Source organism: Pieris napi, chromosome 19 (genome assembly GCF_905475465.1).
Source record: "Pieris napi chromosome 19, ilPieNapi1.2, whole genome shotgun sequence".
NCBI lineage: Eukaryota > Metazoa > Arthropoda > Insecta > Lepidoptera > Pieridae > Pieris > Pieris napi.
Genome location: NC_062252.1, coordinates 1,785,433 through 1,929,611, shown reverse-complemented (window position 1 = coordinate 1,929,611; position 144,179 = coordinate 1,785,433). Strand labels below are relative to the sequence as shown.

Genomic DNA, 144,179 nt, shown 5'->3' with positions numbered 1-144,179 from the left:
TTGGTATCACTGGTTTGGATTAAAGGCAAGGTTTTTCTTAAATTCTATTCACACCTAGGGTAAGATTCAGAGTCGAGACCTAGCGCTAAGGAAGACTCCCCTATGTCACTTCCACGGATTTCTCGAAGTCTCCTTTCTGAAGAAACCGTAACTTAAATCAGCCTCAAGCGATATTTCTGTTATTGAAGTTTTAAGGTCCACAATGCATCTGCTGCCAAAAAGTGTCCGGTCCCTTCAGAGTGTTAGTTTCCAACATAGGCTTTCCCACATAGAACTGCCTCTTTTCTATAAAATGCGAATTCTGAACCTTCATAGATCTATGACGCAACTGTTGGAATGTTTATAACTTTTCAGGGCGATGCGAAAAGAAGATAGCAGCGCCCAGGGACAGATTGTGACAGAAATTCTTCAACACCTCCACGCTTGCAACAACTCTGTTAAAGTCTATCATGGTAGGGAGGATGATCTGCAGTTCATAGAGAATTATATGAAGAACGATTCGGATAAACCACTGGTTTTGTATGGAGAAGGTAAGATCTGTTTAAAGATTGTTCCTTCTCAGTTGTGGTAAGTCTCTTAAAGAGTTTAACCTATAATACAAAGTTATAAGGAGAAATTACAAAGGTTTTTTTATGTCCCAAGATTTTTGATATTATATATGTACTGTTTGATACATTCTAAAATCTTCGCCCAATAATTCATCTTTTATATAAAATCAGTAATATAGTGTAGTAGTACCTATAACTTGTATTGTTTCGGACAGGACCATGCAATGTGCCCTATTCTTCATATTGTGGGAAAATGTCCCAAATAACTACTACTAACTAAACTAACAAACAACAAATTTCACTGTTTTAAAAACATCGGTCATTCATCATCGGGCGTCGAGGCTGAATACAAAATTCCATCCGTATCACCTCGACGTCGGTCGTTCGACAACTAAGCGTTTTTTAAGGCAGTTTTTGCCGTGCACCACCACTATGTGGAACCAGCTGCCCTCTAAGTATTTCCGAACCTATTCGACTTCCTTCAAGAAAAGAGCGTAACAATTCTTAAAAGGCCGGTACCGCACTCGAAAGTCCTCTGGCATTGATCACTGAGCATCACTTAACAGCATAGTAAATGCTTTACATAATAAATATAAGTCCCCAGCCAAGTAGCTCTGTATGTGTACTATAAACTCAAAAAGTACGCAACAGATTTTTTTTAAATTTTCGCCAGGTTATTGTTTTTATGGAAATTTAATTAATGTTATTATGGATTACTGTAATATATGATCGTAAATCTAACAAAATACATGAAATTCACATAGTTTAAAGCTTTGGGCGGAAGGTAGTATAAATAACGTAAAACGATTTATTTTGTTAAAAACATTGTCCCAATATTATAGGTGGTTGTGGCAAAACAAGTCTGCTAGCGAAGAGTTCAGCGATGTCCCTAAATTTGTGGTTTGCGGAAGCCCGTACGACAAATATTATTCGGTTCTTGGGCACTACCCCGGACTCTAGTGCACTTACACCAACACTTATATCAATCTGTCAACAGGTTGGTCAACTGATCTAGCGATTTGTCCTAATTATATTAATATTTTTGGGAATTTTATAACTTGTATTTATTATTATTTTTTATTTACTAAGTATATACTTACACACAAATCTTCCAAGACATCTTTAGGTACTTACACTGTTAATTTTTGCTATTATTTTTATTGCATTTTTTTTCTTTTATTGCGTCTGAGGCGCAAACTAACTGTTGTGGTCTCTGGCCAGAATGGCCAGCTCTGTGGAACACATCTGCTTCACAGCATAATGCTGAGCCAGGGCCAGTTACAACTACAACACACGCACATTACACACTTTAAATGTAGCTCATTCCTTTTTTTTCTTCTTCCATATTTTTTTGTTATTGTTCTTTTTTGATTATTATTATTTTGTGTATTTCTGTGTGAGTGTTTCGTTAGTAATCAATGTTATGTCTATGTCTACGTATTATTGAAAATTTGTTGAGGGTACCTTTTAACTAAATTTAAATCTCGTTTACCTTCTAGATGTAGGTGATGCCTAGGGTAGGCAACCCATTATCCCATTTGTCCAGAAATTCCATTCTGGATATCCCTAGTTGAAATCAATTTTCGTTTAGTATTTATAATTTATTAATCGATATTTTAATTCTATTTGCATTTGTTATATTTCCCTATTTAAGCGCTTGTTTCATTAAAACTTGAATTTTATTTTAATGTAAAAGCTTTTGTAAATATGTAATAAATAAATAAATATAAAAGTTGGTTTACCACATTGAAGATTGTATTGGAAATATGGGAACTTATTTTTAAATTTATATTGTAACATTTCAGATATCATACAACTTCGCTCTACCATTTGAGAGCATTCCAGACGATTTAGTACCGTTAACAGCGCATTTTAAACAATTATTGACAATGGCAACACAGCAACAGCCTCTCCTCTTGTTCTTGGACTCTGTTGATCAATTGACTGGGATTGGTACTGAGAATAATAAGGTTTCGTGGTTACCTACTAGGTTACCACCGCATTGTAAGGTACTTAAATATATTTTTTTTAATATTGATTTATACTAGGTTGGACTTTTTTGGTTACCTGAACGAAATAAATAGATTTTTTCCTTGCATTATATTGTCAAGGCCAGTGTTTCCCAACGTGGAGCCCACGCCCCACATGGGGGCCATTTGTTTAAGGGGGCTGGATATAACACAACGTGGAGACTTGAGGCTGAAGCTTACCAAATTGCAACCCAATATAAAATCTTTGCAGCAATCATCAAACAAATCTCACTAAATTAATATAGAAATTTTTGTATTAAAATTATTTGGAATTTGAAATTTTGCTTCGTGAACAATTTCCTAGTGATTTCGTCCTTGAACCGATCATTTAAATTAACACTAGCCTAGACTCTGTTTTTTCGTGTGAAATTTTCTTCGTTTCTTTTGAAGTGAAACTTATTTAGAATCGTTGTGATTGCAAACCGGATGCAACGGAAAAAGCGACAGTAAAAAGAGACAGACACATAAATTAATAGGATTTGGCGTGAGAGAGAGTGAGATAGGAGGCATTATACAGTATATAAACTTTAAATTAGTGTGTATTTGAACACAAAAAGTCTAATTTACATATTTTAATTATAAAAACTTTGTTTTTGAAGGTTTCACTTCTACCACGTGTGAATTGGACACATGAATTTTTTCTGGGAAGTAATTTATTTTCATAGAAACATTTTTTTTATAAAATAAAAGATATCGTTAGCATAAATTAATTAATTTAAATTAAAAATGGGTCTAATGAATATATAAATTTATAGCAGATATTATTGTACATATTTTTTTGCATTATTTTTAACATGAAAAACAAATGATTTCAGATTATCGTGACGTGCGCGTGCGAAGAAACAAATCCAGAAGTTTCTAAAGAATATGACGTACTTCGTAGAATGATCGACTCCGAAGAGAACTTTCTAGAAGTTAAGGCTTTGGGTGAAGATTTAGCAATGCAAGTATTAAAGTAAGTTTATATACAGATTCCTGATTTTATTTACGATGTGTGTTTTTTTTTTGTATAATTTGATAATTTTGAATTAAAAAAGTGCTTAAAATGTGTGTATAACCTAAAATCACGGTTTATTAAATTAGTGTTGACAGATATGTGATGATATCTGACATAATAAGTGTTTCCGAGACGTCAAAATTTGTAAACAAAATACTTATGCATACACTTTATTTTTGTATATCTTGTATATTACTCACTCCGCTGGCTCTGAGACCCAAAAAGTGTCTTGGTCTCCGAAATGAGAATTTTGCCACCTCCCGCTAATCATATATTATCTTGTATATCCAGTTGTCTTTTAAAAATTCTCGTAACACGGATTGCCTATCAGAGATACAAATATTAATAATAATAATTAATAATACTTCGTTAGTATATCTTTTTAAAGATTATGGATGGCGGCCGCAGCTCGTGACCTCTCAAACTACCAGTGGAGGTTGGTCTCCAACGCCATAGGACAGTGCTCTTTGCCTATTTTCGTCAAATTGGTCTTCGCTGAGGTGAGTTAGGGAGCGTTCAAGTATTACGTCACGCAATTTTTAGAGATTACTGAAACCCCCCCTCCCTCCATGTAACGCGCCGTATCGTTTTCTGTATCTAAGAGTAAACCGTTTCTCCTGACCACCCAGTGACTCTTTATACCTAAATGTTACCATTGTGTGGTGTAAAGTACTGGAAAGTCGAAAATAATATTAACAATAACGCGTAATTTAATCCCCGCCCCGCATCGTAACGTTTTACAAGAGGATCTCCCCCCCTCCCAAAATTCGTTACGTAATACTTGAATCCCTTACCTGCTCCGGAAGATTCGCCTTAATATGATTTTTACTAAGCCAACTTTTTTAGTACCTACAAACCAACATATGGAACATTTTGATCTCGTACTACCTAATAAGTTGGTTGGAACGCTTCAAAAAGTTTTGTTTAACAAAAACTTGAGCTCAAGTAATAATAGTCAATGTCTTAGGTTTGTAGATGGAGGAGTTACACAAAGCCACAGGATACACACTTGGCGTCCACTGTGATGGATTCCATCATGATGCTCTTTGAAAGGATCGAGAAGCAGGTATGAAAGTAATTTCAGGATTGCAGTTCATTAAACTTCGTTACTTTAAAAATAAAAACAAGAAACATAAATTATTTGGGGTGCAACGGGCTTATCGCTAACAAGCGATCTCTTCCAGACAGCCCTAGTAAAGAAAAATATATACTAAGGGTTAAGTGCAAGAAGTGCATAAGCAAATTTACAAAAAAAAATCAGTGGCGCTACAACCTTTTTAGTTCTGAGCCTCAGATTTCTGTATCTGCTTCATGGTCATTTGTCAATCTTATAGGCAAGTAGGTGATCAGCCTCCTGTGACTGACATACGCCGACTTCACCGTTCAAGCGAATGTTAAATGGGCACGTGACAGAACATTAGTGCACAGCCTGGGATCTAATCAGCGACCTCAGGGATGAGAGTCGCACGCTAATCTCACTAGGCAAATACTGCTCTTAACACTGAGCAATTCTTTAGAGCATATATCATTAAAAAAAAACTTTAATTATTTATTCCTGAATGTGTGAAATATTAATGAATCCAGCTGCTCTGGAATTACGTATACGAAGACATATTTCACGGCCCATATTCTAATTCGCATCTCAAGTCACAATTTCGTCTTAAGCGCTGTCAAATATGTCAAACTTAATACTTGAAAAATGATTTGACAGCTCTTGAAATTCGAACGTTCTAGAATACGGACGTCTTCGTTCTTCGAATTTTTTTCAAGATTATGATAAAGTGCCAAATATTTCAGCACGGCCGTCTTCTAGTATTCCACGCATTGGCGTATATAACTGCAGCTCGTAGCGGTCTTTCGGAGACAGAGTTAGAAGACCTCATTTCTCTGGATGATAGAGTCCTGGATGACGTCTATCAATACCATCTACCACCTGTTAGAAGAATACCACCTCTATTATGGACCAGGTAAGGGTTTTCTGAAAGAATTCAGTAACTTCAAATTTTTCAACAACAAGGGAGCGTTCAAGTATTACGTAACGAATTTGGGGGGGGCGTCCTTTTGTAAAACGTTACTATGCGGGGCGGGGATTGAATAACGCGTTATTATTTTCGACTTTACACCACATAATGGTAACTTTTAGGTATAAAGAGTCACTAGGTGGTCACGAAATTTTTTACTATACAGAAAAACGTTACGGCGCGTTACATGGGGGGGGTCAATAATCTCCAAAAATTGCGTGACGTAATACTTGAACGCTCCCAAAGCTGGTTTGTAGGGACAACCTACAACCTTCTATAAAACAGTACGATGACGTCATACCCTGAAACGCGCTAATGAAGTATTGGTAGGAGGAGGGGAAGGCGGTAGGAGGCCTCGATGTGTCTTAACGGATCCGGATGATCCAATAATAATAGCTAACGACAAATTTAAACCTAGGGTAAAAACCTGCTTTCGCCGGGGTAAAGCGGGGTCGTTTACTTCATACTTTACTCACTCCGATTGACCACCCCGTGGCTGCCGAAGGCAAGGACCGAGTCTCGCAGGAGGCGCCTTTGTGCTAGTCCCGGGATTAACTCCATTCCAGTCGAGCTATGCTTGCCAAAACAGCCCGAGCTGAGCTCTCAAGGCCCTTGGAACCAACAAAGCCATAATAAACAGTTCTGATCAGTGGTAAGAAAGGGTCTATAGATCATACTTACCACAGACTGGTGATAATCCAGGCTATGCCAGTTTTTGAAATGTTAAATACCAGTCTTCTTAAAGATAAGGGAAAATTTTTGAGAAAAATCCAATTTGCCACAAGTCTTGAATTTCAATGTTATTTAATAATTTTTGAGTGTACTGTAACTTTCTTTCTGCATTTTCTATTTGTTTTTATTATATTCGTTTGGCGACAATAGATAAATAAAGTCAATCAGAGAATTTAACTCTGAATAGAAATTATTTGTGGCTCTTCAGAAAAAAAAAAAAAAAAAAAAATGAAAAAATATTTATTCAATCACTTACAATGATAACAACATGTGGCTGGAGCCTCCATTTAAGTATGTATAATATACTTGTGTTTGGAGTATCCGCTCTTCCTAGGTACACTTAATTAGGTATGTAAGTTTAGACAAAAGGGAATAATATTACAAAAACAAAACAATATTTATACAAGTTAAAAGATGCATCGTGTATGAGTGATAAATTGAGGGGTGTTCGTTGTATTCAGTTAAGTGTATGTTGATGTGTGAGAGTGTAAGTGTGTGTGAGTGAGTGTGTATGAGGTATGTGTGTATATGTCTGTATCATATGTTTGAGTGTGTGTGTTCTTTTAGAGTGTAAGATAAAAGTAGACTTTAGAATAGTAATTCTTAGATAATAGATTCAACTTCTTCATAGGTTTGAGTTTTTAACCAACAATTTATAGTTATTTTACATTTATATTTATTCATATTATATAGATTTAATTCCTTGTTTAATTTATTATATAAGTTAGCAGACTGGTAGCAGTACTGTCTATGAGCATATTTAGTTTTAAAAGTTGGTAAAGGTGCCACATTATGCCTTCTACGTCTGTTCAAAATACTAGGATCATATCCAATATGTCGATGGGTTCTAAGAGTAGTTTGCAGTACATACAACTTACGTACTGACAGAAGATCGCTAACCGCATATAACATTTCCGTAGGGAATCTGTATGGCTTAAAATGGATAACTTTGAGTAGTGACCTTTGTGCTCTCTCCAGTTCCAGGAATTTTATTTTAATGGCACCACCCCAGGCCGGAATGCAGTATATTAATATTGACTGCGCAAGAGCAGTATAAATTTGTTTTAGGAGGGCCGAGTCAGCTACGTGTCTTAGATTTTTAAATAACCATATGAGTTTTCTTACTCTAGCCATAACTAGCTCTATATGATCGCGCCATGATAGGCGTTGGTCTACCATAGTACCCAGGTATCTTACGCAGTTTTGCCGCTTAATAAAATCGCATGAGCATATTATAGAATGAGGTGAGCCACAAGTATGTATTTGAATAGCAAACGTCGGAGGTGGTTGAGAGGAGTTATAATTGGAGAAGCATACATAGTTAGTTTTAGAGGTATTGAGGGTCAAAAGGTTATCGCTGAGCCACTTAGCTATTCTTGCAAGGCCCTTTTGGGAATTATTTTTAACAGCCTCCCAGGTGTCAGCTACAAAAACGACAGCAGTGTCGTCAGCATAAGTGAACATTGTTCCCTCTTCTATATCCATGTTACATAAATTATTAATATATACAAGGAATAGAGTGGGCCCCAATACACTTCCTTGCGGAACTCCGAAGGTGATTTCACATTGTTCACTTTGGTGTTTTCCTATTTTTACACTCTGTTTTCGATTGCATAAATAGTCTTTGAATAATTTCAAGGGAATTCCTCTTATACCTATTTTCTCCAACTTGTCGATAAGGTCTGTAATTGATACTGAGTCAAATGCCTTTTTCATATCCAAAAACACTGCAGCACATTTTTTGTTTTTATCCACAGCATTAGTAATAAGCGATGTGAGATCCAACACGGCATCTTCTGTCGATAAATCCCGTCTAAAGCCATATTGACTTGGGGAGAGGATATTAAATGTATTAAGGTAGTTCATTAAACGTTTATTAATTATTTTCTCCAGTATTTTGGCAATAGGTGGTAAAACAGAAATAGGCCTGTAATTGCTTATATTCGTTTTATCATCTCCTTTGTACACTGGGGTAACTACAGCGATTTTCAGTGCATCTGGAAAGACACCTTGAGCAAAGCATAGATTGATCAAATGAACAATAATAGGGACAATTATATCAGCAGTTAGCTTTAAGAATTGGGTAGGAATGCCATCCCAGCCTGGAGCACTATTTGATTTTAACCCCATCAGGACATTAAGAACCTCATCATTGTCAGTATCTCTTAATACAAATGAAGTTAAGTGAGGATAATTCGAAGTAGTTTTGTCAGAACAATTGTATGCGGGTTGTTGTGCAAGGATACCTTCTGCTAGTGATTTGCCAACTTGGGTAAAATATTGATTACAATGATCTATAGACTCTTGTGCTGTTTCTTTACAGTGGAGCAGTTCGTAATTGTCGCTTTTATTTTTATTCCGATTTGTAATATTGTTGACAGTTTGCCATAATTTTTTTGAGTTGTTTTTATTTAGAATTAGTTGCTGTTTATTATAATTTCTTTTTAGGTTTCTGATTAATTTATTACAATAATTTCGATATCTACGGTAAGTTATTTTTAAAATTTCATTATCAGGGTCTAATTTTAGCTTTTTCTGCATGTTATTCCTATTTCTGACACATCGTAGAATGCCCAAAGTCATCCATGGCTTAACTACACGATATTTGCATGTAATGATCTTAGTGACTGTATGTAAATCTAAGGTTTGTCTTATTTTACTTAGTAAGAGCTCTATAATCATGTTGGGGTTGTTTAATGAAGTTAAGTCAGCCACCAATGTGCTATCTCTTAGAGTAGCTATCGCCTTATCGTAATCAATGAATGTTTTTGTCTTAGTGGAAGCACCTGACTTTGGTATATTGGAGAGCCTTAAGAATATGGTGGAGTGATCAGTGACAGAAGTATTTATTACATTTATATTTGCGGAATGTTTATTTTTGTCTAGTCTCAGCATAAAGTGATCCAGACAATTACCATACCGTGTAGGTAGTACATGGCCAGGTAGCAAGCCGTGCATAGCCAGCATGTTTAAATAGTAAAGCCGGTTATTACGCTCCTGCTGCGGAGCATCATTTCTGTCAATCAGGTTAATGTTAATATCCCCGGTTATAATTAAATTAATACAATTTTTCAAAGATGTTAAATGTCGGTCTAATGAGTCCGTGAAGGGCTCGGAATTAGTATGTGAAGGGGACCGGTATATTCCTAGCACGGTAACTCCACAAAATAAAATTTGGAGGCAGGATGCATGTGTTAGAATAATTTCTTTGACATTGACACTGTGTTTTCTAGAAACATAGATAACAACACCATCACATTGGTTTATATGGTTTGTAGTCGAATAAGAAGTGTAGTTCTCCATTTGGGGTATTGGTTTATCACTATCTATTCTACATTCAGTTAAAATTATCAAATCTGCTTCAAAATTAAGCTGGGCAAGGGTGAGTTGGAAATCATCTAACTTGCTGTATACCGACACAATATTCTGAGAAATTATTTTTAAATCATTTTTATGAAATTTAGGGGATTGGTTACATATGTCATGAACATCACATAAGCTAGAATTAGCCACCTCACTATTGTCAATTTCTGTTATCAATGAGATTACGTTATCCATAATTGGATGGAATTTTAAATAAACCATTCATTTTATTAGCTTGTTGGTTATGAAGTGTGTTAAATAGTCTACTTATTATGAAAGTATCGCGTACTGATAATGTGTGAATATGTTTGGAGAAGGTGTGTGTGTAGTAGTGTAGGGCCGAATCCAAGCCTTTGTTAATAAAGTATTTATGTGTCTTGGTAGTAGTAATGAGTAATGTGTGTACAATCGGGAACAAAATTTGATAAAAGAATAACATAAGATATTTTACTATGTAGTTAAAAAGATGTGGTTTGGGTGCTATTGGGGCAATATGTAAAACTAGTATGAAATAACATAATATGGTAAAACAAAAATATAAAATGGGCCGAGCAAGCAAAGACAGAGAGAGATAACAAGGTTCAAGAATTAAGTCTAGTCATTGCTCTCCTAGTAGTTTTTGGACGATTGCTTCATTATTTATAGTGATAATGGGTGAATTTTCAGATTTTCTGACGTAGACACGGCCATAGGAAGTCCAGCAAAACTTATAAGATTTTGATCTCATTAGATCTCTAGCAAGGAAGTACAGCCGAGCCCTGGAGGCGGTCAGCTGTTCTGCTACGTAGACAGGGATATTTTCTTGACCTTGTGATTTTAATCCTAGGTGTTTAGCTCGTAATTTATCCTTGTTCTTCAAGTTGTATGTTTTACAGGCCTGTAGAAACTTCATTTTTAATAAGGTAGTGCTTAATTCAACTATTATAGGGGAACTAGCATTTCCCTCCCTCTTAAATCTTATCCTGTAAATATCATTAATGTCTTTTTCACTCAACTGACAGTTGACTGATTTAGCCAACTCTAAGGTCATAATTATAAGGTCTTCTTTTGTTTCCTTATCAGCCTTGGGTGCATTTTTTATTTCAATGTTATTCTTCAATCTATCTCTTTTTAAGTCTTCTAGCTGTCCCTCCAAAATAGAAATATGTTCCTTGTCCTTTTTCCTTTCTATTTCGAGAAGTTCTAACTTCTTTTTAAGTTCTACATTCTGTTCAGCGAGGAAGGACATAGTTGTCTGGATATTTGTGTTTGTCTTACTTATTTCGGTAAGAGTGGATTCAAGCTTTTTGGAGCCACTTTCTTGCGATTTAAACATTGTTAAAATGAGTGTTTTTATCTCTTCTCTAAAAACGTCAAATCGGTCCACATTCGTATCATCTTCTCTTCTTCTCTTGTTTCTCAAGGCCACATAGTTGGGAGGAGTGATTTGTTCCATTTCCATACCAATTTGATCAATGGCAGATTCAGATAGTGACTTATCTCCAATAGGATTCATCCTTTATTATAATGAGTTTAACAGTTGTCTATTCGATAGTACAAGCAGATGTTTGCAAAAAATGTGAATGCACTAATCAATGGAATGTCCGATAAGAAGTTCCCGATGGCTCAAGGTAAATAGGCCAATAGATAATTAGTGGGCGTGGCCACAGTCACCTGTTGCAATCAGCGCGGGCGCAGGACGCAGGTAGTGGTGGTAAGCGGGGCACGAGTGTGACGCTGGTAGGGATGTGGGCGTGGCGTAAATTCACAGCTTTAGGGGATTCGATAAGATTAATATTGAGTGGGATCAATACCTTCGATAGTGGGGTGATCGGGCGCAGTACCAGGAGCGCACGTAGTAATTAGATGGTTGCTTGACTACACTTCACTTTGTTTATGTTCTCCTAGTAGACAGTTATATTTATTTTTCGATTTGAATTTATTAAAATTAAAATACAAATAAAAATAAAGCACTCAGCACGTCTACACCTTATGGCGATCCGGGGGGAAGAGGAAAGAGAAGTGGAAGAAACACTTAAACTTTATAGTCAATAGATATATAACAGTTTTAGTATCCTTAAATCATGAGAAAAGCTTCTCTTACCCGAAATATGTTTTTCCAGAATCCGCAACGACCTTCCAAACTACCTCTCGGAGAGAGAAGCAGATGGAGTATCGGTGATGAACTGGTACCATCGTCAGTTCAGAGACACAGCCCGTGAGAGATATTTCAAGAACATGAATATGGCTATGTACTTCCATTCTATGATTGCTGATTATTACTTAGGTAATCGTGATACATATTCATATCAATGATCAGTACAGGTACCTACGGAATTTACGTTCTAAGGTAGATTTTAGTTAATTAAATGAAATTTAATTGTTTGGCGTAAATTGATACGTGTGAATGAATTCTGACAATGTTTTTATTAATTTTTGATTAAGTCTTTAAAACTACTGTCACGGCCAAACAATAAAGCCAGAATTAGTGGCATGCATGGGAAATCAGTATCACGAAAGTAGCTTCGATATATGCGAAAGTAATTTTGTAAGTAATTAGTGTCGTGAAATCCTCAGCATCGCAGTAACCATGGCACCATCAGCATCAACGCTTTTTTTTCCTATATTCAATGTAGCTAAAGAGATGCTTCTTTATAAACTTAAAATGCTGCGTTGCTAAAAAGCAACTGGAAATAGTTGCAAGTCTTTATCATAAGAATTTAGGGTTTCGATCGTTGTGAGGAATACGTTCCCACTCGTCTGCAATTACTCTTTTTAGCTCTGTTGAGCATGTCATGTCTAAAGAGATGAGTAAGATCAGTACAAAATAATAATTACACCTCATTTAAATTTGAATCAATACTATTTACAAAATATACACTTCTAATGTTATACAAATATAACTATTTTTTTTTCAAGGACCTATTAAGGAGTATAGGCTTTCTCCGACTGGCTCCATCTCTCTTTATCTTAGCTCGTCAGCCCACCGTGCAAGAGGCGTCCTCTTTTTCCTTTTCCCCAGTTTTGTACATACAGATAATTAAAATAATTTGTGGAATATCGTGTTCGGTAATATATAATTTTTCGACTTAAATCTAAAATAATTTTTTGTTAACTTTTCTGAATTTTGTTTTTAGATAAGTTACCATATTCCTATTTAAAACTTGATTTTTTTGTCTGCAACTAAATTGTTATTTATCATTTGTTTTAACATAATATTTTGATAGTTCATCTATAGAACTTCTTCTTCTTTTCAAACTCAAAATATCTTTATTCAAGTAGGTAACCAAGTACACTTTTGAATAGTCAAGTTAAATTAATCGTAAATTTACATTTACTACCAGTTCGCAAGTCAAGGGCGTAGAGCGGGTAAGAAGAACTGGCAAGAAACTTTCCGCCACTCTTTTTAATCGCCAAGTATTGTCATACAAATTGTTTGAACTGGAGCAATTCAATCCCAAGGATTAGGATCATTTAAGTAGTCCTCAAATTTATAAAAAGCTTTGTTGATTAATTTTCGTTTAACGAGGACTTTGAATTTATTTAGTGATAATTCTCTAATTGCGCTTGGGAGTTTGTTGTAAAAACGAATACAATTTCCATATAAGGAGTGATTTATCTTTTGGAGCCTGGTTGGTCGTACACTCAAATTAGTTCTATTTCGCGTATTATACTGGTGAAAGTCACCATTTGTTTTAAAATCGTTTATATTTTTTTGGACATACAACAAGGCTTCAAGAATATATTGACCAGATAGTGTCATAATATTTAATTCCTTAAACTTATTCCGTACCGACTCCCTCGGAGAAACACAACAAATACCCCGAACAGCCCGCTTCTGCAGCACAATATGGTATATTATGGTATATGGTTATTATGGTATATTATTATATATTTTGATGGGATAAAATTCACAGAAAATCTATAATTTGACAGGTATCTGGGGTGGAGGTACACCCAAGCCTTTTAAGTACACAGAAATACAAAGACACAGATTCAACTTGGCTGACAAAGAGGGAGTAGCAGATCGGAAAGTGCCGCTTCAACCTTTAGTCTTCACTTCCGCTGATGGCTCCAGCAAGAGATACAATTTGAGGAAGGTAGCCTTTTCTTTACTTACTTACATATTCTTAGATATCACAATACGATTTCATAAACAACAAAAAGAGAACTCAACTGTTATTGCTAAATTGACATTGATATTATGAATGACTAGCTGACCCGGCAAACGTTGGTTTTACCATGTTGCCATTCATAGGAAAAATATTTTTAGTTCCATAAAAAGAACTATCTAGAATAAAAATAACTATCTACAATAATAAAAATAGGGGTTGATCGTAGAGGGGTGAAAATTAGGGGTTGTATGTATTTTTGGATGTTGTATCATAAAAAAAACAAAAAAAAATCTTAGGGGTTTGAAAGATAGATAGCTATAGATGAGACTTACTGATTATCCATAAAAAAAATCATATGAATCGGTCAAGCCGTTTCGGAGGAGTATGGGAACGAACATTGTGATACGCGAATTTTATTAGAAATAAATAAATAAAGACTATTTATATCATATACTTTATATTCAAATACAAGTTTCAGATTTAGTTTATTAATTGTGATGGTGACATCTGCTACCTTAGTTACTCTTCTTAATTATGTATTCTTACATATTACATATATTATACTTCGATCAAACAGATTCCAAATTTAATTATATTATTATATATAATTTTAATCTTGAAGTTCAGTAATTCTGGAAATAAAAGTTTATCTTTGGTTATTTCTAGTTCGGTGAGCTGCCGTTCCACCTGGTTAGGTCTAAACGCTTCACGGACTTGTACGCCGAAGTTCTGTTTAACTACGAGTGGTTACACGCGAAACTCAACTGCTGCCCTCTTCAGGCCGTGTTGGCTGACTTCGAGGATGCTAAACTACATGTTAATAAGGATGCAGTCAGGTATTCTTAAAACTACATAATGATTTGATTATTTTTATAGACCAGGGGCAAAACAGGCAGGAGGCCTCACCTGAAGTGATACCGCCCATGGACATTCACAGAAGACTCGCGAGTGCGTAGGCCTTTTAAGAATTGGTACGCTCTTTTCGATCCTATGTCGAATTGGTTCGGAAATAATTCCGTGGGCAGCTGGTGGTTTTTGGTGTTGACAAATTGTATTTGTAAAAAAAGTGGCGCTATAACATCTAGGACTCAATCCTGATATTGTTAAAAAATATAGAAGGTGGTCAGCCTTTTGTGCCTGACACATGTCAAAATTTCTCATGATGATATCAGTCGCTTAGCAACTTAAATGCAAATAGAAAGTGATTGGTGCAGCAATGATTGAACGCGCGTCCTAGGGTTGAGACGACTTTCTCTTGTAATGGCCCTTGGCAAAAATATTTTTAATAAAGAAAACACTGTGCTTTTAATAAATTAAAATATTTTTAAAATAAGAAAAAACTTTTTTTTTTAATTATTATAATAAATTAAAAAGTTTTTTTTTATAAAAAACAAAGAAATAAATTGTGTTTTTTTCAAATCAATCAATCAAAACTTAAATAGAAGCAATCTTCAATAATTATTTGTAATTATTTCAGAGAGCTAATGCTGGTCGCTGACGCATTGCGCCTCGGCGGTGCCATATTAGGAACATATCCCGATATGTTAGCACCACAATTAGTTGGACGACTATTGCCGGAGGCTGCTCAAAATCCAGCTGTGTCTTCCCTGCTCAAGCAGTGTCATGATAAGGGGAAAAACCACTGTGCATTGTTGCCATCGCATCATTGCTTGCATACACCTGGAGGACCTTTAAAAGTAAGACAAGAGAAAAATAAACTGAACTAATCATTTATTTTTTATACTAACTGGAGAAGTTTTAAGTTGCATATTTACTGTTTGAGACAAACTATTATTAATTTCGTATGATTGTTGATGTATATTTAATATAATAATATAACAAACAACTAAACTCGCAAAGAACATTTTTGGAAAATGGCGCCAACTGTAAAAGAATACAGTAGAACCTCGATAAGATAAAGTCCAAGGGAAACACAAAATATTTTATGTTATAGAGGTTTTAAGTTATCAAGGTTCTATGTTAGGTAATAACCTTTACCTAACATAGAACCTATATAGATATAGAGGTATGTACATGTTTCTATGTACCCTTGCTCCCATTTTAACTTGAATGCATCAGAAGGATGGAAAATTAAATATGTAATCATATTTATTCACATTACTTACATTACATAAAAATAAAACAACAACTAAAGGTTTAGTCTACTTAAAAAAATCTGTGATTTTCTTTTGTTTTAAAAAATTCACTGTTTCTAAATCGATTTGATTTTCAATGACAAATAGAGAGGAGAATACATTAACACATTAACTTATGATGCAAGTAAGTCGTTGTCACAAAGCTAACCGCCGCAAAGCTTTGAAGAATTTAGATAAAGCAAACAATAGGTAATGTATTGTTTACGTTAACAATACATTAGTAAACACGTGCAAGCAATATAATATAATACCGAAACCATTTGTTTTGACACTCTTTCAAAATGACTCATTCACAAACAATTTTATGTTATAGAGGTTGTGGAAACATTTCTTTTAGTTACTGAGGGCCTATACAGAGATTATTTATTTAAGTTATAGAGGTTGCGTATTTTAAGTTATAGAGGTTTTGGGCTCTGATGGGAAGGGAACATAGTATTTTTTGAAGTAACAGAGGTTTTTATGTTACCGAGGTTTACGTTATCGAGGTTCTACTGTATAAGCAGAGATTTTTTTTTCTTCACCCATTCTGGGTAGGCAAAGAGAAGAACTATGCTCACACAGCCAAGTCTTCAGTAGATTTTTTTTATTGATATGAAATAAAAATGAAATTTAATGAGATAAAATGAAATAAAACCTACCTAACTCATTGAATCTAATGATTAAATCTGATCTTGAAACAAATTAGTAGCTTCTTTTTAGAAATATTTGCATGAATCATAAAAACTTCTATGATTTTTTTTAGTAAAAACTTCGTGGTTGGTTTTTGTCTTTTTAATATACATTATTTTGACAGTTGGGAAAGAGAACGCACGAGTTCAAAAAATGTAAAGAAAAAGCACGAGTGTGTAATAGCCCACATCCCAAACGCTATATGTCCCTGCAATACTCCAATTTTTGAGCAACTGTATTAAAAATCTTTTTTATGACAGCTTTTCTGATTTAAAACGTGACTTTTTGACATACGGGACTCTTATTTAGCGTTAAGTTTAGTTTCTGAACATTTACTATTTTATAACTTTCTTGCACAATAAATTTATTTTATTTTTTATTTATTTATTTATTATATACAGGATCTTAAATAGAAAGAAGTTGGTGTGGTGGAAACACAAACTGAACACAGTTTTTCTGTCCACCATCGGTCGTCGAACATATTTAAATAATTAACTTATTACATACTTAGGCCAGTGACATACTATACAATATAACATTTTTACGATTAAACCATCAAAATTGCACGAACAACGTATTAACTAATTGAAACATTGTCGCTCCTCAGTTAGCCGATGCAAGAAACCTGTTCTTGACGAGAATTCTCATTCGAATACAGGATGTGTTCCAATATTCGAATATGAATTAAATGACGATGTCTTATTTTTGTTATGCATAATTTGCAATTGTTTGATTTATAAAGTAATTTTTTAATTTAAATTTAATATTGTTTCTTGTTATATTAGTAAATAGTGTAGCTGGTAACGAGTTTAATCGATTTGGAATAATATAGTCTAATGTTTTTTTTCCCCATATAAATTATTGTAAATATAAAATATAGACATTTATTCAAAAACTACTAGTGGTACTTATCGCTACTAAGCGATTTCTTCCAGGCAACCCTAACACTGAGTCGATGGCCTTTTTCAGTACTCCCTCGAAGGTCACCAATTCGCAGTGTTCGCGTTCCGATTGAGCTCGGACAAACGTTATGTGGTGTCAATCTCGAGTAGGGTGATCTCCTGGGACCTCTCGACGTCAGACCTGGCCAGGGACCTGTGTCCTCAGTTGGAAGGAATTATGCAGAACTTGGAGTTGTCATCTGATAACAAATGGGCTGCTGCATCTACTAACAATTCTGTCGTAAGTTGGACCATACTGAGTCCCCCTTATGAATAAACCAGTTAATTTGTATTGCATGATAAAAAATGAAAGAGTGCTTTAATTAAAACGGTACGGAGACTAACTTATTCTTTATGTATTTCTAAAAATTATTTTATTCCTTATAAAAATGTTCTGTGTCAAAGCTAACATCGAAACTACTAAATCGAACCTCTTATACGGTTTTTTTTACAGTTTATTGATTAAAACGGTTTATTTGTTACAGTTTTTTATTACTTTTTTTGTTTGTTACGGGTTTTTTTACAGAGTAGGGGGTATAGGCACGAGGCTCACCTGTTGCTAAGTAATACTACCGCCCATAGACACTCAATACCAGTTCCTGAGCACACTATTTAAATTAATTTATTTGTTACAGTCAATATTATTAAACATGCTGACAAGCGAATATATAACAATCGAAAATCCTTTGGATGAAGGTAATTCATTTTATAAGAGTTTTTTTTAAATTGAAGTACGCAATTAAAATTAAAAAAAATTTTTTATTTTTTATTTTAATAATTTTAACAAATATATAGTATTTCCAATATCCTACATAGTAATTATAATAATTAAAATTGGATAATAGGACATTAAAACAAATTTAAAAAGTTCTGTCCCTGAGGCAATGTACCTTTGACGCTGGCAGGATTTCCATGCTGTATTGCGATACTTATTCGTTGAGAAACCACCAGCTCTGCTGTATTTTTTTTTTTTTTTTTTTTTTTTTTTTTTTTTTTTTTTTTTTTTATTGGCTCAACAAATTCATTTATTTTGTTCTACCTACGCCTATTAAAAAATATATATAATTAATAATAGTATTAATATGTGGTTTGTCTAGCACTCCTTTTTTATATCGAAAATAAATAATATATTTCAGGCGAAACCGTACGCGGTGTTTTCGTACTAAACCATCACATGATAATATACGGACCCCAATCCTGGGTCCAATACAATACGAGGGGTGAACACGAGCAGACAATCTCGGCTCCAACCACTGAGCCATACGACGAAATGTCTTGGGAAATATTGTGTGAGTAAGGTTTAAAAATTTTGGAGCTTTGCTTTTATTATACTCATTTAATGTCTGTTATTAAATAATATTACACACACGCACAAACGTAAACACACACACCCATAACACACACCCACAGAATCCCACTCATACAAGCACCAACACACACATACATACATTCGCACAATACACGTATTTATTACCAAATAAGTTACGGAAGACATGGGTCCAAGTAATTTTTATTAATTTAAAAGGGCATACACATATACACATATAATTATAGTTACTATATAAAAAACAATTTTGAATGCCTTGTTTTTGTAATAAGCTAGTAGGTGATCAGACACATCGACTCACCATTTGTACAGATACCGGCAATCTTCTTGAGAATTAAACAAGGGAGTGGGGGGAAAGTTTGCGCATCGCGGGACAAAAACGTCCGCCGCGCACCATCTCCCCCCCCCCCCCCCCCCCAGTGATACCTAAAAATCGCTTCTGCGCAAGCAAAGACATTAATTCTTCAAGATGTTTGCCGGTATCTGTACTAGAGATTATAAATTAAAAATTTTGTATATCCATGATTTGAATTCATTTAAAAACCATCAATAAATAAATACACAATTTATAATTAGACCTATGTTTTCTTTGTCATGAAAAATATTTAGTAAACCTGTACTTTTGATTTTTTTTATTATTTTTTTACGTTCCGTTAAATGTGTATATTTTGTGTATTGAATATAATGTTTTGTGTTTATCTTCATATAATTTTAATTCTTTGCAGCCATGGACTTTCGTGACTTGGAAAACCTGGTGCTCCTAATGTGGAGTGGGGATTTGGATGACGATAGGCTTCTAGTTCACTTCTGTAAAGCCGGGAAATGGATGCAACCACTGCGCTGCCGGGGAGCTGTCAGTTTGGACAAAACCTGGGCGAGGGTATATAGCAGCGATCCGGGGAGGGGTTATCAGGTGAATTTAGTCCCTTTCTAATCTTTATTCTTGGTTTTTAGATTTTTTTGTAAATTTAACCGACTATAAAAATGGTTATTTCACCGACGAAATTTAGCATACGTGCTTGGATCATCCATCCGGATCATCATAATCAATATGATAAGCCCCTAGTTCCAATAGTAATTATAACTTGAAACAAATATTAAATAATACAGAAAACTTTTACGTTGCCTGACACGTACCTAACGTGTCAGGCCGTCTGTGCCTACAGCCCTACACCGTAATTTTTCTGGGTCTTTTATTTATTTATATTCAATTTTTTTACTACTTTGGTACTTGCAAAATTTGAGGATAGTTATATATTTTCAGTTAAAAATAAACCTATGTTAAACTTGTATTAATTCAATCTTTCTTTTAAACTTTGCTGCAGATATCCGCTTACGAATTAGACGAAGAGCAGTCGAAATGGATGAAGATAGAGGAATTGCATCATCAGGAAACTGACACTGCGGAAGCCATGCTGCAACTGAAGAGGGGAAAAAAGGATAGAATGCTTCTTGGTAAATACTACTTCGTATTCCATATAACGTTGACGTATTTTTCATTATCTTAATTAAACAAATAAAATATTAAATATATAGTCACGCATACTCCTTTCTATGTATACGTACGCGCAGATACATCAATATATATATAATATATTTTACTAGGGTAGACCGTAATTTTTTTATTTTTTATGTTTTCAGTATATGTATACCAAAATTGGTCATAATTTTGTTTCGGCATAAAATGTATAAACTTTTTTTTTTTTTCATTTGTATAATATGTATTTTTTAGCAACTACAACATACAGTTTCGTTGTATGGGACTTCAATAATTACATACCGAGGGTAAACCACGAGACGGACAAAGCTAAAGACGAGGAAAAAGAAGAGAACGAAGAAGTAAGTCCAAAGATCAATATTTATATCTATATATTTATATATATAAATATCTTTATCCACAAATTCCTTGTAAACCACGTACGATTTTCCACCGAAGTATTGAAGAGTTTAAATCTTCGAATGTACGTTTGTGTATGAGTAGGTACGTATGTGCGTTTCAACATTTGTCTTACATAATATATCGACGGAAATATATATTATCACCTACTTGTCTTAAATAAAGACCATGCTATCTCCAAATAGGGTTGTACCCTATAGCTTTTCTTTGAATCTTCCATTAAAAAATTACGAATTACTATGACAGTGTTTCTGGTACACAAAAAATTATAAAAAAATATTCATAGCTGTTGAAATAATGACAAAGTAAATTCTGAGTTAACAGTTGTAACTGTTTTAGGAGGCAGAAAAACAAGATGAGCCCGTAAAAGATCTACGTTTAGAAGGAATCGTTTTAGAACTGCCCCATACAATCAGAAATATATCCACGAAAATGACGCAGTCAAACTCGTTTATGATTAGTAAAAACTATAAATACGCTGTCGCAGGAGTGAGGTAAGAGCATGATACAAATTGTTCTTAATTTTTCCGTCTTTAATAAAAAATTATAAAGGAATCAATGATACTAAAAAAAACATAATAATTGATTTATAAATATAGTCGGTTAGGTACAAAGTGCGTTAGTAGGCCGTTGCCAAGACGTATCGGGGGTAGATAATACAAGTAGGGTGTCTTTAAAGTTGACTTTCTGTTTGTACAAGTAAATAAATATACAATAAAAGAATAATGATTCTGGTGCTTACATAAAATAATGTATTTGTATTGTACGAGCCACAGCTGTAAAATTTGCTCCGACTTTTTGATTTAAAAACGTGGCGATTACCTAAATTGTCGGAGTTATTAGTATTTTGGTCCTTCGAGCCGGGTTGCGTACATTTGTATTATATATTTTTTCATAATAATTTAAACTTAGCAAACTCAGGATCTAAGCAATTATTAACAATGTAGTATTGTATTTAATTTGGAAGAAAATTATTAATTTATTATATATGTACACATTTTCTTATGTCAAATGTCTTATGTTCAGTGTCACGGTTCTCCTTTACAATAAACTTATTGCGTCTTAACCCTGAGGTCGCGTGTTCAAATTTCGACGACGCACTATTTTTTAATGTAAATAGCGGACCCGACAACACAAAACATTTCATGAAATAAGTCATACGTTTCCGAGTTTAATTACAAATACATATACCTACAGGTGATCTTTATATAATGAAAATGGTCTTCGTTTGAGGCTCAATCACGCCTAAACCACTGATCGTATCGACATGAAACTACCACCATTCGATGCGATATTTTATTTATTATTTATTAAATTCCAACGTTCCTTCATTTTTTATTGCTGTTTTACTTTTATGAAAATTTATCCATACGGACTTCACCGCGGAAACATTCGGGGAGGCTTCCTAGAACCTCTAAACGTCAACATCTGTTAAAAACTCGATTTTCGAAATATTTCAATTTTCTTAGCGGGAAGTTAAAAAGAAGAATAATAAAAATATGAAAAAAAATAAAATAATGAAACATAAAATTTATTTTAATTCGTCCAGCAAAGCGGGCGCGAAACGGCTAGTTTATATATAAAGATATACGATGTGGTATACGAAATGTCCCATAAGACCTAAGAAACTGAAGTCTTTAATAAAAGTAGTAAAGCCACCTAATAAGTTTGTTAAAACTTCTAGAAAAAACCTCTACGTCTGGAGTCTAGAAACGACAAACTTGATAAAAGTCTTAGACGCGCATTTTGGGAGAATAGTTCAACTGGAGCCATTAACTGTCGGTACTTGGAATAACGTGATTACATCGTCCATAGACAGGACGGTGAAGATATGGAACATAGATAATATATTTGAGCAGGTTCATAAGATTGACAGACAAGAACTGCCTATTGATTCTGTGAGGTGAGTGAAAATGTTGACAAGTTAATTGATTTTCACAATCGTGTGACATTTATAACAATGTGAAGCTTCAACCTTAACTTGCCTACCAGCTTTAGTGTCGAATGTGTAATGTGACCTGTCAATTGTTTCTTTTTTTTTAATTCTTTGGACAATGATAGACTGACAATCTGTCAAAAGTAGATTACGGACTTCTTTTTGAAATAAGAATTTGTGAATTAAATTTGTAACAAAAATTACGGATTCTGATCATGATTTTCCTCCTGGTTTAAATTACATTAACACTTGGTAATTTGAAATTTGAAATATGGCTCCTTGTGTTTAAAATTATCGAGAGTCAATTGTATTTAATATATAGATAAAATCTTTTGTATTTTCTAGCCTTGCCCGCGACAAGCAGTTAGCTGTAACAGTAACTCGTAGTTGCTGGGGTCTTTGGGACACGGGGTCTGGGAGGCTTTTAGCCCAACTTGCTGAAGCCCCTTTAGGCGCTATTGTGACCCATGCAATTATAACCCCGAATGGTGAAACTGTAGTTACTGCTGAATCTGGGAACGTTGTTATATGGGATCTCTCTGATCAACAGGTATTTGTCTATCTTTTACAAATACATATGTATTTTCTGTTTTAAACAAGAAATATTCTATATCCCTGTATTCATTATGATGTATTTTCAAACATATTGACATTTTTTCTTTTTTTTTGTCATATATATCGCGACCAATACGTTTTTTTATATGATTTTTCTTCATCATCATCATCATCCATGGCTATACATCCCTTGTGGGCCTTAGCCTCCTCAAGTACACTTCGCCGTCGCAATCTATCCAGTGCTACCCGTGTTCAACATCAAACCCCGATGATAAGGAGTTTTCAAAAAATCTTCATTTTTGCTCCATTCACTATGTTTGTATTTATAAACATATTTAAGATTTTTTATTTCATTCATAATTCTCGATAACAGGTAGTATTTAAAGAAGAACAGAAGGTTGTGAAGCAGCTGTTGCTTCTAGAAGATGGCACCAAGTTAGTGACCATTTCAATGCGGATTCCAGCGGATAATGTCGACAATGTTGCTTCTGCGCTTATTGTAGCTAGAACTATACCTGGTAAGTGTTCTGTATAACTTTTATAAAACCTTGGCTCGGTGGACTCCTTGAGGCAGATGAAAAAGAACCTGTGGAGCTACAACCTCAAGGTCTGGGCCTCATTCTGTCTTCATCATTTTGATTTTCCTACGCAAGTAGGTGATCATCCGTCGGTGACTCAAACACATGGTATTTTGGTTACAAAGTCCGTACTTATAATATTCTGATTATTATTATTTTATTTAGATGGAGAAAAGATCTATTCAGTCGATTATGAATTACGCGGGACTGGGTATAAGACAGCTGTGGTATCAGTGGATGAACATCACATAGTTGCACCAGGATTGGATAAGACTTTAAGGGAATGTCTCCATGTATTTCACGCCAGGACCGGAGCCAGGCTGCATAGGTAAATCGATTAGGGTCATTGATTCTAGACTGTAAACCTTCTTTCAGGACCTGTTATGCTGACAAAAAAGCATTTGACAGTACTCAACATGAGATTGTGACTCGAGACACCCGCGTGAATGGGCCAACTCTGGTCTATTATGAACTGTAATATGCAATACGATAATGTTGATTTTTGATCCGGCTCGGAGGACCAAAATATTTTTTTTGTAAACTATGTCGTTCATGTTTAAATGGCCCTTAAAAATACATTCATATGTAAATTCAAATTCTAGAATTCCAATAAAAAACAGTGGAATCAAAGACATGCAATCGGTTGTGGCATTACCACATAAACCACACTGGGTGGGAGTGGTTGGAAATGACAAAGCAGGGATTCTGGATATTAAGACTAAGAGACATGTCAGGTCTGTTCTTTGTTTTATATGTCCAGTATATACCTACAGTGTACATCATTCTTGAAATTTTATTTAATAATAATTATTTAATAATTTAAATAAAGGCATATTTATTCCTTGAAACATTCATCCATATTTACAAAAGAATCACGCTTAAAATTTTATACAAAAATAATTAAAAAAAATTCAAGGACCTCTTATAGCGTATATACTCCAACTGGCTTCATCTCTCTCTCTCTCTCTCTCTCTCTATCTTGATAATTTTTATCCCAATCTTCCCCAACAACTTCTTTAAACTCGTCAGCCCACCTTTCTTCTTTTCTCTGTTTGTACATCTGTCATTGTACAAGCGAGCCCGCACATTTGCACTTAATTTTTTTGCAATGGGATAGTGCATCAATATTTTTTTGATTTATCTTGTAATTTAAGTATACATTTAAAGAAGTTTTATACATTGCTTGCATAATATAAAATTATTATTTAAAATTTAATTAGGATTGGGTAGAACTTATTTATTGCGATGTGATTATTTTATTATATTTTTGTACTGCAAAAATCCACCGACCGATAATTTTTTTAACCAAATACATTCTCCATATTCATAACGATTTAATCAGTTCCAATGTGGCACTGTATTAGTAAAAGATTGATAATTTTATAATAGCTTAAACACGCATTTATATTCAAGATTTGTTCCTCGTTGGAATGGCGCCTGCACGAAAGACGGAAAGACCGGTCTTTGTGCACCTTCCCGGGGGGGTTTAGACCTTATTGAGTTGAAACGTGGAACCTCAACCCAGCAGCTGATCTCCAGAGCAGCCGAAGGTGTCTTCTCCATCATCACAATGTTCAGCTCCACTGATGAATATGTGTTTTATTATCATAGTGGAAGGAAGACGTTACGTGTCTTCAGGTATGTTTTCACAAGACTTTTATTTATATTAAAGTTGATTTCGTATTTTTTTAAATATTTTAATAGTACTTTATTAACTAATTAAAACCGTAATTATCACAATTTAATTTTTATAAATGAAAAAAAAAAAATTAACTTTAAGCAAGATAAGACTATGATTTTCTTCTGAACTCGGTCCAACTTCTCATCACTACAATAGTCTATTGACTCTCAATCAGAACTGAGCAGAGCGTTCACTGTTAACACGATCAAGAGTCAAAATAGCGCCACAAGCCGCTCTAGGCATTTGCTCTGCTCTGATTGTTCGTAACAATATTCGTACATTTATATATTAAGTAATGATTCCAAACTATGAAACAATTAAATTAAGAAAACAAATAAAATTAAATCATGACTCATAAAAGTAATAGAGAAATCACAAAGTAATACAAAAATCAATGGTCAATTGACTCGATCATAACATTTCCCGGTAATCCTAGACAGATATATCTAATCTAAATTAATATATTTTTTAACATAGGACACTAGACGGTCGAGCTATAGCCGAATATCGTGCGCCCGCTGAAGTGACTGGAATCGCAAGCGCACACGCAGGAAAAGCTGTCGCCATAGCCTCACAAGATGGCTGCCTCACTGTTCTCAATATCGTTGATCCACACAAATAGATATCATTAAGCAATTAGTGTCATGATCCTTGGCGTTGCGTATAGATGTGGGGCTGCAGCTGAGTTTCATCATCGTCGAGGCTGAATGCGAAATTCCACCCGCATCAGCTTGTTCTACAACTGAGCGTTTTTAAGGCACTTGCCGCGTCAATGTGGAAACCAGCTGACCACCTGAAGTATTTCCGAATCAATTCAACTTAGGGTCCTTCAAGAAAAGAACGTACCAATTTTTAAAAAGCCGGGAGCGCACTCGCGAGCCTTCTGTCGGTGGCGGTATCACTTAACATCGGATGGGCCTCCAGCCTATTTGCCTCCTCTTATAAAACAAATTCTAATTGATATATCAAGACACAATCTCATGTGTCAACTGTCAAATATATCAAACTTTATATACAAAAATGGTTTGACAGGTTTATGAAACTAGATTTAACTTTTATGGTTAACGTTCTAACGGGGTTTAGTATACAATATATATGTATACGCACTCTCAGCAATCAAACGGTCATAGATTTGGCTAAGTTATAATGTTAGATTGAAAGGAAAACACTTAGAAGTGTTAAGTACAACAATTTGATCCGACATACAATAAATATAACATTTCTTTGAAGATTTAAAAGTCATCGCATACTGTTTATTATGACATCCGAAATGAAAATAGATGCGCACAGTGCTTTTATGAATCTTAAGCGAAACCTTAACTGGACCTTCTCTTTAAATTATCATTTAAAAATAGCTATAATACACTTAATATTAAGTAGTTTCACCCGAGAAACCCCCCGTCTCATCTTAATTCGGCCCAGCTGCAAATATGCAAATAATTATATTTTTTCTATAGAAAATATCATATCTTTTGTCTCTCTCTAAGTAGTTTTAGTAGTTCGAGCAAACACATATCTGATAGAACATATTTTAAAGTATTAAGGTAAGAATAATTTAAGACTAACAGAACGTAAAGTACAAGCAAATGACTGTGATAAAAAGGACTGTTTTGGATTTATATGTTAAGAAATGGATATATTTAAGTTATTGTAACACGTTCATAGATTCGTTTCAAAATAAAAAGTTATTAGAGATTACTATGCATTTTATTTTTGTACTCGGTTTTACCCGAGTTACTATTACATATTTATAAAGCTGTCAATCTAAAATCCTAAAAAAATATGTTGGGGGTAGACACAAAAAGTTTGAAAAATGTAAAGTTCTCTTTATGTACCTTAATAAATAATTAACAGTCGTACATACAAATAGTACTTTTTGACAATATCTTAAACTTAGCAATACTGATCCCACTAAATCGTGAAGTTCATTAAAAATGTTCAGTTAAATACATTTGCGTATTGAGCTCAAAAATATTTTAAAGTAACTAAAAAATATGACTTCACAGAGACAACACATTAAAAAATTAAAACAATATTTTGTATTAAGTAAGATTATCTGTTATCCAGGTAATGGAATTGGATAAACGCAAATCTAATTTCTGTCACCACTGTATTAAACTGATTAGAATGTTCATAAACATTTTGTTCCTTTACTCAAAGCAATATCGAATTCCGAACTATTGAAGTGACAAATTTCTAGAACAACACTTTAAAAATCAAAGAAAATATATTCCCATAAATGGTGTCCGTTAATATTGAGTTAGATAAATCCTCAAAAGCCTTATAAAAATCGGAAACTGTTTTTGATCTGTGACACTCGTTAAATTTGAAATTTTAAAACTCGTGTTCTGATACATAAATATAAAGCTTGGCTACAGCGATCCCACCAAACTGCCCTTTATTGTAGAGCTCCATAGACAACTCAAGCTCAATACTCTGTGGCCCTTCCAGGGAACGAACTAAGGACATCACCGCCTGATTTCCGGTTTGGGTTAATCTATAATAAAGAAAACAATATTAATGTAAAGGATATTTATGTAAACATTCCTTGGGTGCTAGACAAAATCGCTACCGTTGGAAGTGGATTGCGTGACAAAGCGTAAGCTAATGTTCATTCGCATACAAAAGCCTTTGGTGGTAGTGAGGCACGCCTCATTATACTAAAAGAGATTTGGCCTTCGAATTTTTCTGTTGCAAAAGTGATTTTGTCTCAAGATATTGTATCAGACATTCTTAGTTCTTACTGAGAATAAAAAACTCAGTTTTGAATTGTGCAGCCAGCAACGACTAATTTTTAGCCTTGACTTTAAGCTATCGCGGAATCTGCTTAAAGAGTATTAATAATATCCATAGCGCTAAATCACCTGCATCATGAGCATACCCCCCCATACACACCATCATACAACACAGCTGAATTAGGTATTACTTAGTTAAATGTATTGAATAATTTTTATACATTTTTTCCTATTTGAACCTTTTTGTCAATATTATGTATTCCACTATGCCTATATCGTTATTAGAATTGTTTTTGTTATATATAAGTTATGTTAGGATTAGGAAATAAATAAACTTAACGTCTACACCAACACTGTACACTACAGCCAATCCAATCGTGGCGAGAGCATCTTGTAAAATAAAAATAAAATAAAATATGTTTATTATGGAACATAAGATACATGTATCACTTATTCCACGTCATTAAATTTGAATCTGTAGGCATCCCTACTCATCGGAAAAGAAGACAGAGGTTGTAGGCCGAGAGAAAAAGCCGGCGTAAAAAACTCTCGCTAGGTACTCTTTTAAACTCTTGTCCCTCGCTTTATTTACAGACACCGACCAACCATAAGTATTATTGAAAAAGTGTCACTTACAAGAACGAGTTTATATCCGCCTTTTGACTAACAGATGGCGGTGCGTTGACATTGACAAGACGTAGTTGGAACCGCATTTTAGCGTAAGCCCAGTTCGGACCACGCATTGTAAATATGTCCACCTATAAAAAAGAAAAAACATGTTTACAATATCAAATAATATTTTGAGTCTAGCGTTATGAGGCGGCATCATTCCACGTTTCATTCGTTTGTTAGTTCTTCCCTCCTATGTACTACTAACTGAAATAGTGTTTAGGAAGTTACCTCACAAAATAACCACTAAGGTATATAAAATAAAAGTACCTGTGTTTCGGGTATGTAGAGGTTGGAGACAAACGTAATGAAGTTGTATGAGTATGTGCTTGGTTGATGCGCGCACTCCCAACCCCAAGGAGGGCAGTAGGTTTTAATCTTGGTGCAGCGGCTGAAAATGTAAAAAAAGTTATAAACACTATTAAGGGAACCCACAGGAATCTAAGATGTATTCCAAAAGAACAGAAGTTCTACAAACGTTGTGTGAAACAAAAACTTGGCGATTAAAAAGACTGGCGGAGAGTAAAAATTGAAGTTCTTCTCTTGAAGAACTTGATTTGAGAACTGGCAGTAAATGTAAAATTAGAAGCATTTAATGTATATTTCTTTTTTTGACGTTCATAAGTGTACATTGTGTTACCTACATGAATAAATGAGAATTGATTTGATTTAAATATTTAAATACTCTATAGCAGGTCCTTGGAAAAAAAAATATCTTCTTTATATATATAATTCTTCTGTGAGTGTGTATGTCACTGAACTTCTCTCAAACGACTGGACCGATGTTGATGAAATTTTTTGTGTGTGTTCAAGGGGATCTGGGAATGGTTTAGATTCACAAATCAGCCCGCCAGATGGCGCTGCAGTCGGTACTTTCATACTTTGCTTTACTAATCGCTTGAAATATCATGCAGGGCAACGTCTGTCGGGTCCACTAGTTTCTAAATAAAATTTTAAGTGTTTTTTTTAAATTAAAAATTTATTTGTCGAGAATCTCCAAATTACGTGACGTAATAGATGAACGGTCCCTTATATATAATACTTACTGCCTACTCTCCAGACGGTATCCATTAGGACATGATATGCGATGGCACCTATAACCACCACGCGTGTTTAGACAGACGTCCGATGCCCCTTCGTATTGACCGCCGCTTGCGCAGGGTGCTACACCAGTTTCGCACTCGTCTATATCTGTAATAATGTGTTTAAACATCGACAAGTCAGAAGGGTTATTCTATTGAGTTATTCTAAATATACATCACAAATACATGATAAAAAAGAAATGCAAGTTATAATTGGAGAAAAAGCTTAAATTGCCAACTAAAATAAACAGAAATATACTAATAATACCTAGGTACTAACACATAGCAATATGTTATGCTTTAAAATGGCACTTGAAAACAGTAAGGAAGTAGGTAAGTTTGTCACATTGAAAAATATGATACAACGTTTACAAAGGAAAAAATAACCAACATAAAATAAAAGTACTATTTAATAGTAGTAGCTATTTTCAATATGCGATATTATTCGCATCATAATCATTACCTATACAACTCCTCTTATCCTCCGACAGCCGATATCCAGATGGACAGAAACAGCGATAGCTTCCTGGCTCATTCACACACTTCCCCACGCAAAGGTGTTTAGACTTGAACTCCGTACATTCATCAATATCTGAACAGGTTCTGAAATTAAAAAAATATATTTTAAAATCCTACCATAATAAACAACAATTATCTAAATCAGCATCGTGATTAATATAAAAAAACCTGTTATCTGGATTTAGCCTATATCCTCTGTGACAAGAGCAACTGTACCCGCCCCAAACGTTATTGCATCGTTGAGAACACAAGGACCCAGACGGGGCCTCCATACATTCGTCCACGTCTACACACACCTGTAAATAATATTAATAATAAAAAATTATATTTTTTATTATAATATTAGTATTTTATATTTTATGCAAAATAATTTATTCAAAATTCAAATGACGAATTGTAAATTAAAATGTCACGTGTTTTTATTAGCGAAGAAATAAATTTAAAAAATTAAATTTATTATGTGTTTATATTAATTTTCGACACTTATTATTTTAATGACAATTAAATTCCTAACATTTCTTCCTTATCCCTGCCTCTAATGTCGGAAATCTAAAGTTTTAGATTTGTATAAATATGAAAAAGTTAAAAGACTTAAAAATTTGTTTGCCAAAGAAGTGAAACTTCTTTGGCAAACAAATTTGCCTGACATGTGTACTTTGTTTTTTTTGCAAACTTAGTGAGGTTTCCTTTTCACTATACACAATGCAGCAATACTAAAATATGAATAAAGACTTAAGTAAGAAATTACCTTATCATTAATAGGGGCCGCCTTAAAACCTTTATGACATTGACATCTGTAGGAACCAACAGTGTTGATACAGTCAGCATTTTGAGAACATATAGGCTGAAAAATTATATGGATTAAAACAATTAATTAATCACTCTGCTTTCATCAATCATTTTGCTTACATTAAATGCTTTATAAACATGCTCTTAATGTGTATATGTATCCGTCTAATGGACCTTGTTCGACACAATTTTTCTTGTGTTTAATTTAGTAATTTTACACTAGGATAGGAAATGAAATTGAACGCACAATTTCAAGGTGAAAGCAACTAATCGATGTACGCAATTTAATTCTTAGGAGCGCCAGCACAAAATCTGGCGCGGCCGCAGAGCAGAAAATAATAAGTCTCATTTGTAAGAGTCCTTCCTCGAACTTTTATTTTGTTCCCTTTAGAATAGAGACTTGAGCCCTGGAATGCTACTACAAGATTTTACTTGGCGCCTGGTAGATAGTATCGTTAATAATCATTAAGGGTCACAGCCCCAGGGACCATACCTTTTAAGTTTGATTTAATCAATATTTAATTATTATTATTACTATGTAGGTTAACAATATTGTAATTTATACTGTATATTTCTGTGTTGGAAGTAATCAAATTTATTGATAGAATCATATTTATAAAACATACCGAACTTCCTCCTAGATCGCATTCATCGACATCTGCGCATTCATGATCGCCGATGAGTTTATGCCCTTGGGGACAGCTGCAGGTATATCCACCAGGCAAGTTGGTGCATATTTGTAAGGGACCGCACTTAGCTTCGCCAGTTGAGCATTCATCAATATCTAAAAAAAATATAATGTCTCGCTTTTTATTTCAAAAATGTTGTATTCAAAAAACCACTTTCTCCCTTAAAATAACTTCCAACGTTAAACAATTAAATGATTTTGCATTTTCGGCGACATCCAGGATTTGAACCCTCACGATCTGAAGTCGTACAAGCTAACTCTTAAACTTGAGAGAAATCTGTCCAAAATAGTTTTTTACTAAAGAAGAACTAAGTTTCTCTCATCAGTCTTTTAACGTAATTTTTAAAAATAGTTACTCTCTGTAAAAACATTTTTCGTTCAATAGACATGTATTTAAAATGTTAACACCAGTTTCGCACTCGTCTATGTCTGTAATAATGTGTTTAAACATCGAAAAGTCCGTAGCGTTATTTTATTGAGTTATTCTAAATATACATCACAAATACATGATAAAAAATTAATGCAAGTTATAACTGGAGAAAAAGCTTAAATTGCCAACTAAAATAAACAGAAATATACTAATAATACCTAGGTACTAACACATAGCAATATGTTATGCTTTAAAATGGCACTTGAAAACAGTAAGGAAGTAGGTAAGTTTGTCACATTGAAAAATATGATACAACGTTTACAAAGGAAAAAATAACCAACATAAAATAAAAGTACTATTTAATAGTAGTAGCTATTTTCAATATGCGATATTATTCGCATCATAATCATTACCTATACAACTCCTCTTATCCTCCGACAGCCGATATCCAGATGGACAGAAACAGCGATAGCTTCCTGGCTCATTCACACACTTCCCCACGCAAAGGTGTTTAGACTTGAACTCCGTACATTCATCAATATCTGAACAGGTTCTGAAATTAAAAAAATATTTAAAAATCCTACCACATTAATAATCGACAATTATTATCTAAATCAGTTTCACTTCAATTTAACCTGTTATCTGGATTTAGCCTATATCCTCTGTGGCAAGAGCATCTGTACCCGCCCCAAACGTTATTGCATCGTTGAGAACACAAGGACCCAGACGGGGCCTCCATACATTCGTCCACGTCTACACACACCTGTAAATAATATAATAATATAAATTATATTTTTTATTATAATATTAGTATTAGTATTTTATATTTTATGCAAAATAATTTATTGAAAATTCAAATGACGAATTGTAAATTAAAATGTCACGTGTTTTTATTAGCGAAGAAATAAATTTAAAAAATTAAATTTATTATGTTTGTATTAATTTTCGACACTTATTATTTTAATGACAATTAAATTCCTAACATTTCTTCCTTATCCCTGCCTCTAAGTTTCGGAAATCTAAAGTTTTAGATTTGTATAAATATGAACAAGACTAATTAATTAGTTTGCCAAAGAAGTTTCACTTTTGACATGTGTACTTTGTTTTTCTTTTGTACACTTAGTGAGGTTCTTTTTCACTATAGACAATGCAGCAATACTAAAATATGAATAAAGACTTAAGTAAGAAATTACCTTATCATTAATAGGGGCCGCCTTAAAACCTTTATGACATTGACATCTGTAGGAACCAACAGTGTTGATACAGTCAGCATTTTGAGAACATATAGGCTGAAAAATTATATGGATTAAAACAATTAATTAATCACTCTGCTTTCATCAATCATTTTGCTTACATTAAATGTTTTATAAACGTGCTCTTAATATGTATATGTGTATAGTATACGTCCCGTATCCGTCTAATAGACCTTGTTCGAAACGATTTTTCTTGTGTTTTATTTAGTAATTTTACACTAGGATAATAAATGAAATTGAATGCACAATTTCAAGGTGACGGCAACTAATCGATGTACGCAATTTAATTCTTAGGAGCGCAAGTACAAAAGATGGCGCGGCCGCAGAGCAGAAAATAATAAGTCTCATTTGTAAGAGTCCTTCCTCCAACTTTGATTTTGTTCTCTTTGGAGTAGAGACTTGAGCCCTGGAATGCTACTGAAAGATTATATGTAGTTAGTAGATAGTATCGGTTACCCCAGAGCTGATGCTTTCCTCGTTCAACGCTGGCATTAAAGGTACACTGCCACAGGGACCACCCTTTTAAGTTTATTTTAAGTTTCTATTCATCAATATTTAATTATTTTTATCACTATATAGTTTTTTTTTTTAAGACAATTCACACCAATTGAACTAGTCCCATGCTAAGCTGGTGAAGCTTGTGTTATGGGCAACGGATATACATACATATTATAGATAGATAGACATATAAATACATATTTAAACACCCAAGCACAACACCAAATGCTCATCACATCGATGTTCGTCTCAGCCGGGGATCGAACCCGGGACCCATGGATTCGCAGTCAGGGGTACTAACCACTAGACCAATGAGTCGAATAGTTTAAGAATATTGTAAATACTGTATATTTGTGTGTTGGATGTAAGCAAATTTATTGATAGAATCATATTTATAAAACATACCGAACTTCCTCCTAGATCGCATTCATCGACATCTGCGCATTCATGATCGCCGATGAGTTTATGCCCTTGGGGACAGCTGCAGGTATATCCACTAGGCAAGTTGGTGCATATTTGTAAGGGACCGCACTTAGCTGAGCATTCATCAATATCTAAAAAAAATATAATGTCTCGCTTTTTATTTCAAAAATTTTGTATTCAAAAAACCACTTTCTCCCTTAAAATAACTTCCAACGTTAAACAATTAAATGTTTTTGCATTTTCGCCGACATTCATGTTTTGAACCCTCATGATCTGAAGTCGTACAAGCTAACTCTTAAACTTAAGAGAAATCTGTCCAAGATAGTTTCTTTACTAAAGAAGAACTAAGTTTTCCTCATCAGTCTTTTTACGTAATTTTTAAAAAGAGTTACTCTCTGTAAAAACATTTTTCGTTCAATAGACATGTATTTAAAATGTTAAATTTTCATAGCCTAGCAGTCTTATTAAGTGGCAGCTAGGTGAGGGGTACCGGGTTCGAATCCCGGTTCGAGGGCAAGTTTTAATTTAATTTAAAATTTGTTCTCGGCCTTTGTGAGGGTTGTGCGGTACCGGGCGAGTGCTTAAAAGTACATGGAGGGCACGGTCGAATTTCTAAGGCAAGCAATGAGTATGCTACCTAAGAAAGGAGACTGTGAAGGTTTAGATTTTAGAACGTAGCAATACGTTCTAGGCCGAGGGTGGCAACATTTACAAGTGCGAATTATAAAAAATCTTATACTTGACGCTGGCTAATGCACAAACCGTGCCAGAGCCATAAAAAAAATGTTCACAGCATTGCTTCACTATAATATGAAGAAACTTAATATTTTGATTGCCAATCAAAGTTAGGGAATCTCGCTTTTGTTGTGAAAGGATTTTTGAATGACATACTGTTAAGAATATATTTATTTTTATACATAATAAATTACCTTGACAAGTATTATCATCAGCCAATTGTGTGCCCCATGGACACTTCAAGACATTTCCGTGTCCTAAAGGAGTCACTTCCGGCTCCGTGACTCTACCACCGCCTTTTGTTTGTGGTATTATTCCCAGCGGGTCTGGGTACACTAAAATTTTGCAAATCTTTGATATTGATAGAAATTTATGGAATTATATTCGACATAAGATCGACAGTCATATCAGCGCCATCAGTTTAAAAAAGTGGGTCGACTTATTAGCGCATTAACTCACTACAAATTAGTGTGTGAACTGTACTTACCCGGTCTTACCGGGTTTCCGTAACCACTAGGAAACCGTTTACTAGTCGTCAATGGTACGCAGCGTTGCCTGTCCGGGTCCAATTTCCAATTAGGGGGGCAGTCACAGCGATAACCCCCCAATGTGTTAATACATATCTCCACAGAGGCACAGTTTGCTTTTCCGTTTGTGCATTCGTCTACATCTATATAAAATATAATTAATACAAATATTATTAAAAAAAATGGAAAGATTTTAGTTAGATTATTTTGCTAACTTTACGCCCGAACTCAATAACCATTTTTGTCATCTGAGATAGACGATTGTTGTAACACGTGTGCCAATAACCAATCGACGGATTGTAATAGCCATCGGCGGTCGGATCGGTGTCTGTGGATAGACCTTTGTATTGGTCTAAGATCCCGCTATACAACGACCTTCACCGAGATGTTTATTTAATGAAACTTATTATATATATAATTTAATATGTCAATAAATATAATCCATATGGGTTGCCTAGCAATTTCCGTCCAGAGTATGTTTAATTACCGGTATGATTATTAGATAAATTCTATACCAATCGAAAGTATGAAGCCCATAGAATATGCAAACGTTAGGTTGTTTTTAATCAATTAATTATTTATGTGTATATTTTTATGTGACACTAAAGTATATATACATCTTTTGTATAAAAGAAGGTTATAGTGATACATATATAATACTACCCTGATTAAAAATATTGATTGAAAAAAGTTCAAAAAATTTACTACATGCAAATTATAAAAAAAAATTTTTTTTTTAAATATTAATTAAACATACTCTGGACTGAAATTTGCTAGGCAACCCATATGGATTATATTTATTGACATATTAAACTAAATATAAAATAAGTTTAATTAAATAAGCATCTCGGTGAAGGTCGTTGTATAGCGGGATCTTATACTATATGAAAATGACAGTTGACGAAAGCTCGACTCCAACAGTTAATTATTTTAACAGATTTTAACATACACTTTTTTAAATAATTAAAAAGCTAATTGTTATGTTTTAAACATAGACATGTATATTTTAATGTTATTTGTAATGTTTTATTTACTTTATTTGGTTTACATTGATTATCATATACGAGTGTAAACTCGATAAAATAGAACGACAAAGAGCATTTTATCTGTCGCCAAAAATGGATTGTCTTCATAGGGTTTGGTTATTGGGATGCAGATAGGAGATCGATTGACTGTCACGGTCTGATCTCAGGTTGTTTTCAATCTAAGATTGTGGATTAATTATTGGGTTCGGGCGTTAGTGTATTCGTTTTGATATTTTAAATTCATGAGACAGCGCTTCCAATAGGAAACTACTTCCGACGGTTTCCACTGGATTAAGAAATTTAGAGTCTATACTAAGATTCATATACATATTTCAATAGCATTTTTTAAAGTAATCATTGAAATCTATGCTATTATTCTTCTAAATATATAGCGTGCGCCGACCGCAAATAAAACTTGTCATGAATATGTCTGAACACTATTTGATTTAAGTTTATTCTGTTTCTCGGTCAATAGCTTACCTTCACACTGTCCGCTTTGAGAATTAAAGTGGTAGCCAGTATCACAAGTCGTCATAGCTTTAAAAGGCCGACGATTGGTTTTTCGGTAGTCCGGGTAACCCCAGAAGTAGTCTGTAAAACAATATAGATTATAGAGGGGTAACTGGCTGATCGGTTCAAACAAGCGACCATAATATAATTTTTTGTTGAATGTAATGAATGAAAACTAGTAAGTACAAGTATTTATCTACTTACGTCTGGTAGATGGTGTAGGTGGTGGTAATGTTGATGTTGTTGTTGATTGTGTAGTTGGTAATGTAGATGGAGTTGTTGATGGAGTTGTTGGCGTAGTAACCGGAGTTGTAGATTCAGGAGTGGGAATAGTTGAAGGTGTGGTAGGATAGGTCCAGATGGTAGGTGTTGTTGGTGGACTAGTAGGAATAGTTGAAGGCGTAGTAGTAACTGTTGATATCGTAGTAGGAATTGTAAAGGGTAAGGGATGTATCAAAGGTTTATTAGTCGATGAAGGTACTTCATAGTAAATGCAAGCACCAGATCCTAAGTCCCTTCTAAATCCAACAGCGCAGTCACATAGGTAACCGCCCATAGTATTTCTACACGATTCTGTTAATCCTGAGCATGTATGTCTGTTTGATGAACATTCATCTATATCTGTAGACAGTAAAATAAAAATATTTATTCAGCCGGTCAGATAAAATAGTAAATTCAAAAAGATTTTACAAGCAAGATATTGAACAACAGACTAAACGAAACACTTAAAATATATATTACTTTACTAACATAAATATACTGATAATTTTGGAATACATTATTGAAACACCACTTTTAAATAAAATATTATAAAGGTTCTTACCATAACAAGCTCCATTGCCATCTGATTCAAAACCCGGTTGGCAATTTGAAGGCTTTTCATGTATCTTCGTCCATTCGTTCTTAGGAATATCTTGAGTATTCACAACTACTGATCCATCATCTTTCTTGTCACCTTTAACAATGGCTGTTTCTTGACCAACCACTACGTCAACAACTTTTGGAGATGTCGCTTCAGTTTCTGGTAACTTTTCTATATCGGGTCTCGGTTCTAACTCATTTTCATCAACATGGTATATGTCTCTATCGGTTGCTTCTGTTGGGTTTATTCCGGTATCAACTGGTCTTTCTTCTGGTTTAATTTCATTCTGTCCCGTAGCATCTGGCTTGACTTCAGGCGCGATTGGTTGGGGTTCTGGCAACTTTGGCTTAACCTCTGGCGCAAAAGGTTCCGGCTCAGTTGATTTGGGAATGACTTGTGTTGTTACTGGTTGTTGTGTTGTAGTTGTTGAATTAGTTTTTTCGTCTTCTATTTCTTCTCTGAAATATATTTAAGTAAAAAAATTATAGAAATGTGGTTTGACAATTCCTCCATTTCTATTTCATTAGTTTATAATGTTCATATTTTATATGATTAATGTTTTTTGTAAAATATATTATCACATTGTATAGGGTTTATTTGTGTTACTCTGGTTACTTTGGGATTACTTCCAAATCCTTACAATCACTGCTTGAAATCGAAGCAACTTCGGAGCATTAAATTTAACCAGCCAGATTCACGAAGACCATTCACATTAGTGAACCAAACTTACTCAGAGTCATAATATACATATTCAAATTCCGGTTCAGGTGTAGTCGAAGTGGTTTTCGGCTTCTTTTGGCAACGGAACGATCCAGGTATATTCGCGCAGTGGTACTCGGGGCCTGCTCGGTCGCAGTTATGCGTGCCTAAGGCGCATTCGTCAATATCTGAACAAAAGTAAATTTGACATTGGTATTCCCACGTAATGATTAAGAACTTGGATAAGTGACTAAGATCCTTCTATTTATGCCCCCAAAGGCATAATCATACGATATAAAATGAATTAATTTCGAATATATTGCATATGACACGTACAGGGCTGTAGAATGTAGCGTAAAGATTTGAATATTTAAAAAAAACCAATGTCGCTTATACACTTCGTCTTGGCCGCCTATTTCTGTCTCTGTTTCGTGATATTTTTTTCTAATAAGTAGGTGATCTGCAGTCTGTGCCTGACAAACGTTGACTTTTTGGGTTAAAGCATGCTGGTTTCCTCACGATTTTTACCTTCACCGTATAAGCGAATATTCAATTTTTACATAGAAAACAACAGAGAACACCCGGTGTTCGCCAACTTTCTGGATGGGAGTCGGACACTCAAACCGCAAGACCAAATCTACTTTTAAAGTATTTATAGCAAAACAAAATATATTTAGCAAAAGGATATACATATGTCGGTATTTTACACGTATTTTAGTTACTACTAATGTACCTTCACAAGTACTAGAAGAATGGTGCAGAATATACCCCGTCCCACAGGAGATAAACCGGATACATAGGTACGACCCCACTGTATTGTCACAACGCTGTGATTGTGGGATGCATGTGTTTTGATCCGTTGCACATTCGTTGATATCTGTAAAAGTATTTTCATACTTTATATCTAACTTTACCTTATATTATCTAAAAATCACTATACGTATAGATTCAGTAACATAAATATATACAAGGTAAGTACTACAATGCATTACCATTGCCAAGAGAGTCTATCGAGAGACTCGATATTAGCAGCTATGACCTAAACGATTGGGAGAACTTCATTACCAAACATGAGCTCTGGAATTGAGCGTATATCCCTTGGTAACACACTTGTATACGAATATATTGTCTTTAGTTATGTTTTAACTATAATGGAAGTGTGTCCTTCTACTTCGCCATGCCTTCTGCTAATAGAGGTTTATTGTTATTGCTATTTTCATATTACAATACAAATTTAAAGCAACTTCTTACAGTTGTCAATAAATTAGTTGGCGGAAAGTCTTGTCTGTTTACCTTACTTTGAGAAGTGGCGGTAAAATAATTAAGATTTTTTGGCATTCAAGAGTACAAAAGTTTGACTTATTGAATAGTGTACTGTTTAGTTGAAAATAAATGAAACTTCAATTAAATTCTTACCAGTACACGCTCCGGTAGTGTGGTCCAATTCAAAACCCAATTTACACCTACATTCGTGGCTACCATTCGTGTTCAAACAATTTTGATACTGGTCACAAAGATGCGTGCCTTCTACACACTCGTCGATATCTGTAAATCGTAAATTTTTGTTTATAATTAAATTTTATTTGTTTTCACTTTGCAATATCGAATAGATTCCACCCGCAGCTTCGCCCGTGTGGATTGATTTATTTAAACATACATATAAAAAACTGGTTACATTAATTTGATCAGGCAACGGGCAGCTTTTTCTTCCAGCAGCCCTAGTATAGAAAAATAAAAATATAAACACCTACTAATTTAGTGTATTTTTGCAAGATTTTTGTCATTTGTTTTGTGTTATTCAATAATACAATCACCAGGACGATAAAAACCCAAAATTCTAAATCGGTGAAGCGTAAACTAATTGTCTATGATATGTAATTTTTATTTACATTCCTGATTTTCCTATTGTTGTGGAGACGAAAGCTTTAACCATGATAGCATTTCGAGGATTCCAACTTACCAAAGAGGCCGACTATTCCCCAAGGCCGGATTTAGAGGTCTGGAGGACTCGGGGCAACAAAGGAGGAGGCCCCCTTGCCCCAAATTAAGTTCCAAATAAAATGTACAATTTTTTAGTCGAGTTTTTCAATCAATCATTTATTGTGAAACCAAGTAGATTTTTGTAGTATTTAATAAACATAAAAATATGTAAGAAAAATTGTTTACTAGTGTTTACTAGTCGGAATTTAAAAAAAAAATTGCCGAAGTCTATTGTGGGCCCCTCTTTTGTGGAGGACCCTGGCTGTAGCCACGGTTGCCCTCCCCTAAATCCGGCCCTGCTTTTCCCACTAGACCCATAACAAACACAGGTACCTTCGCACATTTGACGATTTGGATTCATTCTCATTCCATCTGGGCACGAGGTTACCGATTTGCTAAAAAAAATGTAAAACAAAAGTTTAAAATAAGAATTTTAAAATTATATACACTGTAACGGAATGTAATATTTTTTCGGGTAGTTTTTAAAAACGCTAAATAATCATAAAATACCTGTTTTTAGGTTTACAATCATACTCTCCAAGGATGTTCACACATATTTGGTCCGGTCTGCAAATGTCTTGTCCATCTTCACATTCGTCAATATCTATAAAAAATATTTACTTACAAACACTGTTACTACCATTTCACACACACAGACACACACACACACACGGGTTTTTCTCGAGATCTAAAGAACTACTTGCTATTTCGCTTCTTACAATCAAACTAGAATAATGGTACAGAATTCTATTCTTATGAGTCGATATGGTTTCGTTTCTCCCTACTGGTTTTGAGCGCCTTTTAATGTCGTTGTGGTAAATTTTTTGTTTTTTATTTATATATACTTCGTTACATACGTTAAATTTTTAGGAAAACAAATAACATAATACATTAATATTATAAAGCATGCAACGGGAGGCCTTATCGCTAACAAGCGATGTCTTCCAGGCAACCCTAGTAAGAAATAAGTTCTTGTATTGTCACACTACTATTTCTTGTGTATAGCGATACGCCAATATTCAATGTTAATCACAAAGGTTTATTTATACGAGAGAAAATGTCTGTACATTTAAGGTACTCGTAAGTATTTTATCGCGATCTAATGTCAAAGCGCTGTGATGTTTTGACAGAGGAACAAACAGACATCTCCTACATTAAAAGCTATCCCTGGATGCTGGAAGGCCAGTAACTTAATTAATTTTACCTTCACATTTATTAGTAGCAGGATCAGTTTTGAATCCGGGCGGACAATGCTTCGACACTTTGTCCTGGCAATAAAAGGACCCTCTTGTGTTGATGCAAAACTGAGACATTCTATTGCAATCATCCTTATTTGTTGCACATTCGTCGACATCTATAAAATAATTAAAATAGAAAACTAAAATAATTTAATAATGTTTGGTCACTGGAACCAAACAAAGTGACAAATAAAGCAGGCAGCATGTCGTCATTGTATTGCGATACTTATTATTTGAGCGAACGATCACTTATACACTTGAAACCCACGGCCTCTACTTCAGAACAAAATCAAAGTTGGAGGAGACTTATATTTTATATAATCAATTTTATTAGAAAAGTTTTATGAGCATGCCATGCGTATTCATTGTTCATTTAACTAACTTATACTTATACTAACTTATACTTATGCCAACTTATACTTATACCAACTTATACTTATACCAACTTATACTTATACTAACTTATACTTTTAATATAAAAAATAGGCTACTGTTAAACGGTTCAGTTAAACATCATAATCTATCTTTGTTCTTCTACTTCCCCACAATTTTCGTTTGCTATTATTTATTTAGGTTGCCTGAAATCGCTTAATAACGGCAAGGCATTGCTTAGCTATTAACTATACAAATAAACCTTTTTAACCGCACAACCTATGGTGATAACAATACTAACATCCGTTCGGTACTTTTTGAGTTTATAGCTTTCATACAGAGAGACGCGGGACTTTGTCTTATAATATACTAGCAGACCGGCCAAGCGTTGCTGTGGCTAAGGTTTTAGTTATATTACATAGTAGTAAACTATTCAAGAGAAACGGTAGGAGAACTCCAGTCATGGGGACCACCATGCTTTATGGTGGTTATGCCATTAAATTGTAGCTTATGTGAAACGTTGGTACTTTCAACACAGCGCCATCTGTTAGAATTGTGGCTATCAAATAATAAACAAATATTTTGCAAAAACATAATATTGCGGGTATAAATTGAGACGTAAGCTATCCTATCTTTTAAGTTAGATCAAACTGCACACGGTGTGCAAATTTGATTGATATCGGTTCGGTAGTTTAGGAGTCCATAGCGGACAAACAACGTGACACGTAATTTATACGTATATATTAAGCAGATAAGGAGTGTATAGTACACACATTTTTAAATACGTATCCAATATTTTTCATACCATAACATTCCTCATTCGCTCCCATTTTGAATCCGGGGGGACATCTATCTTCAGTAGGTTTGTGGGGTGTAAGTGGGTCCCCAGACATACCACCACATTTATAGGCCCCAATCGTATTCTCACACAAATATTCGGGGCATGGTGGTGATGGTAACTTGCATTCGTTTATATCTGGGACATATGACGATGAAAAGTTAAACAAAATCATCATTATCATCAAAAAAATTATTTTACATTTTTATTATTGTCTGAAAAATATGTATCTCAAACCGTCGTTGTTCCCCGTTCCGCAAAAAAATCAGAGGAAAATATAGTCTATAAGTACAGTAAAATTTAAAACGCGTTTAAAAAAAAACTTACCATCACAAGCATGATTCATCAAATTCCTTGCGAATCCTGGCGGACACTGGCCTTTGTCCTGCGGTTTAGGGTGTTTCACAGGTATACACTTATACGAACCGAGAATATTGTGACATTGTGTGTTCGGTAGACACACTGGTGTGTCAAGAAGACATTCATCTATATCTGTGAAAGAGAAAAACATTAGACTGGAAATTTAAGCTACGACGACTCATTGGTCTAGTGGTTAGTACCCCTGACTGCGATTCCATGGGTCCCGGGTTCGATCCCCGGCTGAGGCGAACATCGATGTGATGAGCATTTGGTGTTGTTCTTAGGTCTTGGGTGTTTAAATATGTATTTATATGTATATCTATCTATAATATGTATGTATATCCGTTGCCTAGTACCCATAACACAAGCTTCACCAGCTTAGCATGGGACTAGGTCAATTGGTGTGAATTGTCTTTAAAAAAAAAAAGTTAATATTTTCGTTTAATCACAACGTTTAAAGAATAGTGAAGCCAGCTTAATTTTATAATGTTTAGAGAACTTTATTTCTCATTACAAAATAATGTATTTTATTTACATGAGAAACTTAATATGTATATACGAACGAGATATACGTAAATTAGCCGTCCCAATTTTAGTTTACTAGGCTCATTCTGATTTGTGTCTTTAATGCCCTTTTGAATTGGTTAAACGCGCTAATATTACGAATTTGAGACGGTAATTGATTAAATAATTGCACACCCTCATACTTAATAGACTTCTTCAAATAATTTGTATGCGGCTTCGGCAAGATAAGCAAACTTGCTCGTCGAGCATTGCGTGACGTGGTGTGTTTGGTTTTTTTAAATGATAAGCTACTATGGAGAGTAGCACCTCTCTAAACATAATATAGTGGTTTAATCGTCATAATTTTGGTTTCTTGGTAGATTTTATTAGTCTATATTTAAAAGTTGTATCTAAATAGTGCTTTTATTAATTTATTTTGTAGTGATTGGTTATTAGAATTTTTTTTTTGCATGCTTCAATATGTAATTTATTTCGATATGTACAAGATAAGTAATATCGCCTTTACTTTATTGGCCTTATCGAAGAAATTGTGTATATACGCGCCAATTCTGTATAAACTCAGCCTTTTTAGTTTTATAAGCGTGGCGATTTCCTAAATCGTCGAGTTACCCCCCAAGAGTATAGCCAGACGTAGGCACTATAGGATTATAAGCATAGATAGCATAAATTTTATTTAGCTCTAACAACATTAAATTAAATATTGTACGATAATTCGTGTCTTTTGTACTCGCACTTTAACAACTTGACGCCTACTAAACGAGAATTCGTGTATGCGGTGATGTTGGTTATTTCGACTATGTGTTTGCGTGTTGTTCCCACGAGAATGTAAGTGCGTGCTCCTATTTCACCATGCCTCCTGCTGATAGAGAACAAGTCTTTGTTTTTTTTTAACTTATGTTATTATTATTAATTACTTAAAATGTCACATGGGACATGGTGTAATGGTTGCAGCTCCTTACAAACATTTTGTAAAACAAAAAACTGGCGATTAAAAAGAGTGGCGGAGAGTTTATTGCCAGTTCTTCTCTCCCGTTCTACGCCCTTGATTTGAGAGTGGCAGAGTTGGCAGTAAATGTAAAATTAGAAGCATTAATATGTATATCTTTACTGACATGTCATAAGTGTACACTATGTTACGTATGTGATTAAATGATTTTTTACTTTACTTTACTTTGCTTTGCTTTGCTTTGCTTTACTTTGCTTTGCTTTGCTTTGCTTTGCTTTGCTTTGCTTTGCTTTGCATTGCTTTGCTTTGCTTTGCTTTGCTTTGCTTTGCTTTGCTTTGCTTTGCTTTGCTTTGCTTTGCTTTGCTTTGCTTTGCTTTGCTTTGCTTTGCTTTGCTTTGCTTTGCTTTGCTTTGCTTTGCTTTACTTTGCTTTACTTTACTTTACTTTACTTACGATGTCAATATCGATGCAGTGATGATATTTCTCTATATTTTTTATTATATATATAATATATTTAAAAAAAATAAAAATCTTGTATTAATCTGGTATTGGCTTAGTCTGTACGCATAGTGTTATTAATTAATTAAAGAAAATACCTTCACAAGATTTTTCATCGTCCTTAAGCCGATACCCTCGTCTACAGGAACATTTGACCTCAACGCCATTATCATTACATTTATGTTGGCACGGGTTGTGGGGTTTACACCTATTCTTCGTCACCTGCAATTTAATTTAATTATATACAGTCAAAATCTGTTATAACGACAAAAAATCTAGTAAAGTAGGCAGCTTAAATAGTTTTTGTTGACGCCCATAAAGGGCGGTCTTCGCAGCTAATGGACTAATGGTGTGCGTTGCCGACCTTTTTAATATGTTGAGCTGAGAGTGCCTGAGAGTCAGAGAGTGAGCTCAGCTGAGTCTGAGAGTCGTGGTCACCAAGAAAGTGTCTGGAGCGGACTATATGTTTCCGCCGGTTTCGGTCCAGCGCGTCTCTAAAGACAGTGTACAATTTTGAGAACGATGAGTATTTCACTTGATCGGTCCATCTGGTAGGTGTACGGCCACGTGATCTTTTGCCTTCTGTCTTACCAACCACGATCAGTTTCTCCAAGTTCTCATAGCCTCTACGCTCACTCTTAGATCTCTTACAGACTCTTATCTCTCTTACAGACTATGAAATCGCAAAAGAAATAAAGCTGGAAGTATTCTTGGTTCATATTACTAAAATTGAACAATTGAAAATTTTACCTCTTTACAGTTCCGTCCGTCAGCCATAAGCATGAATCCAGGGTTACATTCACATTTATAGGAACCAGGTATCGGTATACAATGATGGGCACACAATTCATTTGGAGCATATTCCTCGCACACTGAATAAACTTCTGTAAAGATTTTATAAGGCTTTTATATTAAGCAAAACATCTATAAAACTAGAGCAGTGTTGGCCTAGTGGCTTCTGCGTGCGACTCTCATCCCTGAGGTAGTAGGTTCGATCCCCAGCTGTGCACCAATGGACTTTCTTTCTATGTTGCATCTAACGTTCGCTCAATCGGTGAAGGAAAACATCGTGAGCTCGGCTTGCCTTAGACCCAAAAAGTCGACGGCATGTGTCAGGAACAAGCTGATCACTTACTTGTCTATTTGATTGACAAATGATCATAAAAGGGTCAAACTCATGGGCTTGTTCAGGTTGAGGATTGTTTAAAAATAATACTTTTTTTATGCTGATATATATTTTGATATATTATTCACAAATATTCCTTCATTTACGTTTGCTAAATATGGAATTATTTAGTTACTAATTTGTTGAAAAAAAAAGAAAAGTTTTAAAATGTCCCCTTCTGTGGACTGTTCGTGAACGTGGTAAGCACATTTTGACAAATGCTGTTCTTAATTAACAAGTGTTATCTCATAATAAATATTAATTATCGATAATATGTATACTGAATGTTAAAATGTTACCAAGTTATTAAATATATATCTAGCTAAACCTACACAATTAGCAATAAACAGTTGGTTATGCAAAATCACGTCTTTTCTGTAGACCTAAAATTCAATCGATTTTATCGAGCTAACTCAAAATACTATTCCACAATTATTTTTTTGTACTGGCCACAATACACGGCTGGCGTTTGCCAGTTTGGATTGAGTGACTGAGCGCTCGTAGTTTATTACAACAGTTTTTATAAATTTTACTGAGTTTTCATCAAAGATCAGTGAGTCTTTCCTGTTCCTGGTGTATATTAGTAAGTAATTAATGAATTTACCGATTAGCATGCAGCCATCGTTTCTTATTAGGAGTGGTTTCGAAATGTTTTAAATTGTTTGTATAACGTCAAAACTGATCGAGCAATGCTTACTTTTTTAATAAAAGTCCATCCTGTGGACATCTTTTCTGTGGACTGAGAAGTCCACACGAGAGACATTGTCCACAGAAAAGAGCAATATTTATTTGGAAAGTAACGATAGTGTATTCTTAATTTGTAAAATAATGATTTTATTGCTCGTGCTTTAAGCCAAGCTAAGATAATACGTTATTCTACCGCTACTGATGTTGCCAGGGCTTTCTGCTGTAACAACACTCTCAGTGTTTCTTGCCTGGAAAGGACGTGTTTGCAATGCTCTGAGAATACAGTAAATTTTAATGTGATCAATGGCAATGATACAATTATTTTCCAAAGATGGATCACTAAAAAGTGTTAGAAGTCATTAAAGGAAAAGAAAAGCTAAGCCAAAATACTATTAAAGAATCCGTTAAAACTACTCATCAATTACTCGTTTATATTTTTAAGACAAAATTACCTACATATTTTTAACATCTTGCAAATAAAACCACCACAGAGTTATTCGATCAATCAAACAAAACTTAACGCCAACAGATGGCTTACTTCATATTGATTTTTCAGAAAATTATTGCTGCAAATATGGATCAGAAATTCAATCAGCCCATTTTGGCGGATCTAAAGCACAACTTTCACTTCATACATGTGTGTACTACTCGTCAAATAATCAGCCACCAACAAACCTTACACAAACCACATGTCTTTGCACTGTATCAGAAAACTTAAGACACGATCCCGTGTTCATTTGTGCACATTTAAAACCTGTTATTCAAAGAATAAAGTTACTTACACCAGATTTGAAGCAGCTGCATGTACTCAGTGATGGGCCTACTACCCAGTATCGTAATAAAACAATGTTTCATTTAATAGCAAACTATCTTAGCAAAATTTCAAAAGCAGAAATCATTAACTGCGAGGCAGGACATGGCAAAGGTGCTCCTGATGGGGTAGGTGGATGCATAAAACGGACATGCGATAATGCAGTTACAAATGGCCAAGATATATCGAACATTGATAGTTTTATTTCATGTTTAAAAGGTAACTGTAAAGGCATTGAAATTATTCGTATTGATAATGAAGTATCTCATATACAAGAAATTGCAAACGTCAAACTTCGTCCTTTTAAAGGGACCTTCAAGATTCATCAGGTTGCATGGAGTGCAAAAGCACCTAACATTATACGTTGCAGACGATTGAGCTGCTTATTATGTGCAGCCCATATTGAATGTACCCATTTTGAAATTGGACAAATAGAGGTTGAGGGCATTTCGTGTAATTTTATAGAAACACAACTTCTACAGAATTTTACATCTTCTTCAACCCCCAGTCCAGCAACCACTAATAACACTACATCAGCCTCTACAGCCACTGGACCGACAACCCCAACTCTGCTTGAACCCTTGTTTAATACACCATCATTGGAATCATCACCAAGCCCAACCCGTCAACCATTAACCCCACAAAAGCCAAATTTAATTAATACACACTGATGACTCAGTAACTGCTAATAAATTCAGGTTCTGTCCAACCCTTGATGTAAGTGACTTGGAAAACTCAATTACGCCACCAAAAGTAACACCCAAAAAATCCAGAGTCCGTGCATTCCCAGAATACAGTGACTCTGACGACTCAAATGCACCACAAAAGAAATGTAAAGGCCGTTCATTTTTTGATTCGAGTGATGATGATATCTTTTAAAATCCTTTTTTTACTTTGTATTGTTTATATGAATAACTTTTTAAGACTAACGTAACGATTGCTTTTGTTTTTGTTCTATTCTGTGGAAGTATGTCCCTTCAGTGGTCACAAAAAAAATTAAAAGTTTAATATTTCAGTCAAAACTGAAAAACGATCTTGTTTTATATTGTCATTTAAATGCTATGATTATAAGGTAATAAATAAGACTGATTTCGTAAAAGTTCTGACTATGTTTTTTTTTCACAAAATTCTGACTCGTTTTGTGTATGACCCAAAACAGATTCAGAAATTTAAAGCTAGACCTAAAAAGGTACTAATATTTTCAAGTTAATAAAATAAATAAAAGAATTTCATTATTTATAATTAGTTATAAAATGGTTTAAGTTTTTAAGTTTTTACTTGTTATGTTTATATTATGTTTTACGTTAGTTTTCTATTGTATTAGTATTAAGTTACTGTAAAAATAGGAAATAAGGAAATAAATAAATGTCTACCTTCATCCTTCTTGAATATGGAGACAGATGGAGGTCTAGTTGGCTTAGCACCAGATGCTTTCTCCGCTGCTTTCTGTAATCATACAATCAAAAATAATTTCATAATTTTTATATATTATATTAACAAAAGTGCATTATTTTTAAATTGTTGAATTCAAAAAGTAACAACGCCACGAATTAGTGCTTTATTAAAATGTACTAACTAAGCTTCGTAGGAGTGTAGCTCCATTGTGATACTATAAAAAATCTAGTAAAATTAAGCAACTAAAGCACATATAAAGCATATAAAAATGTCATATGAAAGTCCACTTATTAATTAAGAAACCGTCTACTTTGTGCTCGAATTTGGGGAGACAAATTCGTATAGTAGTTATTGACCTTATAAGCAAGCATGTACTTTGAATACAATTTAGTATCAGATACTAAAGCCGGTTGCAGACCGAAAACTAAGCTATGCCAAGGCTAAACTAAGCTATGCCAAGCAAGCTAAGTTAAGCTAAGCTAGAAATAAATAGCATGCACACCAACAGCTAAGCCAAAGCTCAGTCAGTGTGTGCAAAGGGAGTGCGGGGTAGCGGGAGGGGCTTAGCTTAGCTCGTGTAGCTGCGCATCGGTATACACAACTAACTTAGCTTCGCATATTTTAGTTAGCTCACATAGCTTAGTTCGCACAGTTTGCGGTCTGCACACAAGTATGGAAAACTGCGTCAGCTATGCGAGCTAAGCTAAACTAACTTAGCTTAGCTCTTGGTCTGCAACCCGTATGAAAACCTCAACATAATATCGTGTACAGTATTGGAAAATACCTGTTGATGCAACTAACCTTACAACATTCAGTATACGCGTCAGTAGCTAATAACTCTTCTGCGCTTTTTCCGTCAACAAGTGCATTGCACGCCGCTATTCCACGGGACTTGCCGACTGACGTTCCCCTCACACATTGCACGCAACATTTCTGGAATTAACATATATAGCATATAGCCGATTAGCCGGTGAGCAAATTTATCGATTGCTTTATGCAGAAAAACAACTAAATATTCGCGAGTGATATCTATATTAATATTATTAAGAGGAAACATTTGTGTTTTTGTATGTTTGTTTTCACAAGAAAACTACTGGACCGATTTCAAAAGTTCTTTCACCATTAGAAAGTTGCATCGTCACTAAAGGCATTTAAATGTTTAAAAAAAATAGAGATCCTTATGAAAGTGCAATAATAAGATGTGTATGATACCCAAGATGTGAAAAAATTGTCCATAAAAAATTTGTCATCGCGTGCGCTGTGGAAACTATTAATGTAGAACAAGAAAATGTTGTACAGTATTATAGAACGTATTAATATCTAAAAAATTATGTTTTACCCATGGGCAATTGTATGTTGGCCTATCCCGAGTCGGAACTCCGAAACATGAATTTATTTTGCTGCCACAAAAAAGAACTACGTCAAATGCTGTGTATAGGCATAAGAAAGAAAACAAGAAAAAAAATAAAAAAAAACAACTAAGACACTGAAGTTTTACAAATAAATCTTTTCTCTAATATTATAAAAGAAAGTTTTTCGTTTTGAATTTTTGTTTTTATTTTTTACAGTTTATCAAGCTAAAAAATTCTTTCATTACCTACTTGAAATCAAGAATTGTTTAAAATCAAACTAAAAATTCCTGGACTACTTAAAAAAACTTTCATTACCTACTAGAAATCAAGAATACCTGTAGAGTATTTTTAAATTGACTAATGTCGGACATTCTAAGATAAATGATTATTACGCACTACCACGAGATCGGCATCTACGCGAGAAATTAACGCGTTGAAAGTATCTTTAGCCCGCAACCACTCTGCAGAATTTTGTGAATGTATTTTAAGTTTAGACAGTATTAAAAAAAATCATGTGTCCAATTCACACGTGGTACAAGTGAAACCTTCAAAAACAAAGTTTTTATAATTAAAATATGTAAATTAGACTTTTTCTCTATCTAAGTAGGATCTTTTCTTTAAAAAAATATATATTTTAATGTTAAATTTTTATTTATAACTTTAATATCAATCATTAATTTGGTAAAAACTAAAATAATAAAAGTTCACAAGATCCAACGTGGGAGAAAATGAGATAGGAAGCATTATACAGTGTATAAACTTTTAATTAAGTGTAGTACGAAGTTTTCACTTCAAAAAGTTTCTATAACTAATGATTTGTAAATAAAATTGATAAATAATCTAATTTTATATTTAAACTACTTACTTGACTTACTTATTTAATTTTAATCAAATCTGTTTTTTTATTTCAGAAAATGTTCAAATACACAGTAATTTAAAGTTTATACACTGTATAATGCCTCCTATCTCACTCTCTCCCACGCCAAATCCTATTAATTTATGTGTCTGTCTCTTTTAACAGTCGCTTCTTCCGTTGCATCCGGTTTGAAATCACAACGATTCTAAAGAAGTTTCACTTCAAAAATCATAGCCAAATTTACGTACGCGTCTGAACCGAAACATAGTGTAATTTGTATAACCTATAAACTAACAACAATCTTGTATTATCTTGCGATAACAATGCCTCATTACCCAGTTACCTAGTGTTTGGTTAAGTAATACTTTAACGCGGTGAATGCGGTGTTTATCAAACTCAAAGTATCTTTATTCATATAGGTAAACAAGTACACTTATGAACGTCGAAAAGAAGTTAAAATAATTGTTACTTTATATTTACTACCAGTTCGCAAGTCAAGGGCGTAGAGCGGGTAAGAACGTATCGTGAACATGTCGCATAATAACAAAAGACTGTGGGACGGGCGTAAAAAATGGGTTAAAAAAAATATTTGAACATGGCCAACCAAAAGCCAAACTAATCTTTTTTAAATTAGTTAATCTTACTTACTCATAATAAACTACATAATATCGAACGACATAATTTGCCACGTGACATGAAGACAGCATTAGTACGGTTGTTACGGGAATATAATATACTATATTTAATTCTCCGTTCCTATCTTATTGTAGAATGCAGATAATGGAAGTTTAAATTTATCCGCCGCGGGAAAGGAGATAACAAAAATCCGTACCATTCTGAATGTCATAACGTATGACGACAACGAATAATTTTATACTCGTTTTGACAAATTTTATATTGATCTAAAGTTAATCTCTATAAAAATAATTACACGTAGGTACAGAACACAGGTAAAATATTTTTCTTGAAACTTACCTTAGATGAATCTGGGGTACTTCCACAAGTGTTGGTACTGGTCGCTGATTCAATCCCACCTTCACAGTCTCGTTTTTTCCTGCAAATTAAAAGATCATCAACAACACATCGAAGTTCAACACTCGTCGCTTTCGTTCTTTAACACAAACAAATTTTGAGTGTCCTAAGTCCTGCTTTAAGCCGGTTGAAGATCGAAAACTAAGCTATGCCAAGGCTAAACTAAGCTATGCCAAGCAAGCTAGGCTAAGCTAAGCTAGAAATAAATAGCGTGCAGACCAACAACTAAGCCAAATCTCAGTCAGTACGGCGAAGGATGTGCAAAGGGTGTGCGGAGTAGCGGGAGGGGCTTAGCTTAGCTCGTGTAGCTGCGCATCGGCATACACAACTAACTTAGCTTCGCATATTTTAGTTAGCTCACATAGCTTAGTTCGCATAGTTTGCGGTCTGCACACAAGTATGTAAAACTGCGTCAGCTATGCGAGCTAAGCTAAACTAACTTAGCTTAGCTCTTGGTCTGCAACCCGTATAAAAATTAACTATGTTGTAGATTATAATTTCCTCTAACTTTGCAATAAATAGTGATATGATTTAATTAATCTAACTTAGCTATTATGATCAGGAAAACCCATCAATAAATTTCTTAAACCCACAAGTTCTAGTAACACAAATAATTTAAATGTATTGTTCTTGACCTAAATTACATAATAATCTAAACTTTTCCTTGTTCGGCTATCTTAATTCGTAAGTTTCAAAACAAAAGCTTAACTCTTAATCTAATACTAATAGAGTACATTTTCGTATGAAACGCTTATGTAAATAAATCAATATAAACAAAGTGGGTGTTTAGACTCCAAATTAGGTCATTATGGTATTACTAGGAATTTGAAGATTTAAATAGAGGATATACAATGTAGCAAGCGCTTAGATTAGTTTAAGATTAACACAGCTTAGCAGCAGTTACATTCCACGTGGGTTTGGTTAATATTGAACGACGTGCATTTTTTTTAACTATTCAAATGGTGAGGAAGTTCATCAGATGTTAAGTGATACCATAGACACTCACATTGCCAGAATGTTTGCAAGTTCGTTACCTACCCTTTTTTTGAAGAGATAAGACTAACCATATATGGTTATTTAAACCATTTTTACATTAGCTTCATTTAACTAACATATTATAATAATTATCTCTGACATTCAATTAAAAAAAACAGTGGCGCTACAACCTCTTAAGGTGTGGGCCTCAGATTTCTGAATCTGTTGCATGATCATTTTTCAATCTAATAGGCATGTAGATCACAGCCTCCAGTGCCTGACACTCCGTAGACTTTTTCGGTCTAATCTAATGTCGGTTTCCTCACGATTCCTTCACCGTCCGAGTGAATGTGAAATGCGCACATTGAAAGAAAGACCATTGGTGCACAGCCGGGGCTCGAACCTACGAACTCAGGGATGAGAGTCGCACGCTGAAGCGACTAGGCCAACACTGCTCATACATCACATCCAATTCATATTTTAACGGTTACTTAGGCCGGCAACGCACTTGCGAGCCCTCTGGCATTGATACACTTAACATCAGGTGAGCCTCATGCCCATTTGCCCCCTGTTCTATAAAAAAAAAATCATATTCGCTATCAAAAAGAAGTTATGAACTCACTGAAAATATTCTTTGCAGCACTGATCCATAGCAAATATGCAGAGGCTGCCGAAAGCTGACGGAACATCTGGAGGTATTGATGAGGAGCAGTCATCGGATGTATGGTTTCTTGCGTACGTTGTACCCTGATTGCAACATAGCTGTGTTGTTTCTGTTAACTGGTCTGAGAGTGAAGCTGGAAAACAGATTTAATTAATTACTCGGCTACCGAATTCTCACTGCTACATTATATTTTGGAAATAGTAAAAAGTATTGAATTTAGAATTCATAAGGCATGTATGGATTGTAGGGGTTTCAATATTTAATAGGTCTAAATTTATGCAAATTATAACTGTTATATTTAGGCTATATTTATTCAAAGATTAAATGGAGAGCAACTCCTCCACAAAAGAGCCCCCCCCCCCCACAATAAAGACTTCGGAGTGTGTACATGTATGTATGGGTTTCAATATTTAATAGGTCTAAATTTATGCAATTTATAACTGTTATATTTCGGCTATATTTATCAAAGATCAAAAGGAGAGCAACTCCTCCATAAAAGAGCGCCCCCCCCCCCCCCCTTCCCCCACAATAAAGACTTCTGAGTGTATATAATTTATAAATGTTTCAAGGAATAAATGAGGCTAATTATTATTGACCAGTGTTGGCCTTGTGACTTCAGCGTGCGACTCACATCCCTGAGGTCGTAGGTTCGATCCCCAGCTGTGCACCAATGGACTTTCTTTCTATGTGCGCATTTAACATTCGCTCGGACGGCGAAAGAAAACATCGTGAGGAAACCGACTTGCCTTAGATCGAAAAAGCCAACGAAGGCTGATCACCTACTTGCCTATTTAATTTCCAAATGATCATGAAACAGATACTGAATTCTGAGGACCAGACCTAAAAAAGTTGTAGCGCCATTGATTCAGACACTGATCCACCAGTGTCAACGATTCCGAAAGACCACGTGGTCCCGGTTCCACTCTTCCGACATTTAAATGTCGCCAATTAAAATATCTTGAAAAACACGACCTACTTTATTTAAACTCGCGGATTTAACCTCCTTAAACTCAGTTAATTTAACCGTTGTGCGAAGTGTCGTAACGTACAAACATAATTTCGCATAATTTTCAAATACCACTAACATATCACTGGAAATTAAAGCAAGACTATCACACGTTGGATGTTGTAGGTTAGATAGATATATGTGACGTTTATTTTGGTGGGAATCGAGTTTGAGATCGCAGTGAGAAATACTAAAACATTAATATTTAATAAACACATTGGTCAAAAATACTTTTTTATTTTAGACATTTTAAAAACTGCATCATTTTTAATTTTTAAGTACTTCATTTATCTTTACGTGGAATTTATAAATCTAAACCTAAAGAATAAAAAAGTATTTCTTCAATATAAATCATGGTCTTTATTAGATAATTTATGAATGTGTGAATTAAAAATAATCATACATGCTGTACATGGGTAGGTATTGTCAAAATAGGTTACGATAATAATGTGATTATAATCTTAGAAGCATTAATGTATCTACTCATTTATTATGGAAATTAACTTCAAAGGGCTGATTTGACATGATTTTTTTTATTAGCGTCGCGTTGCAAATGTGTGTGTAATTATGCAAAACTAACACAAATTCTGTTCTAAGTATATGTATGGGAACTTGAAACTTAGGTGAGCGACATACAACGAAAGTTAAGGCCGATTTACATTATCTTAGTGTTTAGGAGAGTGCTTTAGGATAGTACTTTAGTTGAAACATGTAAACGCTACTTGCTTTAGTAAACGCTACGCTAAAGAACTTGCCTTTCAAGTTGTACTAAAGCACTCTCCTAAACACTAAGATAGTGTAAATCGGCCTTTATAGTCTTGGTAACTGTTTAGCTTACAAAGCAAAATGTAAGTGTAGCTTTACATGGCAACATAAGCTTTCGTAAGGACCATAGGCTTCTAAAGAGAAGCTTTCTCAATACGTTAAGTCAAAGTGTTTTTATAACCTACCTTTAACTCCATATAAACAAATAAACACACAAAATAAAACTGTGTACTTCCACATAATCACAAAATAAACAAACAATTGTCTTAATAACACTATCGCTCCATCTCACTCCGGTTTCATACGTGTGAAAGAGCTGAATTTTTAAATCAAGATTTGTCCTGCGCAGTGTGCGCCGGGTGCGTGCGCGATGTAATCTATTTCGATCCTGCTTCTTTGCAGCCATCTCGGTTGGCAAAGACTAGTTAATGTTATAGATGTGTTTATGTTTTTGTTATTTTTTCCACTAAAAGTACGTAGCTTAGTACTAGGTAGTCTAAACATAAGTTTATAGCTGCGAGCATCAAGTACGTTGTATTAGCATCCATTTATACCAATCAATATTTTTCTGCTAAGGGAGCGTTCAAGTATTATGTAACGCGTTTTTTTTGGTCCTTTTGTAAAACGTTACTATGCGGGGCGGGGATTGAATTACGCGTTATTGTTAATATTATTATTTTCGACTTACACCACATAATAGTAACTAAAGAGACACAAGGTGGTCACGAAACGTTTTACTATACTTGAGTACAGTACTGTACTAGGGTACTGAAAAACGTTACGGCGAGATACATGGGGGGGATCATACGGGTACACAAATTAAAATGCATAAAAAAATTGGAAACATTCCTTTAACAGTTAGGTTAGGATAGGTTATTTATCGTGTATTTTTATACTACTATTTTCGTTTTATGACGTACCATTAAATTTTCCTATAGAATTATAAACTTCCATAGGAAAATGCTGATAAACTTCGCTCCAATCCAGTAGAAGTAACTATCGTGTGGATACCTAGGGTATAGAGACGGAACAAAATAAGAAGCGCATATAACTTATCTGTAAATAGATAATAGTCACATCTGTTTTATACATAATCTACTCTATCCCTCCCACAAAATAATGAAGTATGCAAGACACACAAGAGACAGGACATTAATTTGTTTCTGGGGATTTTTAATTAAAATTCCCGAAGGTTTTCTCGTTAATATTTTAATTTACACGTGAAATTGATAATTTAAATGCTGGTTTATTTGTTTTGTCGTAAGATATATGATCACTATTAGCAGATAGAGATAGATTTGACATTTTACTACACTTTCAATAGTTAGTTTATTTAATTAAGGGCCGTAAATAGAACCCAGGAGAAGCTTACCTTAATTAATTGGCCAATGGATACCATCCGCAGGTGCGTTACCAGCCTTTTAATTATACGATTCTTATCAGATTTCATGGAATTGGTAGGAATGCGCATTGTTTATTTCTGTCTGGATCTCGCTGTGCTGACCTCAAGGTCAAACGATAACTCGTTATCAATTTCTATAATTTTCTATTTGTCCCTTTAATTAGATGCAATCAATTTAATAATATCGTTAAATGAGAGAGTTCAAAACTGAAGTGTGTCATATTAAAAACCCATTTTTTAAGAAAAGGTCGCGGTACGGTTCATTAAAGTTAATTTAAAGTATCACAATATAATTACTTTTATACATTATGAATATGTCGGCGCCTGTACCGCCGTACGCGCCTATAGCAAACAACACCTGCATCGAGCACGTCACAGCCGGTTCTTCAAGTCTCCCCACTCTCCCCACTACTGAGTCTGTCGTTATAAATGGCGGAGCGGGCCTTACGCGGGCAGTCTCGGCTCTGGCGTGGCTCGGTGCACTAGTTGTTCCTTGCGAGCTTATCCCTGACTCATATTACTCTAATTACTCTGTGTAAATTAGGAGTGATTAAAATAGAATTATTATATGAACATTAAGTGGCATTTTATTTATTAAAATGTCATACCCAAATCCTACATCAGAAGTGGGATGTAACCACACGACCCACATGGCGGTGACAGCAACGAAAAATGGCAGCGATTGTTGGAAGCTCAGAACCTGAATTTCATGGCGTTATTGGAGACCATGAAAACCCCTCAACTTAACGAAGCGATGCATTTACTCGATTTTAATCAGCACATGGATTACTACAGCGAGCATGTGCATGGAGAAGCGAAAAATTGCAGGGTGCTTCTCTTGTTATTGCCCTGAGTAAGGCTCTGAAAGGTCAAGCATCGGCGTGCCTTTCACGAGTGGCTTTTCCTGGAATGGTGGACCGAATTTAAGGCGCTTTTTATCTTAAGTGTGAAACGCGTGTTCAACATTTGGCGTTTACAACTGAAATTGCGTCACGTGGATCTGTGCAAAGTTGCAGCACCCCTAGGAAGGTTGAGTCACTCGAGTGAGCAGTTTTCATTTTGTTACGATTAGGGTTCAGAATGAAAGAAACGATTTCTTGGAAATTTAGAGGCAGGCGGTCACACGGAGACCGGGACTTTGACTGGTATAGCATAACCTAGGGTAAATAGTACTGTGCAGATTCTCGTGTTGACTCGACCAAGGTTAGGGTTTCGGTAGGTGACTAAGTGTTTAAAAAAAAAAAAAAGAGCTTAATCAGACAAAACTTGACTCTAAGAACAAAGGGCCGTTCAAAGTATCTGAAGTCTTAGATGGTGATCGCTATCTTATTAAAGCTCTAGACTCTAAACGGACGTTCAAGTAGGTACGCCCATGATCATTTGCGAGAAATGTCTGAAGGTCAAGTTGTGATAGATGATTGTGATGTAACGAAGTAGATGTTGAGGCTGCTGGGCCTAGTGGTAGTCAACACAATGCTTAATAGTGCTCGATGGAGGCACCGGTGTAATGCTTGATGGAGGCATTCTTGTGGGCGTGCCCCGATGTCGTGGCTTGTGCTCGATAGAGGTACATTGCCATGGCGTTTGGTGACGCCAGTGTGTGTTGAAATTAAGCAATGTGTTGATTCTGTTGATTTTGATTGATTCTGTTAAGATCGAGATAATGACCATAATAGACCTTCAGCATTTTCGCATCGATTATTTTTATTAGCTGTTATGTGTAAAGAACCGATAGTGTGAACGTGGATGTAACGTAACGTTTTTAAGGTCAGTGCTCGCGTGCGGTATTGCTCGATCGAGCTAAACTGTCGAGTAAAACCATGGCATGGGCTTTCGTCCACACATTGAGCGTTGATCTATCGAGTGAGGTGCGCCGTTCAGTATTCACCGAACCGTTCGAGCCAAAGGTTGTCTGTGTAACAAAGGAGACGGTGGCTGTATTTAGCAAGTCTCATAGTGCTTTATAAGAAAATCAAAGAAAATGAAAAGAAAAAAAACGTAAAAGGAGGTACTGGGTTAAACATTGGTTAGATCGCCGTTCTGATTACAGCCACGTGAACTTGATTGAAGAGCTACGAGTATGTCTTGAAGGTTATAACAATTATTTAAGGATGACTCCAGAGCTATATGAAGAATTACAATAAACAATACCAGACTGACGCTCGTCTCGCGCCACTCGCAGTCACGTACACACGTTCGAGTCCGGTACCTTGTGTAGGTACTGACCTTTAGTGATTGATGATTTGTGTCATTAACATTTCTAATGATTCGTTTTATTTGGTCAGAATGACCGAGTCTGAGAATTGATGACCTGTGGATTTTCTTTTCGAGAGCACACGAGGACGTGTGATGCGGCAGGGTGACCGTGTCGGCGAGGTTACGTTTATGCAATCATAGATGTCGTTATTAGCTGTCTCTTTAAGAGATGGCGTTTGAGTCAGGTCTGCGTACGGTTCGAGAGTGGGTGGAGAGGTGGTGGCCAAACACCGCAAACTGTATCTTTTCTCTACTGGCATGGAAGCCATTTTTAAGACAATTGCAGATAGTTTAAATTCTCAACTGTGTATTCATCAATACCTATCAAGTTGGTGCCATTTGACCCGGATGAAACCGATTCAGACATAACCAATTGGTGCACTTTAAATGACATAATAATTGACAAGAAGAATTTAGAAGGCGTTGATTTGATTATTGCTGGTATTCACTGTTTTAAAGGTCGCGCCGCGACATGCCTCACAATTATACAGCCTAATCAAATGACCTGGCAGAGCATTCGGGAAATATTAATTTCGAACTTTGCAAAATCAATGACTGAAGTAGAACGGAAAAAGTTCCGTCCTTTTAGAGGCGCTTGTTATGTTTATGAAAAAAAAAGAAAAGTTACCAGTCCAACATTGTTGAAGGGCTTAGGCCAGTCCAATGATGTTGCAGGGCACAAGTAAAAAAAAAAAGAAAAAGAAGAGGTTGCCAGCCCAACATTATTGAAGGGCTTAAGGCCGGTCCAATAGTGTTGCAGGGCACATGATAAAAAAAAAGGGGTTGCCAGTCCAATATTATTGAAGGGCTAATGCCGGTCCAATAATGTTGCAGGGCACATGTTAAAAAAAAATACGGATTGTTTTAATTTTGCAGGGCTTTGAGCTAGACCAAAATTATGCAGTGGCTATGGCTACAGGGAATGTAAATTCCGGACTAGCAGAAATGACTAATTGTTTTATTTTTGCAGAGCTTTGAGCTAGACCAAAATTATGCAATGGCTATGGCTACAGGGAATGTAAATTCCGGACTAGCAGAAATGACTAATTGTTATGGTTTTGCAGGGCTTTGAACCAGACCAAAATTATGCGCCTTAGTTTATGTAACTGATGTAACCGAGATATGGGATGAGGCGCGTGCGAGGACGCACGCATGTCAGTATGGCCGTGTCGGCGCCTGTACCGCCGTACGCGCCTATAGCAAACAACACCTGCATCGAGCACGTCACAGCCGGTTCTTCAAGTCTCCCCACTCTCCCCACTACTGAGTCTGTCGTTATAAATGGCGGAGCGGGCCTTACGCGGGCAGTCTCGGCTCTGGCGTGGCTCGGTGCACTAGTTGTTCCTTGCGAGCTTATCCCTGACTCATATTACTCTAATTACTCTGTGTAAATTAGGAGTGATTAAAATAGAATTATTATATGAACATTAAGTGGCATTTTATTTATTAAAATGTCATACCCAAATCCTACAAATACATCTAAGTACATAGGCCGGCAACGCACTTGCGAGCCTTCTGTAAATATGACTGTCCATGGGTATCACTTAACATCCGATGAGCCAACATAGAAAACATAGACTCTTGAACAATTAACAAGACTTAAAAATTAATAATGGAAGTCTTGTATCTTATCGTATCTTTTTTGTAAGATTCGAAGATCGCACTGTCTCTGAGATATAACCTACCCCATAAGCCAGTGTTTTCCAACCTATTTGTGCCAAAGTGTACCTTAGCCTTTTTAAGATTCTTATGCCCCCAAATGGTGGGTGTAACACTGAGACATCGAAAAAGAGCAGAAGAGATCAGATCAACGACCAAAGTAGAAGACATTATAAAGAAAATAAGGCAGTTGAAATGGCGCTGGACTGGGCACATGACGAGAGATAGCAGGTTGAAATGGACAAAAATAATTACAGAATGGCAACCACGTGATGGAAAAAGGAAAAGAGGAAGACCGAGCAAGAGATGGGCAGACGATATAAAGATAATAGGAGGCACAACTTGGACAAGAAGAGCTAATAACAGAAAAGAATGGAAGCAGCTGGAAGAGGCCTACGTGTCACAGGACACGCTGACTACCTAAAACGGGTCAAGTGACGTATTAGATTAAGTTTTATTTATGTATTAGAATTAAGTGTTTTTTTTTATGTAACTTAAATAATTGTTATTACATTGTACTGGGTGTCAATGGCTAATGAATGAATAAAAAATTGATAAATAGAAAATTAAAGCAAATTTTAAGTTTGGTCCCTGTGGCAGTGTACCATTAGTGCTGGCAGTTCAATTATTAATTAAAATTGAGAATATTGTAAATACTGTATATTTGTGTGATTGTAAAATAACTAAAACTTGCGGCACGCTTGCGGTGCCTACACGCTTTTACCTTAGTTGAATATAAGTGATATTGAAAATAGAAGGACAGGGCTGTTTTATATTCCAAAGCGATTCTTATGACCATATTGAGGTGCGATGAATTACAATAAATCACGCCAAGGTCAGACATTTTAACGGCCTAATGAAATGCCATACCACCCACGAGTTATATCTGGGTTCCTTATATCTGAAAAAGTTAAGACATACCCAGAATGTATGCTAACTTTTTCTCATTGCTCATGAATGCGAAGTATTTCCGAACCAATTCGACTTAGGATCCTTCAAGGAAAGAGCGTACCAATTATTAAAAGGCCGGCAATGGACTGATGAGCTCTCTGGTATTGAGTGTCCATGGGTGCGTATCACTTTCAACATCAGATGAGCCTCCTGCCCGTTTGCTCTGGTCCAATAAAAAATGTATAGATTTTTTTTTTAATTTTTGCTAATTAGAAAAAAAAATCCTTATAAAAATCAAAATGTAAGGCAATTCTACAGTTGAACTAAAATATAGCAACAGTCAGTCAGGAGTTTTACTTAGTAAAACCGCATTTGTGTTGCCGACTTATAACTACCGAAAAACAACGTTTGCATTATGTTAATAAACATAGAAAACTTTTAAAAACCTTACCTTTCCTTCCCTAAAATTATTCTTAAAATAATCAAAACTCATCATCATTGGTAAAAGTAACTCTTTCAATTCCTGTTTAAACCCGATAATGTAATTATATTTAAACATACGCCAAGTACATGTTAAAGTGCACAAGGCAATCGACATTAATGGCTGATTACATCACCAATTGTTGACAATGGATTACTTAAACACGCTAAAACGTCCGAAAAGTGTTAATTTCTACTACATACGGTTATATCACAATTCATTTAACTATTAAGTTTACGAAACTCTTACTTTTCAATGTAAGAATTCGATTTTGGGCCATGGGTTTTAAGTGAACAGCCCTGCGATTCTGTAACTCACTTTTCGAACTCACACAGCGGTCTTCGCATCGGCGGTCGCTCTCAAATCAGTCGTGAAGCAGTCATTTTATGATTTGCCATTCTGAAAAGGTGGGAGCTTGTACTTTATTGTTTATCAGAATGCCAAATCATAAAATGACTGCTTCACGACTGATTTGAGAGCGACCGCCGATGCGAAAACCGCTGTGTGAGTTCGAAAGTGAGTTACAGAATCGCAGGGCAGGTAATTAAAGATTTAAGTTGACGCCTGGTAGATAGTACCGGTGAACCCAGAACTGGTGCTTTCCTCAACGAATAAGTATCGCAATACACTGAGTTACTGGTATTAAAGTTTTATTTTAGTTTTCTATTTTTCCAGTATATTATATTATTATTACTATATAGATTAAGAATATAGTAAATTCTCTCTATATTTATATTTTCTTATATAAGTCGTCTGTTCCTAAAGGCCAACTCATACCAAAAACCACGAAAACTAGTAAAAGTCCTTACATACCTTTTCTACTAGCTCGCTCATACTATTTAATATACAGCCTTGTTGGTTTTAAGCCGCAGTAATTATATTACATATTGTAATTTAGTTAATGTTGCTACCTTTTTGGAGAGTTAGATCCTTATCTTGCCTTTCTCGTAAGTGCGAACCGGGATTCACCAAAGAGCCACAGAACTCCAACATTTGGTCGCAAAACGCGGTCTGCTGAGAATCCAAAATGGCACTGCCAGAAGTAAACCCGCTAGTGACAAAGCGACTTCTAAGCCTCAACAGAATCTTAAAATAATAATAGGGACAATTATGGGCCACTGTCTCCTTAATAAACATCTCTTTGTCCTTGAAACAATGAACTACAAGCTCCCTCCTTATCAGAATGCCAAATCGTAAAATGACTGCTTCACGACTGATTTGAGCGCTACCGCCGCTGCGAAAACCGCTGTGTGAGTTCGAAAAGTGAGTTACAGAATCGCAAGGCAGGACTCTGATCCATACAAAAATATGGCAAATACCAATCTTCTGAGTAGCCTTCTCTTGGTAGTATTTAGCTATAACTAATACTATATGCTATTCAAGTTAGCTAGCCTTGATGAATGCTTCGTGATGTGAATTTTAAGGGAAGTCAAAATGAAACTATTAAATTAATTTTGAAAACATTTAATGGAATGATTACTCCTTACATCTAAATAAACATTTTTCACATTCTGTATTAAATTATCGTATAATTGAAACCACACAAAAATTATTAATGAACTAATTACTAATATCTCATATTTTAATTACTTTACTCAGTAATTATTAACTGAGTTATTAGTAATTAAGACATTGGTTATTTATGGTGTTTATATAACACAAATTAAATATTGTTTTATAATGATTACATGTTATAATATTTTAATAATTTTGTAAATTTAACTATTTTTTGTAAATAATTTGCATACGTGATAAATAGGTTTATATGAAAAACGCCATACAACTACGAATGTTCACTAGTTATAGGAATTGACGTATAAATAGAGTTATAATTGTTAATAGTAATTATTATGAAAATCTACTAACATTCCTCTTTTGAACTCCACACATAATATTTTGGCACATTACATTAATAAGGTCGAAAAATAACTATAGGGGCGTTTAAGGCTAACAGCTACAGTATAATGTTAAGACATTTTTGTAAATACTTCAAAGATTTGGTCTCACACAGAACACAACTTTATTTTTACTTATGATAAATGCATTAACTAAAATCAACTTAACTATTAAAGCTAAACCAAAACTCTTACTTAACGATATGTAATTCTTAATAAAAATATACAAATAACTCATACACAATCTAAAATGATACAAACTCTTTGGTAATGCTATGGAAATATTCTGTTAAGAAATAGACATCGATACACGATTACACATTCTTATAATAAACCCTTATTAATAAAAACTAAAACAACTGTTTTAACTAAATCACTTCTGAGACATTAAAACAGTTGAAATAGTTTCTATAAATAAGAGGGTTTTTAAAACCACTTTTAAAAATCGAAATATGCTACTAATAAAATTGATTACGCATTCTACTACAAGCTACACATAAAAAACACTTAAAGCATCCTAAATGGAAGACAATAACTATAATATATAGATTAACTATTTGAAACCCGTAACTAACTTACTTGTAAATATAGCAGAACATGAACGCGTCGCGACGCTCCCAAAACGTAATAATTAAATAATTGACTAATAAGTAATATAAGTAAATAATGATTACACGTTAATATGGCACGTTTAAATTATTGTGCGTTTGTATCGTTTATCAAATTTCATTTAGGCCTTGCCGTGCTTGGCTATCTCCTCAGCCTGCATCTTGGTCCGTAAGGCCGGTACGTCTTCGGGGATTCGAACGATCGTGTGGAATTTCTATAAAAAATGACTTTATTAAGTATTTTTCTTAATTAATAACTAATAGGGCAGAATTTTTATTGCGTTAGATTCACTATTCGTTTGAAATTGACAACTGTAACAGGTTGAAAAATTACTAGTAATGGCAAAAAAGTTTGTGTCTTAACTAATAACGTAACCTTATAGGGCTGGGGGCAGACTAATTTTTGCGTCAGATTTACAATTAATAATTTTTAATAGTCGACTGTGAGTAACACGTTGCATTACTAGTAATGACAAAAAGTATGTGTCTTAATTAATAACTTAACCTTATAGGGCTGGGGCCAGACTAATTTTTGCGTCAGATTCACTAATAACATGTAATAGTCGACTGTGCGTAACACGTTGAAAAATTACTAGTAATGACAAAAAAGTATGTGTCTTAATTAATAACTTAACCGTATAGGGCTGGGGGCAGACTAATTTTTGCGTCAGATTTACAATTAATAATTTATAGTAGTCGACTGAGAAATAACGTCGCAAATGTTTGGGTCCAAAATAGGTTGGTAACACCCTATTTTTCCTTACAAAGATTTTATTGCACTGTAGATATTAAAATCCTTTAGTGCACGCCCAGGTATGGTAGTGTTTGATACGTCATACGACCTCATATTACAGAATCACGCGTTTACATTCGATCTATGTAAATTTGAAATACTTGCTCACACGGTGAGGAAAACGATAGTAAGGAACAACACATTTTAACTCAAAAATTAAGAAAAAGATTTTTACAATTGTTTTCATGACTTAGCACTTAGAAGAATTGTAATTAAACCTACCTCCATTGGTGTCCCTGGAGTGACTCGCCACAGATAAATCATGTACCCAGGGATGCACAGCATAGACGATAGAGCAGTGAACCAACCGAATGCATGAGACCACCAGGGATACTCATAGTTCATGTACTTTATCGGAGTCCATTGTACCAAGTTGAATATAAACACGCTCTGTAAAAAGAAAAAAAATATTTCCATAATGCCAACTCGCTATCTTTATATATATAATTCTTCTGTGAGTGTGTATGTCACGGAACTTCTCTCAAACGACTGGACCGATTTTGATGAAATTTTTTGTGTGTGTGTGGATCTGGTAATGGTTTAGATTCACAAATCAGCCCTGCAGGTGGCGCTGCAGTCGGTACTTTCATACTTTAATATCCTAATAGCTTGAAATATCATGCAGGACAACGTCTGTGGGGTCCACTAGTTTTCTATAAATTAATTTGTTATCGTACACGGGACGCTTTAGTTCGTGTGGAAATGGGAAAGTAAACTTAGTTTATATATTGTAAAATTACAAAAACACTACATAACAATAGCAGACGGGTGACTATATCGCTTATAAATAGTCCTTTTGGGAAACCAAGATATAGACGTCAAAATGTATTAAACATAATTGGTTCCCGTGGCATGCAATTTCTTCTAATTCTGTGATATTAAAATAACCACTTACAATACATATAGCAGGTGTAAATCCGACCCAGCAGAACTTCCACCAGATAGTTGGGTAGTAGCCAATCATCTCTTTAATGCCATCGTAGAACCGGTTCACTCCAAACGCCCAGGAGATCGACACGCACTCGAAAAAGATCAGGAACAACAAGCAGAAGCCAGATACAGCGTAGGAGTCCAGGATTTGGAAGACATACATACCACCCTGTTATGAAATAAGGGTATTAAATATACAGTTTTGTAAGCGTTTTATCTTACGAAAAGTGCAGGATCTTTATAAAAGATTGTGTGATCTTGGACCTAAACAAAAGAGCAATTCGGAAATGGACTCGACGTTTTTCATTAAATGTTTTAAACACTTACTTCTACTTCATTTCTTCCGAAAACCTATCATTTTAATTTCATAAGTGAACAATTTAATTTTTAATAATAAAAATTATGTATACATTCACAAGAATTTTAGAAAGGCTAAGGCACAAAGAAGGTTTCAAAACACTGATCTAAACGTTTCATAGTATAAATACAGAGGTCTGAAGGGAAACAAAATCCAGCTCATGGTCCATGTAGGAGCTTAACTTATAATAGAGCTTTAAGCCTGTTGATAAAGCATCGATAAATATAATACACAGATAAAGTTTTCTAATAGTAAATAAGAATTACTTTTTTGAAGATAGTGTTTTCATAGTCAATTTAGTTGACCTAGTAATGGCAATGCCAATGGCAGCTTCTAAGAACGTTCTCTTACCTCAGAAATACAAGACAGCCCAACCAAATATGATATGACACATGTAATAGCTATGAAAATTTCCTTCCTCCTTCTGAGTAGTTTCGGCCATTCGTCGATCACAGCTGTGATAAAGCCTTCCATGGTGCAGAACTGACTGTCCAGACCGATGAGGAGCAGCATAAAGAAGAACAGGCATGACCACAATGGCGCTCCGGGAAGTTGGAGTACGGCTGATGGATATGCTAAGAAAGCTAATCCAGGTCCTGATAGAGAAAAATAATAAACGTTAATTAAGATTAAATTCTTATTATTACTTAGGAGACCTTAGAAAACCTTTCTAATAAATCTACTCAAAACGTTGCTTTACTTATTGAGGTTTATTACTATGAAAAAAATTTAAGCAAAAAATCCCCAGACGCCAGAGCACCATAGGAAATAAATCTATACTAATATTATAAAGAGGAAAGGTTTGATTTTTTGTTTGTTTGAAATGAATAGGCTCCGAAACTACTGGACCGATTTCATAAATTCTTTCACCGTTGGCAAGCTACACTATTCCCGAGTGACATATATATATATATTTTTTTTTTAAACAATTCACACCAATTAACCGAGTCCCATGCTAAGCTGGTGAAGCTTGTGTTATGGGTACTAGGCAACGGATAATTATATACATAGATAGATATACATATAAATACATATTTAAACACCCAAGCCCTAAGCACAACACCAAATGCTCATCACATCGATGTTCGTCTCAGCCGGGGATCGAACCCGGGACCCATGGATTCGCAGTCAGGGGTACTAACCACTAGACCAATGAGTCGTCAAATATGTTTCATTTTCAAAAAAATTAAGGATGCTTACTAAAACTTGAATAATCTAACCCAAGGTGTAAAAAATAAACAAAAAACTTCCTTCAATCGCGTGCGCTGCGAAAACTATTAATGATAGAACAAAATGATGTATTTCAATTTTTCAGGACACATCACTATCTATAAAAAATGTTGCAACAGCATGTCTCTATCTGTTATAGTTACGTACCGCCCGCTAGAAAAGGCTCTTTATTCGTACCTAGGTATTGATCCTTATCAAAATAAATACCAACGTTTCACATAAGCTACAATTTAATGGCATAACCACCAAATAAGCATGATGGATTGGCGTTCTCCTGCCGTTTCTCTTGAATAGTTTACTACTATGTAATATAACAAAAATCTTAGCCACAGCAACGCTTGGCCGAGTCTACTAGTATCATTAGAAACGCAGGTAAAATGCATAGTACCTGACGCAGCCACTTCAGCTACCGGTCTCTGCTGTTCGTGAGCCATGAATCCAACTACAGAGAAGATAACGAAACCAGCGAACATAGATGTACTGGAGTTCACTGTACAGACTATCAGGGCGTCTCTGAAAATTAAGCAATTGTCAAAGTATATACGATATTATAAGACTTTAACATTAAGTAATTAATCTAATGTTAGAAATGGGCTGCTAAAAAAGACAAGACTATTTGTATCTGTCATAAAATGTTTGATTTTCTGTTCAAGGAACATTTAAAGAGTAATTCCCTACTTATTTATAAACAATAAATTAAAAAGTGTTCATCACAGCGTAAACCACAATAAGATGAAAAAAGACCATAGATCATGCATAAAACAAATTTTATTTTTTATGAATAAACGGGTTAAAGTCAAAAGAGAGGCAAGGGTATAGCCAAAAGAGTGATGAGACCACGCTATTAAGCGCGATTATTAGGCGAGAACTCTTGACGAAAAAAGAATACATAAAATTGTGTGTAGTTTTTATTATTTCTACTGTTCTTTAAACTAAATGTGAACTAAAGAGTCTATTTAAAGTTTATATAAACCAATGTTAACGGCCAAACGGCCAATGCCGTTCACCAACCAGATGGACCAATCAAGTGAAAGACTCAAAACACTACACTGTCATAAGAGAAGCGCTGGACAGAAACCGGTGGAAACTGATAGTCCGCTTTAGATGCTTCGTTGCTGACCACGACGCTCAAACTTAAACTCAAAATATCTTTATGCATATAGGTAAACAAGTATACTTATGAACGTCAAAACGAAGTTAAATTAATTGTAAATTTAGTTCGCAAGTCAAGAGCGTAGAGCGGGTAAGAAGAACTGGCAAGAAACTTTCCGCCACTCTTTTTAATCGCCAAGTATTGAGTCATACAAATTCTTTGAACTGGAGCAAAGCAATCCCAAGGATTAGGATCATTTACTTAAATTCGTCTTCACATTCTTTCACATTCGTCAGATTTATAAAAAGCTTAATTGATTAATTCCCGTTTAACGAGGGCTTTGAATTTATTTAGTGATAATTCTCTTATTTCCCTTGGGAGTTTGTTGTAGAGATATGAGCTGCCAATTAAAGACAGAGAGAAACATTGACTTAATACTATTTTACTTACTTATAAACGTTGTTAGTAAACTTGTTGTAACTTCCGAGTGCCACTAGAGTTCCCAGACCCAAACCATACGAGAAAAAGATTTGAGTGACCGCGTCGATCCATACTTCAGACTCGAATAACTTTGACATGTTCGGCATTATGTAGAACTTTATTCCCTCCATTGCACCGGGAAGAGTTATTCCTGTAAAAGCGTTAAAAATTTAAAATACCAAGCGCCTTTTAAAATTATCCACGAAATCTAGCTTTTTAAACCGCCCAAAAATATTTATTTATCTATTTCTTAACAATTATTCTTATTTTTTTCTTTTACACAGAACTTCTTTACTTACACTGTTAATTTTTACTATTATTATTTTTTCTACAATTATTATTATTTTTGCATCTTGAGTCGCTAACTAGCTGTTGTGGTCTCTACCAGAATGACCAGCGCTGTGGAACACGTCTGCTCTTCAGCATAATGCTGAGCCAGGGCCAGTAACAACCACAACACACACACAATACACACTTAAAATGTACCTTTTTCTTAAAAAAAACTATTGTTACTTTTCTTTCCTTTTTTTATTATTATTATTTTGTGTGTTGTGTGTGTAAATGTTAAGTATATGTCTATGTCTATATATCACCGGTGCTCGCTAGCTATCAAAATCGCTAGCAAATTGCTACCATAACACAGACCAAATCAATAATGCTGAAATGATATAACTCCATAAGTTTGCCACGAGCATAAAAAATAACGCCTGATAAAGGGATTCTAGAAAACTTGACATCGACCTTCCAACCTTTGTCAATACCGTAATATAAATAAAACCACAAAGGAAGTCGTACCTCTAATAAGCAATACAGTTAGCAAGAAGTACGGGAAAAGTGCTGTGAAGTAGACAACTTTTCCAGTCCAGCGCACTCCCTTCCAGATGCAGAAGTAGCACAGGATCCAGACCAGAAGAAGTGTTCCAGCCAGCTCCCAACGGATGTTACCAATGTGTTCTATACCGCTCGAGATTTGTAGAGCTCGCCGTCTATAAATTGAAATATTATGTAGAAATTTCTATTAAACTGTTATAAATATATTTTTAAGACACATATTGCTCAATAGCCTTATTAGACTCAAATTAGATGATGAATCATCAATCAAACAAACAGAAACCCACTGCCGTGAAGGACCCTTTGGTAGATAGGCAATTTTTAAATGATTTAAATAACTTTTACGGTCATTACTTGTTTTTCCTTAGATTTAACGTTTATAAAAAAGAACACGTACAATGTATATTGATTGACAATTCGCAAGAGAATATCATACGCGTATTGATTCAAGCCAGCTCTCAAATGCCATTGAAACTTTTCTCCTTACAAGGTTACACTGCTTACAATTTTCTTAGTAAAGCCTTAATATGGGAATGGGGAAGAGTTACTGAGTGGTTTTTGAATAGCACTATTAATAAATCTACATTCTGATATTTTCAAACAGAGCAACTAGTTAATTAAATTAATTGATTTGATAGTAATTTGACATTTGGCTAATATAAAAGTAAGTATCTAATACATAAATCGGCAGTTCAAACCGAGTAAAATTAAATAACTATGAAACATACTCCCAGAATTCCTTGACAGGATCAGAAAGGAGGGCCTTGCTGACATTCTTTCCGTTCAGGGTACAATACGTGGTCATGTCCATTGATGACCAGCAAGTTAAGTTCTTACGGTCGTATGGATTGACGCAGGTGTCGGTGTTCCAGTAATTGTCACAATCACGCCATGGCACGTCTGGAAAAAAAATTGGTAAATATTACCTATAGTATATAGGTGTTCTGATGTTAACAGCCTCCATGGTTTGGTATTGAAGGAACATGGTGGACCTGAAGGTTTAACCTTAAAAGCAAACAGATGCGGAAATCTTGTACCATTGGATAACGTGATGCGATCAGATATAACGATTAAATAATTATACAATCTTGTAGTTTATGTCGTTGTCGTGAGAAATTGTTAGATCGTTCAGATCTTAATAGACTACCAGCCCATGGAAAAAAATAACCTGTAGTCTATAAGTGAATTGCAAAATTTAAATTACATTTGATAAACCGTTTGGTCACAATAATTTTTATTCGTTGTATAACTTGTATGTACTAAAAATACATTGGATTACCATTGGCAATCTTTACAAGAGACTTAGCCGTTATGTGATACGCTTTTGTGCGAAAAGTAGGAAAATATCGCTATGGTAGGCAAAAGCCGTACGGAGATCTCAAGTAATAAAAAAAAATGTCATAACGTTTACATATTCATATTCTGCGTTGTATAAACTTCATTTGAAAATAATTTCTGAATTATTTAATTTCAGTAAATAAAAAGGATTTTCTTTAATCATTACTAATATATATTTATGGTGTTTATATTTTATTATAACTTTAACTTTCAACTACTTACCAGATCGCATAGACATGAAGAAGTAGAAGATGGCCCATGCCAAAATCACGATGTAGTAAACGTTCATCCAACACGACATGACAGCCGCGGCGTATCCAATTCCTGTAAATTGTCCATAATAAATTAGCGACTAAATTTCATGGCGTCAAGAGGGAATGCGAAATTCCATTATTATCACTGACAGACACTTGTAGCGAATCACCCTTTATAGTGACCTTAAAAGCCGGCAACGCACTTGCAAGCCTCGTGGTGTTGTAAGTGCTCTTAGTGCTTGTTGGTCCTCTGTTAGAAGAATTGGGTTATCACCCTGAGTCAAGTTTATGTTTAGGAACTTTGTTTACTCGATCATACTGTTATACACATCCTATAGACTTCCTCTAATAATCTTCGATGTTTCATTTCGAATTCGTTCCTGACATTGGCTCCATATAGTTTTCTCATTGAAGGTTCAACAAAAAACAATATGATGTGATTAAGACAATCTGAATTACGAATGAATTACTAGCAATCCACACGCTAAGCTTTATTAAACATTACCTACTAATTATTTATTTATTTTATTTAAAAAAGTTATCATAACCTGCACCCTAATGCAACAAGTATTGAAATAAAAATATTTAAAGTTTTATTTCGAATTCGTTTATATGCGAAAACTTAATACACATAAACGCAACGTAATTTTCTTCGACAATGATTTTCCTGAAAGCATTGTCACAAACATGACAAAGGTATAATTATCCCCGTTAAGGCTTTGAAGAAATTGTAGCTCGTAGGAAATAATTTTGAGAATTCGTATAAAAAATGTACATTTTAAATATACATAAGTATTTAAATTTTGATAACTTGTTCATATTTCAAAAAATAATTTGTATTTAATTTAATACATATCTAAAATCATTACTTATTTCAGAATAAATAATAATATAATATAATTTAAGAAAGGAAGATGTTAAAAACAAAATCATGACACATTAACAAAATATTAACGAATCTTAGTGTATTTTTAAATTTAATTGTTTTAATTAGTGGTTTTATTATTATTATTCTTATTGTAATACAAACGACATCTCACTCTAGTCTTTTACATGACTTACTACGGTTCCTGGGTCATCGGGGTGCTTTGAATAATAGAGGATTTTATTTTTACTCTATTAAAATTTCGTCCAAAAATAAAAATAAAATGTTAGGGGTGGAGAACCTTATTACTTAGGGGTATGAAAATAGGTAGTGGCCGATTCTCAGACCTACTGAATATGCATATATAAAATTTGATAAAAATCGGTCGAGCCGTTTCGGAGGAGTATGGTAACTAACATTGTGACACGAGAATTTTATATATATAAGATTAACTCCATATTTCAATTACAGTTCTAGAAGCCAGTCCAAATTCTATTATTCTTATGACCCAATTAAAAACTGTTTTAATTTAATTAGGTTCAAATATTAATTTGCTGGAAACTCATTAAAATGTGTACTTTTATTTTCAACTCGAATAAATTGATATTTATGGTAATTAAAATATTGCAAACACTGTTTTATGTAATGAACTAGCAAAAGTTTTGGCTTATTAAAAATTTCGGTCACTGATTCTTACCTAAACGGATTTATGGCGTTACAATATGACTTATGTTTCATTATTATTCTTATATTTAGATTGTTATTAAATTTTTACATTCCTACACCGTTAATCTAATTGGGATGTCACAGTATACCAGGGACCAGTGTTTTAATGTTGTGTAGATTATGGCTATAAATTATAATAATTATTATTACGCAAGTACAATGCAATGACAGGAATTATATTGTTTTAAAATGGTCACTTCAGAACATACATAAGACATACGTCACCTTTACACGCATACGTGGAAGAATCTTTCAGCCATTGTTTTATGTGCTCGACAAAACTTCAAAATTAAAGTTAAGATTTCGTTTAGACGAGAGGCTCATTATGCTTTGTTAAAATTCATGATGTTTTAATGTCTTATGCAAGTTATTTGTCTAATTATATTTTATGTCTTATTAAAAATGACACTGTAGTTGTATATTTCTCATTAAATGCATAATAACTATAACAATGCGACATCGAAGACATTTTGTCACGACATTCACATATTCTATCACGACAACACTCTACGACGCTTAAATTGTGTATCGTGGTTTATAAGGAATAATAATTAAACAACAGCTTAAAATAACGTTGACCACGAACTAGTGAGAACCTTGAAAAGGACAAAACTTAAATGCTAAATAATTGTAAGTGGAAAAAATATTGTCTTCTAATAGATATAATAGAGCCGGTAAGTGCTATTGGACGCTTTCTTATGTTAAATAGAAGTTGGTAATTAAGGCCTAAACAAAGCTACAGAAAGTGTTAATTCTTTATTATATATTTTACTATTATAATATTTTATAAGATATTTAATATTTTATCGACTGACTGACTGTTTACCTAATCTAAAAAACTACACAATTGATATATATAATTAACAAAATGTAATGTAATCTTGGGAACAGATAAAAAATTAATTACCTTTAAAAATCGGGGCAATCTTGAACACTCCCAGACCGCCGATCGTAAGCATTTGTCCCATGGCCAACTCCATGAAGAACATGGGGATACCAGCCAGGAACAACGTGAGGAAGTAGGGAATGAGGAAAGCGCCTCCTCCATTCTTGTAGCAGAGGTATGGGAACCGCCACACATTGCCCAAACCGATGGCCAATCCCACCACAGATAGAATAAAATCTAACTTGCTACCCCATGAACCTCTCTCCGGCAATGTTGATTTCTTTGGTGCGTCGCTAAAAAAATATTCAAATCAGCTCCATTGTCTCATTTTACGTAAACGTATATTTAGTTGTTAGATAATTGCATATCCATAGTTTCTCCCCTCACACGGTGAAATTAATTTTCCTTTAGGTTTTATAATTTATAATTTATTTTATAAATTTGCTGAGTTTCTTGCCCGTTCTTCTCAGAACAAAGCCTCCTGGTAGTTTTGCGAACAGATGGCGTAGTCTTGCTCTTTCGTGAATTTTGTAAACGTTGTTGACATTCATAGGTATGCTCTAAGAAGCATCTAAATTGAATAAACGTATTTTGATTTTGATATGAAACAATGATTGTATTTTTTCCTTCATGTTTCTTATGTTTGCCTATAAGTGCTTGACACTATAGTTTGTATTTTATTTTTCTATTGAAAATATACGAGTGCGCCGAGTGACAAGCTTTTGTAACTAAATAATTAATAAAAAGTACTTGAAAAGTGTTGCTATGTATTATATTATTTCCCAATCGTTTTATTGCGTAAACTTAAACATGGGAAAGCCAGTGGTGTGATTCGAAATTCAAATTTAAAATAAAATTAATTTAATTGGTTTAATAACATTATATAGTGTATGTGAAGAGACAATAATAAGTATTATTACGACGTTACATATACGTGTTTTTTAGCTTAAAAAAATCGATTAAAAAACCTATGTGAAAAGCTAATAAAAACTGTTATTTACTTAACACTAGCACTTTGAAGTATTTTCGAAATAAACATAGCCTTTGTTCCTCAAGGATGAACGTGAAATGGTGAAAGAATTTTTAAAGTCGGCTTTTCAGTTTTTGAATTTATTCGTTACAAACATACGCAAAAACAAATCTTTCCCTTTTATATTTAGTACACATAGTTTAAAATAAACAGATAGAACACTAAAACATTTTTTTTACTCATAACAAATACTATTAAGAATACAACATAGTAAATAGTACCTGGATTTGCTCGCTCCCTGAATGCTCAGTTCGATGTCATCACCGAGTCCATCATTTCTTGTGTCCATCTCTAAGTCTTATCTCTTTCCTTTTCTAATCACTCTACGTTCACTCTAACTCTACTATAGATTGCAAGTCAGGGGGACTGTATTAACATTGTTTTAAAGTACTTGGACTAGAAATAAGATTAATTCTGAAACAATAAAGAAAACATATACAAGGGGTACTAAAATCCTTGGTCTTGGAAAAAATCTATAGTGCACAGCCGAGATTCAAACGTAGGTACTTAATGTTGAGAGCACATTTAAGCCACTAGGCCTACCGTCCTCTAGTTACTAGAACTTTATAAATAATATCAATTTTTTTTATTATTTATAATACCGTATTCAAACGATGTAGAGTTTCTAACTGATCTTGTTCACACATGATTCTACTATTAAAATCAAATTATAAATCCTAAATTAGTATTGTCTTTGATTTACATAACCTTTACACATTTAAAGAAAAAACTTTTTACCGGATTGAAGTTATGTATTATTATAAATTTACAACTATTTAACATAATTTTAAATTTATCCGACGTTTCGCGTGCTTTACAGCGTGCGTGGTCACGGTGACTGATCGGTCTATTTTCGCGGATTGTTTTTCCAATCCAAAAAAACAATCCGCGAAAATAGAGGACACCGTGAGCCATTTTTGCCAAAACCCTCCATCTTTTAGTCGATACCAACTCCGGGGAAATAAATACAGATAAGGCAACTTTCTCTACAGCTGTGATACTTTTTGACATCCAACATCTTTTGCCTTCAGTCACCGTGACCACGCACGCTGTAAAGCACGCGAAAAGTCGGATAAATTTAAAATTATGTTAAATAGTTGTAAATTTATAATAATACATAACTTCAATCCGGTAAAAAGTTTTTTCTTTAAATCCTAAATTAATACGTAAACATATTTCCCTGTTACCAAAATATCCGTACAATATACAGTTTCTAAACTTGACGCTGCCTCATAATGAATATCGATTTCCACTGAAGCCTTCCCATCATAAATATCTTGATAAGAAAAATGAAGACATGTTCAAGGCTTATGTAATGGTATTGTAAGAGCCGCATTCAAAGTGATAGCGCGTAAACGTTTGCAAGTATGAGGGCCCTAGGCAAAAAAAATTGACCCGCTATGGGGGGAGATTTTAATATTTTGCGATATTTGTTTTAAAATAAGTGTTGTTTGATGATTTGCTATTTTAAAAGAGCACCGAGAGTTTTTTATGCCGGCTTTTTCTCTCGGCCTACACCCTCTGTCTTCTTTGCCGATGAGTAGGGATGTCTACATATTGAAATTTAATGACGTGGAATAAGTGATACCTGTATCTTATGTTCCATACTAAACTTTTTTTTTTTTTTTCATTTTATAAAGAGTTGGAAATTTGTTTTGAAACCGAAGTTTTAATTGAACATCTACATACTAATACACTAATAACATAATTACAAGGAAATATAAATATAGATATATCTTATATAAACGTAAAACTTTAGCACGACATGTTTTAGAAAGCCGTTTATTATTTCTAACTGAAATTATATCGTAATATTAGTGAAAATACAAACCAATACGTCGCTATCAAATGAATTGAGAATTAATAAAAATAAAACGTTGGTGTTTCGTACCAATTTGGGCTCTAACTTATTGAATGACAGCCCTGGATTACTTACTCGCAAAGTATTATAGAAAAAGTCAAACGAAATCTGAAAGATACTTAAAACGCAGTACTAGACTTTGAACTTCATCAAGAGATAATAGTTACTTAAGCTATTTAAATGTAAGCGAAATAGTTAAGGATTCGATTTTCAACACGCGACACGTTCCCTGACAATAATTTCGTTTTTAAATACTCAAATATTACCTACACGCTCTTTGTATCTACTTTGGCATTGCCAGGAGAGACCCGAATAGTCTCGACAAACTAGTAATGGTAGGGAGGAGTGGTGGCAGAAGGTCTGATCAAATTAAGACAATTATGAGTCTTGACATCCCTAATACCCTGAGGGATTTAGGGCTTTTCAAGATAGGCACGACCTCCAGTAATGAAGACTACCAAGAAGATCTATCTAATACGAAGGAAAACGTGAAAAACCCGCATATCTTAGAGTATATCAGTAGAGACACAGCGGTAAGTATTGTAGGTCCTTACAACTTGGCAATTTAAGAGAGTGAAGGAGAGTTTATCAGTTCTTCTCATCCGTTCTACGCCTTTGATTTAAGAACTGGCAGCAAATTTAAATTTACAACTATCGTGAAGTGATATTTTGACTTCCGTATATCATCCAGCTAAAGAGGACAACGATGTAATGAAACAAACATAGAACTATGTTCGCATTCAGTAATGTACAATAAATTCAGTATTCATCTTGGCAGTCGTATTCTTGTGGCAAATATAATTATCGTAATAGAATAACAACTAGCAATCAGTTGAAGATGATCGAAAGATTGATATGCGGGTCTCATTCATTATTCTATTCAACCTGACCTGCTGATTCATGGATGGATTATTTATAACCGATTCCAAAAGAGAAGGTAATCATCGTTTTATTTAACTATTAACTATTGCGTTTACCGTTTGACTTTATTACGAAAATTGATAGTTAGTTAAACCCAAAGGAAAGCAAACGAAAACATTTAGATGAAAACTAAACGAATGATAGAGTTTATTCGTTTTGGTGAACTAAATTGACCCGAGTTAAAAGAAGGTAGCCAATAATACGAGAGCACGGACTACCCGCATTTTCTGCAACTATCACCGGTACTATAATATTCACGCACTATATGTACAGTCATATAATGTGTTAACAAGTTTAATACTAATATTAAATTCAATTTAATTTACACTACAAAGTTTTAAACACGCATATATAACAATAGCACACGTTGCACGGACACAACAAAGATCTCTAAACAGATCACCGCTTGATAACCTACCTCAGTTAAAATCTACACACACAACACTATACACATTATCATACACATACACAAACGTCAGCAAAATGGCGGACAGTTCGGCAGATACGTGTTAGTCCGCCACATGCTTGAGCACGAATGATCCTGGTAGACATCACAGGTTACAGGAATACATGTGAACTGTTCAACTGTCAAACGGTAAAAGAATTTATGAGCGTTTCGACCCTCCGGAAGGTGTAACATTTAGTTCAATTGATCGATAGGATTCAACAGGTATACGACGTACATACAGAAGTTCAGAGTACGAATGTTTTACTGATATCGAATGCTCTACTAAGAGCAATGTAGCATGTATGGACTTAGAACTCAAACATTTTTTCATGGATGTTAAAAAAAAACATAAATTATGATTATGAAACGTAAAGCCTTATTACTTAAAAGCGGATTCCTTATTATTTTTCAGAATCTAAAGTTATGTTTAAATAATTATGGATACCCAACTGGCCAATATATTATCCAAAGATCAACCAAGCAGTTTAAATAAATTTATTTTGTAACTATTTTACCTTACTCTATACAAATACTAAGGTTACGTTTTTGGGTTAAAATATAGTGGATACCGGATAACTTAACGGAAATTGGGCGGGCGGCAAAATACGTACTAGCTGAAAGATCGTATTTGTTTTATTACAATTTTATATGATAAAATAGACAAGAAATTATCAGACAACAAAAATAAAAGACAAAACTAGATTAAGAAAGATAAATATGCAATATATATATTTCAATTGTTATTATTGGTGACGGAATACCAGTGACTACAGCATCTTACGCCTGAAGACATAAAGCGTCGTTTACTGCAGATAGATATCTGTTTAGAGGAGCATTACAACCAAACACAAAGTTAAAAAGTAATAAATAAATAATAGTTTAAAAAAACTAAAAAACACGCTTTTAAAGCACTTCAAACTAAAAAGTGAAAAATAATTCCTAATTTAGGCTGAATGGTAATGAACAAAAAATAAAGGTATTATTGTGAAAATGCGTGGGTTGCTCGATAGACGAAAAATATGGCACAGAGTTGCCATGAGTGATGGTTTAAAGTTTAAACAATTATTTATTTTTTATTTTTTAGTTAAATTTTTTTCATTTTTTGTTTTCGGATTATTGTATTGTCATCGATCTTTGACAAGTGCGCAAAGTTTGAATTAAATCTGTCCGTTAAAAGTGGGTCAAAATCGAGTCCGAAGGAGTTGGTTACATACATACACACATACAGGTGAAGCTAATATAAAGCGTGTAAAAAAGGACTTATGTTTAAGAGAAAATTCACTTAACTTAAAACATTTGATGAACAAACAAATATCTTAAACGATTTCAGCGTTCTTGTTATTGATACCACTTAAATTGCATTCATCTATTTTAATTGCTTACATTAAATTCAAATGTTGGTGGCATTACATATAATTCGTAAAATTTCAATAACGCATAGATAGCCAAGTGAATTTTGATGAATATTAGTATGGAACATAAAAAGCTTAAGCTAACTCTTAATCTTCACCTACACGACAATTTCAAACATACAAAATATTCTAAATACTCTAAAATAATAATTAAATGTATATTATTTTGCGTGTAGCAGTAGTGTTTTAAATAAGCTCTATATGTGATCACGTATGAAGCTATAATATATAATTAATAAATAATGTATAAAATAATATAATTTATTTGAGGTAAAGAAAGCGCTACTCACTTTCCCGCCTATTTTCGTTTCCCGTGACGTCAGCACAGCTAGACCTTTACGTAGGGAATGGACAAAGGACCATTTCAGCCGAGTCCTGGTTCCCGCGCATGTGCACAGCCTCCGAAGCCTCAAGGCCAATAACTGCAAAGTTATTGTGTAAATAAAAGCTGTTAGGTGCGCGAGGAAAGCTCGGAAATTGGGTTTTCGTTTACAGGGTAAAAAGATATTTTTATTCCATTCCTTTGTTACGGCCTCGCTCTGTTTTGTGATGTTTTGAAAATGCTTGGTAGAAACGAGGTGAATGCGATGGTTTCCTCCTACGATGAAATATTGCAACAGAAAAAGTCTGCAGAAAAAGGGAGCTGGATACCTCTCCCCTCTCCTTCCATCTCTTTTAAGGCTTTTTAAGGGCTTTTTTGTTGACGCTATATTGCTATATCGCGGAGTTCGCAGTTATGATCGACCCCCAGAGCCTCTTTGATGCGGTCGTGTAGGTTATATGTCATAGTTTTACTAATAATGGCAATGTACGCAAAGAGCTCTGTTGAAGGTGATGTTTTTCAAGCGTACCTATTCAACTTTTGATTTATACAATTCAAGCAATCTTTTTACCATCCGCCAATTGTTCATCCTTAAATCCTTAGAAAATATACTCTAAAGCACTTTAAGAAAGCACTTCTGGAAAGGCGTAGGAAGGACTTAGTGTGTATTATATCTCAATGTACAACCAAATTCTCACACCGCCAATTTTCTTATTTGTCTAGTCAGCTATACAACAAACTGAATAGAATCCTTAATATTTACCATCAATTATTCGAAATTAAAACATTCATTACCAAGTGTCTTTGTTCACTTAACTACGAAGAAACTGAATTGCTAATTCAAGTATAATTTTACCATTCTTAATTTCCACATTGCACTTTACACTATTTTACACTGCCACCCTCCACCTCCCATCCATCCTTCCCTAAGATTATCATTCTGGTGCGTACAAATGTAATGTAATCTCAACCATGTAAACCTGTATATTTAGTTTAGTAATTAGTCTTAGATTTCTGTTTTTCTTTGTAATATAGTATTTTGGTATTAATTATTGTTAAGTTAATATTTCGTTATACCATTGGAAGAGCGGAGTACCCTGATGTACAGGTCTCCCTAGACTTAGTTCAGGGGCTCCAATATCTGCTAAAAATGTAACTTGTTATTGAATAAAAAAAAAAAATTTTTAGAACGTTTATACACATTTTATTCAACAAGTGATATAATATTAAAGAACCCAAAATTAGCCTGCTCGGAGTATCTTCAATAAGAAGTAATTAAGTTCTCTTGAGATCAGTGAAATATCAGAGTAATCCCATAGAAACGTCCTTAGGCGATAGAGAAATTATTTCGCGGTCACGGTTTCGAAAAAGATTACGACAGTATTTTGTTAAAACGTAACGGTAATTTAAACAGTTTCCCGCGCTCTCGAGTGATATCGGGCTACAAAGCTATTATGATCATATTAGTATATGTGACGGTATTCTGTAGCTTTCTACAAAAATCAGTCTTAAGTAGTACCTACTGTTAAAAACGTGTTAAAAGAAAACTGGAATGTCTGAAAAATCCATTTGTATCCACCAAGGGTAAAAAGTGTATTAAAAATTCCGCCAATCTTTTAAGATTTCTGAGCAATAAAACAGCTATTATTCAGTGCTTAAGGTATTTGACCCCAGAGTTAAGTCTAGAACTGAAAGTTCAACGTACATTCAAAGCTTCAACTGCTTTGAAATAATTTCTAACTTTATGAGTGACATTTTAAGTTAAGCATTGTTCTCTACCACGTAGGAATAAATCCCTTTTCTAATTAACGTTGCTTTGTTGTTTAAATTATTAAATGTACTCCATACATTTACGTTTTGGCAAAGTGAAAATGTTTACCGTTTGTTCAACGGTTCCAGAACAAAATGCTCCCGGACATTGTCAATGTATATATAAATGTATCCACAAGGATCTTAATGTGGAATGTGGTGTGAAAACTAGTGTAGTGATAAGTGCAATTGCGGTAATTCGGACACACGAACATAGTGTCAAAACATAATAGAACGCTAAGACTGTTAACATTAGCTTAATTGAAGCTATTCACTAGTATTGTAGAAAATTAAGTCAACATAATATTGGACTGTAGTTCATGTAAAGTCGGACTCTCTTTTGTGAAGTTTATTGTTTAAAACTAAGTTTATAAGTAAAGGTGACAAAATGTAATATTTCAACATTACTATTTTCATGTAACATAAGTTTTGTATGTAATAAATACGACGAAAATAAATAAGTAATCAGCTTCTTACTGTCGACTTCGTAAGAGCATACAGCCCGGAAGTCGTTACTTCGAATCTCGGTAAAACAAAATATTGTTTAGCAAGTATGCTTCAAACAAAGATTTATGTTGGCGCTTGGTAGACAGTACCGGTGACCCCAGAGCTGATGCTTTCCTCAGTCAACGAAGAAGTATCGCAATACAGCGAGGAAATGCTGCCAGCGATAAAGGTACACTGCCACAGGGACCAAACTTTTTATTTATAATAATTTTCTACTTATTATTTTTTAACTATAAATAATTATATATTTTGATTATATATACCATGTAAATTAACAAAAAATAAAAATATATATAACACTAGAATTTTACAATACTAAAATAAAATCTAACAATGATGAAACAAAAATACAATCCAAAAATTACGGAGTTTATAAGCTGATGTGAGAAAAATATCACTTTATATTAAACTGTCTCGCTATCTATGTTATTTCAGGCTCTATTTGCATCACACGAAATTAAATTTTCATACTTCATACTCGGTTTGCCCTGGCTCTTATAATTATAACTTTCAAATTTCAAAAGCTAGTGGCTACAACCTTTACTCACTAAAATGTCTGTTTTATTTAAATTCAATTAAAAATTCCAATACCAAGTCTGGGAGAGAAACGTTGACACAGCTTAGGTGGGTGGATGATCTCGTGGATCTGGCAGAGAGTGACTGCACCAAACTCAACAGAGAACAATGGAAGGAATTGGACGAGTCGCTTACCCAAGAGGGGTTTTATTATAATAAAAATTATTAACGCTATTAACAGCAGTAACCTAATTTAAGTCAGTTTTTAATACTACCTCATAAACACCAGTGGCGCTACAATCATTTTAGGTCTGGGCCTCAGATTTCTGTATCTGTTTCATGATCATTTGTCAATCTAATAGGCAAGTAGGTGTCCTCCTGTACCTGAAACACGCCATCGACTTTCTAGGTCCAAGGCAAGACGGTTTCCTCACGATTTTTTCCTTCACCGTTCGAGCGGATGCTCTGCACATAGACAGAAAGTTGATTGGTGCACAGCCGGGGTTCGAACCTACTACCTCAGGGATGAGACCTCAAAGCGATTTATATATGTTTAATAAAAGGGTCTATAAATTAATGTGACTTTAAATCGTTGATGACAAAGAAAAGTTTCGTACGCGTAAATAAGGCTTAATTTACACAAGTAGAAGGAAGAATTTGGGCCTCTGTATGGCTTAAGGGTCTTAAGGGTCCCATACACCGTGGGAATTGGGTCAAACGATCGATACAAGGTCGAAATGGAATGGAAACAATGTCAAACGCATTGTCCAAATTAATTGTAGGACCCGCATGTTATGTGAAACATTCCAAGTTCTTCGGAGCCTATTTTATTACTATACTATTAAAAATATATTGAAAGGTACGGCTCAATAGTAAAAGGTAGGAACCTTAACATTCGCCAATGATATTTTAAGATACCACATGCGATTCGCGCTTTTTTAATGCTTTGGTGAGAATCGGAAATTGAAACTAGGTAGGTACTTCTAATTTTTTGATAATAATTATGTTCTAATTTTTTTTTTTTAACTTGCTCTATAATTTTTAGACTATGGACAAGATGTGAATGAAGCTTTTGTTATAGACAGCATAATCCGGACTTTTTTACGTTCTAACTAGACATGTGTTTCGCGGGTAACTGAACCCCGGACCTCTGGGGTAATATGTAAGTAGGATACAGGAATTAGGCGTCAAGCTTAAATTTGTTAGGAAGTAAGGAAGTCATGAGTAATTGTTTTCCGACTGGCTATGTGTTAACGTGCGCTTTAAAGTGACAGGACTTACAGGGGTGTAGACGGGCGGGATATGTCTATAGATATCACATTTTTATATATAAAAATAAGTATAAAGACGACTTAGTACATGAGTAAGGATCCCAAAGTCTTAACTTTATCTTACTCTAAATAAATCTCATTGTAAATTATACTTTCTAGTTATACCTACATATTTCTGAGCTACAAAGATTTGAATCTTTGAAAAAGTATAAGTAGTGCATTAAAAAAAGTAGTGGCGCTTCAATAATTTATGTTCTGTGCCTTAGATTTGTGTATCTGTTTCGTGATTAATTGTTTTATTAATAGGCAAGTAGATCGGCCTGAAACACGCCGTCGACTTTTTGGGTCTAAGGAATGGTTTCCTCATTTGTTTTCTTTTACCGTACGCGAGTGGTAAATGAGCATATAAAGGTCCTTTGATGAACAGCCGGAGTTGTCACCTTCGACCTGAGGTATGAGTCGCACCCTGAAGTCTACACTGCTTAGTAGACTGCGTAGGCTACTTTAATTGTAGGCTTGTAGTAGGCCACAATCAACTAGCGATGTAGTATCGATCTTTATATTATAATATATTTATAAAATACATTCAAACCCAAGGTATCCCATTTATACTGCAACCCTTTCGAAGTTGATTGGTATTAAAATAGTTACAATGATCGTCTTGCCCTACGCTTTTACTATACCTTTATAAACCATATGTTGTTTGAAGCTGGTAAAAAATATTTTTCTACAGAAGTCCCAGTGCCGTAAGTATCTCTATATTTGCGTCAAGTGATATGATATGTGAAATGAGTTCGAAGTGGTTACCAGGACCGTAATAGCAAGACATTCGTTTTAAAAAAGCAATCAAAGAAGTGTCAACTCAATGTTCAATTAGGAGAATTTAAAGCAATAATTAAACTTGCTAAAAGTGGTCATATCTCGTATCTGAGCTTACTAGCGTAGCTTTAAAGGAAACATTTTAATAAAAGCATTGTTAAGTGCCTATCTCATACCTAATCCGTCGTTTTGATGGTATTTTTTTGCTAATAAGCAAAAATTACTAGTTTTTTTATTTTTTGTAACATTTATGTTTAAAAAAACTGACATATATTTATTTATACTGTAAATATAGTCGTTTTTAACATGGAAGATTGAAACAAAGTTACTAAGAATTTTGTCCATACATATTAATGTTGAAATACTACAATCTTAATTTTTATCATAGTAGGGTATTAATCCCACTAAATATCAAATAAGTACTCTGACAGATCGTCGGACGTGTTCGTAGATATTATTGCCTGTACCACAGCGGATCCCTTACATCCGGGCTGAGAGGATGTTTTCCGTCGCTCCCGTGGGATCTATTTGCCCCATTATACATTGGTACCAGAGTACATTTAATAAAATCGATAGTTTTTAAACAATATCAATTGAAATAATTTCAATTGGTAATGTTTTTTCAACGACATGCCTATTAATATAAATGCCGAGAGATCAAGCTTTTATAGGAAAATTAGTGATGCGGCATCAAGGATGCGTGGTAATTTTTGTTTAATTAAAAAGGTACCTTCTAAAGAAATACTTCTCAATAATATAATATAATGAGAATAATACAAAATCGGAGTTTTAAAGATGAATTGAGACAGCCTTTCAATGATTACTATTAAATTGGAAACAGATTCAGATCTTCTTTAGTCGCACTCTTCATTTTTGAAGGTTGTGTTAGTGGCGCCGCACAACTTCCTCCACTCTCCTATCTTCGGCAAGCCCCTGCGTCTTCGTGATGGTAAGATCTGTAAGGGTCTTTACTTAACCGGTCCAGCGAGTAGGGGATTGGCATCGAGGTCTGGTGCTCTCCACTCTGCCAGTCAGGATGAGTTTTTCTTAACTTTCTGAACTAAAGATCACTGCTTGTTACATGTCCAAAAAAATCAGGATGCGTTGGTAACAAAGCGTCGAAAGACGATTTTTTACTTGTCTTAGTATGGACACGTTTGTTTCCTTAGCTGTCCGGGATCGATTCAGATATATTGTCCTAATGATAATGATTCAGATATATTGTCCTAATGATAATGATTCAGATATATTGTCCTAATGATAATGATTCAGATATATTGTGATAATGAAACATAGTTTGATTTTGTACTAGCAGTTTTCTGCATTAATTCGGTCGAAGGGTGTAAACTCCTAAACCTCGATATCAGACATTAACGCGTTTCATCAAACTCAAATTTATACATGTATATGTCTCTCTATCTAGTACTACTACCTACTTAGTCTTGCGGGCGGTGGTGAGCAACCCAAGTGTTCTTAAAAAAAACGGTTTCTTTGTACCTAGGGGATATGTTAGACGGCGAATGCCAAGGTTGTTTGCTATACAAGGGCCAGAATCAATCTGTTGCAAAGATCCCCGTTAACAGAGACGTTGAGCTTACCTACTGAATGCTGTCTCCGCCACTATCGACATCTTTATATGTTCGTAGTAGCGATATTGGGTATAGTAAGATACTTAATTTATTTATTTTATTTTTATGATTACTATGTAGGTTAAGAAAATTGAAAATACTGTATTTGATTGTTATATTTAGGTTTTAATAAACGATTTCACATTATTAATTTTTTCGACATTTTCGTATTGGTTTGAAAAGATAGTGTATGTAATTGTGAATTAATAAAATTTGTTTTCGTATATTCCGAGATTCAGTAATAGGTAGGTAACCATGTAATTATAATTAATTAAACTACTATACTTATAAAAAAACAATGGCGCTACAACCCCTGGGCATAGTCTTTTCTATATCTTTTTCGTAATTTTTTTTCTTCAAATAGTAGATGGTCAGTCTTGCCTGACACACACCCCAGCCTTAGGTCTAAGGCATGTCGGTGTTCTCACAATGTAAACCTTCACGCTACGAGCAAGTGTTAAATGCGAACGTTAAACTAAAAATCATTGATTTAGCTAGCGCTCGAACCTAGGACTTCGGAGATCAGAGTCAGACAGAACTTAATATCTGTGTATTTTTTTATATATACAATACATAATTTTTTTTAAGTATACTAAAAGTAAATTGTAACAAACTAATTCTATCAAATAATTGTATTTTGGCAAATAGATTAATTTTATGTATTTTTGTATAAGTCTTAGAACACTTTTCCGGTAGCTTCATACCAGTCATGTTGATGTCGTTTCAGTGGGATCTCTCTGTTTTTACAATCACAATAATAAAACAAAGTTTGGTAATAAATATATTTACAATTCCGTAATGGATAATCATGAAACCGTAATACACATCAACAATAATACAAATAAGAATTGAATCACCAGTTTTTAAAAGTTAATTATTGGAAGTTTCACAATTATATATTACTAGCTGATCCGGTAAACGTCGTTTTCCATGTATATCATTTATAATAAAAAATAGGGGTTGATCGTAGAGGGGTGAAAATTAGGGGTTGTATGTATGTTATAATGCTGTTAAAAAAAATTTTTATCTAAAAATTAAAAAAATAATATTTTAGGGGTGGACTGGACTACCCTTAACATTGCGGGGGATGAAAAATAGATGTTGTCCGATTCTCAGACATATCCAATATGCACACAAAATTTCATGAGAATCGGTCAAGCCGTTTCGGAGGAGTTTAACAACAAACACCGCGACACGAGAATTTTATATATTAGATAACGATAACGATGTTGATAAAGATAATATTAATGATAATAAATACAATTTATTAAAATCAAGTCTGTTAATCTAACAAATTAATCATTAAATTACCACATCTAATTATAATGATAAAGCAAATATAATATTTAATTATAATCATATCGCGGTTTATCAATTGCGCTGACTTTAGGTCTTCCGTCTCTAGTCAGCTTTAGATGCACTAATTTTACATGTGTATTTAAAATTCCTGATTGTGAAAAAGACGCCGGACATTTCGTACATTTGTATGGCCGTTCACCTGTGTGCGTGCGTATATGCATTTTGCATGTACTGTTTGTCTGAAAAGGAAAGTTGCGTTATTCTTCCATGTTTTATTAATATATTAAGTAGATTGTTAACCCGCGTTTATATACCAATGGCGCTACAACCTTTCAGGTCTTGGGCTCAGATTTTTATATTTGTTCCGTGATAATTTCTAAGGCAAGTGATCAACTCGAATCGGACGACTCATTGGTCTAGTGGTTAGTACCTCTGACTGCGAATCCATGGGTCCCGGGTTCGATCCCTGACTGAGACGTACATCGATGTGATGAGCATTTGGTGTTGTGCTTAGGTCTTGGGTGTTTAAATATGTATTCATATGTCTATCTATCTATAATATGTATGTATATCCGTTGCCTAGTACCCATAACACAAACTTCATCAGCTTAGCATGGGACTAGGTCAATTGGTGTGAATTGTCTTAAAAAAAAAGAATAATATGAAGTCATACAGGCTAATTTAATAATTTATTGAAATGTCTTAATAAAACAATGTATACTAGTATCTAGAAAATACAGTCCTAGGCTTAAATAAAAGTAACAAAAATTTAGGAATACTGCCATTTTAATTAATAATGCAAGGTAAAAAATAAATAAAGTAAAATTATTGTCTGACATTTCGACAGACGGTAGTAGCAATTTCAGCACCGGCCAAGAAAAGTATGTGACACTATAATGGAAAAATAAGTAGAGAGCCTATAGTCGAAGGCCGTCGTATATAACAGAACGTTTTTAATGCAGTTTTTGGTCACTATCACTATATGGAACTAGCTGCCCACTAAAGTACTTCCTAAGCAATTGGACTTAGGGTCCTTCAAGAAAATAGCGTATCAATTCTAAAAGGCCGGCAACGAACTTGCGAGCCCTCTGAAAATGTGTCTTTGGACGGTATCACTTAACATCAGATGAGCCTCCTGCCTGTTTGAATATGTCAAAAATAAATGAATTATGTCACTCCGGAGTCATTATATATACATTACAGGTTTTTGCATCGGCTTTTTTTTTTAAAGACGTTTCACACCAATTGACCTAGTTGTGTGACCTAAGCTTGTGTTATGGGTACTAGGCAAGGGATATACATACATATTATAGATAGATAGACATATAAATACATATTTTAACACCCAAGACCTAAGCACAACACCAAATGCTCATCACATCGATGTTCGTCTCAGCCGGGGATCGAACCCGGAACCCATGGATTCGCAGTCAGGGGTATTAACCATTGTTCGCGTCAAGTCTCAACCCTGAAATGCCCGGCCTAGACTAGTCCACTATTGGACTTTTAAAACTTACCTTAAATACTTTATCACATATAGTACATGGGTATTTCCTAGGTTTTACCACACCTTCGTGTTTATACCTAATGTGTTCAGTCAAACTCCATTGGTCCGCATAACCCTAGAAAAAAAGGAATACATAATAAAGACCAAATCGTCATCTTATACCCCATTAGTTTACTGTATATATATAATAATAAAATCATAATAGAAGTTGCATCTATCTTTCTTTATATCTCTCTTTGGTTAAATAGCTACCCAAGTAATGAAATTCCAGCGAGACTGTAACTCCACATTATTCAACACCTAAAATAAATCTTATTTTTTTGTCTTTGGATTGGGAATTACGTAAATTCACGTTTATAACCTTTAAAAATATTAACAATTCGTTAAATTACTAGTACATTTAAAAAAAATAACAATAAAATTATTAAGGTTTAAGAATAACTTTATTTCTCATAAGATTTGAAGAAATTATTAGAGGCAACTACGATTTTATCGCTTAAAGGAGCGATATCTTCCAAGTAAGGAAAAAAGTATTAAACTATTTGTATGTTTCTTGGCATTTCTGCTTTATCAGCCTCAATTAAACATACCTTTTCACATTTATCGCATTGATAAGGTTTGGTCCCGAGATGTATTCTGTTCATGTGATTAGCTAAATCTCTTTTAGCACGAAACCGCTTGTCGCATTGGTCACATTGGAGGCTGTGAAAATATGAATCGTTGGAACCTTGTCATATTTATTTATTTATAAGTATGCTTAAAATATATTAGAAAATATGACTTCGCAAATGTTAAACACATACACATTACACATCAATTATATTATATCATAAAAATTTCAAAGTAGCAAGGAAAACATTTAACAAGCAATTACAAAATAATAAAAACACTAAAACTAAATAAAAATTAACACCTCATTAACTAACTGACTAATAACAGTTACCAACTAAAAATAAATCTACGATAATATATTACTATTAATTAATATACTATAATATCAATACCCTTACACAATCGTTTTTAAAGGAATCGACAAGACATTAGTTATAGAAACTAAAAATATATTATTTTTATAAACCATTATAAAAAAAATAAGTGGCACTACAACCTTTCAGATAGGCCTTAAATTGACGCCATCAACCCGCCGTTTTTCAAACTCAAACTCAAAATATCTTTATTCAAGTGGGTAACCAAGTACACTTTTGAATCGTCAAGTTAAATTAATCGTTAATTTACATTTACTACCAGTTCGCAAGTCAAGGGCGTAGAGCGGGTAAGAAGAACTGGCAAGAAACTTTCCGCCACTCTTTTTAATCGCCAGGTATTGTCATACAAATTCTTTGAACTGGAGCAATTCAATCCCAAGGATTAGGATCATTTAAGTAGTCCTCAAATTTATAAAAAGCTTTGTTGATGTTGTTTCCGTTTAACGACGGCTTTGAATTTATTTAGTGATAATACTCTTATTTCGCTTGGGAGTTTGTTGTAAAAACGAATACAATTTCCATATAAGGAGTGGTTTATCTTTTGGAGCCTGGTTGGTCGTACACTCAAATTAGTTCTATTTCGCGTATTATACTGGTGAAAGTCACCATTTGTTTTAAAATCGTTTATATTTTTTTGGACATACAACAAGGCTTCAAGAATATATTGACCAGATAGTGTCATAATATTTAATTCCTTAAACTTATTCCGTACCGACTCGAGTCAAAGGCTCCCCCCAATCCTCGGCCGTGCAACAATGGGCTTTCTGTCTATCTGTGCATTTAGCACTCGTTTGTATGGAAGGAAAACGTGAGAAAACTAGTACGTCTCAAATCCAAAATTGGATGCCATGCGTCAAACAGAACGCTGATCTACTTAGCTATGAAATAAAAATTATCAAAGAAACGGATGCAAGACGGTTGTAGCACCACTGGATTATAATTACTCACGGTAATTCCGAGTATTCGACGTGTGGCAGCGTTTTCAAGTGTTGATTTAAAGATATCTCGGTTTTGAACGTTCTGAAAACAATATAAATCTATAAATTAACAATAAAATTTGTTATTATTCGATAAATATTATTACTTGTAGATATAGTAATAATATTTACAGATTAGATTGTAGTAGCTAATATATCGATAATAGTCTGTGCCGAACATTGATATACAAAAAACCCAAGATGCACAGTCTCGAATAAAAGTAACGCTCGAAAGTGTCCCGAAACACTATTTCTGTCCCTTTCTATAACAGTATGTCTATAACAGTATATGTTACAAGCTATCGCTTGTGTTTTTGTAAGCTGTCTTTCACTTCTTTTTTTTTTTTTTTTTGCATGTTGTACATATTTACAATCTGACATGTCTTGTGCTTTTGCATATGCATTTTATTTTATTCTATTGACATGTTTGTGCTTAGTGCATATTCATTTTTTTACATTTTTTTTTTTTTTTCTATATTACTGACATGTTTTGTGCTTAGTGCATATTCATTTTTTTTTTCTACAATACTGACATGTTTTGTGCTTTTGCATACAATATTTTACACTTTGACATGCCAAGTGAATAATGATTATATTTCGATTATAATTTTCAATTTCATTATTTTTTCCTTGCTTTAAGGTACACCTTAAAAATACATTTTGTATCCATTGTAAGTGTAAACATTATGCGGGTATATCATAAACTCTTTTGCTTGATTTATAATTTGATACATTTTAGTCTATAGTTATTTTGGGCTGGCGATCTGAGTGAGTTGTTGCCCCACATATTTTTATGGTGCCACTGGCGGTATTGTTGTGTACCGGGTTGTGCAGCTCCCTTAAAAATGGTTGAGCTGCATGAGCTATTCGGGGCATGCTAGCCGTCTGCTGGCACAGGCTTGCTCAGATCGATCTGGTTCTTTCTTCCAAAGACCAGTCCAGTAAATACTCTGCATTTGTTTACACCAATTTATTAATTTATTATTGTATTATCTGGACTATAAAAGAGACTAAGACCCCCGAGTTTGTTTCGACATTTCTTCTCAGGGCAGTCAGTTAGGAAATGTCGACTTCATCTAGTTTAGGATGACATTGTAAAAGTGATTTATATAGTCCTACTTGCAAGAATAAACTATTTCATTTCATTTCATTTCATTTCATATATTATTGCAAAATCAACCTTACGCGAATTGCTTAAAGTTGTTATTACAACGCAGTGTATACGTACTTAAAGCAATAAAATTTTACGACCGACTGTGGTCGGTAGGACAAGGTATTGAGTGGAGTCGAACATGACTTTTTTATTTACAATTATTTAACATAATTTTAAATTAATCCGACTTTTCGGGTGCTTTACAGCGTGCGTGGTCACGGTGACTGAAGACAAAAGGTGTTGGATGTTAAATAGTTGTAAATTTATAATAATACATAACTTTAATCCGGTTAAAAAGTGTTTTCTTTAAATTAAAAAAAAAAATGTTATATTGGCTACCTCAAAAACTACACACAAAAAAGTTCAAAAGTACATAAATTTATTTATAAAAAAAACACAAATAAATTACATCGACTCCACTTATTAGACGCGAGACTATTTGAAATGAGCGCACAATTTAGAATGTTGCGCTCATTTTTTGAGGACGTTTTTTAGACGTTGAGTGTGCATCTTGGGGTTTTTGTATATCAATGGTGCCGAAACTAGGACAGGCTTTGCAGGCTTTTACGGTCTTATATAATTCTTAATTATATCGTTTATAAATATCAAGATTACTATCGAACAATAATGACCCAACAGTAATTATTTATTACCAATAAGTTTGTAAACTTATACTTTGTGTCAACACAAATACTAGATATGTAAAAAAATATATACAAATTATAATTAAAGAAGGATTCTTAAATTGTGTCACAGTTATTTTTTTTATGCAATTTATAGTATGTATACACAGAAGAAAATTACAAAAACGATTTGAAAAGGCGCTAGAAAATAGTCAATGTTCGTGCTTTGTCCTGTCAAAAACTTCAGTTTGTCAACAAAGTAGGCAATTTGCAGTGTTCTCAAATCCCACCAAGGTTCTCTTTCCGCACAGACTATTATAGCTTTTACATGACAGTTGACAGAAGAAACATCTATATATCTTTTGGCAATTGTATATCCATATGAATGAGAAATAATCGATTGTTAAAAAATGTGTGCGTGTACTAGGTGTACACACGTAAGAAGTGAAACTTCTTTATGACCTTATTTTTCGAAAAATGATCTACTATATGCAACTTTACAGAAATTGGTTAAATAAACTTAAATTAGATAAAGTTTAACAAAAGGCTTTTATTATCATAGACATGAATACAAATACAATTATTTCATTTTAACTTATTACTGTACTACTATGTAGTACTAAGATTATTACAGAATTTCATTAATTGTAATAGAATTATTAGTATTACTATCATTGTTATCGTTATTATATATTTTTGTTACTAATGGCTTCGAATCTCTTCGGATCAACCGTGGTAGGGACAAGAAAAAGATGGCGCGTAACCGAAAAATGTGACAAATGTGTGTAAATTTTTTTCCAACGCCGATAAAGAAGTTTGACTTCAAAAAGCAACATGGCGCGTAACCTGCTACAAAAGTTCTCCGATACGTCGATAAAGAAGTTTCACTTCAAAAGATGGCGCGTAACGGAAAAATGTGACGCGTAACGAAAAAATGTTACACAAAATTTTTTCCAACCCCGATAAAGAAGTTTTACTTTAAAAATCTTAATCTGCATTTAAACCACACAAAAAATGGGTAAAAGATCCCCATCATCTGAGTTATTCGGATTCTGGATTTTATTTAGTTAGTCTTACATAAAAAATACAATATAATAAAGAGTTAGCAACCTCCATTAAAATTAATAATATAAAATGTTAATACTATTGTGCTATTAAAGACGTCAAAAATATTATGTAATTGTAATTTTAGTAAAAATATATATAAATCCACGAACAAGCTACATCACTTCTCACTACATTTTATATTTACATTATTATAAACAACATACTTATTACACTCAACGCAGTAAAAGCTCCTTGTGTCAGAGTGCTTTATCATATGGTTTTTAAGTTGAGACGGCGCCGAGAACGCCTTACCACATTCCTCACACTTGTAATTGCACCGGGACTCCTGCCATTTACTAAAGGAATTATCTCCCGAATGTTGTCTGAAAAAGGGAATTTTATCCATAAAAGAAACAAAAACAGTGGCGCTATAATTTTTTGGTCTGGACCTCAGATTTCTGTATCAGTGTCTGTGTTCGGCCTCCTGTGCCTGACACACGCCGTCGACTTTTTGCGTCTTAAGCAAGGTTTGCTCACGATGTTTTCCTTCACCGTTCGAGCGAATGAATGTTAAATGCACACATAGACAGAAAGTCCAATGGTGCACAGCCAGGTATCGAATCTACGAGAGAGACGCAAAAGCCACTAAGCCAACTCTGCTCTATACTCTAGACTAAAAAAATCGGTTATCTGTAAAGTCGGTTTACTGACGATAGTTATAACGATAACGGTGATAACGTCTTAAGAAAATACTGATGGAATGGAATTTTTCAAAAGAAAATTTTAATTTTATTTGTTTGATAGATATTTTGTATGGATATACAGGAGGTAAATGGAAATCACAATTGAATTGATCAAGTTACATTTATTTGTACGCATAAATACAATTATGTCAATTTTTTGTGCCTCTTTGTCGCTCGTTCCGCGCTCTCGCTTGCACTTCAAGCCTTAAATGGAACGCCTCAGAGCGAGGTAACGCGCCATGTTTTTTCGTGCGTGCATCCGGCTCCATCGAATTATAAGACTTTGTCACGTCAAAAGACATCGACACCAAAAACTTTTGAAGACCTTGGAGTTAATTAATAACAGATATTAATTTTCTGTCGTTAGCAAAAATCTGTCTTATCCGGCCCGATGTTGATTTATGTGACAGCCTGTATAATATTAAAATAAATACATAATGAACAGTATAAATATCCGTAGTTTTGCAAAATCTAATTCATGAACCCTTTTCCCCGAGTACTAAAAATGTTATCTATATATATAAAAATAAAACCCGTTTTCCGTTGTCACGACATAACATGATAACGGCTTAACCGATTTGTCTGATTCGTTTTTTATAATATTCTTTGAAGTACGAGGATGGTTCTTACGGGGAGAAAAATTAAAAAAATTGAGTGAAAAAGTCTAAAAACAACACTTTTCTATATTCCCATACAAAATATTCGTAATAATATTTAAAGGCAATTTGAACTTTAATACCATATCATAAAGTTCAAGTGTTAGTGGAGGGGTTCCGGGAAGGTAAATTTTTATTTTTTGTATTTAATATGTATTTGTTGTAGTAACAACTTTCTTTTTTTATCTTATTAGCTAGACAGGTGTCCCGAATAGCAGAATTATGTACAGACTGTTAGGCGGTACGATGTTCGCAAGGCCAGCTAGTTTAATATAAAGAAATACAAATTGAGTAAAATACTTACAATTGAATGTGTTTCCTCAAATAGTATTTGGTGACGTATGACTTCAAGCAAATATCGCAGGTAATTCTATTCTTTTTATGTCTGTAATGTTTGTGTCGGCGAAGGGCTCCACTGGTTCTGAAAATATACTTCAAACTATAACTATGTATATCTAACTATAACTATACTTCAATATAATATACGTACAAGAATCCATATGTATAGGTATTTTTGGTAATTGCTAATAGGTACGTAATATTTATACGAAATAATTACCAATGGTGGAAAGCACTCGAAACGTGATGTAAATAATATGACAAAGTAGTTACAGTGTATTAATTTATATAACACACAACGGCACGAGGCTCACTAGATGTTAAGTCATACAGCCGCCCATGGACACATTGCCAGAGGGCTCGCGAATGCGTTGCCGGCTTTTCAAGAATTGGTACGTGCTTTTCTTGAAGGACTTTAAATGGAATTGGTTCGGAAATACTTCAGTGGGCATCTGGTTCCACGAAGTGGTGGTGCGAGGCAAAAACTGCCTAAGAAAACGCTCAGTTGTGGAATAATGTGTTTAATAAGTTTTGGCCTATCCGAAAACATGAAAAAATTTATTCATCTAATATATAACATTCTCGTGTCGCGGTGTTTGTAGTTAAACTCCTCCGAAACGGCTTGACAGATTCTCAGGAAATTTTGTGTGCATATTGGGTATGTCTGAGAATCGGACAACATCTATTATTCATCCCCCTAAATGTTAAGGGTTGTACCCCTAAATTATATTTTTTTAATTATTAGATTTTTTTTTGATACAGCATACCCAAAATACATACGACCCTTAATTTTCACCCCTCTACGATCAAACCCTATTTTTATTTTAGTAGATAGTTATATTTATTAAACTTAAAAAAAGTTTCCTAGAAATAATATACATGGCAAAACGACGTTTGCCGGGTCAGCTAGTAATATATTTATTTACTTCGGTGACATCATCCTGGAACGCGCTAACGAATTTATTCCGGTTGCTTCTAGCCAATCAGTAGTTACACTGGAGGATCCTTTCCCTTTTCCCATTACATTGAAGGATCCCCTTAATCCTTCACAGGGTCATATGTTTGATAGAAAAATCATTTAAAATAATACAAAAATGTTACAATTTCGTTTTCGTTTACGTTCAAGTATTACGTAACGAATTTTGGGGGGGGGGGTCCATTTGTAAGTTACCACGCGGGGCGGGGATTGAATGACGCGTTATTGTTTTAGGTATAAAGAGGCACTGGGTGGTCACGAAACGCTTTACTTTGAGGTACAGAAAAACATTACGGCGCGTTACATGGGGGAAGGTCAATAATCTCCAAAAATTGCGTGACGTAATACTTGAACGCTCCCTTAGGGATAGGAGAAAAATTTCATAAATATCCATCAAGCCATTTCGAACAGTATGTTATATATAGCCATGTGTATATATTTTATTCACCAATTGAAATTAATTTGAAAATCATTGATTTGTGGAATTAGACCATTAAATACTCACAAGAACTCTCTAGAACAGTCCGGACATTGGTAGAGTATGTTTTGCTTATTATGTACTGATGTATAATGATCCTTTATTGTGCTATGATTATTCCTTATTATTCCGCATTCCTGACATTTATAACGACTGAAATTAAAGTATATAATTATGTCAATTAGAGGAGTGTTGGCATTGGCATAAGCGAGGTTTTTCTCGAAGAGGACACTCAATGCCAAAGTACTCGCGAGTGCATTACCGGCCTTTTAACAATTGGTACGCATATTGTCTACATACTTCTTGAGATTTTAGAATATGAGTAATAATGACTTAAAATCAGAGAATATAAACAAATAATACATACATTAAATGCTTTTTCTTGTGCCTCGCTAATTTTTCTACTGAATCCATTCTTTGCTTGCAAATTTCACACATGTATTTACCATTACTCTGAAAAATACCCTTCATTAGTTTTTCATGCCTGAGCTAGTGCGATAGTGAGATGAGACAAAGACCTAGACTTGGGAATAAATGACTTCTCTTTGTCAAACATTACATTTGACATAATAGAAAATAGCCTGTATTTGAGTACTACATAATCAGGATTAGCTAATAATATTTAATTATTAGAATTATACCTTTAAATGCAGTTTCATATGTTTATCATATATTTCCTTATATATGAAACCTTTTATACAATCCTTGCACTTGTACTTGGCAGCCATGTAAAGATTTTTCTTCGCCATTTCTTCACGTTCTCTCATAAAGTCTTCTGTTGTTATATTCACTAATATTATGTTTGGTGTCTCTGTAAAAATAGATATTATGTTATCATTTATTTCTTTATTATTATTATTATTATTAAAGCTTTATTTAATCCATACATACAACAATTGTTAGTTTATATTAAGTATTAGTTAAGTTAGTAAGTTTTAACAAAATTTAAGTTAGATTTTATTTATTATTATTTTTTATATCTGGTTTTTGTATGGCCCCTTTTAGGGTAAAAGCCTCCTCCATAATTTTCCATTTTTCTTTGTTTTGCGCAACATCCATCCAGTTTTCCCCCGCTATTTCTACAATGTCATCTGTCCATCTTTCCCTTGGTCGTCCTATACGTCTCTTTCCAGTAGGTCCAGTCCACTTTGTTATTTCTAGTGTCCATCTTTTATCCCGCGCTCTAGCAATATGACCTGCCCATTTCCATTTTAGCCTTAGAGCTTGTTCAAGTGCATCTGTAAGTTTGGTTTTTTTACGGATTTCAACATTTTTTATTTTGTTTATTCTCCTTAACTTTAGGATGCTTCTTTCCATAGCATGCTGGCAAGACAGGATTTTTCTAGTTGTTTTCTTGCTGAAAACCCACGTTTGACTTGCGTATGTAAGACAAGGTAAAATATTTGAATCCATCATTATCTTCTTGTGTTGTAGACTGTAGTTTCCTTTCAGAATTTCCTTGTGGGTCCAGTATTTCTTCCACGTCACGTTTATTCTTCTATCTACTTCGTTTTCACTGCTGTTCTTATCGAAAGATACTTGTTTTCCTAAATATACATAGTTGTTAACATATTCTATAGGTTTACTGTCGACTCTGATTGGCTGGCACACACTGTTGGATAAGATTCTTGTTTTTGTGGTATTCATGTAAAGCCCGACTTTTTGACTTTCCCTGTCTAATGTTTGGAGCATTTTTTCTAATTTTGTAGCGGTGTCACTGAAGACGGCTATGTCGTCTGCGAATCTAAGGTGAGTAAGATGTTTGTTTCGTATCCAGAGCCCGTTATTATTCCATTCTATACCTTTGAATACATCTTCGAGGACTGCTATAAATAATTTTGGGGAAAGTGGGTCACCCTGTCTTACACCTCTTTCAATTCGAATTTCTCGGCCTTTGTTTTCTAGCTTTATTCTACCAACACTATTGCTGTATATGTTCTGTAATATATTTATATATTTTTCATTTACTTTATTATTTTTAAGCGCTTTCCATATGGATGTATGCGTTATACTGTCGAACGCTTTCGAATAGTCTACAAATGCTATGTAGAGTGGTTTGTTAAATTCATTGTATTTTTCGATGATTTGTTCGATAGTGTGGATGTGGTCGATAGTAGAATATCCTGGGCGGAAGCCTGCTTGCTCTACTGGTTGGTTATTGTCAATTTTTGTTGATATTCTGCTTAGTATTATTGATGAAAACAATTTATATATTACGGATACCAAACTGATTGGCCTGTAGTTCACAATGTCTAATGGGTTGCCTTTTTTGTACAGCAATACTATATTTGATTGGCGCCATTGTTTTGGAACTTCCTCTCGTTCTATTACCATGTTAAAAAGTATTGTCAGATATGTAACTAGGATGGGTGCTCCAAATTTCAGGGCCTCGTTGGTTATGTTATCTGGCCCCGGGCTTTTTCCTGACTTAAGGGTTTTTATGTGATGCAATATTTCGACTTTACTTATAGGCATGATCGTTGTATCCATATCTATATGCTCCTGATGAGTCGTTCTCGGATATACGTTGTCTTCTTCAATTTTTGTGATTTCTGGTTGTTTTTTGTAAAGTTCTTGGTAAAAGTTGGTTGCAAGCTCTAGGATGTCTTCCCTATTTATTGCTTTCTTCTGACTGTTTCTTAGGCTCTGAATCCATGTTTTGTGTGTATTTAATTCTTTGTATGCTCGCTTTGCGCTTCTGGACGTTGCTAGGTTTTCCTCGATTATTGTTTTCCTGTACGTGGCGTAGTCTTCTCTGATTGCTTTGTAGGTTTGTTTCCAGATGTTTTTTATTTGAGCTTTTGTAACTACAGTTTTATTTTTTATAGAAGTTAGTTCTCGGCGCTTTGAGATTAGTTCTAATGTATCTTTTTTAAGTATTTTTTGTTTGTTTTTGTTGTTTGTTTTGTTTTCTAATTTAAGACTTGTTGAAATTATTTCTTCTATGTTATCGTTAAGTTTTTGTATGTTTATTTTGTTCTCCAAACTATCATGTAATGCTTTCGAATTCTCCTCAAGGTTTCGCATATATTCTGTTATTTCTGCCCTAGTCTTAAGTGAGCTTACTGTTTTTTGAAATGATCTTCGACTCATCTTTGGGGATGTTAGGGTCAGGCAACATCTCAGCATTCTGTGGTCTGATGGGAAGTTAACATTTCCTAATATTTCCATATTGGTTATAGATTTTGGATTATTGCTCAGTATGAAATCAATTTCGTTTTTTGTTCTTTGGTCAGGAGATACCCATGTCCATTTGCGTGATTGTTTTTTCTTGAAGAATGTGTTCAGCACTGATAGTTTATACTCATTGGCATATTGTATAAGGCGTTCACCCCTTAGATTTCTTGTACCATAACCATATTTGCCCATTATTCCTCTTTCGTAAGGACCCGGCATCCCTACTTTGGCATTAAAGTCTCCCATTACGACTACGTTTTTGTCAGCTGACTCATGAGCTCTCCTAAGATCTTCGTAAAACCTATGGATTTCTTCTTCGGCTGCACTTTCTGTGGGAGCATAGACTTGAATAAGTGTTAATGACAAGTTTTTAAATTTTAATTTTATGAATGCCACTCTTTCTGAAATCCCCGTAAAGTTTACAATATTATTTTTGAGATACTTTTTTATCAAAAATCCTACTCCATGAAGTCCTAACGTTTCCCCAATGTAGCAGAAGATGTAATCTTCATATTCTTCAATACTACAACCCATCCTTTTTATTTCGGCTAACCCTATAACATCCCAATTGATTTCTCTTAGTGCATAGTTGAGTTCTAATTGTCTTGTTTTGGATGATAGGGATCTAACGTTGAATGTGCATAATATTAATTTTTGTAACATGGAGCGCCTTTGTTTACTTTTATTGTTGTCCTTATTGATGTCTTCTTCTTTATTTTTCTGATGTAATGGAGGGTGGTGGTCGCTTTCCCCACGGGGACCAGCCGGATTGGGGAGTATTTTGTTTGCGTGGTAATTGTTATTTGTTGTTATGTTCTCCAAGTCCCGACGTTGAATTTGCTCTGGAACGAAATATATTATATGTTTTGTTTACTTTCTTCGGAGCCGTTATGTCATTCTTGTGTTGCTGTTTATTTTCAGATGGTGATTTGGATTGTGAGCGTTTCCTTTTAGAGTATGTCGATTCTTTCTCCTTTACTATCAGCTTATCATACCTTATAAAGGCGATTTTTCCATTTTTCTCTTCCTGTTCTTTCTTTTGCTTTAGACCCTTTCTTTTTAAGATGACATCTTTGGGATAGTCTTCCGTCGCATATATATTTGGAGGGAAGTTTTTATTATTTTTTAAGAGTTCGTATTTACGCCATGTTAAAGAAAGAGTAACCAGGATTGGTCTTATTTTGTTTCCAATTTTCTTGCCAAGTCTTCTCAGATTACTTATCTCCCAATGGTCCCACTGGCGTACCCCTTCGCTTCTTCGTGCTGTTTCGTTTAGTACATCTATTGCGTTTTTCCAGAGTTCAGCTGTGTTTTTTTCCGTTTCTGCAATGCCATGTAGTATTACATTGTTCTTTCTTGCTTCTCTTTCCAAGTTTTGCACGCGCGTTTGAAAGATTTTCACTTCTTCTTTTAGTTTCTGGTTCTCGGCTATAACAGGACTAAGTTTCTCGTCTATAGTGTTTAAGAGGCTTTTCGTGAATTTTTCAGCCAGTTCTTCATTTTGTTCTTTGAAAGATTGTTTCATTTCCTCCATTTTTTCTAAGAGAATTTTTAATTGGGGTTCCATTTTGGGTATTTGTTTCAAAGTACTTAATTTACTTGAGTGCTTAGTACGATATTTTTTATTCTTGGTGGAACTGCCCTCTTGTGACGAGTGGATGTACTAACCATTAATGTTTAACTTATTTTCTTATGGTACGCTTTCTTCCAATTTAGTGTAAAGATGATTATTTTATATGATTTTATTTAATATAGGAAATATAAAGAATTCCGAAATTGCACAGCAATAAATGCTCCTTCAATAGTGTGACAGTACAAATGACACTGCAATTAATGCTCTTTATAGTAATTTGCACGTATTTACCTCGACTTTATGCGATATTTTCTTTAAGCAACTCGGTCGTAGATATACAAAACAACCACGTCGGATCGAATCTGCCAATCTGGATTCCAAATTCACTATATTTTATTGTTCACATTTTCTAGTCACCAGCACACTTTTGGAAAGTCGATTTTTATTGCTTTTACAATGTTGCTGGGCTGAATAACATTAGCACTTTTTTATCGTGTGATATTACACCACTTTTTGTACTTTTGAGACTATACTAGTGCTTGTATGATTTTAAAAATACAAAGCATTTGGGACACGAGTTGTTTCACATTTTCATTTATTTCTTATCCCATATAAATAATGTCCAATATCCTTATAAAAAAATTGTTTAGTTGGTTCCTTGAAGTGCACACAGGGGTCGCTCTAAACAGTTTAACTAAGGGACTGTCTTATTACTGATTAAGGAATTAGGACCAATTTGTTCCACCATATATTGTATTGACAAAAATATTTTACCGTACCATTCATGTGTATGACCATTCATATCAACACAATAAAAGATTTAAATTATGTAATAGTTGGCAACATTTGGAGAAACTATTATAAATTTACAATGAGCAATTATATAGAAAAAAGGTCAAATTAATAGTTTTATTTTTTATTATAAGTATAGAATTTATTTACTTTCAATTTAAGTAATAAGATGTTGAATAACTATATGGTGATTATACTATGTTTATGAGATAATCATAATTGTTGGTTTTTTTTTATTTTTACTTACCATCAGTTCTATTGTCTGTGTTTTCATTAAATGATTCTACTTTTTTCCTAGCTGTTTTCTTTTTTATGACTTTTTTTTTACATTTTTTAATTGTTTCATCCTTATCTAAAAAACTTAGTTCAATTTTAATGTCTTTAACATCTTCCTGTTTAACTAACGGCAAATCACAATCTGAAAAAAAAATATATTTTCTGGTTCAATTAAAAAATATTAATTAAAAACTTTATCTTAAGTATTGTTATGTGTTTTCAAAGTGTCATTTTAAAATAAAAGGTAATTAACTAATTAGTTAAGTATATTAAAAATTGTTGTTCTGATGACTGAGAACATTGACAAAGTCTATTTAATTATTTATCAATAAGGAAACATGACAGACACATCACAAATACAACATATGTAAAAACTAATTATAAGCAAAAAATATAAACACAGCAATAATTTATAGTAGTATGCATAACAGGCAAATGCAATGTATAGAAGTAAAGTTACATGATTTTAATTATTTGAACAGTATGTTTTAAACAGACCTGCATTATTATCCGATCCATCCTGGATCTCATCACACACTTCATCATCTCTTTCATCATTTTTCTCCAACTTCACTCCAATATTACTGGTTTGTTCTATTCTTGGTGTGAGTTCATCTATTTCATGACTATCTAGATCTATAATTTTAGTTTGTAACTGAAGAATTGGGTGAGATTCTATCTTAAGGTCTGTGATATCAGGGCCCTAGAAGTAAAAAAAATCAAATGATAAACATTTAATGCAATTTTTTTACATACCTTCCTACACAGAAAACAAAGAAATCACTATTATTAAAACTGTAAATGCATCAGTTTCAGACAAATTAAATATCATGACAGTATGGTATTGCCTATCATGGTAACTTTAACATGTTAATAATAATACTTAAATTAAAGTATGATATACATCATACATTAATAATTGAATTGTGTACTTAGTTGGTGTTTGCACTAATATATAAATAATAATTTCTGGAAATTGTAGGTAAAAAAGATTATAAAAGTAATTACATTTCAATAGTAACTTACATTTATTAAACTCTGCAGCCTTAATTGATTAGTCTGAACTGTTCTCACAAATAAATCTGCATTACATGCCAATTTCTTACAAATATAACAAAGTTTTAAACAATCCTCCTGAAAAAATATAATTAAATAGGGTCAGAAATGTCAGAAAAGTGTGTGTAAATCTTCATGGCTATTTTCTTGTTATAATAAAATGCAAAAAGATAATTATGAACAGCAAGAGTAAGAAGTGAGGCATAGACCATATTAAGATGTTGCTGTTTCATAGTTCTTTTTTTTAAATAATACTACACTAGTCAAATAAAACATAATAAAGTCTTTGTGTGCATTCCAGCTCCTTTTGGCAAAATTTTACCTGAAAAACGACCCGCAAAAGTTCACTTTTTAATTTGAATGTTGATACACTTTCTTCACATAAACAGCCTATGCAACGTACAATCGACTTCGGATTCAACGTATTCATAATAGTATTATGAATTATTACTATTTCATAATTTATAAATTTTTTTGTTTATATTTATTAGCATCTTAAACTGAAATCTGAATCGCTTCAGAATTCAGCATTAAATAAACAATAATGAATAAACTGTTAACTGACAAGAAATGTCAAGTATAAAAGTTAAGTGACAGCTACAGATCAGATTTTTTTTATTTATTAATTATTTAATTTCAATTCTGTTCATAAAAACTTGAGATAACACAGGTAGGTATTTAATAAAACAATGTTCACTTTTTTGTTTTATTTTAAGAATCAGACTTCGGTCTTTGGTGCTTCTGGTATCTGCTGTTTGTTGTTTGCTGAAAAAACAAATGATTGGTTCATTAAAAATCATAATTTGAAAATACTTTTGACAATAGGGGTTAAAATTTATCTACATCATCTATAAAACCTTTCATATAAAATTATAATGTATAATATAGTATCGATTTTTATAATTGAAAATCAATCATAACCGATTTTTTATCTGCCACCTCCCGACATTGTCTGGTCTTTTATAACCCGGACCTCGAACTATTAGGGATATTCGATATACAACGATGTTTACAATGCGATACATTGAATCCGATTCTTTGAAGATGTATTGATTTACTCGATACATTGATGTTTTTTTTGTAAAACATCGAAAGGATGATAAAAGCAGTTCATTTTACAAAAAGTCAAGTTTGATATGCGTGAAGTTAGCTTCACGCATATTCTATTTCTTTTTGCTTGTAGATTGTCTTATTCCCATCTCGCTCGCGCACGCTATAATCACACTGACAATTTTGTGTCACAGATGCGCGCGCATCGTAAAATTTCACTCTCATCAATTTTTCATAACGCGCCTAAAGAAGTACAACTTCAAAAATCGATTTTTTATGCAGAATGTCACATCCCTACTCTTTACAGAGCGGTCGTGATCGCTATGAAGTACCTAGTGGTAATAGAAGCAGATATGATGCGCTTCACGAAGTTTCGCCGTCGTTGCCTATTAGAGCAACCTACTTGCCTATTATATATATGGCTGTACAGCCATTTATATATTCTGTATAGAATGAATTAAAAATAAAACTACATAATTATCTATAAATAGATGTATTTTAAATTATTTCTCTCGTCTGGCAAGAAAAGTCAATCATAAAGTCAAGTCAGACAGTTACTTTCCGTTGCGAAAATTTTTAATGTTTAAAAGAATGTAAGCAATATCCCGCTAATAATTCTTTTATATATTCCCTTTGGACTCTAGGTTTCGCTCGCAACTGATTGAGATTTCCATATTCAACTTCACTGTCACTCGCTATAATTCTATTAGATCTAATAGACCAGTGCCGATAATTTTTGAAACCTAAAAAAATTACAGTAGGATGAAACCCATTAGAAAAGCTGGGGAATATGATCAAAATGAAAGGAAAAATAAATTACGGTCGATCTGAGGTCGGGAAGGGGTAGGGGGGGAGTTTTAAGGGTAAAAAACGGTTTATCTCGATTTCCGGCAAAACTACAAGTCCTATCGAAGAATGTTAAATGGCAAAGTTGGAGATAATAAAAAGATCTAAAACTTTTGTATTCACACATTTTTCACATAACCTCAAAATTTATGTGAAAATTTCAAAAAACCAAGTTTTTGGTTTTTTATTTTTATCTTTAACAAAAATTATTTTTTTTTAACGAAATTTTGTGAAAACTTACCTTTCTATGTCCCAAATACACTGTAATTTATTTGATTAAAAATATTTATTTGTTCACCTTATTTTGAATTAATATCGAAAAAACACCCTAATTTTCAATCGAAAATTCTGACGTCAAAATTTCAGCTTTTTTCAAAAAGTTGGTGTGCTTTCAGTTCGTTGAAATCTCTACTTTCCTATGGTAAAAAAAAATATATATATTACCATAGTAAATCATCTCAGAAAACGCAAAAAATCGTATACAGTAACGCCCAGACCTGTCATCCCCTTCCCTACCTCTCTATGAATCTTCTTTAAATTATAATCAGATGCCTATTTATTACTATTTTAAGATAATTTATATATACCTGAGTGACTTAAAAAAAAATTTAGCCTTTAGATGGGCTAAAATTTTCGTATTTCATAGAGAAGTAAGGAAGGGGATGACAGGTCTGGGCGTTACTGCATACGATTTTTTGCGTTTTCTGAGAAGATTTACTATGGTAGTATATATATATTTTTTTTACCATAGGAAAGTAGAGATTTCAACGAACTGAAAGCACTCCAACTTTTTTAAAAAAGCTGAAATTTTGACGTCAGAATTTTCGATTGAAAATTAGGGTGTTTTTTCGATATTGATTCAAAATAAGGTGAACAAATAAATATTTTTAATCAAATAAATTACAGTGTATTTGGGACATAGAAAGGTAAGTTTTCACCAAATTTCGTTAAAAAAAAATAATTTTTGTTAAAGATAAAAATAAAAAACCAAAAACTTGGTTTTTTGAATTTTTCACTTAAATTTTGAGGTTATGTGAAAAATGTGTAAGTACAAAAGTTTTAGATCTTTTTATTACCTCCAACTTTGCCATTTAACTTTCTTCGATAGGACTTGTAGTTTTGCCGGAAATCGAGATAAACCGTTTTTACCCTTAAAACTCCCCCCCTTCCCCTTCCCGACCTCAGATCGACCGTAATTTATTTTTCCTTTCATTTTGATCATATTCCCCTGCTTTTCTAATGGGTTTCATCCTACTGTAATTTTTTTCACTTTTTATTTATTTTAAAGGCTATCTGCACTGGTCTATAAGGCATGTCAGTGTTCTCACAATGTTAAGCTTCACCCTACGAGCGAGTATTATATGTGAACATAGACAAGTGCACGGGTACACAGCCGGGGATCGAACCTACGACTTCGGAGATCAGAGTCGAATGCATTAAAATTTGTAAATATGTATATTGTTTAAGTATAATACAAGTAAATCCTAACAAACAAATTTTATAAAATAATTTTATTTTGGCAAATAGATTAATTTTATGTGTTTTTGTATGAGTCTAAAAACACTTTTCCTGTAGCTATATACCTATTATACTAGTCATGTGGTGGTCCTTTCAGTGGGTTTGTTAATACAATCATAACAATAAAACAAAGTTTGGCAATAAATATATTTACAATTCTGTAATGGATAATATTAAAACGGTAATACAAATTTCGGTAATATATACAAACTAGCGGACCCGACAGACGTTGACGACGGGCGATTAGTATATTAAACAAAGTATGATAGTACCGACTGTAGCCATCTGCTGGGCTTTGTGAATCTAAACCATCCAGGGCTTTACCAAAAGGACCCAAAAATCATTTAAATCGGTCCAGCCGTTTCATGTGACATAACACTGACATACACACCTTCAGCAGAATTATTTATATATATACCTATACCTACATATTAGCTTATACAGTTTCTTCTTGTCTCCCTTTCTAAAACTTTTTTATTGTAGTGTGCTTGTGTGGTTATAAGTATAGTCTCTTTACATATTTTACCTTTTTTTTAAATAAATTGATTATTTTTTATACGTATTTTATCAATATAATTATCTTACATCCTCTTAGACGATACTTGCAGCACGCATTCTGGCAATGTTATGTCAAAACCCATAAGGTTACATCAAAAGTTTTAATTGTATGGTGTTTAAGTATTCTTAAATTTTCAAATTTTCCGTGCAATTTTCTTATTTTTTTATTTCATAACAAGCCATTCCTGACAATAACAAACACAAAAAATAAAGAATTAGCGAAATCTGTCCAGCCGTTCACGCTTGATGCCGTGACCAAGGGAAATAAGGATTCATTTTGATATATACAGATTATATCAATAATACAAATAAGAATTGAATCACCAGTTTTTAAAAGTAAATTATTGGAAGTTTCAAAATTATATATCATAACGATGTTGATAAACATAATATTAATGATAATAAATAAAACTAATCATTAAATTACCTCATCTAATTATAATAATAAAGCAAATATGATATTTAGTTTTTAGACTTTAGGTCTTCCGTCTCTAGTCAGCTTTAGATGCACTAATTTTACATGTGTATTTAAACTTCCTGATTGTGAAAAAGACGCCGAACATTTCGTACATTTGTATGGCCGTTCACCTGTGTGCGTGAGCATATGATTTTTGCATGTACTGTTAGTCTGAAAAAAAAAGTTCCGTTATTCTTCAATGTTTTATTTACTTACTTAGTAGATTGTTAACCCGCGTTAGTATACACCAAAGGCGCTACAACGTTTTAGGTCTAGGCCTCAGATTTGTATATCTGTTCCGTGATAATTTCTAAGGCAACTATACTTTTTTGAGTATAAGGCATGCCAGTTTCTTAACGATGTTTTCCTGGGATGTCATAGTGAAGACACATGTATAGAAAAAATTGGACTAAGGGTCCTTCAAGAAAAGAGCGTATCAATTCTAAAAGGCCGGCAACGGACTTGCGAGCCCTCTGGCAATGTAAGTGTCTATGGACGGTATCACTTAACATCAGATGAGCCTCCTGCCCTTTTGAATATGTCAAAAAATTAATGGATTATGTCACACCGGTCATTACTCGCGTCAAGTCTCAACTCTAAAATGCCTGGCGTAGACTTAGTCCACTGTTGGACTTTTAAAACTTACCTTAAATACTTTATCACATATAGTACATGGGTATTTCCTAGGTTTTACCACACCTTCGTGTTTATACCTAATGTGTTCAGTCAAACTCCATTGGTCTGCATAACCCTAGAAAAAAAAGGAATACATAATAAAGACCAAATCCTCATCTAATACCCTATTATAGTCTGTGCGCTGTAGCATGGTAACAGTTTCAGTCAAGTTTCGTTACTCTCTTGAAAGTTATGACTTTAATTATGACTAAGGGTCTGTTTCACAATGTACGGATAAGTTCTACATAAGTTCCAAATTAGCTATTTATTACTTATTGGTAGGATAAACACTATTCTTGCGTTTCACGAGTGTCAGATAGCGCTATTCGTCACATAAAGTCCATCATAGGTTATGAGTCCGATGAAGTGGCAAATAGCACAATTTATCTTTCAAATAATTTGTGTTGCATAGGTATTTGGTACTTTATCCATACATTGTGAAACAGACCCTTAGTATTTCAGCTTTACCACATTCGTCAAATATTAAATCATTAATAACTGTTTTAACTTAAATTTAACCCAGCCAGAATGCTCTAGAGTCTAGTCTATAAATAAAATAAAATTAAAACAAAAATTAAGCAACTGTACACATAGTACTGTATTTCATATATAATAATTAAATCATAATAATAGTTGCTAATATACTTATATCTCTCTATAATTAAATAGCTACCCAAGTAGTGAAATTCCAATCGCAGCGAGACCGCAGCAGTAGGTCTTTTTTAATTTTAAATTACGTTAATTTGCGTTTATAAACTTTAAATATTAACAATTCGTTACATTTGAAAACCAATAACATTAAAAATTTTATAGACAACTGCGACCTTATCGTTATAGAGTGATATCTTCCAAGCATGCCTTAGCTAGCTAAGGAAAAAAAAATTAAACTATTTGTAAGTTTCTTGCATTTCTGCTTTATCAGCCTCAATAAAACATACCTTATCACATTTATCACACTGATAAGGTTTGGTCTTAAGATGTATTTTGTTCATGTGAGTGGCTAAATCTCTTTTAGCACGAAATCGCTTGTCGCATTGGTCACATTGGAAGCTGTGAAAATACGAATCGTTGGAGCCTTGTCATATTTATTTATTTATTTATTAGTATGCTTAAAATATACTGGATTAGTATTACTCACGGTAATTCCGAGTATTTGACGTGAGGCAGCCTTTTTAAATGTTGATTTAAAGATATCTCGGTTTTGAACGTTCTGAAAACAATATAAATCTATAACATATTGTTACGAAGACGGGTCGACTGCAATGTTTTTAAATTTTTCCCCTAGTTTTAGAACTTTTCAGAAGGCTGAAATATGATTTATGACCGTTTTAGGAGAGGGTCAATCACGCTATATGATGGTATATATATACAGTCTATATGCAGTAGTGTGTACGGCGTGGCGACGGGTCGCCATGCGCAATCGACTGTGCGATTCTCTCCCACTCGATCCAGTTTTAAGCCATCTCTCTCTTGCTACACTGAGCTCGGATACCTATAGTGTTACTCCGTAGTGTATACTGTATACAGTGTTGTTTACTACAGTACACATAACCTGTATTTTACTTGAAAACAAATTATTTTTCTGATAGTAAAATGTCTAACCGTGATAATTTAGAGAGTGAAAGTGATCAGATCATTAAAGTATGAATTTATCTGCGCATTGAGCACGCGTATTTTTGGTGTGTTTTAAGCGCCAGTAAATGTGACGACTCATTGGTCTAGTGGTTAGTACCCCTGACTGCGAATCCATGGGTCCCGGGTTCGATCCCCGGCTGAGGTGAACATCGATGTGATGAGCATTTGGTGTTGTTCTTAGGTCTTGGGTGTTTAAATATTTATTTATATCTATCTATAATATGTATGTATATCCGTTGCCTAGTACCCATAACACAAGCTTCACCAGCTTAGCATGGGACTAGGTCAATTGGTGTGAATTGTCTTTAAAAAAAAAAAATTTACTCTCTTGGTAGATTACAATTCATTCTTATTGAAATGATTGCATTAAAACAATTGCAACAATTGCTAAAACAATTAGAGAATAAATTTATTAAGATTGACAGAATTGTATTTCAAACTCAGAAGATGGCGTGCAGCGCACGAATGTTTTTCTAATTTGTTATTAATATGAACATTAAAAAAATATTTTTTCTAATCATAGTGGAATTTATAGTGAAACATTCATTATTGCTATTTATAATTTACGATCTTTAGTAATATATTGAAATAACTAGCTAAGATTCTTGAGTTTACTAATATATTGAAGCCAATTTAAATTTTTCTGTATATTTTAATAACACAGAAGAATTTCAATTGCAAATTAATAACAATCCAAGAGAACCTACGATTCGAAACAACAATAGATGCTGTATTTTTTAGATATCTTGATAATGTTATGTCCAATACTTTTGTAACTTACTTCAGTTACCATCGACCAATTGTCACAGTAATACCGTACTCAGAGGCAACATCGAATATAACTATTACCGAAGTCACTGATTAAACGAATTAAGTAGTCACGATTTGAAATAAATTCGTAAATTTTTGTATTTAATGAAAATAAATGTTTATTCAATAAATAGTCATCTGGTAAAAATAGTAATATTTTATTTTATCATTAAGACATATTTAGTTCCTATCACAATCTGTTCTTTTCTGCATATTACTTTTACAAAATAATTTGGATGTTTCATATCAGCCAGGCGTCCCGTGACGGCTCACATTTTTTCATTATTTGCACTTGATTCAATCCGTTTCTTCGATACTTCAACTACTACATGCTGGATTTCATCTAAACCAGCTACATTTCGAGAATTTGTACTTATTGACGTGACAACGTCTTATAAATCGATGGAGCCGGCTGCACGCACGAAAAAACATGACTCATGCGGCGTTACCTCGCTCTGAGGCGTTCCATTTAAGGCTTGAAGTGTAAGCGAGAGCGCGAAGCGACAGAGAGGCACAATCGGACTCCGCGCTCTTCAGCGTTCGACATCTGTCTCTCTCCTACTTGAGTGAGCGATTCTTGACGTTGTCGCGTTCAACTATCGTCAGTAAACCGACTTTACAGACAACCGATTTTTTCATCTATTATTGGATCATTAATTATTTATGTAAATTCGATGTTTGGAGAAGTAGATAATTCTGTAATCGCATCTGCATTTTGTAGACGCCTCCTTCTTTCCGCTTCACGCTGTTTCAATTTATCTCTGTTCTGTTCCCTGTATCTTTGTTGACGTTGTCTTCTTTTTTGGAGAGCATTTAGTTCATTACTTTGATCATTTCTTTGAATGGATGATGGTTGTATTTTTTCCGAACCAGATGAACTTTGAGCAGTAATTATTTCATCATTATTCAGTTCTATTCTATTCGTGTTTGATGACGTAGATGGTCCGGCAATACTTTGTAAATATTGTGTGCGTTTTCTTCTTTCCGCTTCACGCTGCTTCAATTTGTCTCTGTTCTGTTCCCTGTATCGTTTTTGACGTTCTTTTTTTTTATTATTTAATCTAAAAAAAATATATATAAGTGTTAAAAGAAGCTAAATAAAAATGAGTATATTCTGGTACTATTAGATAAATAAAATCTTACATAACATTAATAGTATGTCTTGCGTTTAACTGATCTTGGTGATGTCCAGTTTCAATAATAATATTTTGTGACCCCTGTGATGATTGTTGGGTTCTGAAATATTTATAAAAAATATGTTATTAAAATATACAGAAAAAATTAAATTGGCTTCAATATATTACTAAAGATCGTAAATTATAAATATCAATTATGAATGTTTCACTATAAATTCCACTATGATTATAAAAATGAATTAATTTTTTAATGTTCATATTAATAACAAATAATAAAAAAACATTCGTGCGCTGCATCATCTGATTTTCAAATACAATTCTGTCAGTCTTAATAAATTTATTCTCTAATGTTTTAATGCAATTGTTTTAATGCAATCATTTCAATAAGAATGAGTGTAATCTACCAAGAAAGTAGATTTTACATTGACTGGCGCTCAAAACACACCAAATATACACGTGCTTAATGCACAGATAAATGCAAACTTTAATTATAAAAATATAATTAACTTACTGATGACTTGACAGTGTGTCATAGTGTGATTTTGCTTTCTTTGCAGGAGGCTGATCACTTTCACTCTCTAAATTATCACGGTCAGACATTTTATTATCAGAAAAATAATTAGCTTTCAAGTAAAACACAGGTTATGTGTACTGTAGTAAACAACACTGTATAAAGTATACACTACGGAGTATACACTATAGGTATCCGAGCTCAGTGTAGCAAGAGAAGGATGGCTTAACGCCGGATCGAGTGGGAGAGAATCGCACAGTCGATTGCGCATGGCGACGCGTCGCCACACCGTACACACTACTGCATATAGACTGTATATATATACCATCATATAGCGTGGCGACGCGTCCCCACGGCATGCGTCGCCACGCAATTTCCGGTTTTAAGTGTAAAGAAATTCCTCGTTGATTTAATTGAAAATCTACCCTTGAAGAAATCTACGGCGTTTTCTATCCGATCCCCTAGCTCGTAACAATATTATAGATATAAATTTTATCTATTCTATAGATATGATTACTTGTAGATATATGACAGACAGACAGACACATATAATATTTATTACTAACAAAAACACACACACACACATAAACACACAAAAAAACAATAATCAAAGAAAAATAAAATGAGAGATATCGAGAACCCCTTTTCCCATTCGGTTCGTTTCAAGTGTGTAATGCGTGTGTGCTGTGGTTGTAATTGGACCTGGCTCAGCATTATGCTGAGGAGCAGAATGTTCCACAGCGCTGGTCTTTCTGCCAGAGACCACAGCAGCAAATACTAAGTAGAAAAAAATTATAATAAAAGTTACCAGTGTAAGTAATGAAGTCTTGTGTAAAGGTGTATAGTAAAATTAATAAAATGTAATGTAAATAAAATAAAAAAATCTGTGCTAAAAAGGGAACAGGCTTGGCTCTTACGGACTAATATAATTCTTAATGATATAGTTTATCAAGTATCAAGTTTACTATCGAACTATAACGACCCAACTGTGTTTATTTATCGATCAATAAGAAAACATTACATCAATACAAGATTTTTTTTGTGTATGAGTAATACAAAAAAACATTAAAATAAAACAATAATAGGCACGAAAATTTAAACGCAGCAATTTATAGTACATACACAAAAGACAATTATTTGTAATATTAGTAAAAAAAATGTCACAAACAATTTTCACTACATATTGCATGCACATTATTATAAAAAAAATACATACTTATTACACTCAACGCAGTAAAAGCTCCTTGTGTCAGAGTGCTTTATCATATGGTGTTTAAGTTGAGACGGGGACGAGAACGCCTTACCACATTCGTCACACTTGTATTTGCATCGGGACTCCTGCCATTGATTATCTCCCGAATGTTGTCTAAAAATTTTCACTATTAATAAAAATCATACATTTAACGATATCTACATAAGAAAAAAAAACATTTCTGTATCTGTTTCATGATGATTTGTCAATCTAATAGGCAAGTAGGTGATCGGCCTCCTGTGCCTGACACACGCCGTCTACTTTTTGCGTGTAAGGCAAGAAGGTTCACTCACGATGTTTTCCTTCACAGTTCGAGCGAATGTTCAATGCACACATAGACAGAAAGTCCATTGGTGCACAGCCGGAAATCAAACCTATGACCTCATGAGAATCGCTCGCTAAAGCCACTAAGCCAACTCTGCTCTATACTCTAGTGACTAGTCTAAAAAAGACACCAAAAAGGCTTTGAAAACCTTGGAATTAATAAATAAATAAGAGATATTAATTTTCTAGCGTGAGCCAAAATCTGTCTTATTCAGTCTGATGTTGATTTATGTGACACCCTGTATAAAATTAAAATAAATGTATAATCAACAGTAAATAAAGCAATTTTAAATATAGAAAAATTGTCTGCCTATTTTCTATATAAAGTGTATTTTAATAGAATTCAAAACATTAAATTAGCTTTGTAAATAAACACAAATTAAAAGAGATTTTTCAAAAACGATTCGAAATTTATGAAATCCTTTTTGCCTGTTATAAAAGAAATTCAACCTGATTAAAATACTTACAATTGAATGTGTGTCCTCAAATAGTATTTGGTGACGTATGACTTCAAGCAAATATCGCAGGTAATTCTATTCTTTTTGTGTCTGTAATATTTGTGTCTGCGAAGGGCTCCATGGGTTCTGAAAATATATTGCAAACTTATAATATACGTCCAAATTTATGGGTACATTCGTTAATCCCTAAGGGAGCGTTCAAGTATTACGTAACGAATCTTGCGGGGAGGGGGGGTCCTTTGGTACAACGTTACGATGCGGGGCGGGGATTGAATGAAGTCGTTATTGTTAATATTATTTTTGACTTTCCAGTACTTTTACAATTTAATGGTAACTTTTAGGTATAAAGCGTCACTAGGTGGTCACGAAACGTTTACTAAACTTGGGTAAAGTACTCTACTTGGGTACAGAAATACGATGCGTAAAATGGAGGGGGGTCAATAATCTCCAAAAATTGCGTGACGTATTACTTGGACGCTCCCAAATAAGTTCGTAAAATTTCTACGAAATAATCACAATTGGTGGAAAGCACTCGAAACGTAATGTAAATCACTATTCTAGTATAGTGGTATAAAACAAAGTCGCTTTCCCTGTCCCTATATCCCTATGTATGCTTAAATATTTAAAACTACGCAACGGATTTTGATGCGGTTTTTGAAGTTATACATTATTGTGGAATTAAACCATTAAATACTCACAAGAACTCTCTAGAACAGTCCGGACATTGGTAGGTAACGTTTTGCTTATTATGAACTGATGTATAATGATCCTTTATTGTGCTATGATTATTCCTTATTATTCCGCATTCCTGACATTTATAACGACTGAAATAAAGTATATAATTATGTCAATTAGAGAAGTGTTGGCATTGGCTTAAACGAGTTTTTTTTTAAATATAAAACGAGCCTACGAGCCCAAAAAACGTAGTCATCGCAGCCTATGGGATATGTGTTAGTGGGTCGTCGGCATTTGAGGGAGGACTATACTCGTTCTTTAAATAATTGAAGGTCGTATCTCCTAGGAAAGATCCCTACCGGGAGTCGATTCCATAGTTAGCAAAAGAAAATGGTGCTGTTTCAAAATGATATATTCTTTCTCGAAAGGTCGAAGGTGGAAGATGAACGTAAGAAATCAGAAACCCAAAAATCCAGTGTCAGGCACAGAATGCTGATCACCATTATCAAGAAACAGCTACGGAATTCTGAGACCAAGGGTTGTAACGCCGTTGATTTTTTTTTCTAATTTGAAAACTGATGGAAACATCTGATATTAGACCAGTGCCGATAATTTTTGAAACCTAAAAAAATAATAGTAGGATGAAACCTATTGGAAAAGGAGGAGATTATTTTTATTAGGGTGTTTTTTCGATATTAATTCAAAATAAGGTGAAAAAAATAAACATTTTTAATCAAATAAATTACAGCGTATTTGGGACATAGAAAGGTATGTTTTCACCAAATTTCGTTAAAAAAAAAATTTTTTTGTAAAAGATAAAAATTTAAAACCAAAAACTTGTTTTTTTGAATTTTTCACATATGAATACAAAAGTTTTAGATCATTTATTACCTACAACTTTGCCGTATAACTTTCTTCGATAGGACTTTTAGTTTTGCCGGAAATCGAGATAAACCGTTTTTTACCCTTAAAACCCCCCCCCCCCCCCCCTCCCCTACTTATAATATTATCCTCCCTTTGCAATAGGTTTCATCCTACTATTATTTTTTTCACTTTTTATTATTTTTAAAGGCTATCTGCACTGGTCTATATACGTCATTTTTAGTTTAAATTTTTTTACAGAACAGCAAACCTGATGTGGAGTGGTACCCATGGACACTCTCAATGCCAGAGGGCTCGAGTGCACTGCCAGCCTTATAAGAATTGGTACGCTCATTCTTGAAGGACCTTCTTAACAATACAATATTTTACTTATAAAACTATGGCAAGTTACGCTCAAAATTAATTTCATTTTCTTTATGAATGTAATAATTTTATAAAACAGAGAATACAAACAAATTATACATACATTAAATGCTTTTTCTTGTGCCTCGCTAATTTTTCTACTGAATCCATTCTTTGCTTGCAAATTTCACACATGTATTTACCATTACTCTAAAAAATACCCTTCATTAGTTTTTCATGCCTGAGCTGGTGTGATAGTGAGACAAGACAAAGACCTAGACTTGGGAATAAATGACTTCTCTTTGTCAAACATTACATTTGACATAATAAAAAATAGCCAGTATTTGAGTACTACATAATCAGGATTAAATTAAGTCCACGTGTTAAGAAAGATATTAGAGCAACTCATGGCCATGTGTAATACCTTTTCAGAATCCCTATTAAATGCGCCAAAATGTAATACAGGATGACTTTTCGGAAGAGTTTTTTTTTTCACAGTGGGGTCCGAAGTAAACAAAAAAGTTATGATTTGGGATATTGTTATACTGTATAATTTAATATTATCTTCAATACACTCAATAAACAACTATAAATAGTATGTCTAACGCAAGGACTCACCAATACCAATCTAGTGACTATTATGAAAAAGATACAGGATGTAGATTTTTTCTAATTTTAATAAGAAATAATAAAAAAAGTAATTTTCATATACAAACGCATAATAAATTATATCTGCAGGGGTTGATCTTAGACCTCCCCTATCCCCTAGTTGCGTTTGATCCACGACTTTTTGGCCACCTTGTATATCGCTCTCATAACTCAGTCATTCAAAATATGTTGTTCTGTTTAATTTGAGACCAGCTCATTTTTTTTTTTGGGCTTTATCTAGCATTTAAATTTTCTATAGAACCCAATCATATCACCGATCAAGCATTTGTGGTGCCCTGGATGGTTTAGATTCACAAATCAGCCCGGCAGATGGCGCTGCAGTAGGTATCTAGCTTATTTATCTATACAGCAAATAAACAGCTGGTTAAAATAAAAAATTATGCCCTATTGTCAGCAAAAGTAAGCAAAGCTCTTAGAGATAATAGTACATAAATGTATTCATTTTTGTAGGAATCCTCGAAAATGCATTTCGAATTCAAGCATAGACAATGTGTGGGTAATATGTGTAATAAAGTAAATAATTACTGTTGACGTAATCATCAAATAAGAAAATCAAAGAAAAGTTTGATCTAATAGTATTTAATTATTGTATGGAAATTATACCTCTAAATGCAGTTTCATATGTTCATTATATATTTCCTTATATATGAATCTTTTTATACAATCCTTGCATTTATACTTGGCATCCATGTAAAGATTTTTCTTTGCCATTTCTTCACGTTCTCTCATAAAGTCTTCCATTGTTATATTCACTAATATTATGTTTGGTGTCTCTGTAAAAATAGTAAATGGTTCATATTCCATATAAATTATGTAATATAAGATATTTTAAACATTCTAGAGCCTGGCTAATGAAAGAAGATAATTGAATTATTTGAAAACTTTCGGATGGCAACACAGAATGTCATTTAATTTCTTAGGTTAGTATGATTTATTGTCTTGATACTTCATGCAATTACTCGTTTTTATTTCTATTATACATTTTTTCCGTATAGTTAACAGGTATAATAGCCTAAACATTGTTTTATTGATTTTTTGGTTTCTGATTTTGATTATTCCGAATAAAGTTGTGTTGTAGTTTTCCATGCAATGCTAGTCATTTTAAGTATCAATAGTAAAAGACTAAATACGTATACGTTTAATTTCATAGAAATACAGTTACTATCAATGTAAAAAATAATAAAATAAAATCAAGTAAGTCCCTTCTTATTCCTCGTCTATATAAATGACCTACCATTTCTTGTAAAGGAGCTTCACGAGATAGTACTTTTTGCTGATGACACTTCGCTTTTATTTAAAGTGAAACGACAAAATCCATCACTTAAAACGTAAACAGTACCATCTCCAGTGTAGTTCACTGGTTTAATACAAATAATCTTAAGTTAAACGAAAAGAAGACAAAATGTGTTAAATTTGTAACTACAAATGTAAAAAGTAGTCATTCTCAAATATTAATTAAAGACGAGGAAATAGACTTTGTTGATAATGCGGTGTTCTTGGGAATTACTTTAGATAGTAAACTCCAGTGGGGCCGACACATAGAAGGTCTTTCGAATAGGCTAAGTTCCGCAGCGTTCGCAGTAAAAAAGATACGCGATCTTACGGATGAGAACACAGCAAAGCTTGTTTAATTCCGCTATTTTCATAGTATTATGTCATATGGTGTTATTTTGTGGGGTAATGCAGCTGACATTAAATCGATATTTGTAGTGCAAAAGCGGGCTATAAGAGCGATCTGTGGGTTGTCCCCACGGGAGTCGGTCCGAAGCAAATTTAAGGAATTACATATTTTGACTCTGGCAAGTCAATACATTTATGAGAATATTTTGTATGTGCGGAAAAATATAGATATCTTTAAAAAGAATAGTAGCTTCCATAATTATAGTACTCGTAATAAAGACAAAATTAGCGCACCAACCAGAAGGCTGCATAAAACGAGTAAAAAGAGTGGCGGAGAGTTTATTGCCAGTTCTTCTCTTCCGTTCTACGCGCTTGATTTGAGAACTGGCAGTAAATGTAAAATTAGAAGCATTAATATGTATTTCTTTAATGACGCATCACAAGTGTACATTGTGTTACCTTTGAATAAGTTTAATCCACAAAATATATCAAACTTTTAGAGATACTATACTATTTTTTTTTTAATTTGCCGCGCTTTTTCGTTATCTTCTTTCATTAGCCAGACTCTAATAAGTCGCTCTAGCCTGCGAAGTACCTAGGAGACATATTATGTGCTTCTGTAAGGAGCTAGGCTGGCTTAGTTAGCCACAATGGACCCAGTGAGAGTCTAAATGCGAAAACTGAGTCCACCAACCTTTAACCTTTTAGGTGGGGTGACCAATTGAGGAATTAATTAATGATTTCATAAAGATATTTAATCATTTAACAGTTGGCAATGTTTGAAGGAATTATTATAAATTTACTATGAGCAATTACATAGAAATTAGGTTTTTTTTTAAATTATAAATACAGAATTAATTTATTTGCTTACTAAGCAATTTTAAGTAATAAGATCAATCAATCAATCAATCAATCAAAATACGTTTATTCAATTTAGATGCTTCTTAGAGCATGCTTATGAATGTCAACAACGTTTACAAAATTCACGAAAGAGCAGGACTACGCCATCCGTTCGCAAAACTACCAGGAGGCCTTGTTCTGAGAACGGGCAAGAAACTCAGCAAGTTTTGCCCTCCCTTTACATTACAATTATTCAAAGGAAAATGTCATAAACCACAACGTCATTAAAGTTACATAAGTAAAAAAAATAAAAATCTGTTCTGTGATTTACCACATTCACCATTACACACATATTCATAACACTTCAAAGATAACAAATCAAATTATAAGAATATAATTAGAACTATTGCCAAGCGTTTTTATCTTCCAGGTAGTCATTGACTGTGTAGTAACCTTTACACATTAAGGTTTTTTTGATATGTGTTTTGAATCTGATTAAAGGCAGTTCCAATATTTCACTAGGAATCATGTTATAGCAGCGTATACTTAGGCCCATAAATGAAGTATTTATTTTCTGCAACCTGTAAGACGGCTGGAAAAGTTTTCCCTTATTTCTTGTATTCCTATTGTGAATGTCGCTGTTCTTTAAAAGAGAACTAATATTACTACGCACAAAAATGATACAGTTGTAAATATATTGGGAAGGTACCGTCAAAATATTGATTTTCTTGAACAAATTTCTAAGTGAAGTACCTGGTTTCAAGCAATAAATTGACCTAATAGCACGTTTTTGCAAGATAAAAATAGATTGTATATCTGCTGCTTTGCCCAATAAAAGAATTCCATACGACATAACGCTGTGAAAGTAACTAAAATATACTATTCTGGCAGTTTCCTCGTCTGTGAGTTGCCTAATTTTCCTAATAGCGTATGCCGCAGAACTAAGCTTGTCAGAAAGTTTAGTGATATGCTGACTCCATTGAAGTTTTTGGTCTATTGTAATGCCCAGAAATACCGTAGAATCAACTAAATTTAGTTTTTCATTGTTCAATTTAAGCTCTATAGTTGTAGTTTTAACATTAGGTAAAGTAAAAAATCTTATGCATTTTGTTTTTGTGGCATTTAATTGTAAATTATTTGCAGAAAACCAGCATACTATTTCAGAAAGTGCATTGTTCACATCGTCAAAATTTGTCTTATATCTATTTACTTTAAAAATCAAGGACGTGTCATCAGCAAACAATACAATATCACATAATGGCTTTGCATAAGAAGGCAAATCGTTAATATATATAAGAAATAAAAATGGTCCCAATATTGATCCTTGCGGGACTCCCATTTTAATGTGTGATCCCGAAGATTTAGTTCCATTTATATCAACTTTATGAGTTCGACAACTTAGGTAAGAGGTTATTAGGTTAAGAGCTACATTTTTTATACCATAGTGGTCAAGTTTGCAAAGCAGAGTCTCATGATCAACACAATCAAACGCCTTGGACAAATCGCAGAAAACTCCCAGCACATTTTGAGTTTTCTCCCATGCATCAAATATATGTCGTAACAGAGCTATTCCAGCATCGGTAGTGGAGCGACCTTTAGTAAAACCGTATTGTGCGTTGTGTAGAAGACTGTTTGTATTAAAGAATGTAATTAATTGTTCTAATATAATTTTTTCAAAAACTTTACTTAAAGTTGGCAATATTGAGATGGGTCTAAAGTTAGTAGGATCTGTCCTGCATCCAGATTTAAATGAAGGTATTATTTTACTATGCTTCATTAAATCTGGAAAACTTCCTTCATCAATACAATTGTTAAAAATATACGCAAGATCTGGGGCAATAATATCTATAATGTCCTTAATAATACGTATAGAAACATCCCACAAGTCTCCAGAATGTTTTAATTTTAAAGATTTAAATGTTTTAACTACATCACCAGCGCCAACGTGCTTAAACTGAAAATTTATTTTGCATTCCGGTACGTGACTTTTAAGAAAACTAATAGCCTCTTTGGGAGAGGAATTAAGAGAAGATGTAGTAATTACAGGTATGTTTGAAAAGAAATCTTCAAAAATATCAGCAATCTCTGAGCTTTCAACAATAATCTTATCATCTACCTTTAAAAAGAATGAATTATTACGGGATTTAAGGTTTCCTGTTTCTCGATTTATAACATTCCAAGTAGTTTTGATTTTATTACTTGAATTCTTAATTTTCTCACGTATATGCAATGCCTTTGTAAATTTGCAAACTTTTCTAAAAGTTTTGGAATAATTTCTGACATATTCCATAAACACTGCGTTGTGATTATATTTTCTTAATGCATATAATTCATAAAGCCTATTCCTACTCTTAAAAATACCACTCGTGGCCCAGTCATCAAACTTGATTTTGTTGTTGCACTTTACAGTCTTTAATGGGTAAATACTATCAAACTCATTTTGAATAACATTAAACAATCTTTTGTATTGACTCTCCGAATTATTTAGAACAGAGTAATCTATTGCACAAACCTTAGAATTAATATTATGCCTAAAACTTTCGATGCGACTTTTTGTGATGGGGCGATACTTAACGTGCTTGGCTTCATCAAATATTTTGTCAGAGAAGCCAACTATCAGACCACAATGGTCAGAAGTAAGGTTTGTTATTACTGATTTATAAATAGGTTTGTCACTCGAAAATATGTTATCCAAACAAGTTGCTGAATGGGAGGTAATTCTTGTTGGTTCAGAGAATTGGTTTACTAAATTGAAACATTTAAACATTGAAATAAATCTAGTGCTTACTGAAGTACTTTCAAGTATGTTTATGTTAAAGTTTCCGCAAATAATGACCAACTTTCGTTTTCTAGTCAGTCTTTTAAGTACATCTTCCATTACTGACTCGAAATTGTAATAATCTCCGGAAGGGGGCCGGTACACGCATACTATACATAGTTCTCCAGTTCTACACAAGATAATTCAATAACACATTCAATTGATAGACTTACAATATCCTTACGATCTTTCGATTTGACAGTACTATTTATTAATATTAATGATCCGCCACGAATAGAACTACTTCTCATGAATACGCTACAATTGGAAGTTGTCAATAACAATCGTTTCATAACTTCTTAGCCAATGCTCTGTAATACAAATAACTTCAATTTCGCGACTTTTTGTAAACAGTTCTAATTCTAATTCCTTGCCAGCCAAACCTTGTAGATTTTGATAAACAATATTTAATAGTGCTTGCTTGGCTTTTGTCTTAGGTGCTAGTTTAAATTTGTAAAATGTAAATTTTTTGTGACAGTTTTACTACATGTCACCGTAGTAGTTTCTTTAAAATGATATGCTAATAACTTAGCAATTTCTTTTTTTATTTTATATGAAAGATACAATGTATCTTTGGTCAGAGTAAATTTAGTAACAAGATGTTTAATAACTATGATGCTTATAGCATCTTTAATATTTAATGTCTCTTTTTATTTTTACTTACCATTAGTTGTATTGTCTGTGTTTTTATTGAATGGTTTTACTTTTTTATTAGCCGTTTCCTTGTTTAACACTTTTTTTTTACATTTTTCAATTGTTTCATCCTTATCTAAAAAACTTAGCTCAACATCTTCCTGTTTAACTAACAGCAAATCACATTCTGAAAATAAACATATTTTGTTGGGCAATTAAAAAAAATTATAAATTTTTTAATCTTAAGTAATTTTTTATGTGTTTTCAAAGTGTCATAATAAAAGGTAGTTAACTAATTAGTTAAGTATGTTCAAAATTGTAGTTCTGATGACTGAGAACATTGACAAAGTTTATTTAATTTTTTATCAATAAGGAAACATAACAAATACAAGAAATATCAAAAAATATTCACAAGTGTCTTTAAATTGTGTCTAAAAGTGTCCTTAAATAAAAAGAAGACAATAATAGGCACAAAAATAAAAATGTGTGCGTGTACTAGGTGTACACACGTAAGAAGTGAAACTTCTTTATGACCTTATTTTTCGAAAAATGATCTACATTATGCAACTTTACAGAAATTGGTTAAATAAAGTTAAATTAGATAAAGTTTAACAAAAGGCTTTTATTATCACACACATGAATACAAATACAATTATTTCATTTTAACTTATTACTGTACTACTATGTAGTACTAAGATTATTACAGAATTTCATTAATTGTAATAGAATTATTAGTATTACTATCATTGTTATCGTTATTATATATTTTTGTTACTAATGGCTTCGAATCTCTTCGGACCAACCGTGGTAGGGACAAGAAAAAGATGGCGAGTAACCGAAAAATGTGACAAATGTGTGTAAAATTTTTTCCAACGCCGATAAAGAAGTTTGACTTCAAAAAGCAACATGGCGCGTAACTTGCTACAAAATTTCTCCCATACGTCGATAAAGAAGTTCCACTTCAAAAGATGGCGCGTAATGGAAAAATGTGACGCGTAACGAAAAAATGTTACACTAAATTTTTTTCCAACCCCGATAAAGAAGTTTCACTTCAAAAAAATATTGGTTGTTTGTAAAGTAGGTTTACGATTGAGATGTTTACGTGATAACGTCTTATTGGTGATATAAGTTTTTGGGAAGTAAGGAATTAATGAAGATAACAATTTTTTCAAATTTTAAATTACATCTATCGTTTTATTCACACTTTTGATGATAAATTTCGGGTGTAAAATGACAAGTTTACTTATTCGACTATGATATACATTTTGACGTCTTTAAAATCGTTTTAGTCGGGTGACATGTTCAGAAACTTGTGTCACACCAAAACCTCACGAGCGCGATCGCAGGTATAACGAGAGAGAGACGGACCGATCTCCCGTCTCATCTCGAGCGCTGCCAGTCATTCCGTGAATGTATGAAGAAAAATGTATATCATAGTCGAATAAGTAAACTTGTCATTTTACACCCGAAATTTATCATCAAAAGTGTGAATAAAACGATAGATGTAATTTAAAATTTGAAAAAATTGTTATCTTCATTAATTCCTTACTTCCCAAAAACTTAGACTTGCCTCAGTTTCCGCTGGTTCTGTGCTGTTAGAATTTTGCAGAATCATCATTGCTTCAAGCTCCTGTAGCACACTGTCGATGTTAAGATTTTTCTCGTATATCTGACGGCGTTCTATGATGACATCCTTGTTGTCGTTGTATAATTGTAGAAATTTATTGCAATCAACAATTTCAGATAATTCATTGCGGAAGGGCAGATACAGCAGCACCATCTCACGTTGATAGTTGACAATTTCATCTACTTCGTAATGCCTGTATCGTATGATCCGTCCCATCTGTCGTCTGCGATATTGTCTTGACGTCGTTTCTTCTTCGGTCTCTGGTTCCAAATTTTCATACTCATGCACGTCCACGTCGTCTTCATTGTCGATGAAATCTTGACATTTAGCATACCACGAAGCAAACTCGGCCAAATATACAGGTTCCAAGGAAGGAGGTCGTTCTTCATATCGCTGAATGATATTTTTGGTCCATACGTCTGTACTGTCAGCATCAATTCCTTCGCGATTCATTTGTACACGACGTTTGCGGCAACGTTGTCTCTCCGATGGCCATACTGTTGGTATGTACACGACTTGACGGCTTGTTTCGCTCATCGGTTGTCGTAATAAATACCACGCTGCTTCTTGGGCCGACATTTCAACTGCATTTAGAAGTTTAATACTCAAAGCCTTCAATTGGCCCGTGTAGTCCCGGTCAGGATGCTCTTGCATCATTTTCGCCAGCTCTCGATTCAAGTTACCCATTCCGCGAGCCGATTTGTTAACGTATTCCACGACGTACTGTGCGCAGCTATAATCATCTAAGACAAACTGGATGTCAATGTTGGAATTAATTTCACCAGCAAGGTAAGGGTTGAATGTGTTCGTCATCAGTTGGTCGAAGTTGCGTTTGAACAACAATGTTGGCCTGCGCAGAGTTGAACGCACTACGTCGAGGTATGCATCGAACGTCAAACTATGATCCCTCAGAAAGTCGTCCATGCTAGCATATGTACGGTCGCTAAGGGAAGTTCGTAGCTCTTTACCCTTTTTCTGGAATGCAACGCGGCGTCCATCAGTTTTTGGCATTGGTACCAATACACGGGTAGTCAGCATTGGCCAGTACGGGATTCCAAATCTGCAAGTCGTTTCGCCTCGTTTCGTGCAGGTGAAAGTGTGCTTATGTATTTGGTTGGAGTAGATGGTATCGTTAGGCACATCTTCTTTTGCAACTGAACTTAGTTTCTCCACAAGTTCGATGGTGTTGGGCATATTTTCTGAAACGGTTTCGAGGGGGTCGTTGTTCAACCACAGTAAAATATGAGCGTGGGGACTTCCGCGATGCTGGAACTCAATGCGAAGAAAATAATCCTTAACAAAGTATTGGCCGAACGGATTATAATTCGACTTCGCTTTCAACATGTTCATCAATGTACCAACAAGTTTGTGAAAATATATGCAGCACGTAACTGGATCGTCACTCACTAAGCTGCACCGCTCTGATGTGTTTAGATCTTCAGCAACTTTGCCAGGATATTTGTTACTCAATTTGAGGAGTAAGTTCAGTAATGTCAACCAGCGTACTTCATTTGCACTTAGAGTGAGAAAGATGGTCGGCTTCCCAAGTTGACGGAGCATAGCAAAGAGATCCCGTTTGCGAGAGGTCCAGTACTGGACGGAGTTTGGCACTGATTTCATAAAGGCAAGGTTTTGTATACCAAATTCTTTAAGAAATTCTGGGTCTTCTAACATTCGTCGAGTTACGTTTTCTGTAACCGGCACTTTCCGGAACGTGCTGTAAATTCCATCCACCATGCGTAGACGTAAGATCTTCATAGCAACGTACAAGATTTTTTGAGGCGTGGCGCCGCGTCTGTCACTTCGTCTTATTTCACTGGTCGCCATCATATAAGGTGTCACCGAAACTCCCATGTTGAAACGACGTGGTTCTCCGAAGTATATTGCAGGAAATGATAATTCTTCAGCATGACGGTCATAAATGATGTTGAGAGGCGTTGCCCGATGTCCTGGTGCGATGTCAAGACAATCCTCTTCGTTCCACAATAGTGTGTGCTGTCTAGCAGCAAGAATTTCAGATTCAGGTGTATATTCAGCAGAAATTGCTTCGATGCGAGGACCAGGTTCATCCGGCAGGATTTCTTCTGATGGCACTGTAAGCTGTAGCTTCGACAAATCTACTTTGATATCGTATAAACGATAAAGGCTCGACTTCTGAAGTACATCCAACCATTCCTTGATCGTACGTTTAGACGTGTATCCGCTAACGTAATTCGTTTTGTGCGCAAGATTCCGTTTTATGTTGACATTGATTACTTCGTCCTCATCCAGTTGCCGAGGTAAGCATTTCACCATTTCTTGCACGTCGACTGGAACGTTGATCACTTGTCCAATGATCCCATCATCATGACGGAGTCGACGTACTTGCATAAATGGCAGACGTGGTGAGATCAACCGTTCACTGATTGGATCCAATGGCGGTAGACCTGGAGGTACCTCAGGATATGTGAAGCCGTTCATCTTCGCAAGACTCGGAAGCTTTCCTGTATTCAGCGAACGTTTACAGTTGGCGCAAACCAATGTAAATTCCTGGGCGTGTACTTGCCGATTTTCCTTAACACACCAATCTGAGATTATCTGCATTTGTGCAGCAGTGATGGCTTTAAGGTCATTTCTGAACCATAATCTATCGCAAACCGAACAAGTATGGCCAAAATCGTTATCCAGGAAAGTAGATTTGAATCGATGTATTGACGAAGACCATTTTGTAGACCAGGTAGGTTGTTCTTGGTGCACTGCTGCTTTATTCGATGAAGTACTGGGTTGTGCAGCACTCCTAACGCGTTCGGCTTGACGCTGTCGAGATGCACGTTTTCGCTGAGCGCTGGTTTGTACAATTCTAGTTGTCTCCACCGTGCCGCTGGCGAGAGCTAAATTTGCAGCTCTACGTAGATGGTACGCTTTGCGTTGTCTTTCAGCGGCTTTTCTTGCAAACGCCGCGGCCTGTTCTGGGGTTCTAGTAGCTGCTACACGTTTTCTGTACTCACGATTTCGCAGGGCATTTTTTTCGGCAGTGGTGGGTATTGCAGACGTTGACGGCAAAGCATCCTCGGTCTCCATCGGTGTACTGGATGTTGAAGGAATGTGCGCACAGGGATCCATCATGTTGAGCGTGGTGATTTCTATGGAACACAAAATATTTTAATTCCAAATGAAATGAAGTCATTTGAAAGTTTTGTAAAATACACATTTCCTGTACTCACGGTTTCGCAAGGTATTAGATTCGGCGGGATTGGCTGAGTGTTGCACAGTGGGAGGTATTGCAGACGTTGAGGGCAAAACATCCTCAGTCAACATCGGTGTACTAGACGTTGAAACAACGTGCGCTTGGGGATCCATCGTATTGAACGTGGTGATTTCTGTTAAACGAATTGAACTTAATTTTCTAAAGAAATATTATCAACTAGCTTTCGCCCGCGGCTCCGCCCGCGTAACGTTTATTCCTTCCCTCGGGAATAGTAATATTTCCCGGGATAAAAAGTACCCTATGTCCTTTTCTACACCCCAGACAACGTGTATGCAAAATTTCATGGTGATCCGTACAGTAGCTAAAGCGTGAAGGCGTAACAAACAAACAAACAAACTCACTTTCGCATTTATAATATTAGTTAGGATTAAAATTTGTTTAAATAATTCTAATTCCGTTTAAATTATCAATAAATGATATTCAATCAATTAGAAATAAAATTTGAATTGAAATCAATACTAATTTTAAATGTTTGCATTTGTATTACGCGCCTTAACCAACTTGACACATGAGAATGGTTTCTTGCATTGTGATTGGTCGCTCGAGTCGTAGGTTAGAATGCATTGTTTTGACAGGTGGGAGATTTTAATTCGATATTCTAATCATTCACACGACGCGACGCGCTCCTTTATCTATTTTTTCCGTATTATAATTATTTAGGGTATGAGTACAACTATGTTTTTATTTAACACTACCACAATTCATTTTTGACGTGATAACGTCTATAAATCGTTTTAGTCGGGTGACATGTTCAGAAACTTGTGTCACACCAAAACCTCACGAGCGCGATCGCAGGTATAACGAGGGAGAGACGGACCGATCTCCCGTCTCATCTCGAGCGCTGCCAGTCATTCCGTGAAACTTGTCACGCGGAATCCTCACGATCGGAGGCTGGCATATATGTTTGTATAAATGTATAAAAGTATGTTTGTATGAATGTATGTATGAAGAAAAATGTATATCATAGTCGAATAAGTAAACTTGTCATTTTACACTCGAAATTTATCATCAAAAGTGTGAATAAAACGATAGATGTAATTTAAAATTTGAAAAAATTGTTATCTTCATTAATTCCTTACTTCCCAAAAACTTATATCACCAATAAGACGTTATCACGTAAACATCTCGATCGTAAACCTACTTTACAAATAACCAATTGACGTGATAACGTCTTTAAAATCGTTTTAGTCGGGTGACATGTTCAGAAACTTGTGTCACACCAAAACCTCTGTTTGAAAAACAGATTTTTTCAAATTTTAAATTACATCTATCGTTTTATTCACACTTTTGATGATAAATTTCGGGTGTAAAATGACAAGTTTACTTATTCGACTATGATATACATTTTTCTTCATACATACATTCATACAAATATCCATTCGTTTGTATGCCGCTAGAGTGCCGTTATACCTGCGATCGCGCTCGTGAGGTTTTGGTGTGACACAAGTTTCTAAACATGTCACCCGACTAAGCGATCGCGCTCGTGAGGTTTTGGTGTGACACAAGTTTCTGAACATGTCACCCGACTAAAACGATTTTAAAGACGTTATCACGTCATTTCCATCTTTCATTACTTTTACAAGTTTATTCAAGAATGTTAATTGTTAGTAAGTAGGCTATTTTATTTTATTCACCTTTTTTTGTTGCAATTGTTGTAACACTTCACTTGCACTTCACATTTTGTTTCACTGTTAAACATTCAACGAAAACTTAACCGCACGAGAAAATCTCCATTCGTTTGTATGCCGCTAGAGTGAGATGAGACGGGAGATCGGTCCGTCTCTCTCTCGTTATACCTGCGATCGCGCTCGTGAGGTTTTGGTGTGACACAAGTTTCTGAACATGTCACCCGACTAAAACGATTTTAAAGACGTTATCACAGGAATTAATGAAGATAACAATTTTTTTCAAATTTTAAATTACATCTATCGTTTTATTCACACTTTTGATGATAAATTTCGGGTGTAAAATGACAAGTTTACTTATTCGACTATGATATACATTTTTCTTCATACATACATTCATACAAATCTCCATTCGTTTGTATGCCGCTAGAGTGAGAGAGACGGGAGATCGGTCCGTCTCTCTCTCGTTATACCTGCGATCGTGCTCGTGAGGTTTTGGTGTGACACAAGTTTCTGAACATGTCACCCGACTAAGCGATCGCGCTCGTGAGGTTTTGGTGTGACACAAGTTTCTGAACATGTCACCCGACTAAAACGATTTTAAAGACGTTATCACGTCAAAAATTGATTAATTAATTTACTAAATAAATTATTATTTATAATATTGATCGTAAATAACTGAAAAACTCTTACCTCCTGAATGGATCTTCATTTTTTTTCGGATTCTGTACTCTTTGGCACGCTGTGCGGCTGATCTTCTTTGTTTTTGATGATTTACCGTTAGAGTTTCTTTTTTTTTCCGAGCTCTATACTCTCGCATTCGCTCTGCAGCTGTTTTTGGATAACCAGGGTGGATTGAAGAAACATCATTCGTTGCTTGAGTTTCATTCACACAGACATGGTTTGTGGTAGCAACTGATGCACTAAGTTGTGACCAATGCCGATGATGGACATCAACTTGAACAGTAACTACATTTGAAGATTCCTCAGGATTTGGCGATATTTCAATCGTTGATACTAAAAAAAATTAATTTATAAATTTCAAAATATATATATATATATATGACAAAGGTTAAGCTTAAATAACTTGAAAACTTGAAAAAAAAATGTGTGCGTGTACTAGGTGTACAGTGTACACACGTAAGAAGTGAAACTTCTATATGACCTTATTTTTCGAAAAATGATCTACTATATGCAACTTTACAGAAATTGGTTAAATAAAGTTAAATTAGATAAAGATTAACAAAAGGCTTTTATTATCATAGACATGAATACAAATACAATTATTTTATTTTAACTTATTACTGTACTACTATGTAGTACTAAGATTATTACAGAATTTCATTAATTGTAATAGAATTACAGTCAAAACCGTTTATAACGACATTGAAAGGACCGTATAGTTGCTGACGTTATATCCGATAGTCGTTATAAGAAATGTTATATACACAAGTACAGTACATTTGTATGTACATAGTTATATTATCATAGTTATCTATCTAGAATAGGTAGGTATGGGTTATAATATGGTATAATATATATAGTAATCAGTCATTTTGGTACGTTTGTTTTAGCCCAGTCTCAAATATTTTTTGAATTTTATCCATATGACATGAGATTTTTCTTCAATAGAAAAAACTTTTTTCTTTTTTTGCGACATGATAACACATAAATGCACAATTGCACACTCTAAACAACACCAACACTTTTAAATCAAACTGTTACTTACGCAGTCAATTAGCAAACTAATTACTAAACATGTGTAAAGTATGCAAGGTCAAATGGCCGGGAAGAGGTTCGGATGAGGTAGGAGAAAGTGCGTAGGTAATAATATACCTAAATATTCATTCAATGCTTATAAATAAGATTTAAAATCGTTAGTATTTTTTTGTTTTGCTGAGACAAGAAGCGGTTGGTCGTTATAGCCGATGAATATCGATAAAATTTCGTCGTTGTAAGCGATATGTCGCTGTATCCGATGTTGTTATAAGCGGTTTGTTTACTGAATAGTTTATTAGGGATTCGGACGGGACCATACAATCTGGTTGTAATAACGGATAGGTCGTTGTTAACGTTGTCGTTATTAACGGTTTTGACTGTATTAGTATTACTATCATTGTTATAGTTATTATATATTTTTATTACATAGGCTTCGACGCCTTTTCCAACGCCGATAAAGAAGTTTGACTTCGAAAGATGGCGCGTAACGGAAAAATGTGACGCGTAACGAAAAAATGTTACACTAAAATTTTTTCCAACCCCGATAAAGAAGTTTCACTTCAATAAGTACATATATATACATACACAAAAGACAAAACAACAATATAAAAAGGGGCTTTAAAACAGTAGGGGAGCATAAAAACATATAAACTTTGAAAAAGTGAGTGTTATTAGTAACAGGTAAATCAAATATTTTGCATAACTGAAGATGATTTAACATGAATATGAAACTTTATTAGTCCCTATATATGTATTGAAGTTAAGCTGCATGATTTTAATTACATATTTGAAACAATATGTTTTAAACAAACCTGCATTATTATCAGATCCATCCTGGATTTCATAACACACTTCATCATCTCTTTCATCATTTTTCTCCAACTTCACTCCAATATTACTGGTTTGTTCCGTTGACGTTTTCCCTTTTAACACTTTTTTTTTACATTTTTCAATTGTTTCATCCTTATCTAAAAAACTTTGTTCAACATCTTCCTGTTTAACTAACAGCAAATCACATTCTGAAAATAAACATATTTGTTGGGCAATTAAAAAAAAATATAATTTTTTTAATGTTAAGTAGTTTTTTATGTGTTTTCAAAGTGTCATTATAAAATAAAAGTTAATTAACTAATTGGTTAAGTATGTTCAAAATTGTAGTTCTGATGACAGAGAACAATGACAGTTTATTTAATTATCTTAATATATATAAATCTCGTGTCACAATGTTTGTCCTCAATGGACTCCTGAACTACCGATATCAATCAAATTTGCACACCGTGTGTAGTTTGATCCAACTTAAAAGATAGGGTAGTTTAAATCTCAAATTATAGTCGCAATATTATTTTATTGCAAAAATATTTGTTTATTATTTGATACAATTCTAACAGATGGCGCTGTGTTAAAAGTATCAACATTTCACATAAGCTATCTACCTTTCACATACGTTCTCCTACCGTTTCCCTTGAATAGTTTACTACTATGTAATATAACAAAAACCTTAGCCACAGTAACGCTTGGCCGAGTCTGCTAGTTTACCAATAAGGAAACATGACAGACACATCATAAATTCAACATATGTAAAAACGAATTATAAGCAAAAAATTAAACACAGCAATAATTTATAGTAGTATGCATAACAGGCAAATGCAATGTATAGAAGTAAAGTTGCATGATTTTAATTATTTGAAACAGTATGTTTTAAACAAACCTGCATTATTATCCAATCCATCCTGGATATCATCACACAATTCATCATCTCTTTCATCATTTTTCTCCAACTTGTAATATTGGAGTGTACATTTGTCAATTGTTTCATCCTTATCTAAAAAACTTAGTTCAACATCTTCCTGTTTAACTAACGACAAATCAAATTCTGAAAATAAATATATTTTCTGGTTCAATTAAAAAAAATCATTAAAAATTTAATCTTAAGTAGTATTATGTGTTTTCGAAGTGTCGTTTTCAATTAAAAGGTAATTAACTAATTGGTTAAGCATGTTCAAAATTGTAGTTCTGATGACTGAGAACATTGAAAAAGTTTATTTAATTATTTATCAATGACATGACAGGCAAATAAATATTATCACTATTGTCATACACAACAATTTATAGTATGTTTCAAACAAACCTGCATTATTATCAGATCCATCCTGGATATCATCACACACTTCATCATCTCTTTCATCATTTTTCTCCAACTTCACTCTAATATTACTGGTTTGTTCTATTCTTGGTGTGAGTTCATTTATTTTATGACTATGTAGATCTATAATTTTAGTTTGTAACTGAAGAATTGGGTGAGATTCTATATTAAGGTCTGTGATATCAGGGCCCTAGAAGTAAAAAAAATTAAAATGATAAACATTTAATGCAATTTTTTTACATACCTACACAGAAAACAAAGAAATCACTATTATTAAAACTGTAAAGATTCAAACAAATTAAATATCATGATGACCTATCATTATCACCTTATTGCCTATCATGGTAACTTTAACATGTTAATATTCATTTATTAATGTATGATATATATCATACTTTTTTGAAGTATGATATATATCATACATTAATAAATGAATTGTGTACTTGGTTGGTGTTATATATTAAGTTATTAATACATGAATAATAATTTCTGGAAATTGTATGTGAAACAAATTACAAAATAATAAAAGTAATTACATTTCAATAGTAACTCACATTTATTAAACTCTGCAGCCTTAATTGATTAGTCTGAACTGTTCTCACAAATAAATCGGCGTTACATGCCAATTTCTTACAAATATAACAAAGTTTTAAACAATCCTCCTGAAAAAATCTAATTGAATAGGGTCACAAGGTAAAGGTTAAGTATATGGCTATATAACTAGAGTTAACTATCTTCATGGCTAATTTCTTGTGATAATAAAATGCAAAAAGATAATAGTAATTATGAACAGCAAGAGTAAGAAGTGAGGCATATGCCATTTTAAGATGTTGCTGTGTCATAGTTCTAGTTTTCAAATAATACTACACTGGTCAAATGAAACATAATAAAATCTTTGTGTGCATTCCAGCTCCTTTTGGCATATAATAAGTTTATTTTTACCTGAAAAGCGACCCGCAAAGGTTCACTTTTTAATTTGAATGTTGATACACTTTCTTCACATAAACAGCCTATGCAGCGTCCAATCGACTTCGAATTCAACGTATTCATATTAGTATTTTAAAATAATTAGTATTTCATAATTCATAAAAATTTGTGTTTATTCATTTAAATTTATTAGCATCTTAGACTGAATCGCTTCAGAATTCAGCATTAAAATTTTAATAATCAATAAGCTGACAAGAAATGTCAAGTATAAAATTTAAGTGACAGCTCTACAGATCAGAAATTAATTTTCTTATTTATTATTTAATTTCAATAAGGTAACCGCTTTAATATGCGCTTATGAGGCTGCGGCCTCGAATTTCGCGGGCAGCGGGGCGGCAGCGGCTGCGGCGCGGGAGCGAGGCGGCCAACGCATACCTGTTCTCGAAACCAGCGGGCAGATCGCGCGGCACTATAGCGGTGTAGTGTTGTGTTCGTGGTTGTGTAGTCGAGATATTTGTTTTTATTCGCGAACGAAATGTCTAAAAAACGGCGACAACATCTTTTTGATTCAAATTTATTCCTAACGCTCGATTTATTGTGGGCAAAAATATGTTATATGCAAAAATATAGTTCCATATGGGTCTCCTTTCAAAGATTTCTGAAATAATTTGCTCTTGCACGTCCGAGGTCATTTTGATACGTCACAAAAAATATGTACAGCACTATACTACAATGCATACGCGCAACGCGGGCGGTCACCGCTTGACTGGATTGCGCCGCTCGTTACCCGCGCCCGCGCCGCTGCCGCGCCGCTGTTTTCGAGAACCGGTCCATTTGATTGTACGCATAATATCCTGCCGCTCCCGCGCCGCGGCCGCCGCCGCCCCGCTGCCCGCGAAATTCGAGGCAGCAGCCTTAGGCATGAGCACGATGTAATGGTTGCAGGTGCTTACTTTAGTAAAAAAACGATTGGCGATTTACTAGTGACAGAGCTCATTGCCTGTTCTTCTCGTCCGTTCTCGCAAACCAACTCGATAAGAGTACGGTCACTGAGAATTACTAGCAGTAAATGTATATTTATTACCATTTTTATAAAAGAAAAATCAATTAAATAATATTAATTTATTGTAGGCTACGCTAATTAACGACTCCGACGAGTCGTTCCAAATCCATTATTCGTTAAATACATATACAAAAAATGTGTGCGTGTACTAGGTGTACACACGTAAGAAGTGAAACTTCTTTATGACCTTATTAGTTATTTTTCGAAAAATGATCTACTATATGCAACTTTACAGAAATTGGTTAAATAAAGTTAAATTAGATAAAGTTTAACAAAAGGCTTTTATTATCATAGACATGAATACAAATACAATTATTTCATTTTAACTTATTACTGTTACTACTATGTAGTACTAAGATTATTACAGAATTTCATTAATTGTAATAGAATTATTAGTATTACTATCATTGTTATCGTTATTATATATTTTTGTTACTAATGGCTTCGAATCTCTTCGGATCAACCGTGGTAGGGACAAGAAAAAGATGGCGCGTAACCGAAAAATGTGTGTAAATTTTTTTCCAACGCCGATAAAGAAGTTTGACTTCAAAAAGCAACATGGCGCGTAACCTGCTACAAAATTTCTCCCATACGTCGATAAAGAAGTTTCACTTCAAAAGATGGCGCGTAACGGAAAAATGTGACGCGTAACGAAAAAAATTTACACAAAATTTTTTCCAACCCCGATAAAGAAGTTTCACTTCAAAAACTATTTTTTTAGCCAAATGCAGAATGAATGTTTAACACAAATGTTTGGAAAAACTATTTTGCCTGCATGAAATAGTTCATAAAAAACTTGAGATGACACAGGTATTTAATAAAAAAATGTTCTCTTTTTGATTTTATATTTAAGAATCAGTCTTCGGTCTTGGGTGCTTCTGGTATCTGCTGTTTGTTATGTTTGCTGAAAAAACAAATGATTGGTTCATTAAAATTGTTAAGCAAAGTCATCATTTGAAAAGACTTTTGACAATAGACGTAAATCTTATTTATGTAATATATAAAACCTTTCATAAATATAAAATTATAATATAATATGGCTTTACAGAATGAATTACAAATAAAACTACATATCTATAAATAGATGTATTATACATTATTTCTCTCGTCTGGCAATAAAAGTAAATCATGACAGTTACTTTCCGTTGCGAAATTTTTTAATGTTTAAAAGAATGTAAGCATTATTCCGCTAATAATGCTTTTATATATTCCCTTTGCACTCCAGGTTTTTTTCGCTTGGACGAACCGCCAACTCGAGATGATATCAACTTCACAGTCACTCACTATAATTCTTATTTTAAGCCGTCATTCCTCTCACTACATTACTGTCTTCTCCCCTAGATTAATTCGTTTTGTGTCTGCCGTAAATCAATGTAACCTCAAAATTCAAAGCGGCAAAGTCAAATTTGTCCGAACTGGAGCTAAACTGAATCTTCTCCATATTTTAGGGCTCATACACATTTTCCTTATTATATGACTGTTTCAAACGAATACTATTATACGGTATTGGCGCCGCTTGAGTGCAAAGGGCTAATATAGTAGGGATTGGAAATTGATAAATCCTAGAAACAAATTAACATTCTGTCGAAATTCAAAATATAACAGTTCTTCGTTAAAATAAATATTTTAATGTACCTTCTTTTGTGTCTATTTAGAGCACTTCGCTGCGTAAATGTCTTCATGCAAATGTTGCATTCAAATTTATCATTTAAATCATTTCCATGACTGCGTAAGTGAATTTTCCAATTATATTTCTTTGCAAAAGTTTTATCGCATTTCCTGAAACAATGTGACATTATATTCTGCTATTGGTGAGTTTTATAGAGGGAAATTCAATATGTTTGTAATGCAATATATTCAATATAATTATGTATAAATTGCCAATGAAAACTTAACTCTATTACATGAAAATTAAGTCGATGTTTGCTAACAATCAAATACGATTCAAAGACAAGAATCGGGACGTAAGGAAATCGGTCTAATGGGTATTTAATAAATACATATTAGGAGTTAAGCCGCGAATTTTATTAGTATAACAACAGTATTAGAAGAAACAATTACATTTCACTAACTGATAAAGACGCAAATATGTGTATTGCATTGGGGACGTTTATTAATCAATTTCAAAATAATCGGTTATCAGTTTGACAGATGACATTTTTGGAATAGGATAATATTTGAGTATGATATGTATGTAGTAATATGGATGATCGATATTAGAAAAACATCGATATTGACATCGAAGTCATAATCGAAAACCCAACATCGATGGTCGATATTTATCAAAAACCGAACATGATTATTGCATTAATAATTGACAAAGAAACAAAATTCAGTGAAATGGTTCGAAATTTATTAAGAAACAGAACAGATGATTACATATTTCGATATTTTTATCAACTGACTGAATGTAAAGTAATTTTGATAAAAGAACCTTTTAATCTATTTCTTTGTTAATAAAGAGTAGTGAGGAAGTGTGAGAGAAAGCGAGCGAGACTGTGAAGAACGAACGAAGGGAACGACCGGTGCGCAGTGAATGAATACGCGTTCAGAATTTTAAAAAACTTCATTTGTGGATGCGTTCATAGAAGACTTAAATTTTTTCGTAAGTTGCATTGGTCGTGCGGTAGGCCGTGAGTTAACATCGATGTTACTATTTTTTTCGCATAGCAACATCAATGTTTTTGCTTTCAACATAGATGATCATCGAGCATCCCTATAATGTAAAACAAGTTTTTCTTACCCACAAACAAATGGTCTTTCTGTAGAATGCTGAAGTCTATGAGCAGTCAACCGCTTCTTATCTTTCATAACTTTACCACATTGATCGCACAGGAATTCATTTTTAATACCGTGATCCTTAAAAAAAATTAAATTATCTTTTTAACTGTCGTAACAATGGTGGGTTTGAGTCTCGAGGCAAGGCAGTCAAATAAACGCAAAACTAGTCTCAGTTGTCACCGCCATAGGGGGTTGCGAGACTTAGAACTAATTTAATGTTTTTAATTTCGCACCTGAAACTCGAAATTGTCCATCGACAACAAACTCCTTATCTACAATTCTGTTATAAAACCCGTGTGGACCTACGGGATACAATTGTGGGGAGCTACATGTGACTCTAACAAAACTAAAATTCAAAGAACACAAAACTACATCCTTAAACAAATAAGCAACTCGCCTTGGTTCATAAGAAACGCTGGAGTACATGAACACCTAGGGATACCTTCAGTCAAGGAGGAAATAAAAGTATACGCTCAGAAGTACAAGACTAGGCTGGAATATCATCCTAACCATCTAGCTGTTCAACTCACCCTACCGGAGTATATAAACCGACTCAAAAGACGAAGAACCTTGGAGCTCAGCAGCATTGACTGAGCTAATATTATTATGGTAGATATTCCAAATGAGGAATATCTCCACCCGCAAACCATCCTACAACTCATCTGCTCATAGTCAGAAGACTGATTGCACGATGCGCTCTATTTAAAAAAAAAAAAAAACCGCACCTGAATTGGGCCTTTATTGCTTTGTATTAAAGAGTTTGATTTTTTTTATTGCTTCGTTTTACACAAATATTGTTTTTATTCAAGCCAAAATACTATTAAATTTTGTGGTAACATTCAGTGTCAATACTTTGTAAGACTCTTGTATGACAAAAACATATTAAATTTGGACGTATGGAAGTAAAAATTCGTTATTACAAAACTAGTACCTTTATAGCTAAAAATATTTTATTTTTAATTTTCAAATATAATTTTAAATATCATACCTGTAAATGTAAATTAAATTTTCCCTTTGATCCAAATTCCACAGAACAAAACATACATACATAACGCTTCTTTGTACAAACTTCTGGATGAAGAGATATTTTGTGAGATGTTAAATATCTGTAATAAATAAAGTAACTTTTTTATTTATTATATTATCACTACATATTAAAATATATTATTATGTTATAAAATTAATACTAATTATGTTTCATGGAAATACATTTTATCCATAAGTAGTACATTAAGACGATTTTTAAAAACTCTATGAGAAAGATCTTTGAATATTTTTGGTACATAAACCTTGATTGCCATTTTATAATTTCGAGTCAACAATAAAAAATATATGTTGAAAATAAAAAAAATAGGCTTCTACTGAATCAAACAAACTAAAAATTTAAGAAAGCAGTTGGTCTGTGAATATTATTGTGAGAATTATTATAAAAAAATAAAGTGATATAGAACATGGATTATTTTTTTTTAGACTGCACCTTACAAAAATCACATATTATTATCGTTTTTGAAATATCGATTTTCCCTTTCAGGAACAAGTGTTATAGAAAAACAATCCATTGATGTAAAGCCACTAAGCTATCACTACATGATGAATGAATTATGAAAATAACAATATTACCGATCCATATGAAAGCTAGCTCCGCAGACATTGCATACATAATCCTTAATGCCCTTATGTATATTTTGATGTTGGTCATACCATGTTTTTACATGAAAGCCTTTTCCACAGTCCGCACATGTATACTAAAGATACAAATATTTTCATATCTTATAATTAATTATAATCTAATCTAGTAAATCTAACACATTTTAAATATTTGTGAATTTTATACACAGGATTATTTTTACATAATTATTAGCAGCTTAAGAAGCCTTTCTGCATTCCTATCTTAAATAATTAGTTACACTGAAAATCAAGCTCATAAACTTTGAGATGTCCACTACAAACCATGCCATAGATGTCATACCTAGTGAGGAGAAGACAGACAACTAACCTTATATTCTTTTGTGTGTGTTTTCTCATGATTTTTAAGTACATGACTATACCCACTGCTGTATCCACATTTAAATGAGCAAATGAATTTTTCAGTACTATGTGATTTGCCATGATTCAAAATGCCATATGCATCATTGAACAATTTACCTGTAACATTGAAATAAAAATATATTACTAATTGAAATACCAGTTAGTAAATAACTTCAAAAATGTTACATCAATCCACTATTTTTTTAAATAATATCATATGGATTACTACTATATTCACAAACAAATGGAGAATGTGGGAATATGTCAAGGGACTCATGGGATTTTCTTATTATAAATTTTTATTCACACACATGTTACACAAGAAAGTTTGATATTTATCAAGCAATAAATCTTACCACATATTTTACATACAAATGACACAGTATGTTCGGAACAGCTTTGCTCTTGATTGCCTTTAAATTGTGCATCAATAATTCCACTTTCTATTTCCAATTTGATATCTGGTTTCTTTTCTAAATAATGTTTAAAGAGCTTATTTCTTGTTGAAAAAGATTTAAAACACATTAAACATAGATTTGGTTCAAAATCTTTAACTTTATCATTTGATTCTATTTTTACTATGGTATCATTTGTTTTTTCTGCTTTGATAATATCCTTGGAGTTTTCTTCTGCCAAACTCTTATTTACACATTCATATTCATTACTATCAGATGGCAAATTTTCATTATCACTTATAGGTATATCACAGGTTTCATTTAAATGACTTTCCTGTTTTTTAAATCTCGCTGCTTTCAAAAGTAAAATCTTTTCATTCTCAATAATTTTTTCTCTAAATGATTCAAAGTCGTTTATCTTAATGGTACAATCAGTGCATACTTGTTTCGGCAAATCACTGTTTAGCGACACCTAAAAAAAATTAAATTTGATAGTGGTCATAAATCAAAATTCATGTATTAATTGGACTTCAAATTATTTGACAAAGTAGAAGTCTGTTTAGAAGTTGGTTAATTATTAGGGTCGGACTTAGAATCCATGTAAAGTTAAACGACAGATGTAAACATTAGTCAAACGCCGAGCTACGGTGTAGAAATTAAACCAACAATGTTCATGTGTAAACCAAATCGATAGATGCCAAAAGATAATGGGTAACGCAGTTGTAAACATATTTACATTACGATAAACAATAACATACCTCTAATAAAAAATATTTATATAAAATTTGGGCCAATCGACAATTTTTTGTTAATTCGCTCATACTTTGGCTATTTTTTTTATTTAAACAAAATCTGCAGATTTCATTCATTATCAATTATTAAGCATCAAATTAAAATTATTTCGCTAGACGTAAAAAAATCAACAAGTAAACATTCGACTTTATTTATATTTCGCGAGTGACAACTGACAGCCGGTTAGGTATTACAAGTTTCAAAAAAAGCGTCAAATTTCAAAATGACATTGACAATATAGAAATTATTAAGTGATAAAAATTTCTAACGGCCAAAATTAATTTATGCAATCTCAATCCAATTTTAGCTGTCATAGATCGACAATTCAATTCAACCAATCGATTGCCCTCTGTATGAAAACGAATGTTTACACATGCCAATAACCTATCTGTCCATAAAATTTTAGGCTGGTACAAATCGTTTGCCAAAAAAATGTTGATTTTCGGCGGTATGGCGTCCATTTGGAACCGTCCGAAAAGTATGGCATGGTGATAGGGTGATGATTAACTGTGCAAAAATTAGCCTGGTACAAATGGTTGATTTTTTTTTAAATCAAGGCATTCGCGTCGG

At 34.0% G+C, this 144,179-nt stretch overlaps 5 protein-coding genes across 17 annotated transcripts in view; 1 reads left to right on the top strand and 4 right to left on the bottom strand.

Annotated features, from left to right (window-relative positions):
- Positions 1–27,221, top strand: part of LOC125059009 (NACHT and WD repeat domain-containing protein 2) — a 46,561-nt gene extending 19,340 nt beyond the window's left edge. Inside the window, exons 9-33 of the mRNA XM_047663091.1 lie at positions 355–530; positions 1,391–1,545; positions 2,354–2,557; positions 3,394–3,533; positions 3,964–4,075; positions 4,543–4,641; positions 5,373–5,542; positions 11,794–11,957; positions 13,607–13,770; positions 14,452–14,621; positions 15,263–15,482; positions 17,580–17,792; positions 18,187–18,247; positions 18,688–18,840; positions 19,604–19,791; positions 20,204–20,333; positions 20,611–20,717; positions 21,115–21,269; positions 22,460–22,678; positions 23,057–23,261; positions 23,640–23,784; positions 24,010–24,172; positions 24,447–24,578; positions 25,258–25,482; positions 26,003–27,221. Of these exons, the coding sequence (XP_047519047.1) occupies positions 355–530; positions 1,391–1,545; positions 2,354–2,557; positions 3,394–3,533; positions 3,964–4,075; positions 4,543–4,641; positions 5,373–5,542; positions 11,794–11,957; positions 13,607–13,770; positions 14,452–14,621; positions 15,263–15,482; positions 17,580–17,792; positions 18,187–18,247; positions 18,688–18,840; positions 19,604–19,791; positions 20,204–20,333; positions 20,611–20,717; positions 21,115–21,269; positions 22,460–22,678; positions 23,057–23,261; positions 23,640–23,784; positions 24,010–24,172; positions 24,447–24,578; positions 25,258–25,482; positions 26,003–26,147 (4,015 nt within the window). The 3' untranslated portion in view covers positions 26,148–27,221. The remainder of the gene's footprint in view (positions 1–354; positions 531–1,390; positions 1,546–2,353; positions 2,558–3,393; positions 3,534–3,963; positions 4,076–4,542; positions 4,642–5,372; positions 5,543–11,793; positions 11,958–13,606; positions 13,771–14,451; positions 14,622–15,262; positions 15,483–17,579; positions 17,793–18,186; positions 18,248–18,687; positions 18,841–19,603; positions 19,792–20,203; positions 20,334–20,610; positions 20,718–21,114; positions 21,270–22,459; positions 22,679–23,056; positions 23,262–23,639; positions 23,785–24,009; positions 24,173–24,446; positions 24,579–25,257; positions 25,483–26,002) is intronic.
- A 115-nt stretch (positions 27,222–27,336) lies between these two features.
- Positions 27,337–56,762, bottom strand: LOC125059010 (fibrillin-1). 3 transcript variants are annotated; one of them, XM_047663092.1, is made up of 32 exons: positions 56,561–56,762; positions 54,563–54,737; positions 52,909–52,987; positions 50,527–50,658; positions 49,704–49,776; positions 46,418–46,551; positions 45,766–45,889; positions 43,665–43,829; positions 43,305–43,475; positions 42,094–42,243; positions 41,400–41,493; positions 41,223–41,284; positions 40,326–40,454; positions 39,643–39,786; positions 38,941–39,097; positions 38,172–38,668; positions 37,553–37,969; positions 37,319–37,429; positions 35,774–35,956; positions 35,481–35,621; positions 34,534–34,682; positions 33,571–33,666; positions 33,013–33,140; positions 32,791–32,930; positions 31,946–32,103; positions 31,279–31,374; positions 30,699–30,826; positions 30,475–30,614; positions 29,976–30,120; positions 29,200–29,320; positions 28,897–29,018; positions 27,337–28,022 (listed from the first exon to the last, which is right to left on the bottom strand). In XM_047663092.1, exons 1-32 carry the CDS (start codon positions 56,613–56,615, stop codon positions 27,860–27,862), a joined length of 4,779 nt encoding a protein of 1,592 aa, XP_047519048.1. In that variant the 5' UTR covers positions 56,616–56,762; the 3' UTR covers positions 27,337–27,859. The 3 variants fall into 3 exon arrangements, with proteins under 3 accessions (XP_047519048.1, XP_047519050.1, XP_047519049.1); XM_047663094.1 differs by lacking the exons at positions 30,475–30,614; positions 30,699–30,826; positions 31,279–31,374; positions 31,946–32,103; XM_047663093.1 differs by lacking the exons at positions 32,791–32,930; positions 33,013–33,140; positions 33,571–33,666; positions 34,534–34,682.
- Positions 56,763–64,512: 7,750 nt separating this feature from the next.
- LOC125059352 (sodium- and chloride-dependent GABA transporter 1) lies at positions 64,513–81,402 on the bottom strand. 2 transcript variants are annotated; one of them, XM_047663740.1, is made up of 12 exons: positions 81,314–81,402; positions 76,603–76,795; positions 75,373–75,644; positions 72,843–72,944; positions 72,011–72,182; positions 71,247–71,437; positions 70,422–70,602; positions 69,267–69,391; positions 68,000–68,244; positions 67,256–67,459; positions 66,583–66,750; positions 64,513–65,782 (listed from the first exon to the last, which is right to left on the bottom strand). In XM_047663740.1, exons 2-12 carry the CDS (start codon positions 76,668–76,670, stop codon positions 65,690–65,692), a joined length of 1,821 nt encoding a protein of 606 aa, XP_047519696.1. In that variant the 5' UTR covers positions 76,671–76,795; positions 81,314–81,402; the 3' UTR covers positions 64,513–65,689. The 2 variants fall into 2 exon arrangements, with proteins under 2 accessions (XP_047519696.1, XP_047519695.1); XM_047663739.1 differs by lacking the exon at positions 81,314–81,402 and adding an exon at positions 79,582–79,762.
- A 7,747-nt stretch (positions 81,403–89,149) lies between these two features.
- LOC125059060 (zinc finger protein 879-like) lies at positions 89,150–136,793 on the bottom strand. 10 transcript variants are annotated; one of them, XM_047663256.1, is made up of 18 exons: positions 136,566–136,785; positions 136,178–136,285; positions 135,609–135,813; positions 135,189–135,353; positions 134,293–134,499; positions 132,455–132,778; positions 130,093–130,248; positions 129,877–130,011; positions 125,294–125,449; positions 119,955–120,124; positions 118,807–118,892; positions 117,482–117,607; positions 97,191–97,307; positions 95,712–95,870; positions 92,636–92,707; positions 91,292–91,403; positions 90,712–90,816; positions 89,150–89,433 (listed from the first exon to the last, which is right to left on the bottom strand). In XM_047663256.1, exons 1-18 carry the CDS (start codon positions 136,671–136,673, stop codon positions 89,242–89,244), a joined length of 2,703 nt encoding a protein of 900 aa, XP_047519212.1. In that variant the 5' UTR covers positions 136,674–136,785; the 3' UTR covers positions 89,150–89,241. The 10 variants fall into 10 exon arrangements, 9 of the variants coding, with proteins under 9 accessions (XP_047519212.1, XP_047519213.1, XP_047519217.1 ...); XM_047663257.1 differs by lacking the exons at positions 91,292–91,403; positions 92,636–92,707; positions 95,712–95,870; positions 97,191–97,307 and adding exons at positions 111,596–111,707; positions 111,796–111,867; positions 115,966–116,115; positions 116,793–116,909 and having other exon boundaries at positions 89,151–89,433; positions 136,566–136,784; XM_047663259.1 differs by lacking the exons at positions 89,150–89,433; positions 90,712–90,816; positions 91,292–91,403; ... (1 more) ...; positions 95,712–95,870; positions 97,191–97,307 and adding exons at positions 109,944–110,153; positions 110,629–110,733; positions 111,596–111,707; ... (1 more) ...; positions 115,966–116,115; positions 116,793–116,909.
- Positions 136,794–138,452: 1,659 nt separating this feature from the next.
- On the bottom strand, positions 138,453–143,776 carry LOC125059385 (zinc finger protein OZF-like). The gene is made up of 8 exons (XM_047663791.1): positions 143,576–143,776; positions 142,779–143,289; positions 142,391–142,539; positions 142,015–142,139; positions 141,383–141,500; positions 140,357–140,472; positions 139,249–139,392; positions 138,453–138,517 (listed from the first exon to the last, which is right to left on the bottom strand). Exons 1-8 carry the CDS (start codon positions 143,684–143,686, stop codon positions 138,469–138,471), a joined length of 1,323 nt encoding a protein of 440 aa, XP_047519747.1. The 5' UTR covers positions 143,687–143,776; the 3' UTR covers positions 138,453–138,468.
- Between the last annotated feature and the right edge of the window lie 403 nt (positions 143,777–144,179).

What these genes read in the sequence shown, in the direction of transcription:
- LOC125059010 (XM_047663092.1), bottom strand. Translation starts at nt 56,615, where the DNA reads ATGTGGAAGTACACAGTTTTATTTTGTGTGTTTATTTGTTTATATGGA. An exon ending in GGATAAGAGGAGTTGTATAG is followed by an intron (nt 30,121 to 30,474) that starts GTAATGATTATG and finishes ACATTATTACAG; the next exon opens with ATATAGACGAGTGCGAAACT. An exon ending in TCTACATACCCGAAACACAG is followed by an intron (nt 29,019 to 29,199) that starts GTACTTTTATTT and finishes TCTTTTTTATAG; the next exon opens with GTGGACATATTTACAATGCG.
- LOC125059352 (XM_047663740.1), bottom strand. Translation starts at nt 76,670, where the DNA reads ATGGACACAAGAAATGATGGACTCGGTGATGACATCGAACTGAGCATT. An exon ending in GATTGCCCCGATTTTTAAAG is followed by an intron (nt 72,945 to 75,372) that starts GTAATTAATTTT and finishes GACAATTTACAG; the next exon opens with GAATTGGATACGCCGCGGCT. An exon ending in CTTCATGTCTATGCGATCTG is followed by an intron (nt 72,183 to 72,842) that starts GTAAGTAGTTGA and finishes TTTTTTTTCCAG; the next exon opens with ACGTGCCATGGCGTGATTGT.
- LOC125059060 (XM_047663252.1), bottom strand. Translation starts at nt 136,673, where the DNA reads ATGAATACGTTGAATTCGAAGTCGATTGGACGCTGCATAGGCTGTTTA. An exon ending in GGCTGCAGAGTTTAATAAAT is followed by an intron (nt 135,814 to 136,177) that starts GTGAGTTACTAT and finishes TTTTACTTCTAG; the next exon opens with GGCCCTGATATCACAGACCT. An exon ending in TGGATCTGATAATAATGCAG is followed by an intron (nt 132,779 to 134,292) that starts GTTTGTTTAAAA and finishes AATTTTTTTTAG; the next exon opens with TATCAACGATTGAAATATCG.
- LOC125059385 (XM_047663791.1), bottom strand. Translation starts at nt 143,686, where the DNA reads ATGAATGAAATCTGCAGATTTTGTTTAAATAAAAAAAATAGCCAAAGT. An exon ending in ATTTGTATGTAAAATATGTG is followed by an intron (nt 142,540 to 142,778) that starts GTAAGATTTATT and finishes TCAATGTTACAG; the next exon opens with GTAAATTGTTCAATGATGCA. An exon ending in CACACACAAAAGAATATAAG is followed by an intron (nt 142,140 to 142,390) that starts GTTAGTTGTCTG and finishes TTGTATCTTTAG; the next exon opens with TATACATGTGCGGACTGTGG.